The following is a 144,179-nucleotide window of genomic DNA, read 5'->3' on the forward strand; positions in this document are numbered from 1 at the left end:
AGGAAGAATACTGGTAATAGATCAATTTGGTTGTAGCATAATTGCTATTAAAACTTCATTTCTCATACTGGCATTGTCAAACAGGTATTCCTAATCTTCCTGTTTCTCCACTTTGCTTCCCAAGTGTGCCTTTCCATTTTGTTTATAAATCCGGAGGCAAGATATGTATCTTATTTTCATTTTATGTTCAGCACCTGTCAACATAGTATTGTGTACTGAATACTAATTGCTGTGAACCACCCTGGAAGCCAATGACTGGAAAATGAGATAAAGATATAATAAATATACCAATTGTACATAATATCAATATGCATGAATTATTTTTTGTTCCAAGAGGAGCAGAAGTACGTCTCATTCCTTCCTACTTGATTCAATTTTTAAAATAAAAGTTCCTGTGCAATAAAACCATGCGTCAGAGAGCATATAGTTTTCAATTTGGTGTTTGTGTATATGTATTTAAAGAGGTAGCAGTAGGAAAGTAATGTATAATGTTGTTTAAAATGTTAAGGGAGCATGTATCCTTTTTTCACATTATGTCCATTTCACTAATACCCCAGAAGAGTCCATGACACTCACACAAACACAGTTCATATAGCAACTGTGAAATATAAAAATGTATGTCAGGCTACCTGAGGGAAGTACATTTTCACAAATGGAACAAATGTGCTACCTTCAGGAAAGACTCACATTCTGTGTGCTACAAAACTTGGAAATAGATCCTATTAATATGTCCTGATGGTGCAATTTCATTACTTTATTCAGATGTAGAAATGACAGCCAAGATCTGTTCGAGTAATATCACAAAGTGGCAGATAAGTATGTATTACTTTTATTCCTCCCTCCTAACACACAGCGGTGTGCCAGGCCCCTTTTTATCCTCACACTCACGTCGAGTACTGGCGGTGGAGAACGAAGGAACTGGCCAGCCAGCAGGTTTCAAAGCAGAGCGAACCAAATCACTGCGCTCACTACACCCACCCTGCCTGTTCCCAGCTCTTGCACATTCGCTAGGGTGACAAACTAAGAAGACACCTGTAATTATGTATAAAGGAAACACAGCGAGCATACAAAAGCACAAATTGTAGGTCTCCATATATAAGGCTTGTGGGGAAAAGAACATTTTCCCAAACAAGAGAAATAAGATTCATAGGTCTGTATGGAGGTAGATGTTTTGCCCTCGGGTTTCTTCTCTAAATAGGATGGGGCTCATGTTCTCCCGTCTCCAATACTCTAGCCTTCTTTGAAACGAAAAAGGAACTACCCCCACGAAATTATTTCCCGCCGTCCCTCCCCATCTACAGCCCCGCCGACCCAGCGTAGCGGTGAAGCAAGGGGTGGGTGGGCAGAGAAGACCATCCCCAATTCCAGCCCCCTGCTTTGCCCAGGACTGAGCGCTTTTCGCAGCCGTTTGTCTCCAGTCTCTTCCCGTTTACTGCGGCGGCGGAGGCGGCGGCGGAGGCAACGGCCGCGTCCCGCCAGGTTCGGCAAACGCGGCAGAGCCGGGCAGGCCTCGCGACCGTTTCTCCCCACCCCGCCTGCCCGCCCTCCGAGCGCCTCCGGCAGCAACCGCGCGCCGGGGATAGGCGGCGGCAGGTGAACGGGCGCGGGAGGCTCCTTCTTGCTGAGGAGAAAGGAGGCGGCCTAGTCGTGGCAGTCTAAGAGGCAAGCTGGCGCCTGCTCCTTCCTCAGCCAGAGGTTTGGGCAGCTGCCCGGGCATGGGGAGCGTGGGAGAAAAGGGACGCCGCTCACGGGTGTTGCCTTTCCCTTAAGGAGACGAAGAGAGCTGTGGCGCCGCGGCGAAAGAGCAGGCAGGTTGGTAATCGGCCTCACCCTGTCGCCGGGAAGTTCCCCTGCGCACGCTGCGTCGAGAGCAACCTCAGCGCCCCATCAAACATACGCAAAAGCAAAGCCATGCTGGCCGAGGTGACTGGTGGGGTGGGGGTGGGGGCAGAGACCCAACATCCTCAAATAGGCTCCCCCCCCCTTTTTTTGGCAGCCGAAACGCTTCGGAAGAATGCGCAAGCTTTTCAGTTTCCTTAGAATCTTCTCCAGGCTGAGTTGGCACAGAAAGCAGGAGAATCAGGAAAGACCAATCATCGTTTGGGATGGGCACAGTATCATTTTGAATGCATTTGAAGGCAAGGCAACATTTGTCCCCAGCATTAGGTTTCTGAAGCAAATGACATTAATGCTCTACTTCTAACCCTAATCCCAACCCAATCAAAAGTGCCTCATTCGAAAGAGTCAAGTTTTCAAGTAAGCATGTTTAGGAATGCAGAGTGATTATTTCTGGGGCTATATTTCACTTTTATATTTGTAAGTGAAAAGTGCCTTTCCTTCGGTAAGTAAGAGAAAGCAGGGGTTTGGGGCAGCTACTCATAGGACTGGAGATTTTCCCCAGGGTCTGCAAGGGCTATTTGACTGCCTAATGCACGTGAGCAAATTCCCCCCCCCACACACACACACACACTTAAAGCAGCAGATTGCCGCACCCCTCAGCATAGTGCTCAAAGCTAGTCAAGTTATTTTGGAATCTGAGGAAAATAAAATCCCAGAAGTGCTTCTCCTAACTAGCATTTTAAAAAAAAACTACTATTAATGAATAATTTGCTTCACCTCAACAAAGCCCAACATCAGCAGTCTTGAGGTACTCATATAATGGCAGGGCTAGTCCTGTAGGCTCACCCTCATCACCTCTAGTATTACCATTGCTACACCCCAACTATAGAAGATTCAGTAAGGTAGCAACCCAATATCCACTTAACTAGGTGAAAGTCACATTGACCTCCTTTTCACTAGACATACAGATAAACTGATACCAGACATAGGGAATAACAGATGAAATTGTTCAGTGGGAACTCAGACCCAAATTAGACAGTCCATACATTTAATGTTCTCTGGACCATCTGCAAAATATCTGTTTGAGGTAAGATGATAAAAGTCTTGTCTGGAAGCATCCCAAGGGTCTGGAGTTCATAGTAGAATGTTGCACAAATAGAATCTTGGTAGAAGTGTGATCTCATCAGGATGTGTTTTTACAATGTATTTTGCAATGTGGACGTGCTTATTGATAATGTAGATGGGGCAAAGATGCAAAAGAACTGAAGGTCTCAAGGTTTGCATTCTCTAATTTGGAATTAATTCTAGTAATTCTTCAAGTAATGCTAGAGGACAGGAATCTCTTCATTCCAATTATTGAGTAACCATAGGCATATCCAAAGAATGTTCAAACTACTGCACCATTGCACTCATGTCACATGCTAGCAAAGTGATGCTCAAAATCCTACAAGCTAGGCTCCAGCAGTATGTGGACCGAGAACTACCAGACGTACAGGCAGAATTTCGAAGAGGGAGAGGAACTAGAGATCAAATTGCCAACATGTGCTGGATCATGGAGAAAGCTAGGGAGTTCCAGAAAAACATCTACATCTGCTTCATTGACTATGCTAAACCCTTTGATTGTGTGGATCACAACAAATTGTGGCAAGTTCTTGAAGAGATGGGAGTACCAGACCATCTTATTTATCTCTTGAGAAACCTATATACGGGTCAAGAAGCAACAGTGAAAACTGGACACGGAACCACTGATTGGTTCAAAATTGAGAAAGGAGTTTGGCAAGGCTGTATACTGTCGCCCTGCCTATTTAACTTATATGCAGAGCACTTCCTGAGAAGGGTGGGGCTAGATGAATCACCAGTTGGAATTAAGATTGCTGGGAGAAATATCAACCTCAGATATGCAGATGATACCACTCTCATGGCAGAAAGTGAAGAGGAACTAAAGAGTCCCTGTTGTGAGATGTCAGCTCACAGTTGTAAATGACCCACACTTATGCAGGCAATAAAACTACAGTCTTTTATTGCTACTTTTCTACAAGATTTATGATGCTAGGAATAAGCTCTACTGCAATGACCTTTACAAGTTTGTTGCTATCTTCCTAGTGACGTCTCAGGGAACCCACATGGGATTAGCTTTCTCTGTCCCACCTTTCCCCCCTAAGGTGGGACAAAGCCTCTTTTTGTTCCAGTCGGCGTAAGCTATGTCTAAGAGTCGCGCGAGTCAAATCTTTTCCACCTCTTGTGTCTCCTGTATCTTGTTCTGGAGACTCAGCGTCAGGAGGAAGGGGGGCATCCTGCCCACGCTCTTCAGGGGCAGAACGTGTAGTGTCTTTTCCCTCAGGGCCCTCATGGTCGGGCTGAGGTGTGGCTGTTTGCCCAAGGGGTAAAGGGTCAGGATGAGGGACGGCTACCTGTGCAGCTACTCCCAAGCCAGGTTGTGGAAGGGTTGCTTGGTCACAGGACCTCAAGTATAAGTCCTCCTGTTCTGATGCCGGATTCTCTCTTTGGGCATTTGACTCTTCCTCATGAGGTGCTGTCTCTGTTGAGGCGTCAGGCACGACAGTCTCTTGATGCGGGTAAAGGAGGAGAGTGCAAAAGTTGGCATGAAACTCAACATTAAGAAAACTAAGATCATGGCATCCGGTCCTCTCACTTCCTGGCAAATAGGGAAGAAGAAATGGAGGTAGTGACAGATTTTATTTTCCTGAGCTCCAAGATCACCGCAGATGGGGACTGCAACCAAGAAATTAAAAGACGCTTGCTCCTGGGGAGGAAAGCTATGGCAAATCTAGACAGCATACTAAAAAACAGAGACATCACCCTGCCAACAAAAGTGCGTATAGTCAAGGCTATGGTTTTCCTAGTTGCAATGTATGGCTGTGAAGGCTGGACCATAAGGAAGGTTGAGCGCCGAAGGACTGAGGCCTTTGAATTGTGGTGCTGGAGGAGACTCCTGCGTGTCCCCTGGACCACAAGGTGATAAAACTGGTCAGTCCTAGAGGAGATCAACCCTGACTGCTCTTTTGAAGGCCAGATACTGAAGATAAATACTTTGGCCACCTGATGAGAAGGAAGGACTCCCTGGAGAAGAGCCTAATGCTGGGAACAATTGATGGCAAAAGAAGAAGGGGACGGCAGAGGATGAGGTGGCTAGATGGAGTCACTGAAGCAGTTGGTGTGAGCTTAAGTGGACTCCAGGGGACGGTGGAAGGCAGGAAGGCCTGGAGGAATGTTATCCATGGGGTTGCGATGGGTCGGACATGACTTTGCGACTAACAACAGCAGACATATCCAACAAATTGTTCTCACAGCTTCAACAAGAGCTTGAGCTAGCACCTGCCTTTATCAATTATTCACCTCTCTTTATACCTTCATGTGCAATGCCACCCTTAGTCCATAGGTTTCCGAAGACCTAAGAGCTAAATAACAAGAGCTGCTGCTGCTGCTTCTTGTTATGCTGTCAAGTCATCTCTGACTTATGGCAACCCTATGAATGAAAGCCCTCCAGAATGCCCTATTAATTTTAATTTAATTTAATTTAAACATTTATATCCTATCCTTTCCATTGAGCAGCTCAGGATGGCTTACAGAGATTAAATAGCATATAGATACAATGATACAATAATTAAAACAATAAATAATAAACCAACATAGCTACTTTCATAACTAAAGAGAAAAAAGAAATACAGTGGTACCTTGGCTCATTAACCTAATCCATTCCAGGACTCTGGTTGTGACCCAAATTGGTCGTGAGCCAAGTTAAATTTCTCCATAAGGTTCAATGTAAATAAGGTTAATCCGTTCAGTAACTTTTTTTTTTTATCAGAAAAATGTGAAGCAAAGTGGCAAAGAACAACAAAGATCGCGGCCATCTCCCCCCACACCCCGAGCATGAGCGTGGCCATTTCCCCTCCCCCCCAGCACAACCGTGATCACACCCATCATCCCTGCACGTGCCTGTCATCCCGGCGTGCTGCGGGGAGAGAGACGGGTGCGAGCATGCTGGTGGGGGGCGGAGATGGCTGAGATCACAGTTGCGCTCATGCAGGAAAGCCAGATGCAATCACAGGCACACTAGTGCAGGTAAGACAGGCACGATCAACCGTCTCCCCTCAGCCTCCAGCACGATCGCCACCCAATGTGGAGTTCGTGACCTGAGTCAAAATTCTATGGAATTTTTGTTCACAACCCGATTTGGTCGTGAACTGAGGCGTTTGTGAGCCAAGGTACCACTGTAAAGAGAAAGAATAAAGAATACAACTGTGGAAATGTTAAAAACATCTAAAAAGCCTTAATTATTAAAATGATGGTTGAATAAAAAGGTCTTGACCTGGCACCGAAATGAGTATAAAGTTGGCGCCAGGCAAACCTCTCTGGGGAACACATTCCATAGTCTGGGCGCCACCTCAGAGTAGACACCCTCCGGACCTCCTTCAAGGAGGGTTCCTGAAGGAAGGCCTCTCCAGCCAATCTTAAAGGGTGTGAGAGCATGTAGGAGAGAAGATGTTCCTTCAGGTATCCTGGTCCCAAGCTGTTTAGGGCTTTATAGGTTAATACCAGCACCTTGAATTGAGCCCAGACTTCAATTGGGAGCCAGTGTAGCTGATAGAGAACCGGCATTATATAATGGCCGGCCCCTATCAGCAACCTGGCACCTCTATTTTGTACCAATTGAAGCATCCAGACCGTTTTCAAGGACAGCCCCATGTAAAGTGTGTTACAATAGTCCAGCCAGGAAGTTACCAGAGCATGTGTCACCATTGCTAGGCAGTGCTCATCCAGGTAAAGATGCAACTGTTGGATTAGCTGAAGCTGAAGCAAAGCGCTCCTCGCCACTGCCATCACTTGGACCTCCAGGGACATCTCCGGGTCGAGTGCAACCCCATCCAGGACAGGACTAAGATCACTTACCTGAAAACCCGGACCACCCACCAAAAAGCCTCTGTCTTATCTAGATTGAGTTTCAGTATGTTGGGCCTCATCCAGCCCATTACCTCAGCCAGACACCAGTTCAGGACAGCCACTGTCTCACCTGGATTAGATGTAAACGAGGTAGAGCTGAGTGTCATCAGCGTACTGATGATTCCACAGCCCAAACCTCCTGATGACCTCTCCCAGTGGTTTCATGTAGAAGTTAAAAAGCATGGGGGACAGAATAGAGCCCTGTGGTACCCCATGGCAAAACTGCCATGCCACAGAACTATAGTCCCCCAGCACCACCTTCTGGAATCTACTGGTCAGATAGGAGCAGAACCACTGCCAAGCAGAGCCTCCTACTCCCAACCCAGCCAGCCTATCCAGAAGGATACAATGTCAAAGGTATCGAAAGCCACTGAGAGGTCCAGGAGAATCAACAGGGACACACTCCCCCTGTCCCTCTCCCTGCTATTATGACAGCCCTGCTCAACTCCTGTTAATTCAAAGCTGTGTAATTCAATCCATCACATGTTTGGTCTTTCTTTTCTTCTATATTTGAAGGAATGGGATTGGATAAGTTTGGTTTGCTTGTTTTGGTTGTTTCAATTCAGTGGAAGAGGTCATGGGAAAAGTCCCTAACTTCTTTTTTCTTGTTTTCTTTTTGCTTTTTCTTTCTTTTCTGAATGAATGAATTTCCTCCAAAATGTCCTGTATGACAGCCGCACTCAGCTCTTGTAAATTCAAGGCTGAGACACCCTAAATTTTAATGAAAAGGTGGAGCATGATGTTTAAACATTAAATATACAAATCAGTTGTGAGATGAGAGACTGCAGATGAGGATTTCCAGTTAGGCTTTCTCTCAGTTTTGCTCCACCCGAAGATGGAAATTCTGGAAATTCTGGAAATGGGTGGGGATAGGGTGGCAGGGACAAGCAGTGAGTCTTAGCCAAAGATTACTATATGAACTGCATGGAAGTGAGAGACAGGAGGTGGGGCAGGACCTGAATGGTGAAATGGTGAAGACAGGCAAGGATCAAGGCAAGCTTTGTTTCCCGGGGATTGGAAGCTGACAACTTCCCAGTGGAATTCAAGGTGACAACTATTCCTATCACTCTGTGTTCTTGATCATATGAGAGGCTATTTACTGTTTCAAATGTTTTATTGATTGTTAAACTCAGCTTGCAGCATGAATAACCATTTCCAGAACTGGAGGGAGGTGTTATTTGATCTACCCTTTCTTTTACTTAATTTGAACAGCATGCTACTTTTTCATAGAAACATATGAATCTGCCTTACACTAAGTCAGACCATTGGCTCAGGTAGCCCAATAGTATCAATGGTCCAGCTAGGTCTTTATTGTTGTCAAGGAGTGGAGCAGCCCTCCAGGATTTCAGACACAGGTTTTACCTGCCCTATCTGGAGATGCCAGGAACCTGGGGCCTTCTGTAAGGAAACCATGTAATATTACAACAGCTACTACTGCTATTTTGAATTTCTATCCTGCCTTTTTTCCTTTCGTGAGGAACCCAAGGTAGCTTACATAGCTTCATGTGCTCTGCCAATGAGCTATGGCACCTCCGCAATAGGGTTTTACTTTTTATAAAGGGGAGGGAGAGAAGCCCTCAGCCACGTGAGCTCAAAAAATTAAAGTAAGTACAACGGTTGCAAACCCTCAACAACCTCCCCAGTTCCTCTGAAAACAGCTACTTGGAAAATGTTCTCTCTTCTCCATTTCATATCACCATTCTTTTCCTGTTATTTCCTCCCTTATTCCTGCCTTTTTTCATCCTTTTCTTTCTTCATTGCATCCAAAGCACATGTTTGAATTCTCAAGAGGGGAGGGATATGGGTAAGAAACATTCTGGAGTATATTCTTCCTGCTTTATACAAACAGGAAAGAAGATTTGCTTTTCTCCTCCTTGCCCAATTCTTTGGAAAGAGCATGCTTTCATGATTGTACAGGAAGGAATGTGGAACAATTTGTTTTGTCAGTTGCCTATAACTAGCAATAGAATGCCAGTCTTTAATAAAAACAGGAGTTAAAGTGTGGTGGCAAGGTATGTGCAAGGGAGATAAATACTGCTTACTTTTACAACCTCGTGTATGTGTACTCAGAAATAAGCCCCACTGTATTCATTGATGCTTACTCCTAGGAAAGTGCAATACAAGTGAGCTTGACTTTCTGTATGTTTACACAAGTAATCTTAAATTGTGAGCTTGGTAGTGCAAACTTTAATGAGCTACCCACTTCTCTGTTACATTGACTAGGGCCACTGCATGTTGTCTAGACAGCAATAGGAAATGCAGAGTGCCAGCTCCAACCTCTGAAAAGCACTCTGCAGTCAGAGTTAGGGCTATGAATTTGGGGTGTCCTACCCTCACAGCTCTCATGGGCCTTTCAGAGTTGGTGCTGGGGAAGAGGACATTCCATTCTGCAATTGCATGCATACACACACATATATGTGAACACATACATTCACACATAGATATTTACATATACCAGGGATAGGCAACATGTGACATCTGCTGCCTTCAAATTTGTGTATATTTAAAAACCAAGTGGAATACCGAGTGTCCAATTTGAAGCTGTTTTAGCCCTTTGAGTGATTTGTATCTATATAGAACACAAAAACCTTGGCATCAGCTTGAAAGCAAGGTGATTTTGATTCTTTTGGCATGCTGTAGTCACTTCGGGGCTGCGCTTTTATATATGTATTAGTACTTATAGGGAGGAAGTGTGACCTGAGGGGCAACAGAATGGAAGCAAATGGAAGATGACCCTCTACACACACACACACACACACACACACACACACACACACACACACACCCTTATAAATGGAGAGTGCATTCACACATAACACTAAGCCATACCAAGGGAAAACTGTGCAGCGTGTATCCTCTTTGTGTTCTGAGTTCAGACAGGTGCTTGATTTCTATTCATACTATTCATTTCTATTCATTCTATTCATTTTTCTGCTGCTCAGAAGAAGCAACTATCTACTCATTGGGAAGCCAACATGCACACAGAGGAGAAAAACAAGCAGCCCATCAGAATGCAGTAGGCTCTGACGTAGCAGTTGCTAGACAGAACAGAATAGTGGAAAGTGCAGGCTGGAGTGTCTGCTGCGGCTGTAGCTGCTCTAGCTGCCAAACTCTATGTCAGAAAAGTGGAAACGATGCAGAAACATGTCAGCAGGGTTCAGACTGCAAAGCAAGCCAAGGTGAAGCATAAAAACCTTATAACAAGGTATTGTTTCTCCATGTGGTTTCATGGAATACACTGCACCTCACCACAGATGCTGTGTTCAGATGTAATGACAAGTCATGTGGTTTCTGCTGTGGCTTGTTGTGAACATATGAACCCACCCAGTGTCTGAGAAGGGTGGCTTTGATGCATGAAAATAATTTCTAATTTCAGCTAACTTTTTTTCAATTCACTTTTGTGCTAAAGTGTGATCCTGCAACATGCTTTGGATATAGAGATGTAAATTCAAATAATTGATGTGTCCAAATAATAACTTCAGTACAAAATTGTATGATGATATTTAGGACATATTTTGTGCTAATATTCTGCTACTGGATGTATAGAGCTGGTAACATTGTACTAGATAATGAACAGAAAGCATCATTTGTTCTGCAGACTATTTTTGCCCCTTAGTTACATGATATATTTTGTCCATCTCTTGGAACCTCTACAAAATATAGGTTTTGCTAATACTGAAAGGAATATAACCTGTATTTGAAGTAGATTTTTAAAAAAAAAAAGACTTCAGTGTGAAGAACTGGTGAAGAGTGTAGAATATAGAAATTTAACAAATTATGCTATTTTTTCTCTAACAGATATACAGTTCAAAGAACCAGAGTTAAAATGAATAGTCAAGGACAGGTTGATAAGTTTCGTTGCTGGAAGTGTCGAAAATATATAACTAATTCTGATTGCTTGATAAAGGACCAGAATGCAGATTTATTTGAAGTAAGTAAAAAAAGTTTTTGTTTCTTTTAACCCATTACTAGGCCAATTATATAAAACACTGGAATTTGCCATGTTTAAAAACTATTCAGTATATATTTGCTGTAGTAATAGGATCCATTTCATCCATTAGACAGCTTACATCACATTTTAAATCTATTTGTTTATCAAACAGAACTTTATAATTTTTTGTTCTTTAACATGCAGACTAGCATTCCATTAAATCTGCACTGTAAAGGTTGTATATGCATATTGCAGAAAGCATAATTTAGCAAGTCACCATGAGTAAACAGTAATTTATAGTTTGAGATTGTGTTTCTGTGATGTTCTGTTCTGTACTCTTCCAAATTATTTTTGACAGAGAAATAAAAGCATATTTGTGGGTGCATATTTATGTGTCAAAAATGAATAGGGAGATCTGTGAGTTTCAATTTTAAAACCTTTCTTTGACACCAGTCAAAAGAAGTACTGATGGAGACTTGGCAAAGTGAGAAAAAGATGGGGACATTGGAAACTATGAGGGGAAAACCAAAAACCTAGAGCAGGGGTCAGCAACCTTAAACACTCAAAGAGCCATTTGGACCCATTTCCCACAGAAAAGAAAACACCAGGAACCACAAAACCCTTTTGACATCTAAAATGCAGCTAACACTGCATATATCGTTTTTTTACCTTTATGCCATGTATAAAAAAACTATAGTGTGTTGCATCCCCATTCATATATTTTTCAGCAAAGGCTGTGTGTTTATTCTGGAAATGTCTTGCAACATTCGACTTTTTGTTGTTTGCCAATTTCTCATCACATATTAAGCATACTGGTCAACCAGTCTCATCAGCAGTGAAAGCAAATTAATCTGCCCATGTACCATTAAGTGTTCTGTTTTCTTCTGAAACTTTTCTTTTCTTGAATTTATCCATGGTTATAAATTCCATTTTCAGGGGTCGAAAAGCTCAATAAATTGCGTGTTGGTGGGTGTAGCACATTGGCGGTTGTGATGCATATTTTGAGCAACAGGGAGCCGCATCAGAGGGATGAAAGAGCCACATGCGGCTCCGGAGCCACGGGTTGCTGACCCCTGACCTAGAGGATCTCCTTGTGAAGGTTGAAAAAAGTCACTTTCACTTTTGTGAGAAAAGATTGCTCACAGTTTTGTTTTCTTTTGACAACTCTGTTCAGCAGCTGTCACATAATCACAAAGTAACAAAATACTAAATTTGCAGGCTCTCTGGGTCAATGTTCATGGTTGGTGTCTGTTGCATTGTGATAGTAGGTAAGATAGGATATTGACCAAGCAAGCCTTCCCATTTTAGCTATTTGGAGTTGTACAATTCTGGAAACTGCACCCCCCACCACAAAAAAAAAAAAAAAAAAAAAAAAAACCAAATAGGGCAAATTTGCTCACTTACAGTTGTATGAAAAAAATGGGTGGTGACACATTGACAGCCCCTGTAATGTGACACTTGGCTGCTTTAGTGGGTCTGTCAGCAGCTGTCACTTTAGAGATCATGGAAATCAATTTCCGGTTGCAGCAAGTGCAAAAGCACGTAGAATTGCAGCAGGGAAAGGAGACATGGCAGCTTCAGCCACCAAGTTCCTTGGAAAACCTGCTGGAAGACCAAGGGGAAAGGATTGAGGACAAATCATGGTAAACCCAGTTGTCTGTCAGCTATACTATCAGTTCTGTTCCACCAAGTTTTATATCATCTGCAAATTTAATTATCATTCCCTGGACTTCCTCATTAATGATCATTAATAAAGATGTTGAATAGCACTAGTCCCAGGACTGAGCCCTATGGCACCCCACTTGTTACCTCTCTCCAGCTGGAGAAAGTGCCTTTGATGATGAGTCTCTGTGACTGATTCTGTAGCCAGAAGTAGAACCACCTAACAGTACTTCTGTTGAGCCAACATCAAACGCTTTGCTAAACTCTAGGTAAATTTATGTCCACGGCATTTCCACTGTCCATTTGGGTGGTTACCTACTCAAAAAAATGAGATTGGTTTAGTCTGGCATGACTTATTCTTAAGAAATCCATGTTGGCTTTTATTACTAACTGCATTTTCTTCAGGTTGATTGCAGACTGATTTTTTAATAATTTACTCCAGTATTTTCTCAGGGAATATTTAAGACTTAGCGGTCTATAGTTCCCCAGTTCTTTTTCCCTCTCTTGTAGATGGGGACATCAGCTCCTCTCCAGTCATCTGGCACTTTCCCTGTTTTTTAAGATTTCTCAAAGATTATAGATAGTGCTTCAGAGAGTTCTTCTGCCAGTTCCTTTATGACTTCTGGGTGGAGCTCATTAGGTCCTGGAGATTTAAGGCATTAAGCTCATGAAGGTGCTCCTTGACCATTTGTCTGTTGAACTTAGGTTGCCATCCTGCCCTTTCACCTTGTACTTCCTCCTCTGTAGGTAGAGACCCCCAGGGCTGACTGGAAACCTGATGGATCCGTAAGTCTTCAGGGGTGGACCATTCTAATAGTTCTATCATTTCTACAGGGGCACAAAAACGGGACTGTGATTCTAGTCTTGACCAGATAGTGACCTGAGCAAGCCAAGACTGAGGGTGGAGAAACCTCAGTCTTCAAAACCAGCTGTTCAGAGCTGAATATAGCATCAAGTGTGCCCCCAAGCAGTATGTGTGGCTCCAGAGACCAACTGGGTCAGAGCCTTGGCTGCCAAGGTTGACATGCATTCATGGGAAGTGCCAGACAAGCTGGACTCAAAAGCAATGTTGAAATCACCCAGTTATATCAACCTGGGGGATCCAGCACCAGTTGCAAGACCAGTTCTGTAAGTTTGCCCAGAGATTCTGCTAGGCAATGAGGTGGTCTATATACCAGGAGAATCCCCAATCTGTCTTTGAACCCCAACTTTGAGTATACATGCACGTATTTCAGCTCCTTAACAGGGTACCTGGTAAAGGGAATGATACTCTTACAGATCACAGTCACACCACCCCTTCACCCACTTTCCCTTACCTGCCCGGCAACACAATAGCCAGTTGGGAGGCTCTATGCCCATACCGGTCCATTATCTTCTCTCAGCCATGTCTCTGTGAGACAGGCCAGGTCAGCCCCCTCATCTCTAACCATGCATCTCTAATTATGCATGGTGTTGAGAACATTGAGAGGGAAAAGTTTTGCTTCCTGTTTTATAATTATAGAAGCTTGAATAGTAGAAGATTCAGGGTAAAGAAAAGGAAGTATATCCTTATAGTACAAAATTTTAAACTCTGGAATTAATGCCTCAAGGCATAGTAATGACCAGCAACTTGGACTGTTTTAAAGGGGGATTATGTAAGTTAATGGAGGATTAAGTTACTAATAGCGACTAGTCATGATGGCTATACATTACGTCCAATATCAGAGGCAGTATGCTTCTGTATACCAGCTGCAGTGGAACATGAGCAGGAGGATGCTATTACATTTATGTCCTTGTGTTGGTTTGTCATAGACATCTAGTTGGCCACTATGCATCCAGAATATTGGCCTAGATACATCTTTAGTCTGTATTACTACTTTCTCAAATATGAGAATGGAGAAAAACTTTTACGTGAGACCTTGGAAAGCTAATGTTAGTGTGAGTACACAGTACAAAGTTAGATGGACTGATGGTCTAACTCAATTTAACAAGTTGCTTCACAAGTTGCTAATATATCATAAATCACTATATCAGAAAAGCAGTGGCATTTTTAAAATGTGGTGTTTGAATCTCAAGTTTTAAAAAAATGAAAAGCAGGAAACAATGCATTTGTACAATTCCTGCTGCTTTGCAACATCAGTTAATTATCAGGCAGTCATTTCTACTTGCTGCCCTGCTGATATCTTTCATGATTCTGGTTCAGAGAGAAGAGTAAAGTGAAAGGCACCTGCTGATTCTTTATCCAAAATGAAATGCGTTTGTCAGGGAGAAAAATAATTGACGGGAAATAACATTAATTTTCACTCTTCTCGGATAACATAAACACAGACCATTTCTAAATTAAAAACCATTTTTAATAAGATTTGTACAGAATCAGAAATTTTTATACCTTGTAACACTCCTTGAAATATTTTGCCCTCTATAGGAGATGAAATAATCGGCTTTTGAGGGATATTGTAGAAGGTAGTCTTCTACCTGCTTAGAGTATGTTAGCATACTTGTTTTTGCCTACTTTTTCTTTTTATATTACACATGAGAAAGCATAATGGACTAGGTGAGCACTCAGCTGCATCGTGGAAAAATATGCAAATTATTTTTTCCAGTATGGAAATAATGTTAAAAGTTTTGCATTGGTAATTCAGTGAAAAGACAAGCAGTGTGAGTTATGTGCAACCTTCATAATTTTACTTTCTGGCTAGTAAATGTCCACTATGGTGTCAGTGACCCTAGGTTTGTTATTTCTGTATACTTGTTTCTATAATTAGCCTTAGCACAGCATTTTTATCAGTGTTCAAAGCCATTCTTCTGTTTACCTGTTTCTGCTAATAAATAAACTTTCAATATACAATTCAGTTATTGGATGTCTTCCAATTGATCAGGCTTCTTCAGTCAACAAGTCAGTTTGCTTACCACTAATGACTAGGAGTAATCATTCACTCTGGAGTAGAAAACAACTAAACATGCAAAACTATCAATCAAAATATTATCCTATAACTTAATGTATTTTCCATTTATATGAGGGTTCCAGGGAGAGACAGGTATGGCTAAGAGAAGAAGCAGTACTAGGACAGAGCCACTGTAAGTTACATGAAAAATTACTCTGCCTCATTTGCGACCTGTGAGTCTTCTTAAAGACTCTGCCTCATTTGCAGCATCTCCTTCATTTTAAGCAGTTGGGACATGCAAGAGCTGTTTCTTACTTTCTCGGTACAACAGTGTGAATGAGAATAATTCCTAGGGATTGTTCCTGGTAATCATCCCTTTTGATTTCTGAAGCTTTCTTCACATAGTGGAAGATGTGCAAGGTGAGTGGGGTTTGTCACAAAATCAAGTATTATTTAAGGCATTTTATACCTTTCCTTAGTTAAATGACTCTCATAATGGTTTGCAATACATTAAAAGTTTAAAAAATAGCACACAATGCCAAAATAGATTTAAATAATCCCAAAATAAAACCAGTAAAATATCACTTAATGACAATAAAACCAGGTATATTATCCAATAAGAATAATTATAAAATTTATTAAATCATAAAACAACTTAAACAAATTACCACAATGTCATGTAAAAGGAGATAGGCTAAAATTTATTTTTAAAATTAACAATTAAAATGTTGAGAAAATAAAAAGATTTTAGCCTTGCACCAAATGGTATAGCATATCAGCACCAGGCACACCTCTCTGAAGAGTTGGTTCTATAACCAGGGTGCTGCAGCTGAAAAAGTAGCCACTTTCCTTGTATCTTTCACAGCAGACTCCCAGAGAAGGACCTGTGATAATGTTCTTATGGTCCAGGCAGATATGTATGGGTGGAGAAGTTCCGTCAGATATTCAGGTCCTAAACTGTTTAGGGCCATATAAGTTATCATAAGTACCTCAAAGCAAACTTGGACTTCAATTGGCAGCCTAGGGTTGGGTCAGAAAATATTTGATCAATTGACCAATCAGTTATTTTTAAAACCTTGATTTTAGTTGCACAGTAAAAAGTTACTTAACATGTTTTATTGTATTCTTGTAACTTTTAACAAAATTACATTGGGCTTTTAAAAATGTGGACAGTTTGTTTGATATTTATACTGAAACACTAGGATACATCTGCATTGACAATAAAAATAATTAACTAAATAAAAGATATATAGAAAACAAGGGAAAATTAAACTTTTTAAAGGTGATGTTTAAAAGGCAGTTGTGCTGCATAGTCCAGTGCTTCAAGCATCATCAGTATCTCCTTCAAGTGGGGATTCACTTCCATCTGTGTCATAAAACGTCAGCTATTGGATAGTGCACAGACTGGGGGAATGAATGAATGAATGAATCTAAAAGTGCTGTGGGAGACCATATGACCTTCAAAAGTAATTCAGTGCTAGGTTCCCCTGACCAGAATATTCAGTGTGATACTGAGATGGAAAATGATATCTTAGAGTAATTTGGTGCCCAGCTCCAGTCCAGAGAGGAGCTGGCGCTGATCTGCAGGAGATTTCCTGCCAGTCTACAAAAAAGCCCTGAAGAGGAGCTGCAGAGAGGCAGCATATAAGAACAGCAACTTGAGCTCAGCCTGCTCTTGTTCGCTCAGCGCTGCTGCCGTCACCAGGGGAACTGATCTGCGCCAGCTCTTTCCCTCCTCCCCCCTGACAAGGCAAGTGGCACTACCATCTAACAGGTATTCCTGCTAATCGTAGCTCCTTGTCAGGCAGTGGAAGACCAGAGCCAGACGGCCTGGGGCCACTTGCACAGTGTGCTGAGGGGGCAGGAGTGGCAGCAACATTCTCAGGGCTTCATATAAGGGCAGCAACTTGTGCTCAGCCTCCTGCTGGCTCATTGCTGCTGCCATCACCAGGGGAACCAAGCTGATCATAGCAGGAGGGAGGAAAGAGCTCTTGATCATAGCAGGAGGTGGGAAAGAGCTTGTGCAGCTCCACACAAGGGGCAGGGCCAGTCAGAGAGCCACCAAGTGTCATGGAAGAGCTGCAGAGGGGTGACCGGGCCATTCAGAGCTGCATATAAGGGCAGCAACTCACACTCAGTCCACTCTTCCCCCTCATGCTGTGCTGCTGCCATCACCAGGGGAACCGAGCTGATCCTAGCAGAAGGTGGGAAAGAGTTCTGATGTCACTCTGGTGTCCAAACATAAAATGCAATAATTGTCACAATTTTGGATATCACTGGAAAAAGTATATCCATCTCTAAGTTACAGAGCTATTAAATTGTTACTCGTATTTTCTACCATGTATTTGTGTGAAAAGAGTTTTTCAGCTCTGTCACTGATAAAAACCAAACAGAAACAGAATGGCTGTCAGAGTGCTTCATCTCTCAGAAACACTACAGCCACAACTATCAAGTATTCTTGAGAAGAAGCAACAGCAGATTTCACATTAGCCTTATTTGAATTTAATATTGCTCTCCAAAAAATTCAGTTGTATTTGATTGAATTTCAATATTTTATTCTTTTATTAGCATTTTTACTGCTCAGTTTCTGGTTGTTTTAGAGAATTATCATTTTGATACTATATTTAAAAGCTAATTCCCAAAATACTATGCTTTTTATTTGTGTCTCACCGGTCCCCAAAAAAGTTTTCCTATTTTCACTGGTCCTTACTACTTCCAACTGCTCAAGTGCTACTCTTTATAATAGGAGAAAGCCTGCCAAAGTAAAGGAGGCAGCACTGGTTGTATTGCTAGGAAGGCTTCAGAAACAGGGATCCTTGGAGTGGCTGCTTGTTTTGCCACTCTTGTCACATGGCTCTGTAGAATGCCTGAACCAAAAGCGATAAAATCTTCCTGGTTCAGATATCACAACAAGCATTTATGATAGGGACAAACCCTTATAGTCCATTGTTGTTTTCATGTAGTTGGCAGTGATTATAACTCACAATGGTCAGTTCAGACAACTACTGGGTTCAGACAAGATGGCAAACAATGATAGCAATCAATTATAATCAATTATAGTTAGGAATCTTGTCCTTTTGTATCAAATAAGATCCCATACATAACCAAACTGGTGGCTACTTTATTTATAATTGCTCTGCTTTTAAGAGAGCAATTGGTTAATTAGTCAGGCCAGATGAGATGCTTGTTTTTCTTCTAGTTAATTTATTGCTTATATATTTCTCATTGAATGGGTCATATGACTCTAAAACATTCATTTGACCTCCTTAATGATAAAGATAGCATCAGAACACCATTCTGGGCTTAAATAAAAAAGAATCATTATTAGGTCTTTGTAATGGACAGTAGAATGAAAATTCTATTATTTCATATTTGATGGTTTCTTAAACAGGTAAGTACCTTATGAAATATTTATAATAAACATGTCATTGTGGGAGATCTCATGTTTTGCTTGGCATAAGAATATGTATCAAAATAAGCATAGTTTCTGTAAAATTGTACTGTAATGTGAACTGGTCTAACACTTGTTCTGCGCAGGAAGGATTAGCTGACATCCCAGGCAAATGGCTGTGATTGCCAGTTGTTGACTCAAGGAGACCCAGGCACCCAAGGCAGGGGTGGTGGGGGAGGACTGGATAGGCTTGGGAATGTAAAAGGAGTGATACTGTAAATTATAGCCATAGACAAGCAGGAGTTTGGGGACAATAAGGGCAAATGGTCTTTACCTGGAATATGCCATGACATGTCACCCAATGAGTTATCTGATTAACAAATGAGGATAAAAGAAGGGAGCTGAAAAGGATTAGGGTTCCTCTTCAAGCAGAAGGCTTTTGCCAAAGAATGCTGTGCTACTGTGTATGTAGAGCTAGGCTACGGAAGTCATGTTATTTTGTGTTTGAGGAAACCAACAGGGCCTGGGGTCTCGGGCTGTGATTAGTTGTATCTGTGCTGCTCTCCAATTGCCCTTTCCTTTCCCATCCTTCCTTGGTGTCCTAGTGTTTTTAGATCCTCAATCCTTATTTTGCTAACCTTTTAATAAAATCCTTTCCCCAAAACTCTTCAGTTGTTGTGTGCTGAATCCAGTGTCTGGTCCAAACTTTGTTATGTGCTGAATTCAGTGTTGGGTCAGAGGTTATAGCCCAGTGGGCTGCAGGAAGGTGAGGACTCCAGGGCAGCTAACTGTTACATGTTCTATTATGTGCTGTAGTTGCACATATAGCTAGGCATTTTCAATCCTGGAAATTTCAATAGATATTTTAAAAATCAAACTGATTCCATGTAGGATATAGTTTAGGTAGCTGCCTGATTATTGAAGATCCATATAAAAGCCTAAGTGCACAGCACAGATCTAAGACCAAAGTAATTTTTAAATGGTTCTAGTGAGAAGTTAACAATTCAGTTTTCCAGAACCTAGGTTTTGTTTGTTTGCTCTTTTTCATTCATAAAATGAAATGTAACATGTTTTTGTATTGGGGGAAAATATGGATTAGAAATATTTCATTGTTTGTTTTCTTCATTGTACATAGGCACACTGGACAACTGGAAAATTCAACTGCCCATTCTGTGGGGCCCATCCTGGGGGCTTTAACTTTGTCAATAATGCAAAATGTTCCTGCAATGAGTTTACAAATATCCATCTTTGTGAAAGGCGAACTGACTTCCAGACAGCTAGTTCAATTACATCACCAATATCACAACTAAAGCACTTGTCACTTTGTACAGTTCATTCCGATTTTAACAAGGAAATACAGCAGAGTGTGACAGATGGAACTAGAAATCAAAAACTTTCATACATGGCCAAAACTAATGATGCCATTGGAAGATTAATAGAGGCACTTTGCCTGGAGGTGAGATCAACCAACTTTGAGATGAATAGTAAAAAATTACACTTCAAAGTGTCTAGTCCAAAATCAAGTCTTTCAGCTTCACTGGCTGTGAATGACAGATACAGTGTAAAAACTTTTCATAGAAAATCACAGAGTTTGGACTTTAACTTCAGACAGCAGCTTGACTTGTTGCCTCCTTTATATGGAACTGCCATGAGCAAGAGACCTGTTTCTTCCAGACAACGAGAAGCACAGCGTTTTAGTACAAAGGGCTGCTTACAATTAAAGCCTAGCAGAACATGTAATTATTTTCAGTGCCCAGTGAAATCAAATGCTGGTGAGCTTCCAAAGACTTTTACAGTTACTTCCTACAGTGTATTACCACCAGAAGAGGCTAAATTTAGTTCCATTTTAGAAGCTTCCAAAAACTATCTTGAGAGTGTTACTACGGATCAGCAGCTGTTGCTGTCTTCATCAAAGAGCACTGCAAAAGAAGATGTTCTGCAACAGTATGTCACACCTCTTGGTCATCTTCAGCCCTTGACAATTATTGATCAAAAGTTGAGCAGGAGAAAAAGAAACCAGGAAAACAGTTTGAGGAAGAAGCAAAGATGGCAAGAAAGATGGTTACAAATGCAGGTATATACTAACAATTCAGTGATTTATTACATGAAGAAATTTTATTTGATTACCAAGGGGAATTAGGGTCATTATCAAGTTAGCAGTACTTTCTGATAATCTGCTTAGAGATTTTAAACATAAAAGCAACCTGGTAATTTAAAACTGCTTGACTGCTTTTAACTTTCATATGTTCAGGATTCAGAATATGAACTTCTCCTCTAAATTGGAGCGGTGGCCGTTACAATGGTGTATCAATTAAAATATCATGCCATATAATTGTTGGCACAAATCATAGTTTGCAAACACACTTCATGCCATCACTTCTAAATCCAGTTTGTTGACTGATTTCAAACCATGGTTTATTGATTCAAGTTTCGTGCCAAACCACAGGTAGGCTTCCTTAACTATGCTTTGTTATAATGTCTGAATTAATCCATTGGCTGGAGAACTAAAATCTGTACAAACTTTATACATCGCTTTGAAAAATACTAGAAATGTAGGGAAGAAATTGTGTGTGTGTACAATTATTGGTTTTCTCCTGAGCAAAGAAAATAATTGTTAGCCATATAAATCATCAGTGGGTGACCTGTGACCCTCCTCATGTTTTGCCCTACACCTCCTATCAGACATAGCCATCTGTAGGCCAAAATATCTGGAAGGCCTCATGTTGCCCACCTGTCCTACAAAACTTATGTAAATGGTTTGGTCCAAATTTCAGCAGCTCTTTATCCTTATTTCGAAAGAAAGAATGATCTAAGAATGACTATTTTCATAGTCATCTTCATGTATAGACGTGCATGAAAAAACTGTACCAAAAGATCACTGGTGTTTGCTAGGGGCTCTTACATGTATTATTTATTGCTTCGTGATTTGAAATCATGGTTGTCACATGCCATAAGCTAATTGCCATTAACTGTGTTCATGCATATATTATGTTTGATCAAGAGAGTCCTAGATCCTGAGTCTTCACTGAAAGTCACTGGATGACTGGACCAGTTACTGATTTGCAACCTACCTTACCTTACAATATGGTTATGAGGATAAAATGTAGAGGAGATGGATAATTTAAGTGACCTTGGGTTCCTTTCAAAAGAAAAAAAGTGGACTATAACCATGATAGTAAAAATGATAAGGTTAGGTTACCCAAAACTATGCTATAGAGGAGAAAGAAAAAAAAAACCAGTGGCCACAAGAGAGACCACAAAATGTCCAGAATGTTATGTCCTTTAGAATTTAGAATGGCTGCTATAAGCAGCTGTGTGACTATTGCTGGGAGTTTAAGTTACACATGAGCAAATGCAGCCCTTGGACTGATTAAAGTTTCTACCTAGCCCAGAACTTGTAATCCTGGAAAACTGCACTGCCAGTAGCACTGTCTCTGTGAGAATGCATTCACCTTATCTCAGGAGGTCTGGGACATGGTTACCCTTTAGGCCATCCTTTTAATTCATTCCCAAAATAGATGTCAGTCTTTTATAGGTCACAAAAACTTGTTCTGCTGTCCTTTTCAGAAAAGCCACTCGGAAAAGATTACATTGTCAATTTCAATAAGACTGTTATATAATATTAACAAAACAAGTGTCTTCCATAGTTATAGCCTTTTGTTCTCTTCCACTGTATAGCCATGTAAGTGTTGTTCTTTGTGGTCTCTCTCTATCACATATATGAGCTCTCCACTGCATGAATCTTGTTGTTGAGAAGATTCTACAGCTAAGAGAATTTTGGCGGGAACTTTTTCCATACCTGCAGCATCAGCCCATGGTGCCCACCCATTCCCTCTGTTCTTCAACTGCCATTGTGGTGCCTCAGGATTGTGATTTACAACTTTTCTTTATATCTTGTTTCTATTCTAATTCTTGCAACATTCTACTGATCTTTCTATATCCTTGAGATTTTTTTCCCTTACCTTGATGCCTATATATAAACATAAAAATCCCTTCCTTCCACCTCTTCATTCCACATATATTTTTCATTATATCGCCTTAAAAATCTCCATTCCTCCTTGTTCAGTGGCCTCCAAGGCACTATTTAGAAAATGCATCCATTGAGGAAGCAAACTTCCACCTACTGACAGGCACTCTCTATGCCTGTTCTACCTGGGAGAAGCCCAAATCATGCACTTCCACCCTCACTGTTAGGCCTTCACTGAGCAAACTCGAAGAAGCAGTACATTCCTCCAAACCTGTTGAATGCCCATCTAACTCACAGGCCCGTTTCACATCCAACTGTGCCTGCTTCAGCAATGGCTGTAACTAGGGGCTAGACTGTGCTGCCAACACTAAGATGCTTGCTGAAGAAGTCCAAAGCCAAGAAGTAGGCAAAGAGTGCCAAAGCAGCAGACCTGGCAGAAGCTGCCAAATTGGAAATCAAATGCCAAGCAGCATTTGAAGACCCACCATTCTGATTTGACTCAGCAGTCTCCATTGGTACCAACCATGTTCAGTCTGACCCTGCATTACTGAGAAGAAACTGGACTCAGCAACATCATTGTTGGTGAATGGAGATCTGGGATATATCACCTCAGCCATGGACCTGTCCTCCTTCCACAGACTCAGGGTCTTGCAGGTCACGTACAATCTAAGTGGTCCAGTGGATGTAGCCTATGTCAAATCTGAGTGCTGTAGAGCTAACTCTCACTCTCCCTTCTTGGACTGGGACAAACACTTTGAATGGTCTATCCCACCATCATACTGGGAATTCAACAATATATGTGGGTTGCTGGTGGGGTCAACCAGTGCTCAGAAGTGATGAGAGCTCAGAGGGTGGAAGCATTTGTATGGGGACCCTATGCTTTGAAAGCCTCCACTACTGATACCTAGAGTTCTGTTGCCTTAGCCTCAGACCCTTCAAAAATCATTGCTGGACCATTCCACTGCCTTCGTCACCTGCCTCTGTACTTTTGGGATCAAAACCAGAATCTCTATTATCTGAACTAAGGAACTATGCATCAGATATGGCTTCTTCATCATCAGTGACTCCATCCCTTTCATATCCTGAAGCAGCTGTGGAAACCCTGGACCAAGCTTCTCAATTTTTTGGATCATATCCTCTGAATGCAGTCTCTGGGCCTGGACACAGAGCAGCCAACAGAGGAGATGAGGAATCTGGTATTCAGCACAGTCTACATGGATGGTAAGCCCCAGTTTCTATATCATTCTGTCAACAGTCCTGCAGATAGTACAGCCGTCATAGAAGAAGCCCTTCTCCATGGCCCTGATATCCCAAAGACTCAAGAACATATACAGGCTGCAGATCAGAATCATGACTTTTTTTTACCAACTCCCACGACTGAACTCCAGTCAAGTAAACTTGGAGAAGGTCACATCTGGAGCACTGTGCACTGGTAGCCAGGGAAACCTGCCTCTTGGACTTGATGGAGAGGTGCATCTAATCTTCCACCATGGCGTTCAGCATAAGCAAACTACCAAGCTTCCTTGACCAATGTCAGCCTTTTCTTTGGGGAAAAATCGGCTCCTTCTGTGACCATCTGCCAGAGGGTCAAAGAGAGCTGGATTCAAGATTGAGTTTGTTACCCTCCTGCATTTCAGTATAATAAGGAGTACAATTTCATCTACAGCCTTGATTACAGAGTTAGACTCACTGCTTCACAAGGACACTATAGAGCAGGTCCCTACTTTGTAACTCCAGGACAGTTTCTACTCCAGATGCTTTACAATACTGAAGCAGGATGGAGGGCTTTGACCTCAGAGACAGCAACTTTGCACTGACTGCCAAAACATTTCCAGATACAGTACAAGGTCTTGGTACCTTTAAAGACCTCCATGGCTTGGGTTCAAAATACCTTCAGGAAAACCTTTGCTTCTACATTGTGCCTCACCAGCTCAGGTCCTCTGGGGATAATCTTCTGAAGTCGTCTTCTGTACGATTAATCTCATAGAATCATAAAATCACAGAATAGTAGAGTTGGAAGGGGCCATGAAGGCCATTGAGTCCAACCCTCTGCTGTTGCAGGACACCATGTCACACCATCCCACCCAGATGGCTGTCCAGTTTCTTTTTGAATGTATCTTGTGTGGGAGGGCCCACCACCTCTCTAGGCAGCTGGTTCTACTGTTGTATTGCTCTGACAGTGAGGAAGCTTTTCCTGATGTCCACCCTGTATCTGGGTTGTCACAACTTGAACTGATTATTCAACTATCTAGCAGGCTTTTTCAGTGGTGTTCCCTAAGCAGTGGAATGGTCTTTCAGGAAAGACGGCTGTGATTTCCCAGATTGTAACCTTTAAGAGGGAGTTAAAAAGGTAAAGGTAAAGGTTTCCCCTTGACATTAAAGTCCAGTCATGTCTGACTCTAGGGGGCAGTGCTCATCTCCGCTTCCTAGCCGAGGGAGCCAGCGTTTGTCTGCAGACAGTTTCTGTGGTCATGTGGCTGTGATCATCATAAAGTGGTCCTTGATTCAGTAAAGAGGAGACTATCAGGTTTCCAAGGAAAGCCCTTCTCAAAAAGAGACTGAATGCCAGATCTGGTTTTAAACACTATGCATGTAACATTTATTCTATGATATAAAGAATACAAAAGTATAAGAATACAAGTTCAGCAATCATCAGCAACAATATCAAGAGGCCTCATTCACACTCGCATTCATGCAACACTCATACTCACAGCCAATAGACCCTCTCGGTGATCCATCAGGACTGTGGGTCACCAGTTGCAATACTGTTCTGGCACACACGGGAGCTGGAAAGCCCAGTCATTTTATACCTTTAAGTTGATGCTATCAGCTTAGTCCAACTGGATCAAACAGTGAACTCCTCTGAGCAGAGCTGACACAGAACATGCTGGTCTTTATCTTGAACACATGCACTCTCGTCACATTCCATTGTCTCTCTGGACGGTACAGCGTGGGCTTATCTGTTATGTTCCCTTCTCCAACCACTCCTGGCCTCTCAGTTTTCTCAGTCTGGTCAGTCCCATCATGCTTTTTCATTCTTCATTTTCTTCTGGGTCTTAGGCCTTCAGGAACCCATGCACACTGTGACATGGCTGGCATGACTAAACACCAAAGTGCACGGAACACTGCTACCTTCCCACCGAAGTGGTACTTGTATTTGCATGCTTTTGAACTGCAAGGTTGACAGGAGCTGGGACAGAGCAATGGGAACTCACCCTGTTATGCAGATTCGAACCGGTGACCTTTCAGTCAGCCAGCCCAGCAGCACAGCAGTTTAAACCACTGCACCACCTGCATCCCTTTAAGAGGGAGTTAAGACCTATCTATTCTGAAAGGCCTTCCCAGATTAGTTCTCATTTCAGTTTTATTTAATATGTTGTTTTTATTAATTTTAATCACTGTAGGTTTTAATTTCTTGTAACCCTCCCAGAGACTATGGGAATGGGGTGGTATATAAATATTAAAATGAATAAACTCACTGAAGAAGTTCTATATGGTGAATTTGCAGAACATTCAACCTGCATGAAGAACATTGGTGTGCCTCAATAGATTTGAAGGATGCTTATTCCCACATCTACATACAGACATTTCCTACGCTTTTCGATTGGAAAAGACACTTTCCAGTTTTCTGTTTTGCCTTTTAGATCGTCTACAGCCCCAAGAGTCTTCACAACGGGTATGCTGGTTACCTGTGCTCAATTACACCTCAAAGGAGTCCAGGAACGCTTATCAAAGGAATCCAGTAATGCTGATAACTGGCTGAGTGTGGCATCATCTTAACAAGACTACCTGCACTTCATTGGTGTTTTGTATAAACTTAGAAAAAAATTCTTTCTACCCATGTCAGTCGATCCTCTTCACTGGTTCCCATCTTGACTTCAGTTCAACAATGGCATACTTCCCAGATTCCAGAGTGTCAGTTCAACTCATGCAGACACACAGTTACCACCACTTTCCAGATTGATTGGCTCCTCATTTTCATGGCAGCATCACTCATGGTGGTCCTGTTAGCCAGGCTTTGGATGTGTTTCTTGCAGCTGTGATTCATCTACATGCTCTACCCCACAGACATCCCTCAAAGAATTTGACTTGGAATCCCTAAATCAGTCCAGATGAACCTCGTGTGGTGGACACATTGATACAACTATTTTGGCTATAGAATCTTCCTAGCAACAGTTTCCATGCTGTCATAGAACCTATATGGTTAAACACATAGATGAATACTCAAAGGACAGTTACAGGTAATCACCTGCCTATTCTCCTTGTAGCTTATCATGAAATAACTGGTGTAAGAAACCTACTCACTCGGGAGTAAAATGTTCTTTTTTTCTTTTCTTTTTGTCCGGTCCCATACAAAAGAGAACTTCTTGGTTTCTCACAAGAACAGATATTTATAAGGACAAGGAGAAAATCTCTGAATCTCCCCAATTCTATTTTATAGGTCTCCCACAAATTGGCTATGACTAGTATTCCATTCCAGCCATCATTGGACATACCTACTATATTAAATTTGAACTTTGCTCCTATACAATTTGGTCTTGCAGCTTTCTACTTCCTGAATTCAACATGTGTTTTTCTTCCAGCTTTTAGCTATGTACACAAGCAGTCATGTATTAACACATTACACACACTTTTAAGTATGCAGCCATTTACATCACCATACCTGTCAGCTTTTATTTTATTACATGCAGTCCCTGGGTTACAAATGAGTTCCATCCTGAGAAAATGGAAATTTGTCTTTAAGTTGAATTTGTATGTAAGTCAGATCATGTACGGTCAATTCTCCACATTCACAGGGGCTGGAGCACAGGACCTCTGTGAAAGTGGAAGAACCATGAATATTTCTAGCCCCCTCCTCATCCAAACTTAGAAGTGCTTTCTCTTTGCAGCAAGGAAATGCCAGAGAAATTTCCCTTTCCAGTTAGGTGGGGCAGGAAAGCATGCTTTGAAGACCCTCCCTCTCTGCCCTTTTGCTTCCTCTCTTGCGCAATATGGTGTTGGCAATTTTCCACAGTTACTTATCAAAATTGATAAGGTTTATGACGGTTCATTCATAAGTACGGGTTGTTCGCAGCTCAGACATTTGTAGCTCAGACTGCTTGTACTCCTTGTAATGTTTTCTATTCTCAGTCTCTTTACTTGCTAAATTTAGCAGGTAACTTCCATTCCCTGTCTCTTTACTTGCTAAATTTATTGTAATAATATAAACATGAGCAAAAATATATTTTCATATATTTTATAGTTATCTTAATACTGAGCTCCTAATACTATATCTTAATACTGTACGCTGAACAGTAGGTATACTACCACATATAGTAGGACAAATGCATTCATGCATTTTGTGTTGTATGTCAAAGCAACAGAATTCAAATTTCTTCTTATTTTGCACTGTGGTTCTGTTAACTCTTTTTGCTGTTAAAAAACTTTGTTTAAGGGGACTCAGGAGTGCATGTATAATAACAAGTTTCGTTTTTTAACAGCAGGGGGCACCAAACTTCCTCTAGCTACAAAACAATGAAAAACTGTAAACTTTTATGAATGAACATTTCATAGTGCAGTGTGATGTATTATGCTTGTAGAATGTTTTATAGATTAAAATAGTAACACTGCTTATATCTGGTGATTATAGGTTTTAAACACAATAGTGGTACTTGTTGCTACTGCTGTAGCTCAGTCGGCCAACATTTGTGTAATAAGCTGTCTCTTGTGGCTGATTTTATTATATACCTACAGTATATTACAAATTGCCTTTGAGAAAAGATTGTGAAAAAATGGCTGCACTCTCTTAGCCAAAACCCTGCTTTTCTGCATCCTAAAATTGCTATTAATTGTGTTTAAAATATTTTAGCAAGATAAAGAATATTGGTCTTTATTTAGGATTCATATATTATTACTGAGAAAGAATAACTGTGAATGATAAGAGATGAAGTACTTCCTTTTTGTTATCATGAGCAAATTTGTTTAGTTTTCATTTACTCCGGGTGGGGGTTAATACAATGAAATATAGCCAACTGAACAGATGGTATATTTTTTCATAATATTTTAATTTGCTGTTATAGTACAAGAAGCACTTTAACTTTAAAACTTTTACACAAGATACTGAAAGCATTTCTTTCCAGAATATGAAAACTGAGTAATTTACATAAAGTTTCATGCATAAAATATTAATTATGGATTTTTAAATAGAGGATATAGGAATTAAGTATCATGCAATCCATCCTTTGCCAGCCCAGTGCCCTCCGTATGCCTTAGACTGCAGCTCTCATTATTCCTAGGCAGCATGGGCATTGCTGACCAGAAATGATAGGAGCTGTAGTCCAATATGTTTGAAGGGCATTAGGCTGGGGAAGACTGATACAATCTAATCATGATTGCTATCTTGCCGATCAGAATTGGTCATTAAAGTAGAAATATAAGAAAGAAGATTATTCACTAAAACGCTAAAAATCGTTAAGAGATTTCAGGGTTTAAATTTTGCCTGTGTCCAATGCCTTCTTTCCATGGTTAAGTCACATGATATTTCTGGATCATAAGACATATTACTTATTTTGAGGATTCTGCTCCTGGAAAGACTCTTCGTTTGTTGTGTATTTGGAAGGATCCTAACACAACTTTGTTGATCTAGATCTAATTCTGACTATAGTTTAGAGGTGGGCAGCTTGTGGTCCTCCAGTCATTTTGGCCTATAATCTCTCACCATTGACTTTACTATCAGGGCTGATGGGAGCTGTAGTCTGACATTCAGAGTCCACAAATTTCCCATCCTTGCCTTAATATTGCCTGTTTAATTTGTTTATAATCACTCTGATCCTGACATAAATTAAAAGATAAATGTAAGCTAAAACCCATACAATTTACTACATAAAGCTTTTCCTAATGAGAAAATATTACAATTATTATGGCTCTGCCCAGAAGTATATATGCTAACTGTCCACCCTTTGCCTTCCATACAGGCACTTTTTCTATTGTAAACAATATTTGAAAAGCCTACGTTTTAATATCTACATTCATTCAAATCCCCTTTGTTAAAGAAGTAAATTGTTACTGCTATGTGCTGTCAAGTCATCTCTGACATATGGCAACCCTAAAATGAATACCGTTCAAAATGTCTTATCCATCAACTCCCTATTCAGCTCTTGTAAATTCAAGGCTGTGGCTTACTTTGTTCCTCTTGAACACCTTGCCTGAAAGTTTTCAATTTCTTTTTCTTCAGTATCTGTTGTTGAAGCAGAGACTTAAGTGATGGTTATATGGATAGGTTTTTCATAAATTCTGATTTATAGTGTTTGGTCAGCTATTTGATATTATCATTATGTATCCTTCCTTTGGATGCTACATTTGCCTCAGTATTAGAGCCCCTTCATTCCTTCTGAATTTGTCATCGCCAAAGTAAAACACATGTGCTAGTCTTACTGAAAATGTCCTATTCCAAGCCATTCTACTGGGTACTAGAATGTTTAGACATTCCATTTTTTGCTTCTTATACATTCAAGCTTTCTATGCAGCTATGCAAGAAATAATGTTTTCAAAGCAAATTAATAGTCAAACTAAATTCCTGGACCTACAGGACTGTACATGTAGCATAACAAGTAACAACACAGATTCCACAGTAGTCCAGGCTGAGATATCTGTCTCTTTTCAGTACAGTACTGGAGAGTAAAGAATCACTTTTATTTGATGAGGTGACCTTGATGAGAATGTATTGGCTATTTCCAGTTTAGGGAAAGTGCTATTGTGCTATGGCCTCTCTCACAAATGACTACAATGAGAGGGGGGCTTTCCCATTCATAGAATGGCTACTATATAGTGGACATGAGTATTCACAAAACTTGCATTTTGTGCAGAGGCAGACCAGTGAGGCTAAAACATAAGTAATGGTCCAAAGAACCTTAATGCAAGCTATGGGTGTGTTCTGAGTACCAACACACAAAACACAAGATACCCATTTAACTGAAGGAAAACTAATGATAGAGAAAGAGAGAGAGAATGAGACAAAACAGAACACACACTATAACAAAATAAGCCAGCAAATAACCCTCTTTCACCAACTCAGGAAAAAAGAAGCATAGCACAAGCAAAAAAGCCCCACTAGCCTTCAAAGATATTGCCCCTCTGAGATGCTTCTTATCACCTTCAGCCTGCCTTGTTCAGCCTTTTTTTAAAGACATGGCTGACATGCTTTAAAATGAAGTGCTAGGCTTCAGCCATCCATACTTTTTCATAAGAATGCCTCTGGACATCACATAGGTATTTTGAGTGATTAAGATGGTGCTCAAGGCCACTGCCTTGCTTTGTAATACTTCAGTTACACAATAAGGAAAAAACCCAAATCTTTTGAAAATAATACTTACAAGAAACAGGGACCTGGAGTACAACATAGCAGTGTTCATGCCACATGGGTGCTGACAAGCACTAGCTTGGGATCCCTCGCCCTAGGCTTTGTATTACTTTACACAAATCCATTTTCTGCTCCAGAAGGCGTCTGAATTTATGTAACACAAAAAACTTTAATCCATAATCTAGAAAGTAACACTAATCATCAGTGGACAACGGGATTTATGTAGCTCTATTAATCTATTTGGGATGCAGGTGGCACAGTGGTTTAAACTGGGCTGGTTGATCGAAAGGTCACCGGTTCGAATCTGCACAACGGGGTGAGTTCCTGTTGCTCGGTCCCAGCTCCTGCCAACCTTGCAGTTCGAAAGCATGCAAATGCAAGTAGATAAAAAGGTACCACTTTGCTGGGGAGGTAACAGCATTCCGTGCACTTCGGTGTTTAGTCATGCTGGCCACATGACCACGGAGGCTTTCTGCAGACAAACGCTGGCTCCCTCGGCTAGGAAACAGAGATGAGCACCGCCCCCAGGAGTCAGGCATGACTGGACTTTAATGTCAAGGGGAAACCTTTACCTTTACCTATTTAAAAGATGCAAAAGAGGGTGGATGCAGAGTAAGTGGCATTTATTGTGCAAGAACACCAGGTCAGAATCTAAGCACTATTTTCACTACAATAGCAATGTTCTTCCGGGCTCTAGGCGGGAAGTAAAGAGATTTACTTTTTTTAAAAGAAGTAAATTTTTAAAGATTTTTAAAAAGTAAAGAGATAGCCAAGGGAATTGGCTGCAGAATGTGACCCTAAAGGTTTGCTTCCATGTCTCCAACCTTGCAAAGGTTGCTTCCATGTCAAAACCACAGGGGATGATGAGATACAGCCAGCTCTGGCTCTGATACAAGATTACCAAGAAAAGCAGCTGCAGCACACAGACTGCCTCAGTATTGGTTGTGACATTTCAAGAGATCTTGGGGTTCAGCTTGTAGTTCCTAGGAATGAAAATAGATACTTGTTACATAACTATTCTTACAAAATGTTGTTCGTGTCAAATTTAAACCCATAAGACCTGAAATTAGAAGGGAGTTTTGTATGTGTTATTTCAGAAAATCTTTGAAGGAGGGTTGGTTGAAGCAGAATACTTTTGGCAGACTAACTTTGTTTATTTTAGACTAGCACCCCTTAAAATTCCACAGGTCCATTTTATACTGCAATCTGATTCATGTCTACCCTAAAATAGGCACACTATGTTAAATCAGGCCTATTCTAAAATATGGAATTAAAGTCATAGTTATATGACTTTATATAGGAAGGCAGAGTGGAGTACTCTCTATTTGAAGAACAATTTTAAGGAAGCATGAGAGATTGTTTTTTGCCTAAAAAACAATGGCAGGGCAACTTATAAATGGCAACTGTGAGAACCACAGCAGGCAGGCAGAAGTACATACTGCAGCTGATTCCAAGATGGCTCTTTCAGGCAGCATGGTGTGCTACTCTGGTGTTGGAAAAAAATGGCAGGTGGGCATTTGGATGAAAGCAGAGAGGTCTAAGTGGGATGGTAGCATAGAGCAGCCTATGTAGCAATAAGTTGAGTGCTAGCATGTCTGTTGCTAAGTATAGAAGGATAGTAGAAGCTGGATGGCTAGAGGAACTGCTGCAGTTGCCACTCTGCCCCTCCCCCCCCCCACTTTTTGGTGTATTTTTTTATCTTCACAAGAAAGAAAAAAAACATACAAATAAAAAGTGTGTGTGTGTGTGTGTGTGTGTGGAGAGAGAGAGAGAAAGGAGGATACCAAGGGATATTACAGAAATATGGCATAATTTCAACATTTAACCAGTTAGTGAGAAAGCTAATATTTCTAACTCCTTTAGCCACAGTTAAATCAATCAGTTCTCAGTTAAGGTTTGACGACAGATTGATCTAATTTATCAAAATAATTGCAAATAATTTAACTTCAGCATGAATTACAAATCTCTAATAATATTTTTACAAATTCTGTTTGTAAATTCTGTTTATACTAGGTAAATTGCTCATAATAAGCTTTCCATTTTTCATTAAATTCTCTGGCAGGTCTTCTATTTATATATTTAGTTAATTTCACAATTGTTGTCTATTCAGCTTGCTTATTTTTCCTGTCTTTGGTAGTTGGACAGTCTTCTGCTTGCTGTTATTATATAATTGAATAATTCTAGCATACTCTTTGGGAGAATCTCTGGTATGATAGTTTTCCAGGGGATTTTCTTGTAACTGCAGTCCCAGACTATAGAAACCACAGTCCTGGATTCTGACATCACAAGACATAATAGTAGCACAAAGAAACCATAAAACAAACCAATATTTCTTATTGTTGTTTCTGAAGACCAAATGTATTATGCTGAAATAACATAACTGGCTTCAGATAACACAAAAAACAAAAACAAATCATGATAAAAACACCACCACCACCACCATGGCTTGTCATGTCATACAAACCCAGTCAGTGATTCCATAACTTTGGTGTTTCTTGAACCACATCTTCCCTGCCTCACCAGAAGATCTTCTGTCTTTTAGTCACACAGGTTATCAGCCTATACATACTTAGAGAGTTACAGTACATTGCAGAAAAAGTCGCTCACCTTTGACTTTTTCACGTTTTGTTGTTTTACAATCAGGAATGCAAATGATTTAATTGGCAACCAGAAAGTTCCAGTTTGTTTTTGTCTACTTATATTCTGCAGTTTCACAGTATGCGGTATTCTGCACACAGCCAATAGGAACAATGCCAATTAAATCTATTTTGATTCTAAGTTGTAATTCCACAAAAATGTGCAAAAGCCAAAGGTAGATGAATAGTTCTTCAAGGCACTATATACAGTACTTTTATATAAACCCTAACACTAACCTATCTATATTATTTGTACTTTCTATAGAATGAATGTCATTATGTCATGTCTTTATGTCACATTAATATGACATGAATGTCATGTCTATGTCATTAATAAGGATATATTTTAAAGCAATGAAAAAATTCAAAATGTTTATACAAATGTTTTCATATTAGTACTTTATGTGCAACAAAGCCCACAATAAATTATTTTAATTGCCTGATTCCTGCAATTTGCCCATGTATACATGTTTTAAAAAATCATGCTCCCAGTTGCAGAAAAATATTCCATGTTTGAGAAAACTTGCATTGAGTTCTGTGTGAAAAACTGATTATTAAAATGAATCTAAAATGACAGGCAAACTTACCAGGAGAAATAATATGGGCTGGGTTATTAATATGGCAGTTTCTCACTTGCTCAGTTGTAAAAAATTGTATTTTTAAAAGGCTATTATTTTTAACATTAACGGTAATGATGCCCCTTTATTAACATTGCATGCTATTTTGTTTGTTCAGGATTATTTTTCAGCTTTCAGAAGCTGCTTTGTGTATGTGTGTGCTTGTTTTCTTTGAAATGGTGCCTTACAGAACCATGTGGCCCATGACAGTGTATCTTATTAAAACGACAAGGGATGCACAATTAGTACATTTCCCCACCAAACAGTGATAGTGGGTTCTGCTGTACTGATAATTACAGCGGTGACATAATTGCAGTTACAAGAATTCATGTATCTGTAAGTAAAATGGTTGGGAAAAAAGCAGTCCAGATTTCTACCATGGTATTTTCAGATTCATTTTTCTATTAAGCTATCTGATTTTGCTTTCCTTGAACAAACAAATGCATTCCTTGCTTAAAATCCAGAAAATATTTTCACTACTTTTTCACCAATATCAGGAATGCTGTACTTAAAGTTTATCCACAGTTGCTGCACATTTATGCCCTGTTCCATAGGAACTGGAGATTATGGTGTAAGCAGATTCAAGCCTCCCACAGACCACCCTTTTTTATAGTTACTGCTGGTAGATCACTAGCTGCACCAGAGCACCAGCAGCCATGGCTTCTATGCATACATATAGCCCCAGGAACACATTTTAACTCCTGCATTTGTAGCATGCTTTTAAAAAGTTTCCAATTTTGCTGTTGAGAATTGTGATAGTAAAAGTCTTTGGAGCAGTGAGAACTCACTTTTGAGGTGGGATCATTTTCATTAGGATAATGTCAAACCTTCCCAAATACAGAAAATTATCCCACACCACTGCACATCCCTCCTTTCACTTATGCCACCACTGAACTACACACTTTTATTCAAGATACGCTTTTTGTCTTAAGGCAGTGAGTTAGGCATATGACAAAACAGATCAAACATACCAAGTGCACATATATGTAATATTTTGTGGAAAAGAAATAAAACATGAAGTTTTATTATTTATTAATATAACTTGTTGTTGTTAGTCACAAAGTCATGTCCGACCCATCATGTCCCCATGGACAACACTCCTCCAGGCCTTCCTGTCCTCCACCATCCCCCGGAGTCCACTCAAGCTCACGCTAACTACTTCAGTGACTCCATCAAGCCACCTCATCCTCTGCTGCCCCCTTCTTCTTTTGCCATCTATTGTTCCTAGCATTAGGCTCTTCTCCAGGGAGTCCTTCCTTCTCATTAGCTGGCCAAAGTATTTGAGTATATATTAATTAATATATATTAATATATTGATTAATATAGGAACTCATTTTAAAACAAGCTTTCTGTACAGTTATATTTACCATGAAGCAGGTGTTAAAAGCCCTAGCTCCTACCCCTAACCAACCTTAAGCCTATTCTCTGGTTAACTCACAGTTCAAGGCAGTTTCTTTCTTTTTTATTTTTTCCTGATTAGGTTTGAATTGTACTTGTAATCCTCAAGGCTGTTTACCCAGTTTTTCCTGAAGTTTTCGGTTTGGTCTGGCAAGCTGCTGACTCTACAGACTGCTACTGCCAGCTTCCACTGTTTCTGCCAAAGGTTGCTTCAGGAGTTTTCCTCCCCCCTCCCCCCACTTGCAGACCTTCTTCAGCTTCTGCCTCACATTCTCTCAGTATAGCTTCCTGTTCTTGTAGCTGCTTTTCTTTTAACCTGATAATGGGCCCTGAACCTCTTGCAAAAATGCCTCCTGATTACTCTTTTTTGGGCAAACTTTCTTGACAGAACACTCCAGTCAGTCAGATTTGGTATGGTTGACATTCCATCACCCCATCTCTTTTTAAACCTCTTTTTAAACGAATTGCTCAGTTATCCTCCAATCAGATAGCACCACTTTAAATCTTACCCTTCCCAGGACATTAACTGGTATGTCAACATGCAAAGTAACTGACAGTAGTGGGATCTAGGCAGCAGTGGATGTCTGGGCTTATAGAAGTGGAACAAGCCTAGCAATCCAGCATGTCTCCACCTCATCACCATCCACACTTCTGCACATGGTGTAGCAAAGATCTGAGTGAAGCAGTAATCAGTCACTTGCAGAGGCATGGGTCAGCTCAAGGGATACTGTCTGAGCATATCACAGAATGAAAAGTTGAGTTACCATCACACATAAACTGCACACATGCATGCACAAAACTATACCTTGGATCTCTCCCTGACCCAGATGTGAGCAATTTACCAGCTGCCAAAAAAGTATACATGGGAAAAACAGCTTTTGCTTCCCTAACAGCAACACAACAGGAAGAACAGAAGCCTCCAAATCTACCAGGTTAATAGCCGTCCAGTTAGTTCACAACCCAAACTGCAAAATACAACTTGCAACTGATTTCTAGAATGCTCTTCGCACAAAAAGTATCATGACTTCAAATAAATAACAAGGTTAGAACAGAATGCTTCTACATGGTACTTAGTACTCTGTGAGGAAAGAGCTGCCGCTGCCACAGCCACCATTGCTGCTGCTGCTGCTGCTGCTAAAATGAGGAGCACCCAACTTACATGAGTCCCTGTCTGTAGAGGCACAGTCCTGACACAGTGTTACCACTTTGTTAAAGTTGGCTTTAATTATGTAAAATTAAGGAAAACCAGCTGCTTCCTTCAGCATAAAACCGGTGACATATTAATACATTTATAATCATATCTCTGAACAGAAACTATGGAATCACTGGAAATTTAGCTGGATATTAACATAATTCAAAAACCATTTTCAAGAAGCTAAGAGAGGATTAAGATGTATAATAGACCATGTCTAAAGAACAACAGGTGATGGGTAAAGGGATGATTAACACTAGCACAAAATAAATGTTAACTGTGCAAGAGAAAGTCCTCTACAAGTACTTGAAGACTATGTATGGTAAGTTGAGTTGTGAAATAACAAATCCACTTGATTGTGTGTGTTATATTGAATTATTCATTTACTGGTTTGCACAAATTCTAAGCCAAGAAATTGGTTTTGATTTCCAATATCGAATACCAATATTCACAAACCTTCCATCCAGAAATCCACTTCTGATTATTTCAAGCTTTCTTCATTTTAGCAGTTTAAAGCAGGGTGTCATTTTCTTGCTAATATTGTTAAACAGCTGAGAGTCATAAATTTTTGTCAATGCCCTATAAATTTCCCAGAGACCTAGCAGTAGATCCCAGACTACATTTTGCCTGTCCAGATTTTTTTAGGACAGAAATTTATACTAGTGAAAAGACACTAATTTTTAGAAAACAAAGCAGGGCCTTTCATAAAGGAAAATGCTAACTTTGATATAAATAGGAAAGTTTTCAGCATTCTATAATGTTAATTATATCTTGTGGCTGATTTTCATACAGCATGGATCACACAGGCTGCTTTTTTCAAGATATTTTATATAGAACCGGTTTGGAATACCTGAAAATAGTTTAAGGTTTCAAACTGGAAAGTGCATTTTGTAGATCATATACTGGAGTATAATTACTTATCCCATTATGTTTAGATTATACTTTTACATGGTTCACTGCAGTGACCATCTCAACTTAGGAGAATTGTAGTGTATGGTTTATATGGATAAAGACAGCATTCAATAAGATTTTTTCATAGGAAATAATCTTATTCATATACTAAGGATTATCACTTTCCATTACATGAGCAATTCTTAGAATTCTCCTTTGTTTCTCTCCAAAAAAGGTAGGATATTAATTCTCTCCCCTGAAACATTATGGCTATATTTGCATGTTGTGGCAAACCAGGGAATAATGCAATGTAAACAAACAGGAGCAAGCTAAAACAACCCTCAGGCTCCTTTACCTTCATCATCCTCTTATGCAGCCACAAGTGTTGTTAATCTTAACTAGCTGATTTAAACAAGCCAGCTTTATAGCTGTGGTCCTCAACTACCCTCTTTTCTCCTCTGAATCTTCCCACCAGTATCCCAGGGGGGTGAAAGCTACCAAAAGCTACCAAAAATGGGCATTTTCAGTAGTTGTTATCTGTTTCCTCACCCTGTACTTCTGCTGGCATTGAACAGGGCAGAGAACTTGGAGTGGGAGTACACAAACCACTTCAAGCCCAGAGCAAGGCAGCCAGTGCCTGGCTATAGCCCTGCTCATTTGAATAGTGGGGAAAAACTCTCCCCTCCATTTGGCCAGCTCTTTGCCAAGTGAGGGGGTGTTCTTAGTAGTGATAGCAAGAAGTCCCTTCTGTAGCAGCAGCTGAGAGGTACTTGGGAAGCAAGAGACACACAGAGCAGGCAACAGGAGATGCAGTGCCAGGCAGTTCATGTCTCCCTTTGCACAACACAGCCAGTGCTTAATGGAGCACCAGCTCCACCAGACGATGAGAATGGACAAGTCAATCATAATTGCTCACCTCATGTCCCTGCCTTGTCCAGTAGGAAAGCAGGAGATGGGGAGGGGGATGCTGAGTAGGGATATACAAGGAATCATTTTGGGGACAGGAATCCTTTCTAACAGTCTTGAGTTCAAGTTCCTGATGAGTGCTCCCAGCATTCACAGGATGCCTTCAGGAATCGAGTCCTCTGTCATGCGAGCCTCTGCAGATGTGAGCTGCACTGGCTCGGGAAGGTTGGTTGCTGAGGTCACCAGGAATGGCGCCTGGCACAACTGCTAGCAGCATCCCTCTTCCACATCCAGCAGCCACTCTTTGAGACACTCTTTGAGTGGCTGCACCTAATCGGGAAGGTTGCCAGTAGTGCAGCCAGGACCCATGAACATTCTCAGTCTTTCTCGTGACTTGGATAACTTTGCAGGACCAAGCTGAGAAGAAAAGGAATCCATGGATACTAGAGGGACCAGTTCCAAAGGGGTTCAGCCAAAGTAGAAGTAAAACCTTCCAAACTTCTCCCACCTACAGTGGAGTGGAGGACATCTAAGCTTACTGGAGATCATTCACAATACAGGAAACTACGTTTATCATTTTATGATCTGGCTGTGTAAAAAATAATGGAGCATCTTTTACTTTGCTAACGTGCACATGCCCATAAAGACATGCCTGTCTTGACAGTTTAACCTATTTCTGACTAAGAACATGAATTAAACTAAGCTAATTATTTTTACTTACATGTTTTTAGGTTAACATGCAAAGCATTAATGCCAGGACAGACACAACATACCAGAAGTTAGTCAAGATTACAAAACTTTCTCATTTTATACTTATGTTTGATATCAGCACAAATGATTTGTTTACCTTTCCAAAGGAGAGATCTTTAGAAGATTTGTACCGCTTCTTTTGTGTTTTTATGGGAAAACAGGAATCAGCTGCACATTTTGAAATCTTACCATTTTTGGATTTAGATTCATTGCCCCACCTCCAGCTGGGTTAAAAGCTGTTGTATTGATTGTGGGGATTTGAAGTCATCTGATAAATTATTTATTTAGCTTTATTTGGCAGATATGCATTCTCAATTGATCTCCTGAAAGACTATGCACATTCTGTTGTAGAGCTGCAATCTTCATTTTAAGTTACAAAAGCAGGAATGAATATTTTATATACTATCTGCATAAATGAATATCGACTAAAGACAAAGTAATTTCAAACTAAAACTGCTTGCTTGCAAAAGAACAGTTACACAGAAAGCACATCTTTCATGAGAGTGCACCTCAAATTCTCCACTTGAGATAATTAGCATTTTACCCACAAAGAAGCATTCACAGAATTTTGCAATTTGGAGGGAGCTTGGAGGTCCAATCCAACCCCTTGCTCAGCCACAAAATTAACTGTTCACCTTACCTACAGTCAGACTGAGACAGTCCATTCCACTGTCTTACCATTAAAATGATTAATACTTCCTTGCAGTGATACTGATTCTTTGTTCATGCATTGAAATGAAGGATAACAAGATAGCGGAATGCTGAAGTGGTAGAATAAGTGGTAGAATTCCAGACTACATGGTTATGTTATGGTAATGGTTATTATTATTATTACTATTATTATTATAACATTTCTATGCAGCCCCTTGCCGAAGCCTCGGGGCGGCTTACAACACAATAAAATACATTGAAATACAATAGAAACATCTAAAATGTTTCTTGCAGAGTAATCATTATCCAAACTGTGGAAGACTTCATTAATGCTCTATTTTATACTTTTGCAGTAATCCTAATCGTTATGCTTGTGAATTTGCAGGTGTTTTTAAATATATAGTACCAATAAATGACTCATTTTCCCTGTTATTTGTGGAAAATACACATCATCCAGTAAACCTCCCACTTTGACTGAATAATCTGAACTTATCTCTTCAATAAACTTCCAGAAGAAATAGAGCCCTTATAGTATTACTGAAAAATCCTGGGATAGTCCTACAGCATGTGGGTACCACAAAACTGAATCCAGCCCCCCTAACCAAAGAATAAGGCCTGCCAAGCAACCTGTTGTTTTTTGTTGTTTTTTCCAAAATCCTGAGGAGGCAACAAAAATAGAATTGCTGAGTCCCTGATGAGCTTCGATAAATATAACCCATAAATAACTTCAACTAGCGATGTGGGTCTGTAATCTTGGCTAAATGAGATCATGTCTCATCACTTCTTGATCATACCTTCTCAGCTCACATGTCAAAGTTCTTAAAGGAGATGGTAAACCGCCTATATCAGGGCAATCACAAGATGCAAAAGACTCACATCAGTTTGTGGTTGCATTACCACATTTATTTATTTAAAACATTTTTATGCCACCCCCATCGCAACAAAGCCTCAGGGCGGCTCACAACAATAGTTATATGAATCATTCTGAGATTTTATTATTAATAGCCACTCAGTCAAAATATTTAAAAAGTAATACACATAGTTATTACATATTTTACTAGAGAACTTTGTGACCTGTTCATAATAGCTACAGGTGAGTAGAGAAATCTGCATTTGCAGCAACTAAGACTGAGAAAAATGATAAATTTAAATAACAAATTGCTTCCCAGAATACTTTTCAGTATTCCCTGTATATACATTTAGAGAAAGTTACAATATCTTGGCTGTGGAGGTTTGTAGGAGCTATGGCTTTATCAAAGACCTGAAAATATTATTTTGGATTTTTATAGTAGCTTCTTCCTAGATTTTGAAAGAATTCAGCTGTTGAATCTATAATGAAGAACTAGTTGAAAAGGAATACGGATTTTGTTATCTGACATAGTAACATAATATACAAACTATAAATGATCTTATTTCATATACATTCAGATTTCAAAGTACCCATTATTATATTACATTTATATTCTATCTTTTAAAAAAATTAAATTTATTTAAACTACAACAAAACAATACAAATATAAAATAGTCATAAAGAATAAAAATAACTACATAATATGTATTCCTTCATTTCTTTCTTCATCCTTACTTCTTCTGAATTTCCACTCTTTCAGGAATATCTGTCTTTTTTTCCCTCTTGCAAGGATCCTTATCTCCATTTTATCCTCACAACAACACTGTGAGGCAATTAGGCTGCGAGCCATGACTGGCCTAGAGTCATCCAGTTAGCTTCATGAGAGGTGGTGAAAGAGAGAAGGGTTGAAGGCCTCAGCAGAAGTCAGATTAACATTCCTTTGTAAGGAGTAAGAGAAAGGAAACAATTATGGAAAGGATAAGATTGAAAGGAGGAAGAAAAATATGTAATATACCGTGTGTCGCTTGAAAGAAACAATGGAAGAATATAAATATAATAAATGCATAAATTGTAGAAAGCCTGGAAAAGTGGCTAAGGAATTGGAAGTGGAAATGGATTAAATGTTGATGGTATGGATGCAAATGGCAAATGTAGGGAGAAATTAATGCAGTTAATGGAAAGGGAGTGCTATAAAAACTGAAGAGTAGGTAGGTGAAACTGATGGAAACAAAATGGAGATAAATGAATTGATAAAGTGATCATGGAAAAGTATGTAAGGAAGAATAACTATTGGAGCAAAGGTGTATAATTAGCATTATTGCTTGAAACAGGGTTAAACAGGACAAAGTGGGAACAGGAAGGGAAGTCACAACTATTTAGGTCTTATTGATATTATTGGTGCTACTATAAGTTTGACTAAATCTGGATCTAGTCCTCTGTTCAAAAGATGAAATGTCACCAGAATGCATCCCTAAGTAACCTTCACCTCTTTCTCTCCTCATGGCATTCTGTATTGTGGTGCAGTAAAAGACTTTTATCTTATTAGAACAGCAGGTGTAGTTAGTACAAAAAAGAAAAAAGAAAACTTAATCTACTAATTCAAAATTATTGTTGCAGTCATTGTTATTTATGCTACTGACATAATGTTGGGTGCTTTGTTCACAAAATACTGTTTATGCGCAGCGGTCAATATGAAACAACATATTTCCAACCATCTTTTCAAAACATTAAGTGTTAAATATTTGTTATAAATATTTTCTCGGGCAAAATAATAAATGCATATTCATACATATCCAGAAGTGTTCCCAAGAGAAAATGTGGAATAAATGTGAAGCTTACATTAGTTAAATTAGCAGAGAGGGAAGGACAGAGAATTCTTGTTAAATCACCTAATCCCTGTTCACAAATACATCATTTGAGCACTGAAAGGAAAAGGGCATGGCCAGTTCTACTTTGCAAATTTGCTTCTGTCTCCTATTTTCCTATTCTCAAAAAACAAAACAAAACAATACAATACAATAGAAAACCCTAGTCTATAAGGGAGATACAAGGAACACTCCTCTTTTTGACCCAGAAGTTTCATTCAGCATGAGTGGGAAATGAGGCAATAGTCCTCAGTTTTCTTCTCTCTTCCTAGATTCTGCAGGGTAGGAGGAATCCACACAGAGGCATATTTGAATGAATAATGAACAGTATTAAAATTATTCCATAAAAAACAAGAAAGAGCACTAAGAGTAAAAACTAGCAATCAGAAATATCTTAGTCACTAAGATAAAGTGCATGAGACATGTTAAACTGACTATCAGATAAACAGCCCTGCAGAGAGCATCAAAGAATCAGAACAGCATCATAGGACACCCTTCTGATATGGGTGGCACATGGGAAAGGGCCACTGATAATCTTAGTAATAGGTAGCTGCCAGAGTAGTGTAGAATACTGAGTTTGTCCTTACCGCAATCCTGTCTCCAAGTGCCCCATAGAAATTTTATTTCTCTATAGGAATGATCAACTACTATTTACCTATATGGAAAAAAGAAAAAGTATGCCCTTTGGAGTTGAATTTCCCCTTTTTCTTTGATGTCTGGAATGAGAACCAGATTTTTTTCTCCCTTCCCAAATGCCCTATATTACAATGTGTGTTACATAGCTCAGTGGGGAAACAGTGAAGACACAAGCGAGTCCTTACATCCATGATTTTGCTTGTGTTCTCTTTCTTGGTCATTCTAGTGGAGGATGGAATGGTCATACTTTATATTATAAACAGATGATTGTACAGTTACAGTGGCAGGCTGTTTTATGTGATCAAAGTGAATTGCTACTCTCTTTTCCAATTTTTAACTTGTGCAAATACTTTTTCATTAGCAGAAACTGGCTTCTGTTTTTGACCTAGAGATGACAGTTACTTTGCTACAGTATCTAGTACTTTTATTCCTTTTATTTCTAATCTTCCGGCATATACTGCCCAAACACTATTATTTGCTAATAAATATATAATTGCCAACTCATGATTACCAGTTAGCTGCCAGGCCTAAGTAAGAAAATTATGATACTTGAAATCAATCAAGTATATCCTTTATTACAAACTGGCTCTGAAATAATTCAGTATATACTTCAGAAAAAACTTGTTCCAGAGATTATGTAAGGTTATGCATACCATACTTAGGTCTCATAGCTTGCAATGGATTTCATCTCTGTGTTGAATTATGCACTTTATAATGAGGATCTAGCACGGGGTCGTCCAACACACAATTCACAGGCCATATGGAGCCCCGCAGGCCTTCTTCTGTGGCCCTCTTGCTGCTTGGAGCCCCCTCATTCCTCCCGTAGTCCAAATGGCAATGACGGCATGGGCATGACTGCAGCAACCACTCCCAAGGCTGCTGGCCCATTCCACGCAAAAGGGACAGGACAGCAGCCTCGTGGGAGTTCACCCCAGCATGCCCCATCCAGTCCTTTGTGCTCATTAGCAGGAGCAGATGGAGAGTGCTGAGAAGCGTTCATCGGCTAAAGTAAAAGAGGCTCAGTGTGGTCGGGGGGGTCACATGAGAGGGTTTCTGAGTGAGAAAAAAAGGGAGGGAAGGGAAGGGATGGGCCACTTTAATTTACAATGTGGAGATGTAATTCATTGTGCAGCCCCTGGGTTCCGTGTCAAAGCCCTCATGTAGCCCTTAAGATACAAAAAGTGGCACTCCCCTGATCTAGCACAAAACTTTCAGCTCACCAATAGCTGGTCTTGAACAAAATGTTCCTCAAGTGCTTCAAACATGGTAACATTTTGCTCCTGTTATCTGAGATCTTTTAGGTGGCGAGGCCAACTACTGAACTTAGAACCTAGTATATGCAAACCTAAAGTAGATTTTTGCATACTAAGCTTAAAAATAATTGTACGGATAAAGTTAAATAACAGACTAATTGAGAAACAACTAGTGACCTTATTTTCTGTATATGCAGTGTTCATAAGTATTACAATTCAATAAAAAGGGTCAGGAAATGTTAAGAATTTTAGAAAGGGAAATATAGCTGTATTTTCTTCCTAAGCCAAATGAACGGAACTTCAGCAAGTAATAAATGACAAGAGAAGTTATTGCTTTTTCCAGCTTCTTAAAGTTCTTAAAGACTACATTCCTTGCAACCCTACGTTCAGAGAACTTTAGGAATTCTAGAAAGGAAGCACATCCCAATTCTTTTTCTCCCCCTTAGAGCAAGAGGGAACATTGAGATGTTTGGCTCTTCATTCCCCCCAGTGTCTTTCCTGTTTGCACTTTAGAATTGTTTCTGTGTTACTTTGTTGCTTTGGTCTCCCTGTAATACATTGCCTAATAATACCCTCCACCAAACAGTAAGTAGACTAATATCTGGCTGCAAAGCACCTATCATCTCTGATTCTTCCTCACCAACCATTTGGGATTTGTTCAGCATGCATATGTGTCTAATCATCTGGGAAAGTCTATTTACATGGTCCATTCTTGAATTTATTGTGTTAATTTGCTTCCTTTAATAGAAAAAAGGTCCTTCCCACAGTGATTGTCAATAGCTTCATTGAGAACTGTATTCCCAATGGTTCTTAGTCTGAAAAATGCAATCTTTTCCATTTCTCCAGAAACTAGTAATGCGGTTGCCACTTAAAATGTATATTCTGATAAATGACATCCCAATTAGTACATGAAGTGATCTTCAGGGATTAGTATAGCAGCATAACAAAGAGCATTGAAGTGATTCTGCACTTAATAATGTTGCTGCTACCAAATGTCCTCACAAATTTTGCTAAATACTGGAACAAGCCTGTCATCGAATAGCCATGGTTGTGTCATTGCTATTTCTTGCAGTGAGACTTGCAGCAGAGTACAAGTTGTAGCATAAAATTTCTTCATGGCATTTCCAGTGCTTTCAGAAATGAGTTTTAGAATATTTAGCACAATGATTTCTATTTTTTTTTCCTTAGTGAGCCTTACTAACATATGCACACTAAAATCCACTTACAGTAAAGACAAATTGTGAACTGTGTGGGCAAAGTTTTGGCCCAAAGCAGTCAAAGGAAATAAAGGAATAAATGCTGGACACCTGCAACATACCTTGACAAGCAGGAAGTAGGAAGGCATCTGTGTGTTGCTTGAGCATGCAAACAAGCAAAACAAAAACTTATGGAAATAAAGAATTGCATAATTAAAATCTCAAAATGATATTCTGTATGGCCCTTGTACTTGTAGGACCCATTGTTTGCTTGAAGCTATTAGAGAAAGGATTACTTCAACCTTAACCCTCCCTTCCCATTGCTGTGCAAGTCAGTGGATATAATAATAATTCCATTTCTCTCCTAAAAAAGGAAATGTGCATGTTTGTATGTTCCTTCCAATTGCACTGACTGAGCATGTGTAATAACAGAATACTTTACCCATAGAGATTTCTAATATATCTTTAAGCATAACTCCCTAGTAATGAGTTCACTTCCTGGCTAAATTTGGAATTGGACTTAACTAATATGAACTATTATCTCCTCCCTGCTCCCCCCCCCCATTACTAAACTGATCTTTTTTCCCTGCAAACCCAGTTCCTAGATTTGGAAGCCTTGTCATTTTACCAATTATATCATTGGGAATTTCCCAATGAGCTCACAGATTGCTCATGCGTAGCACCACCTCACCATCATTTTCCACTTCAAAGCTTAGTGAGCAGCATCAATCAAAATGTTTTCATTGCTCCCTGGAACATGGGAAGCTAAAACTATATTGGCTGTTCTACAAACTAGATGCTGTCTCTGAAATAAGTTGTTTTGAACTAAGAATGTGAAATCTGAAGTGGTCTTCTCATCACATGCAAGTCAAAAAGGACTCATGGGTTGTGCAGATTTTTATCACACCTAAGTACTAGTGATGTCGGATGTCCTGGAAACTATGCGTCCTAAGGCTTTTTGCACCTGAGGCATTGTACTTGCTCATACATAACAGCAGCCAAGTGGATTCAAGAAGACCTGGCACATGTAGTTTTTAATGCACCAGACATTCCTCAGGACCCTGGAATACTAGATGCCCCAGGAGTCCTTGCTGACCTGTACAGGAATTAGACCTGGTGAGAAAATGGCAGTTTGTGATGCATTAGTGAGATTCATATTCCAAAGTTAGCGATATTCATATTCCAAAGTTGATAAATAGGAGCTTTGGCAATTTTACTGCACACCAGTAAATTACATGATTCATTCACATCAAGAAAGTCTAGTTCCTGTTCCTTTCAAAGGTTAAAGTTTTGCTGTTGTTGCTAGTTGTAAAGTCTCGTCCAACCAATCGCAACTCCATGGACAACATTCCTCCAGGCCTTCCTGTCCTCCACCATCCCCCAGAGTCCACTTAAGCTCACACCAACTGCTTCAGTGACTCCATCCAGCCACCTCATTCTCTGCCATCCCCTCCTTCTTTGCCATCTATTGTTCCCATCATTAGGCTCTTCTCCAGGGAGTCCTTTCTTCTCATTAGGTGGCCAAAGCATTTGAATTTCATCTTCAGTATCTGGCCTTCTAAAGAGCAGTCAGGGTTGCTCTCCTCTAAGACTGACTGGTTTGATCTTCTTGTGGTCCAAGCCTTCACAGCCATACATTGCAACTGGGAAAACCATAGCCTTGACTATACACACTTTTGTTGGCAGGGTGATGTCTCTGCTTTTTAGTATGCTGTCTAGATTTGCCATAGCTTTCCTCCCAAGGAGCAAGCATCTTTTAATTTCTTGGCTGCAGTCACTGTCTGTGGCGATCTTGGCACCCAGGAAAATAAAATCTGCCACTACCTCCATTTCTTCCCCATCTATCTGCCAGGAAGTGATAGGACCGGATGCCATGATCTTAGTTTTCTTAATGTTGAGTTTCAGGCCAACTTTTGCACTCTCCTCTTTCACCCGCATCAAGAGGCTCTTTAGTTCCTCTTCACTTTCTGCCATTAGAGTGGGTTGCCATTTCCTTCTCCAGTGGACCAGCTTTTGTCAGAGCTCTCTGCTATGGCCTGTCTGTCTTGGGTGCCCCTGCACGGCATAGCTCATGACTTTGTTGTGCTACACAGGCCCCTTCACCATGGCAAGGCAGTGATCCATGAAGGGGTAAAGAAAGTTAAAGCATATTAAATGCTTGTTTAAGGTAAAATAATTGAATGTGTATTATTATTATTTATGTAATTGATAGGGGCATGTAGGGAAACAAAGATGACAACAGTGATGCCTTTTCCAACTCTACTATCCTGTGATTCTATACTGGACAGTTATCTGAGTGGGCTGGTGTTAATTGGTGTCCTGCAACAGCAGGGGTTGGACCCAATGGCCTTCTTGGCCCCTTCCAACTCTACTATTCTATGATTCTATGATAATGATGACTTTGCATTTATATCCTGCCTCTTTCCCTCTTATGAGGAGCCCAAGATGACTTGCGTAGCTCCATTTTATCCTCACAACAACCACCCATGAAGTAGGTTAGGCTGAGAGTGACTCACAGGCCCAAAATCACCCAGTGAGCTTCATGGCCAAATGAGAACTAGAGCCTAGATCACTTGGGGCCTCAGTCCAACATTCTTACCACCACATTATCCTAAACAGAGGAGGAGAAACCAATAAATAAAGCAAGCATCTGATCAACAATTCTTATTGACAGTGCTGAAATTGGATTCTGTGATCTGTTATAGGAATTATGAGAACTTTGTTCTTGTGAAAAATGTAAAAACTTACGTGTTAGATAGCTCAGTTGGCTTTTACATATCAGGACCTACCTGACATGGATCTTCACGTGATTTTTTCTCTTGAACTTTTGAGAAGATTCCTGGGAATGGCAAATCTAAAATGTGGAATTTTTAATGAACTTTTGACATTTGAAAACTATGTGGATCATTGATCCTGGCAGACAGTGATACTGTTTTTAAAAAAATCCTAAGACCCGTGCAAAGTGTTTTGAAATATAATCTATATTGAAGTATCACATTAGATAACTAATGTTAATGTTATTTAACTAAATAAATTCATCATTGACTCAAAAGGTACATTTAATCCTTCCAGCATCTGTCTTTTCAACCCTATTTCATGTTTTTGCATGTGTTATACATGGAACTAGATACTTTGTAGGAAATATTCAAGGCCAAACAACATGTGATGCTAAACATGTCACTTTAGGCAGATCAGGATTTTGAAAAAATGAATAGTAGGCACCAGTAGAGAAGGAGAAATGATACTCATCAGGATTGTGATCTCAAGGAAATCCTAACCAGCTGCTGCTAACTGTAGAATACTTGTTCCAATTGACACTAGACTTTTTTCCTCTGAGAAAGTTGAGCATGGTGGGGGAGATTTTGATCAGGATCATATTTGTGGAGGAAGAGTTACACTTCCCTTCTTGCATGCTTTAGGCATTATCCACCTACAATTCTGTCAGATGTTATTTGGAACATTTTGAGGCAAAATCTTGTAATCTGATTTACTTACTGCATTAGAGAGTTCAAAATGTTTCATGTACGTTATTTCAGTAAGTTCTACCACAGCCCATCTAAGTTAGGCCATTGTTTTTATAATCTACATATAGAGAACTGAGAACTAAGAATAAGAGCTTGCTAAAGGCAGCCTCCTGAGCACACAGCATAGGGAAACTTGGAACTGAGAGCTTCTGCATCACACCTCAATCTTTGAGTCTGCAGTCCTAAACATACTTATCTGGGAGTAATTCCTGTTGTATTCATTGAGCTTACTACTGAGTGCATAGGTACTGTTAGTCATTATCTTTTAAGAATTAGTGTCTCCACTGATGTGCTATGAAAACTGCCATCTTATTATATCCATGCATCTTCCCACTGCCAATGGATCATTCCTTCTAGGTGCCATAAGTAAACAGTGTTCACTTTAAAAGTAAACTTGCCAAAAAAGATTTTTAAAAAATTGTTTTCCCGTGAGCAATCTATCTTGCAGGCTTAAGTAGAAAAGCCTGAGAGGAGGACATGGTTTCTTGAAATGCTTAACTCCAAAGAGCTTCTTAACCTATTTTATTTGTTCTGATATTCTTTACTATTTTGTATTTATAGAGAAGCTGCATACATAGAAAGCACAAGCAAATTATTAAGTAAATGAAAATATGGAAGCTTTGATCTCTTTAGCTGGTTGTGATTTATTAAATATAAGTTTCCCTAAAGCCTAAAAAAATGAAGCATTCATCTCAGCCTGAGAGTACAGAACTCTCAAAGGACTTATTGGGAAAAGATACACCTCTTTAACTCATAATGAACTTCAGTGCTTTATATTCTCTGCTCCATATTAATCTCATACTAAGTCACTTAGAATTGTTTACAACTTTATACTTTGTTTCTCTGCACTTACAGAAACCATGCTGACTGCTCATAACATTCACACTGTTGGAAGTTGCTATTTGGTTGAAGTGGTGATAAATTGGAGGGTTAATCATTATTAAAATAAACTTTTAATTTTTGGCAATCCTTTTGTCAACCAAAGGTAGCCTTGAAATGTGGACATTATTGAAGTCATTTGCTGCAAAGCTTTTGAATTCCACATCAATAAGAATAAATGCTACAACTGTTGCAAAGTTTGTAATCAGAAGCTGTGTTATTTTCTTTCACCTAAGTTCAGGGATGTGCATGTGCTTTTCATTTATAAAATATAAAAGGTATAACCATATGCATTTAGTAAGGAGCAATTAACACTTGTCATTGTGTTCTTAGAGCTTAATAGTAATTCATGACTTACTGTAGTTTGCTGCATGCAAAAAAATGCCACTACCTATAATGTCAAATTTACAGTCAGAAAAATAGACAAATTTGGGTTATCTGACATAAAAAACTAACAAGAAATGATTTCTCAGAAAATAATTTAACTAGACATCAGCAAAAAGAACAATAAAGAAGAGAGAAAGGAATAAGGATGATCTAGAGATGGATTTCCTTGATTAGGACAAGGAGTTCTACAGTGCACACACCCAAAAATTAGTGTTTGGCCATTCCAGACTTTCAGACTATTCCAGACTATCGTCAGAGATGTATGTAAACACCAATTTAATAATTCTTTGCATCCATAAGATGCAGAACTCATATAAAAATGAAAGATGAAATCTGCCATATTCTATCCTTTGTATTTTGTTTTCTTGATTTTTGAGTGCCTATGTGCTAGATATACACATTAGATGAGTCAAGCCAATTGCTCAACTGCACAGATTACCAGGTGGCTTTAGACATTATTCCCCCTCTCTCTCTCTCTCTCTCTCTCTCTCTCTCTCTCTCTCTCTCTCTCTCGCGCGCGCACACACACACACACACACACACACACAGAGAGAGAGAGAGAGAGAGAGAGAGAGAGAGAGAGAGAGAGAGAGAGAATGTGTCAAATTGCTCCATTTCCGTAACACTGCATTTGGCTTAGAGTCTCTGCTTATAAACAAAGCTAGGGAGCTGTCCAGTGATCAGGGAACAAGATTTCCATAGGAGCTGTCCAGCTATAGTTGATAGGGAACTGAAGCTACATGAGGTGTTATATCAGCAATGGCTTGGCACAACTGAGGAACTTTATACTAACCCTGCTGTCCTGTCTCTTCTTCAAGTATCAGCAGATCCCTAAACCAAAGTGTGTGTGTGTGTGTGTGTGTGTGTGTGTTGTTTTTCCTCCATCCTCCCAAAATACAGCTCAGGAAGGGAAATGGTTCTCTGCAAAATAGGCGCTGCATGTTCTCATCTGGTCTTCTGTTCAGACCAATCTTTTTCCATGGAGTCCTGGAGGTTATTTAGTCCTGGAGAATTAAAAGATAGGGGCCAGAGATTGTTAAGTTATCTGGACCAATAGACTTCCTCAGCAAGACACCTTCCTGGGTGGTAATTACAGGAAGTTGTCAGTTTCCACTAACTCCTCTTAAGTTCCATAACACAGATGCAAGCAATGGGGTTCTTTTCTGGACTGAGGCAGGGTTGAAATTGGCTGATGACCACATGCACATATATATGTGAATGAAGGCTGAAATTAATTTCCTTAATTATATTTGCAAAACTTAGTCATGTGTTTATGTTTATTTATTTTAGTTAAAATTATTTTTAGCCTACCTTTAAGGATAGAGCCCAAATATAACTCAAAGTCAAACTCTGAAGAATTTTTAAATAAAGTTATGATCTGCACTATACAAAGGCTTTTCTGTAAGGTATGGCATAATTTGAAAACCGGAGATAACTAATGATGAGGAATTGTTAAAGTTAGCCATAGCTATGAAGATGTGCTTGGTTCAGACAGCTAGATATTGAATTTTATTTTATTTTATTTTTCTTTGGATTTGCACCAGTTTTGTTCCTGATTTCTGCCCTCACATGACTGATCCTAAGTTTTCCTCATTGCCATAATACATTGTTTTGCATACTTCCTGATGTGCTGAAATGTTCCTACCATTTAATGACTCATTCATGCTTTAAGCTTTCTGGCAGCTTGCTTTCTGCCTTCACACAGGGCAGCGCTTAAGTAAAAGCCACTAATATTGTGGTTTTTAAAAGAGAGATGTGGAGGAGGTGTATAATAACCATCACCTTTCTCCATCTTTGTGGACATCTCTGAGAGACTGAAATAAAATTATAGTATGTCACATAAACTACAGGCAGTACATGGTCCATGTCCATATTTAGCAAACTAAAGCTTCTCAAAGCTTGCACTGAACTGTGGCAAATCAGTCATTCCATGGCCAAAAAAAAGGAAGAAACATTTATGACAGGGAAGGCTTACACAGATCACCACAATGGGAGACCATGCAGAAGGCTGAAGAACATCTGTAAAGCAGAGGTCCTCACTGGATAACTAATTTGATAACAAGAAATCTAAGCACACCTGTAATGTAAACCTCTAATCACTTTTTTAAATGATTACCATAATATGGTCCATATAGTGTGCTCACCCAAGGGATAATAAAACCTGGCCCTAACCAGAAAGTTAGGTAATTCATGCTATTTTTTCAGCTGTTGGAGTGAAATGTTTCTCCTTTTGTCCTAGCCCCATCTAGAATTCTTTACATAACTTCAAAAATGCTATTTTCACTTTAGAATTAACTTGTAGAAAGAATTATATTTTAAACATTGTTCATTCATTCATTCATTCATTTTATCTGCTGCCCCATTAGCCATAGGCTCTATTGATGTATACTATTTTATTCTCTTTGCCAAAATTATTTGATATGTTTTATCTCTTATTTGACTAATTAAAATAATTTTAGTGCAGCTTCATTTGTTTTTCCTCTTGCAGAGTATGAAAACAGAAGAGGAACATGAATGCAGCCTAGATAAGGAAAGCCACCTCTGTGCAGTCTGCCTGGACGTCTACTTCAACCCTTACATGTGCCATCCCTGCCATCACATCTTTTGTGAGCCTTGCCTACGCACACTTGCCAAAGATAATCCAATCAGCACTCCATGTCCACTGTGCCGTACTGCCATTGCCCAAGTTTTTTTCCAATCAGGTAAAAAACTTTAAACTATACTTCATTGTTTATTATTCTTACCTAATTAGTACTTTTAACCAAGGCACGTCCTATCTAATTAAAGAGTATAAACACAGCATATTGAGGTTAGATACAAGAACTGAGCATTGCTGGTAAAAAAAAGTGCTTGAAGACATAGTAATTCTCAAGGAGAAGCAAGTGCTTCTCTTGCATGTCTTTACCTATTTCTTTGCATATAATTGGAGGGGACATTGGTTAAGCAATGGGTTAAACTTGAATCTTGGTGATTACTAGCTTTGTTCACTGAACTTCCTTAACGTGCATCCACCATATTTATGTAACATTAAACTTGAACTCATAGTAGATAAGATGCCAACTTGGACTGATGAAACAGCCCAAGAAACATGGTCACAGCAAATGTGCAAGTTACTTCATGGTCCAAGTATTAGTAAAGAATTCAATTACCATCAAAGCATATACACTTCAGAGAATTAAGGAAATAGCATCATAAATCAATCCAGCAGTAATTCATTATTCTGAGTTTGCTCAAGATCTCCAACTTCTGAAATTAAACTCTGGGTCAATGTATTATATGACTGCACAGAGATTCTATAACTCAGTGAGCTTTTTTCTTATTAAGTTTTCACTATTGAAATCTTCAGTATTATTATTATTATTATTATTATTATTATTATTATTATTATAACATTTCTATGCCGCCCCTTGCCGAAACCTCGGGGCGGCTTACAACATGATAAAATACATTGAAATACAATAGTACATAATAAATTACCATTAAATATAAAAATACAAAAAAATACATTGATTTACAAATACAAAATTAAAATTATCAGTATAAAATAAAAATATAGGAGGAGAAAGAGAAGGAAGAAGAAGTTGCCCCGGCCAGATCATATGTTTTAACAATTGAAATGATGTTTAAATAAAAAGGTCTTTACCTGGTGCCGAAAAACCAGTAACGACGGTGCCAGGCGGACCTCTTTGGGGAGAGAAAGTATTCAGTATTCCCACAGGACCAGATAATACGCAATTATGGTTCAATGAAATTGAAAATGTAACTTAGTCCCTTGTATAGCAGATTCAGAGATAATCACTTGGACACTTTTCTGAAAAGGACAAGTAATTGGTCCACAACATTCCTGAAAAAAAAATTGATGGATAGGGAAGACATTTGTATCCATTAAATAGCTAGCTTTGTGAAAATGCTGGCAGATGCTATAAAGGCTGTCTTGCAAAGCTGATGAAATCAGTAGTGTTGTGAATGTGCACTGAGGTTTTGGGATGGTTTTCCTTTAGATGGTAGCCCAGGTTGGGTGGTGTTTTTTGCTTATCTGCTCCCTACATGCAGTGAATGCCCTTTGTGGACATCCACACATGGGTCTTGAATAGAGTAGGAACAGGAAACGGCTGGCTCTGAAGGGCTTTCTCATCCAGCATATTGGCCTCTCTTCCCAAGTCCCCTCTCCTAAGCCTGCGGTGGTTTCCTGTTGTTTTATTTAAGTTTTTATTAAATATGTTCCGCCCTTGTCTCCATCCACTTCTTTTACCTTGCTACTTGTTCTGCAGTCAGCTTCTTCATGGCTCTTTCATCTTTAACATATTTCACTTGAGCATTTTTTGTCCATGATTAGCCTCCTTTGCCACACTAATTTTTATCTCCCTCTCTGAGATCTGCCATTAGGTATCCCCTTGAATGTCACCCAAAACTCTCCTCTCTGCACATTTTGATTAGGATCTTTCTGCTTTCCCATGTAGAGGAAGGAAGTGGAAAACAGCTGTTGACGCAGAAAATTTGGAAGGAGAAAAGGAAAGCAGGAGGAAGAAAACAGTCAAAATGAAGGGGAAAGGGAGAAGCACCCAAAACCTGATCAGGATGGCCTGCTGAAGAAGGTGTAGTAAAATAGTGAGTGAAGAGGAAAAGGCAGGAAGAACAAGCAAGAAAAATAAAAGTGAGATTCAGAACCATAAAACAAGAATGGATAAATGGGGAGAGCAGCATAAAAGGAGATAGGTGTCAGTAGAGTGTAAGATAAGGAGGTGGGTGGGTGAAATAGAACTGGGAATTGTTACAGAGCAAAGTCTGTAATGAAGTAATAGAGAAGCAGAGGCACAGCTCACAGAGCAAGGGCAAGAATAGAAAAGAATAAACAGCAAAGGATAACAAGGAAGAGGAGGCTCAGAAGCAAGAATGGCGAGTAGAAAGGGCAGGAGAAAACAATCAATGACACCTGGGACAAGTAGACCATTTTTATTTATTTAGTTTCCAGATGTCTAGGCCAGTTGTAGATGTAGATAAGAAAGAAAATGAAGATCAACAGCACTGGCACTCCCACTTTCTCCCTCCTTCCCCCTCCCTCTCTTTCAAGGTTTTTTTGTGACATATCATTTCAGATTGGGCCATGCTCTAAATCTGTTGCTCCCAATCTTTTCTTTCTTTTTTATTTCTTATTAATTAAACATTACTAATAAACATAGGCTTGTATAATTCCTTTCCCCTCTCCTTTACATGCAAGAAAAGCAAAATGAAAGCATCTGCTTTCAATTCTGATGATATCCAGGTTTTTCATTATATATTAACTCAGGGAACTGTGGTTTATTCTAAACTTAATTAACAATCTAGGAGTTTTCATAGGGTTTAATCCATGTTGGTTTAACTATGTTTATTCTATGATGGAAAATACTTCCTCCAGCAGAGGAAGGTTTCTTTAGACCATCTTCGAATGGATTAAGACATCCCGCATCTACAGAAGCACCTTCCGTCACAGGAAGTTCCTTCTGCAGAATGAAGAGAACCTTTAGATCTTACCCAGGGGCATGAAGGTAGATGAAAAGTGAAGCAAAAAAGGACCTTGGATGAATATGGAATAAAAGAAGAAAAGGAAAATCTGGCGCTTTTTGGGTGGGGGGTGAAATAGTTAGATACAATGTTATGATACTGATTAAGAGCAACAAGAAACTGTAGCAAATTATGTCTTTAGTAATTCTTAATAAAATATAGAACTTCTAATTATGCTTTTGCATAATATCAGAGATTAAGCTACAGCTTTTATTAGAGGCTAAGAATTTGAAATTTTGCCCATTCATCATTCCCTGATTCTGAAATAAAAGAATACAAAGATCAAGCAGTAAAGAAATATTGCCACAAAAGTTCATGGGAATTCGTTCACAGACAGATGCAGAACAGCAGGCTGGGAAAGATGCCAGAAGCAGAGTCAGTGGAATTCCTGATATGCATATTTGTTTAAGATTGCCTTTCATATAGCAAGGACCGCAGTAAATGATGAACACTCCATGGAGAGGAGTTGAGCTTTATAACCTTTCTAGGCTCTGTTTATGCAGTTTAAGCAGAAGAGAAAAGAAGTGACCACTTAAATTGTGGAAGCTATTAGAATTCCAGAAACTGCATTAAACTCCAAAAGGCAATTAACTGAAACTGTACAGTCTCATGGTACAACAAAGTTTAGAAACAAGACTCCCTCGTTACATGTGCCATTCTTCCTTGTCTGTGAATAAGACACTTCTGCTTTAAAGTCTTTGCTTATTCGTAATTTCTGTGTTCTCTCTTTAGATTACAACCCTCAATGTAGCTAAGACTGCTCAAATAATACTGTTTTCAAAATGGATGGGTAGATAGACATGCAGCCTTCATTCACAAAGTATAAACTAATTTATTCATGTCAAAGGTTTATATGCTACCAATTTGACTTTGTTGCAGTGGAATCCTATATGTATACTAAGTTCACTAGGACTTATTCACTGGTAGGATTGTACAGAATTGCAAATTTTGCAGTTGCATATTTCTATACTGTATTTTTAAAAAACTTATTTTGAAATTCCCAAATTTCCAGTCTGGTTTGCCAAGCAGCACAGTGAGCAAATTTTTTAAAAACCACAAATTACATAGCTCCCTAAATTATGGCATTTGTCTTGGTTGCATACATCTAAAATGCTTTCTGAAAGAAACATATATGTCTTCAATATCCCATCAGAGGATTTATAATGATTATAACATTGACACAACATGGTTCATTATAAAATAATTCTTTTTCCCTCACACATTGCAGAACTCAACAATTCCACAAAATCTCACTTTCCTAAGGAATATTCGAAATTAAAAGAACATTTTCAAGAATCAAGTTTAGCAAAGTGGCCCCTCCCTAGTTGCAAGAAAGCATTCAAAGTTATTGAAGGTAAGAAAATTGTTGCTTATAATTTTATATTAACAGTTCATCAGTTTGCAGTGCAATCCCACATACATAAGTAGCATTGTGTTCAATACGGGTTACTCTTAGGTTGTTGTATATGGAATTGCATATCTAGAATTCAGTATTCACAAATGCACTTTTACTTAATTAAGTCATAGACACTTCGGCCAGATAGGGGGATAGTGATCTGAAGGCAGAGGGATTTGAATCAGTCCCTTTGTCATGTTTGGACCACTGGTTATTGAGATTTAGAGTAATGGAGACCTTTCCCCTCTGCAACAGTGGGCAACCTATTAAAAAGGTCTGTTCCAGAAGCTAATACATCTGGATGATTTCCAAAGGGCCCTTTGGGATTTTCTGACTGTGATGCTGGCAGTTCTGTCAAATCCCTGATTAAACTCAGGAATACAAAGATCACCTGGGTGATAGACACAATCACTCCTGAGCACCCTCTCTGTGGGAAACATTGTACAGTTCCATGGTATACTCTGGAGCTGAGAGTGATGAAATAATAAAGGAGTTGCCTTGATTGCAAATAGAGGAAAACTCCTAGTAGGTGTAGTCAGGCCTTGAGAAGTGGCTATAATCAGGTATACTTGGGAACAGTGAGGGTAACTAAGGAGCAGCACCTCTCTAGCTCTACTCAGTCTATTTGCCATCCAGTAGAACTCTTTAGGGTCATCCAGGGCCAAGGAGATCTTAAACCACCTGAAACCTGCTATTTTATATTGAAAGTGCTATATTTGCTTGCACTTCCAATATAAAATCTCTTGGGTTTTGGAACAGAAATGGCTTTGCTCACCCTGTATGCCGGAGAGAGATGGGGGAAGCTCAGTTCAGACAAGACTGAGATGCTGTTGCTGACTGATTCCTCTGAGCAGATGGAGGGTTCTCTACCTGTTTTTTTATGGAGTTGCACTTTCTTCAAGGAGCAGGTCTGTAGCTTGGAGATTCTCCTTGTTTCATCTTCTGCAGGTGACCTCTGTGGCATGGGGTGGCTTCTACCAGTTTGTTTATTTATGTATTTATTTATTAAAAGCATTTTTATGCTGCCTTATCACAAAAGTCTCAGGACAGTAGTACAGTAAGAAGCAAAGCATCACATCCTCACATAAAATCCAATTAAAACTGTAATTAGATCTTAAAATGCTGGGAAAATGAAAAGGGTTTGGCCTGGCGCCGAAAGAAATAAAGTGTCGGTGCCAGGTGCACCTCTCTGCAGCACATGTACCATAACCAGGGTGCCACCACAGAGAAGGCCCTTCTCTAGGTAGCCACTCTCCTAATCTCCTTCAAAGAGGACTCCCGAAGAAGGACCTCCAACCCAGATCTTAGGGGGTGGGCATGTATATAAGGAAGGAGGTGCTCCATCAGACACTCCTACCCAGGTCCTAAACTATTTAGGCCTTTGTAAGTCAACATCAACACCTTAAATTGGGCCCAGACTTCAACTGGTAGCCAGTGTAAATGGTAAAGGACTGGCGTTATATGTGCATATCTACCGGTCTCTGTTAACTTCCTGACTGCTCTGTTCTGTACAAACTGAAGTATCCAGACTGTCTTTGAGGGCAGCCCCACATAAAGTGCATTACAATAGTACAGTTGGGAGGTTACCAAAGCATGGGTCGCCATTGCTAAGCTCTGTTCATCTGAGTAAGGGCATAGTTGATGGATCAGCCAAAGCTGAAGGAAAACATTCTGGGTGTCCAGAGGGAGCTCTGGACACCCCTCATTCCAGGACCACATCAACGGTGGAGTCCAGTCCATGACAATTTTATCCCTAAAGTGCTGGGCAAGGTCATCACAGAGAGCTGCTGATGGTGTGATGGGATCTATCTTAGGCACAGAGTGTAGTAGGCCCTGCACCACCCAAAAATGCTCAACTGGATGGCACTGTGAGGATCCAATGGAGGAAGAGAAAAACTTCTTCACCACCCTCACCCCAGCATAGTCTCGATAATGAGCTCTAAGGAGTGCTTGATCAGATTTGGCATGGGTTCTCCTCCACCTATGCTCTCATTACAATTCAGAAGTATACCAAGGCTCTGCACGGGCTCTGCATGGCAGGAGAGGATGCTTAGGAGCAATTGTGTCAGTCGCCCAGGTCATTTCCATAGTTCACAAGGGCATCGACAGGAGTACTAGTCATACCAACCAAGAATTCCCCCAGAACATTCAGGAATCTGCACACTTACAGACGAGAAAAATTGAGCTCAAGTTTAAACCTCATGAGGAAGTGATCTGACCATGACAAAGGGATTGATGTCAGATCCCTCACATCCAGATCACCATCTTCCTGCCCCGTTGAAAATACCAAGTCAAGTGTGTGACCTCTTTCATGTGTCGGGCCATTGACATGCTGAGGCAGCCCCATGGTTGTCATGGCAGCCATGGAGGCCTGAGCTGCCTCAGACAAAACAGCCTTGGCATGGAAGTTAAAGTCTCCCAGAACCAACATCCTGGGGGTCTCCAATACCAGGTCTGAGATTATCTCTGTCAGCTCAGGCAGGGAGTCTGTTGGGCAGAAGGGTGTATGGTACACCAGCAGAATTCCTAATCTGTCTCAATCATCCAACACCAGGTGATCGAGACAGATTAGGACAAGAAGCCTCATGAGGAAGATTGTATCTCTATGAATTAGGGCCACATCCCCTTCCCTTCCCTCCAGGTGAGGTTGGTGCTGTGCCAGATATTCAAATAGGCACAGCTGGGTAAGCCCCATGCCCCCCCTCCACTTTTCCCAACCAGGTCTCTGTGATACATGCCTGATCAACCCCCTCATCCAGGGTTAAATCATGGATTAGGGATGTTTTATTTTGGACCGATCTGGCATTCAGCAACAGCAACACCAAGCCTGAGGACCGGTTGACACTCCTACCTGCTATTTTCCTGTTGGAGAAAAAAACAGAAGAGGGGACAGTTACTAACCATCTGCCCCCCCCTTTCTTCTGCAATCACTTGTTGAACCCCGGAACCATACCTTTCCCTGCCCATAACCACCCCTATGAAGCTACTCCTCTGTTGCCCTGGATCTCCCATGACAGATTAAGATACCATATGCAAAAATATAAAAAATGCTGTGCAAATTAAATAGAGCCCCAATGTGATTGCCTCTGGATCTACTAACAAACAATTCCTGCCTAAAAATGACCAACTGCCAAACTGTCCTCACCTCCCCATCACAAAGGGACAGAGCCACTGACCCAACCCAACTCTGACCGGCCCCAAGCAGCATCAGTGCCTTTTGGCCACTGTCCTTCAATCACCAGCCCTAGACCACAGCCAGCAGAAGACGGCATGCTGGTGGAAACGCATTGCCAGCACCAGGCCATCCTCCACAAGCACAACCCCCTGCCCCAATTCCCACTGCCCCTGGGAAGGGGCAAGGGAGCCCGCAGATGACAAGCAGAGGTGCAAAGCAGCAGAGTCCTTGTCCTGGAGACAGCGACACTGGGTCCCAGTCCTCGCGGCATGACATTGGGCAGGCAAGCAGGCAGATGGTAGACGGTCCCTCTATTGTAGTTTTGGCCCCAGAATGGACAGGGATAGCCTGGCTTCAGTAATTTACACTTTGTTAATCCTAGATTAAATTACTGTAATACGCTGTATTTGGACTTGCCTTATGGAAGCTACAGCTTGTGGAGAGTGTGACAGCCAGACTAGTAACCTGGATCAGACAATCTGAACAGATAACTTCAGTTCTGGCCTGCTTGCATTGGCTGCCTATATTTTTCTGAGCTTGATTCATGGTTCTGGTTTTGACCTATAAAGCTCTACATTGCCTTGGACCACATTACCTGATGGAATGCCTCTTCCACCTATGATATACCAAGACACTATGCTCAACATCTTACTCTTTCCTCTGAAAATCACCCCTCAAGGGAGCCCTGGCTGGTGACAACAAGGAGAAAGACTTTCTCTCTAGTAGCACCCCAAATTACTCAGTGATCTCCCCACAAAGGCCCACCTGACACCATCTTTACTACCTTTTTGGCACCAGGTCAAGGCCACCCTCTTTGCCCAGGCATTTCTCAGCACATAGAAGTGATGAGTATTACCAGCAATTTCTTAGCAATTTTAGTTTTAATGACTATGTTTAATTGTTTAAATTTTATAAATCTAATTTTAAATTTAAACAGTTTTGTTGCTGTTTTTTTATTTTATTGCATTTATTAACTGTTGCTCACCACCCAGAGAACTTCAACTATTGGGTGGTGTAGAAAGTAAATTAATAAATAAATGACAATAAGTTTTCTAATAAATTTGTATTCTGTATCCATTCCTATTCAGTAAGATCATCAATTCAGCTGGCCACAAGGGAAGGTACACCTTTATGAGTGTTTGAACTCATTTATTTGTATACTATAAATATGCTACTTACCATTTTAAAAATTCTGAAGAAGATATATAATCTTCTTATACTTTCATTATAATATTATAGATATGTGTGTGTGTGTCTACATATGTAGACACACACAAACATAATATAATTATAACTCACTGGTTGCGTCCTGGGGCGGGAGCCGGATCGGACCCCCCCACCCTCCCTGCAACACCTGCCGCGCCGCCGCTGCTGCCACCGCTGAGGCCCACACCACGGAAGACCTGAGGCACGCCGCCGGGCCCGGGGGCCAGCTGACGCCGCTTACGCGGCCACCGCCGGTCCATCCCAGGGACAGGGACGCTGGGCCACCATCGCGGCTGAGAAGGGTGCCGCCATCTCGCCACCTTGCTGGCCGGCGGCTTCCCTGCGCCCGTCCTTGCACCCCCCCTCCACCGGCATCAGTGAGAGCAATGCCAGATTGGGGGGCGGGGCGCGCAGCCGGGCGCCAGCTTAACTTGCCGGTCGCTGCCTGGGGCAGGAGCCGGATCGGACCCCCCCTCCCTGCAACACCTGCCGCGCCGCCGCTGCCGTCGCTGCCACCACCAAGGCCCACACCACGGAAGACCTGAGGCACGCTGCCGGGCCCGGGGGCCAGCTGACGCCGCTTCCATGGCCACCGCCGGTCCATCCCGGGGATGGGGACGCTGGGCCACCATTGTGGCTGAGGAGGGCGCCACCATCTCGCCACCTTGCCTGCCGGCGGCTTTCCCACGCCCATCCTTGCACCCCCCCTCCGCCAGCGTCAGTGAGAGCAATGCCGGATTGCGGGGCAGGGCGCACGGCCAGGCGACGGCTTAACTTGCCAGTCGTGGCCTGGGGCCGGCAGCCAAAGGGCGACGGCCAAAGGGCGGTCGCCACCGTTTGTGGCCATGTGGGGGCTGGCCTGGTGAGGGACTCTGTCGGTGGGTGGAATTTTATATCGGGGGGGTAGATGGGGAGTTTTATATTGTTTTAATGTTTTTATTGTATTTTAATCGGTTTTACGGCATCGTCCCTAGCCACGTCCACGGTTGAGTTACCTGGGGAGCGCGTGGGCGCCGCCATTGGGGTGGTCGTGGGCAATGGACGTTACAGCAGTGGGGGTTTAACATGTTTGTATAGAAGAAGAAGGGAAAGATGGCTGACACCTGTCCCTCCTTCTCGTTTTACCCCCAGCTGGAGGGTTCCAGGTAGTCTTGTCAACCGCCCCCCCGGGCCTGACAGTGCTGTTGCTTAATGCCAGGTCGGTCCACAATAAATCGTACCTCATCCACAACTTGATTGTGGATGAGGGGGCCGACCTGGCTTGCATATTTTAATTGTTTATTTATTTATTTAACTAGGTTTTTTTTTTTAATTTTTAGCCGAGAATGCACTGAGGTTTTATTGCACTGGGGTTTTATTGTATTGGGGTTTTATTGTATTGTTATTTATTGATGTTTTGTGAGCCGCCCTGAGGCTTTATTGCGATGGGGCGGCATAGAAATGTTTTAAATAAATAAATAAATAACAGAGACCTGGGTGGGAGGGGGAGGATGTTGCCCTCTCTCAAATGTGCCCGCCCGGGTATCTGGTTCAGTACCGTCCACGCTGGGAGGGGAGGGGAGGCGAGGGGAGGGGGGTTGCTATGGTTTACCAAGCCTCCATCTCCCTCATGGGATTTCCAGTCCCTTCGAGGTCTGGACTAGAGTGCCTCTACTTGGTGTTGGGATACCGAGACAGATTGAGGATTCTGTTGGTGTACTGTGCACCCTTCTGCCCAACAGTCTTCCTGCCTGAGCTGACGGAGATTGTCTCGGACCTGGTGTTGAGGACCCCCAGGATGTTGGTCCTGGGGGACTTCAATCTCCACGCTGAGACTGGTCTGACCAGGGCGGCTCAGGACTTCATGGCCTCCATGATGGCTATGGGGCTGTCTCAACATGTCACAGGCCCGACCCATTAACGTGGACACACTCTGGACCTGGTTTTCTCGACGGGGCAGGAAGAGGGTGGTCTGAGGGTGAGGAATTTGTGTCTGACTCCCCTGTCACGGTCAGATCACTTCCTCATGAGGTTTGTGCTCGAGAGCAGGCTTTCCCTCTGTAAGGGTGCGGACCCGATTGTGTTGGTCTGCCCCCGGAGCCAGATGGATCCAGATGGATTCCTGAAGGCCCTGGGAGAGTTTCTGGCTGACAAGACTGGTGCTCCTGTCGAAGCTCTGGTCGAACTATGGAATGGGGAAATGACCAGGGCTATTGACACGACCGCTCCTAAGCATCCTCTCCCGCCAGGCAGAGCCCACTCTTCCCCTTGGTATACACCTGAATTGCGGGCGATGAAGCGGGCTGGGAGACATCTAGAGCGTAGGTGGAGGAAATCACGGGATGAATCTGACTGAACACACTTAAGAGCCCATTCTCGGGCCTATGCTGTGGCGGTGAGGGTGGCGAAAAAGAAATTCTTCTCCGTTTCCATTGCCTCCTCCTCACAATCCTGGCCCTAAGAAAGATCCGGTTCCACCCTCAAAGGCCCGCTGTGACGACTTTGCCAAGCATTTCAGGGAGAAAATCGCTCAGATTTGTCATGAGCTGGACTCCACTAGTGACTCAGAGGCTTCTGGGGAGATACCAATGTCACCATCTGGTCCAAAATTGATGGGTAAATTTCAGTTACTGCAGCCTGATGATGTGGAAAAGGTGCTTGGACGAGTACGTCCCACCACTTGCCTATTGGACCCTTGCCCATCTTGGCTAATTAACAACGCCAAGCATGGGATAGGGACCTGGATCTTGGAAGTGGTCAACACCTCTGAGGGAGGGCCGGATACCTGCCCCTTTAAAGGAGGCGGTAGTCCGACCGGTCCTGAAAAAGGTGTCACTGGATCCAGAGATGGCCACTAATTATGTACTATTGTATTTCAATGTATTTTATCATGTTGTAAGCCGCCCCGAGGTTTCGGCAAGGGGTGGCATAGAAATGTTATAATAATAATAATAATAATAATAATAATAATAATAATAATAATAATTATAGACCAGTGGCCAACATCCCATTTCTGGGCAAGGTGTTGGAGTGGGTGGTAGCGGGACAACTCCAAGCACTCTTGGATGAAACTGATTATCTGGACCCATTTCAGTCCAGCTTCAGACCCGGGTACGGTACAGAATCTGCCTTGGTAGCTCTGTATGATGACCTGTGCAGGGAGAAAGACAGGGGGAGTGCGTCCCTGTTGGTTCTCCTGGACTTCTCAGTAGCTTTCAGTACCATCGACCATGGTATCCTTCTGGATAGGCTAGCGGGATTGGGGGTCGGAGACACTGCTTTGCAGTGGTTCTGCTCCTATCTCAATGACTGATTCCAGAAAGTGATGCTGGGGGACTATGGCTCTGCACCATGGCAGCTATGCCATGGAGTACCGCAGGGATCCATTTTGTTCCCTTTGCTGTTTAACATCTACATGAAACTGCTGGGAGAGGTCATCAGGAGGTGTGGGCTGCGGAATCATCAGTACACTGATAATACCCAGCTCTACCTCTCGTTCTCTACCAATCCAGGTGAGGCAGTGGCTGTACTGAACTGGTGCCTGGCCGAGGTAATGGGCTGGATTAGGGCCAATAAACTGAAGCTCAATCCAGACAAGATGGAGGTCCTGTTGGTTGGCGGATCGGGCTTCGGGGAAGGGGACCTGAACTTAATCCTGAGTGGGGTTGCACTCCCTCTTAGGGAAAAGGTCCACATCTTGGGAGTGCTCCTTGACCCAGAGCTTTCACTGGAAGCTCAGGTGGCAGCAGTGGCAAGGAGCACTTTCCTTCAGCTTCGGCTGATCCATCAGCTGCGTCCCTACCTGGAGAACGACTGCCTGGCGACAGTGACACACATGTTGGTGACTTCCTGACTTGACTTCTGTAATGCGCTCTACGTAGGGCTGCCCTTGAAGATGGTCCGGATACTTCAAATGGTTCAAAATAGAGCTTCCAGGCTGCTGACAGGGACTGGGCATTATGTTCACATGACTCCAGTCCTCCGTCAGCTTCACTGGCTCCCCATTGAAGTCCAGGCCCAATTCAAGGTGTTGGTTATGACCTATAAAGCCCTTAACGGCTTGGGTCCTGGTTACCTAAAGGAGCGCTTATGTCCATATATGCCCGCCCGCCCTTTTAGATCAGCAGGAGAGGCCCTTCTCCGGGAACCCTCTGTGAAGGACATTAGGAGGGTAAGTACTCGGAGGAGGGCTTTCTCTGTGGTGGCGCCCAATCTATGGAATGCGCTCCCCAGAGAGGTCTGCCTGGCACCGTCGTTATTCGTTTTTTGGTGCCAGGCGAAGCCCTTTTTATTTAAACGTCATTTTAATTGTTAATTTAATTGTTAATATTATTTATTTATTTTATATCCTTGGCCAGGTCGACTCAAATTATATTGTTTTTATATTGTGATTATTTATTTATTGGTGTGAGCCACCCCAAGGCTTCAGCAAATGGGGCAGCATAGAAGCTTCATTCATTCATAAATAATATTATAATATAATATAATATAATATAATATAATATAATATAATGAAGATATAGCAGAATAATCTAAACTTCCACTGGTAGTTCATTTACTCTGCAATTTCTGTGTATCATTTAGTGGCACAACACATTCAGATCTACCCCCCCTTCCTCATCACAGTCACTACAGCCTTTGGGTTACCAGGTTGCAGTACAGAGAATGTGACTTGATACTGATCGCAACTACTATGCGATTCATCCATTCTTGTGCTCTGTCAGTCCCCAATCTTTTATGATGTGATACCCGGCTTGCCACAACAAGCAGATAAGAGGTGAAAAGAAGGGCATGGGAAGATATAGGCAGCTGCATAATTAACATTAAAAGTAAATCAAATTTTATGGATTGTAACATGGCAACCCTACCATCCATACATCTCTTTGGCCCCTTCCATTTTTTCCTCCTCCAACCCTTGCTACATTCTCTCTGATATCTTCCTTCAGGGGTCCAGTGTATGAAGTCACCAAGTATGCCAGCTATTTAAAAGGAAGAATAGAAGAAATAAGGAACACATTGATTTAGAAAGAGATACATGTCTGTCCTTTAGAAAAGAGTAAGCATCTTTCTTTTAAGAAATCCAGTTTCAGAGCAAGCTCAAAATTATTTATTTATATTGAATTCATATTTTCCTCTTCAAAGCAGCTTACATAATCCCCCCTTCCTCTCAATTTTATTCTCACAACAACAGGTCTGTGATGTAGGTTAGTCTGAGAGTCTGTGACTTGCCCAAGTTACCTAATGAGCTGAGAGAAGAATCTGGAGCTCCTAGATCTGCAGTGCAACACTCTAACCTCTACACTATGCAGCTAGGCACCAGACACAGTGCTCTAGCTATCCAGTACATTTGAGGTGTGAACAGTTTGCAATTTTCCTGCATCTCACTATCACTTGTGCCAAATATAAAATACCTATTACAGATATGAAACACCTGATCTTTGTTTTCTATTTTGTTTATCTACTTCGTTTATCTATGTAATGGTTTGTCCAATTTTACATTATAATAAATATACATATAAATGAAAGTAACCAGTAAATATCAAAGAAAGTTACCATTCATTTACCAGCAGCCATCCCTGCCCCACCCCTCTGTTTATTAAGTTCCTCAATCCTGATTCAGCATTAGACATTGCCCTCTAATATGCTGTGTTGCTTCATGACACCAGGGCATAGAATCATGTTAGACTGGCAGAAGCTGAAATTCATTCTACCTCATGACCAATGAGGAACAGGACAGAAAAAGAACAGAGAAGCTCTCTGCTTGGATTAATTCAGGATATTCTGATTCTCTGGTTGACACCATCAAGACAAGACTTAATGACTTAGTTCTGCAGATTGAAATCCTGTATTTGAACATTTGTTCTGCAATGGCCAACTTTTTGGCAGAGTGTACAATTCACACTCTGAAGGGTACTGCATTCAGAACTAGTAAACCAGTAGTACAAAAGTGTCTGGAATGAAGTACTTTTAACTGGGTCAGTCAATTGCAATGTTTTAGTACCAAAAGCAACAAAAATATTTTGTGGCCTATAGTACTTTAGTAGTTCTGATCACAGGCAAACTTTAACACAAACTAAAACTATGCCTTTTCCCCTTCAGCAAGTACTGTTCATCCACTGTGCTTGTGCTTGAGCAAGTATTTTTGTTTTTACATAACTGGCATAAATATAACATAGGACATATACTGTTGTTCTTACTCGTGTTTGCTGGATGTCATGTGGAAAAGATCATGTCGTGTGAAATGACAGATCTGATGAAAACAACTTCCAAAAGTTGTTCTCCATAGATGTCAAATAAAGGACCAAACCTGCAGAAATACTATTAAGATCTTGGAAAAGATTATCATAGAGTTATAATGGAATCTGAGGGCTATTGTCCTGCTCCCTAATATCCCAGAATATTCCATAGCTAAAGCATTCTTTGAAGATGAAATACTTTGGCCACTTAATAAGAAGGAACAATTCACTGGAGAAGACCCTGATGCTGCGAACAATTGACGGCAAAAGCAGAAGGGGTCACTGGAGTCACTGAGTGGGTGTGAGCTTGGGTGGACTCCGGGGGATGGTAGAGGACAGGAGAACCTGGAGGAATGTTGTCCATGGGGTCACGATGGTTAGGACATGACTTTGCAATTAACAACAACAACAAAGCATTCCTGCTAGATGTCAGCCAATTCTATAACCTTCTTCAAATATTTATTGAAATATTAGGACTGTTCTTACACTTTCGAAGATCTTTATATTAATAAAACAACAAGGTTTGAAAGGACCATCTGGGTCATCAGTCTGAAGCCCCTAACAGAACTAGAAATCATGTCAGAAGGTACATTTGTCAAAAATTAATATATTTTTTACCTTTGGATATCTGTCATAATAAGACACCCAAGTAATCCTCCTGTCTCAAGAATGGAATCTAATTCATTCAGTCTGTGATCTTGAGTACAAAGAGTGTGCTTCATAGCTTTAGGAAATCTACCACTACTCAAAGTATTCCCTGATGTTCCCTTTTCAATTTCTCTTTCTTAGTCTTTCAGATCCCATGGTGTTGCTTTTAGAGTTCTTTTAAGTTTTTTTAATGCCTTTCTGAAAATATGGACTGAAAATCAGATGCAACTATAATATATTAAAACACCAAACCAGTGCCAAATATAGTATAGGAGCCCGTTCAGTGCTTTGTTTGCTGATTCAATTGAATATTATGATTGCTTCTCTTTATGAAGCATCATTGTTGGTTTATATAATTTGTCACCATCTTTGGCCCTCCAGCTCTTTTCCAAGCTATTAGTTATTGGATGTTTTCAAAATATTATTCTTGTCTATACCTGCTCTTGCATTGCACTTAATCCATTTATTCTACTTCTCCTCAAAGTTCCTCCCCAAAGTTTGATTTGCTTCATTTGCATTCCCCCAATCAGGAGTTGGGATGCAGGTGGCATAGTGGCTTAAACCGCTGTGCTGCTGGGCTGGTTGATCGAAAGGTTGCCAGTTCGAATCTGCACAACAGGGTGAGTTCCTGTTGCTCCGTCCCAGCTCCTGCCAACCTTGCAGTTCTAAAGCATGCAAATGCAAGTAGATAAAAAGGTACCACTTCGGTGGGCAGGTAACAGCGTTCCGTGCATTTTGGTGTTTAGTTATGCTGGCCACATGACCACGGAGGCTGTCTGCAGACAAACGCTGGCTCCTTCGGCTAGGAAATGGAGATGAGCACTGTCCCCTAGAGTCAGGCATGACTGGACTTAACGTCAAGGGGAATCCTTTTAATCAGGAGACATGTATTTTTGATTTTGAAAAGTGCATATTTTTAAAATGTACACGTTTCCAGTTGGAAATGAGAGTTTTCCTCACCGATTAAAGCATAAAAAGCACATTTAGCAGTAGGCAGCATGCACGGGAACAAGTACTCATTTTCAGAAGTGTATATATGTGCAAGTACACAGATTTGAACACAGGAAACGTCAATAAGAATTGTATTCCTGCCCACATTTGTGTTTGGGCTAGTGATGTAACATCTTGCATAATTCTCAAACAGGAACAAAATTCTTATACATTCAGAATTATAGAACCTCTAAGTCATTAATATGAGTGTTAAATAACAATTGATGGTTAACAAAAATACTCATAAATTGCTTCTTGACCTATTTGTTAATTGGTAATTATCATTCAGTTGCAAATCTAATTTTCAGTATTGACTGCAATCATACCAGGTGAGGTTGGTATTATATATTGCACCAGTAGGATTCCCCCTTCTCCTCCCTGAAAGTTTTATTATCAAGATCTAAACAAATCCAGATTATTTTTCTTATGAGAAATGCTATTCAAAACAGTAATCCTGGGCAGCCTTAAAAACAAAGAAAAACAATGGACTTGTGTCAGATTATATCCAATTAATTTCTTTTAGGGAAAACTGTTAATAGTTGACCTACATAGTTTTACTTCCATGACAAGAAACTACTTGTTTTCTTTCTAGATTTATCTGTTAGGACTGCCAAAATATTCACAGTATTTCTAAAGCCTTTCAGTTTACTCCTCCCAAAGGCTTTGTGGGCCATGTTTTAAGCATGATGTACTGTATTTCTTTTCTCACCTTTAAAGTCTCTGAAAATTCAAATTGTACAAGATTCATTGCAACAGAGAGTTTGTGAATATTTCCTAATGAAACAACTTTTCAGCTTATAGAAAAAAGATTTCTTTTAATTTGCATTATATCAGAAGAAACATAATGTCCCAAAAGCTTCATATCAGATTGAGAAGTAAAGTAAACAATCTTTAGCATTCAGTATTGTTGCACAAGTATGTAATGCTTGTTATAACCTTGCCTTCCATTTTTGAAAAAATAGACTGCTCTTGCAAGGGATTAATTTTAAAAAAATCTGTTTTTCCTTCTATTTTAATATGTAACTTGCTTTGTAACTGACTTATGAAAATGTGGTACAGTATACCCCTGTGAAGTCACAGTTCAGCGTTCGCGGCATCGGTCTTTTGCAGAATTTTTTTCCCAGAGAGTCCAAGCCGATCTCCTTGTGAGTAAGCCGGTGCCTCACCATGCAGCGGCTTTCTCGCAAGAAGATCGTTTTCTCCAAGCTTGGACTTGCTCGGAGAATACAATCTCTGCATGCACCCGCCCCTGCCTTGCCTTGCGCACATGCCTGCCCCCCCCCCCCCCCGGCCCAGTCCATCGCCAGCACCAAATTCACAGTTTTTCACAATTCGCGGGTGCTTTAGGAACGTAACCCCCATGAATTTCGGGGGACTACTGTATTTAAAATATAACTTTGAATCACTGGAAAATCAAGTCTGTTTTTGGTCTAGTATATTATGTAGAAAATGTATAATTGTACACATGAATAACTGTATTACATGCTAATATCCTTTATATGTACTTTTAAAAAATAAAAGGCAGTTCAGGATGTGATAAGTACACATTCCAAGAGGCAGACTCTGTTCAACTCATATCTAGTCAACATATATTTCATATAATAACTTGATACAGCCAGGAGTAACTAGAATTATATGGACTGGGAAAAAGAAGACAGGAATTTGAGCTTCACCATGGAGGCTGGAAAATGCCCTATATCACCTTTTGCATACCTGAAAAATAAAAAAAAAGTATCAAGGGCAAAATAAAAGGAACTACTGAACATGAACTTATAAAGCAGATCCCTAATCTCTCAGCCTCAAGAGTAGGCACCAGTCAGACGTATCACAAAACATTTGACTTCTTCTCAGCTCCAGGCAGATGCAGGAGCTGCAGGAGGAGATCTAGCTGGGTGGAGCAGTTAAGTTCTATACACTGAGATTTCTAGCTTAAATCCAGGGTACAAGTCCATAGGTGAAGGTAGGGAGGTACACCCAGACATGCCTAAGCCAATTAGCAGGTAGACTTCATGGACCAGTACCCTAATCTGTGCAATGAGCAAGAAAATATTTTGGTTTATTCCTCCCAGTGGAAAACCATGTGGCCAGAATTTTCTCTATGTTGCTAGCCATTCTTTATTTGGCCTTAATGCCACTCTGTCCCTTCTTCGCACAACTCTGTCTTATACACCCATCACACTTGGGAACCCTGAGTTTCTGCCCCCTTGCTATCTGGAGGACATGAGTGAACGTAAAGAGGAGGGACTGCTGCCCCTGAATCCATCAAGGTCCCTGTCCCCTTTCTCAGAGTCCTTTCCTGAGGCCAGTGGAACACATGTCCTACTGGGAAGTAGTTAATAAATAGCACAGGTGTTAGTGGCAAGCTTTTATTGAACACAAATCTAGGATGATGATGGAGATTGTGAAATAGGCAGATATGTGGGATTGCTCCTGTGCCTTGAGCAGTGGGGTGCATGCAGTGTTCTTTATGGGGACCAGCTCCATGCTAGGAGCTTCTTCACCAGTTGTATAATTGTCTCATGTGGCTTGCAGGGATAGAAAAGCCTGCCTGGAGCAAATAGTTTTGACATATCCATGGAGGAAGATCTGGAAATATGCAGGTCACTGCTGCTAATCATGTAGTTAGCCTTCTTCCTTTTCAGAAAAGGATACTGGTGGAATGGGATAGGTAAATGTAGGTGCACACCTTGTGGAGAACAAGGAGAGATGCAGAGAATAATTGGCAATACTCAGCACCTGAAACACTTGGTCCCTGGACTTGTTGTTTCTTATTTGTGAGAAGGGTAAGTAGTGCCAGCTAAGCACTCCGTTCAGTCTCAAAGCTTCTGCCTCCCCTCTCAGCAGTGTCTGTGAATGTACTACTCCATTAGAGTTGTCAAAGAGACATTGTGTGTGCAGTGATAGGGTATTTCTGCTCCATTCTTCTAGCTTATGCTTCTATAAGGCAAAAGTGCTCATGAGGGTTTGGCCAGCTGTACCAATGGTTTGAATACCCTCTGCCAAGAGAAAGCTTGCCTATATATGTGGAAGGGTGCTTCCTGCATATAGAGGACACTGCTTTCCACTATTGCGGGAAACAGTATGAATGCAGTACAGTTAAGATACAATATTCATATACACAGTAGTAAGTGTAGTATGGTTGATATGGGAAACAGTTGCAGCAGTTACATGTTGCAATAAGTGTTACTCTTCCCTTGCTTACCTATATAAAATACTCTGTCCGGACACTCACATTATTGTAGTGTTGCTGGGTGCTTTGTGTCTGACATGATTCTAGGCAAAGAATTGAAACGAATATGCTCAAGTTCCCATGTGTATGGAGCAGTCAGTCAGCTCTCTACAAAAGTTCCCTTTTTCCATGGTTAGCCATCACCAAAATTGCCTCTTGTGAGCTCGAAGTGTTGGCAACATACAGCCCCATGCAATGTACCCTGTCATCTGAGTTATCTCCCTGTGTGGGTTTTATGCTCTGCTGATGGTGTGTGGCAATTGAGTGCTGACGTCCAGCATATTTAATGCTCTCATTGTATTATTGGCCATCATCCACGCAAGGGTAGCTATTTTTTATTTTTTCTGTTCATGTGGAAGCTATTGCGAAGGGAAGTTTTTGCACAGAACTGGAACTAGTGTAAAGTTGTGTCATTGCTAAGGTGTAGCCATGAATTGAATGTATATAGGATATGGCTTAGACATGCTTATCCCTTGCACAGCCTCCAACTCACTAATGACTCCTCTCTGTTTTGGCTGTTTTGCTGGCATATCTCTACTGGCAGTACTATGCTCAGTGCCCTGCTGATACAAAAAAGCTACAGTATATGATTTAATGTTACTAGCATGTGTGTGCACACACACGGATGCTTCCAGTTATGCACACCCATGGAACTCAGGTCTTATGTAATTGAATTGCCAGCAAAACAAATCCCTCTACAAACATTCCTGTAATTATCTTAATGTTATTTTGAAATCATATGATAAAAAGTGTCACCAGCATCTGTGAAATAGCCAACTAATTTGTGTAATTTTATCACAAGATGTGCTCAACACTTGAATAACAGATTTAAAATAGAACAAACCACTGTGTGATACTTTCTAACATGTCCTTGTTAATTACTTAAACAACTTCTTCATGGCCTCTATACATCACACATATAGCCTCTGCACCTGCATGAGGCCTGTTCTCCAGAAGATTTTCCTAGCTAAAGTTGTCTTGGTGGGAGCCCCACCCCTCCCTTCCCCTGGTATATCTATTTCCCCAGTTCTTTTCCAACTGCAGTTTTTGGTGGCTCAGGTCTCTTCCTAGCATTTTCTCTTGTTACCTTGTAGAATCTTCTGTTGATCTCTTTATTCCATAACATATTCTATTTATTTACTCTCTTCACTCATTTTCAAAGGGAGGCATACCCATATACCTCTGAACATTGGTTGAGAGAGACGGACATGCATTCTGAACTTGGAGGGAATGCAGAAATTTTTATGTCATTAAATGTTAATCCTCACCCAGATCTTTGTGTCTGAACCATATACAAAGGTTTTAGGGCCTCTCTACCTCCTTGGAAGCCACTGATTTTGAATAAAAAGTGTTTGTGGAAGTTTCAGGATACAAAGAAGGCAAAGGGAAAGATACTTAAAGTTTCTACCATTTTGATATTTCAGATTAGATTATGAGCATAGACATACTGTCCAATTTAATTTTTCCTCAAGCTTATTGCTTGGATGTGAGACATATTAGTAAAATGCGGTAGATAGGGAGAAGAACATGACATCTCTGATAAACAGAAACTGAAACATTGTTGATATGGAACTTACAATATAAATCTAGACAGTGGTTATGGGGATAGTGGCAGAAGGGAGGAGATGAAAGTTACATACATGCTTTGTTTATCTGGGAATTAGGATTAAGGTTCAGCCAAGAAATTTAACAGAGTAAAGTGATTTTCAGCCAGAGCCGGTACTGACTAGGTTCAGGCAACACAGTAACTTACACTTCAGAGTTGAGTGACAGTTGTCATTGAACTGTGCATTGTAGTTGAAACATGGGTTATCATAGTGTCTAAACCAGTGGTGGTGAACCTATGGCACATGTGCTGCAGAGAGTATGCAGAGCACTCTGTGACTGCACATGAGCCAAGTCACCCCAGCATTGCCAGAGCAGCCAAGCATCCAATAATAGCGCACATAGGGCCATGCGCATGCTCGGAAAGTAGGGTGGCAGGCGATTACGTCACGAGCCACGACTCATTAGCCAAGACTTGTCCAAGCTTTCGCATGGCTGGTCAGTGTGCTGTCAAGGATATATATGCTTGGACTGGCTGTGAGTTTTAATACATTCATTTTTATTAACACAAGATTTAACTTTGAGTTTTCTTATGAAAAATTGAAATTTAATATCTAAGATTTAGCAAAGAGATGTGCTAATTAAGAGACTGAGATTCTTTTAATGTTGTGCTGTCCCCAGGCATATTTATTTATTTATTTGGAGAACTTATATGCTGCCCCATTCACATAAGCCTGCATATTTGAATATGCAGTGTTGGCACTTTCCGATAAATAAGTGGGTTTTGGGTTGCAGTTTGGGCACTTGGTCTCTAAAAGGTTCGCCATCACTGGTCTAAAACTAGACAACATAACAAACCATGATGAGCTATCTGTGGTTCACAACCCAACAACAAGCCATGGGTTCTCTTCATGGGTTCATGGTTAATAAGCCATGGCTTGTTGGCATGGGTGGATTCAGACTACACCATGACACACCATACAGCAACAATTCATACTCAGCAGGGATCAGCAAGGACTCAGTTTTGTGCAGAAAATCTGCCAGATTCCCTGGTTTTGGCTTTCCAGACCCCAGTCTGCTTTGCAGCCAGAGTTCCTGATGAGTGTGCCCAGGTTTTCTGGGACACTTTCCAGGAATCATGCCCCACATGCAGTACAAGCAGCACCATGCTTCTGTGCCCACCACTGCTGCTGGCAGCAGCAAATGGGAAAGAAGTTTGGCTGCTAGGAAAGGTTACTGGTTGCACAACCAGGAGTCCATGAGCATTATCAGACTTCCTTTTGGCTCAAATATCATTGCCAGTCCAGGCCATGCACAAGGGGAAGTCCACAGATTCTGGAGGGACAGGTTCTAAAACAGTTGATCCCAATCCTAGAACCCATTCATTTGGAGAATGATCCAGGTAGAACGGGAAGTATTTTAGGAAAGAAGATGATGTCCATGACCTGGACTTAAACATGGAGAAAGAAAGATCAAGAGCAGAAATATATCAAGATATGCTGAAATGTTAAGGACAGGAAATATGCTAAATGCAGATTAAAAAAAAAACTAGTACTGGTGAAAGAAAGCTAAGAATTTGAGGAGGAATTTCACCTGATCTGAATGAACGGCTTTGTCAGCAGAGATCTCATGTGAAATTAAAATTACCATAATCAAGGTATAAGATTACTAGTCCATTATATAGTGGAAGGGAACACAGTTTAGTAGATCATGTAGTTTACATACAGGGAGTACCAGATTCAAATTTTATCCTTCCAAATGTAAAAGATTAAGTAGCAGCCAATAGCAAAGACCAATACCTGAAACCTAGAGAACTGCTGCCAGCCAGAGTAGACAGTACCAGGGTAGATGGACTATTGCATGCATTTATTTATTTATTTACTTACTTACTAGATCTATATCCCGCTTTTTTCTTTTTGAAAGAACTCAGAGCGGCTTATATTATTCTCCTCTGCCTGCTCTCGGTCTTATTCCTACAACAACATCCCTATGGGATAGGTAGGGCTGAGAGTCTGTAACTGACACAAAATCACCCAGTTGCCTTCATGGCCAAGCAGGGACTAGAACCCAGATCTCCTGAGTCCCAGCCTGATACTCTTAACCACTACATCACACTGGCTTTCCACTGGGTTAGGATTGCTCTCTAGCTGAAAGAAATAAAGCTATAATAAATAATCTGACCTGGTTTAAGGTAGCTTTTTCTGTTCTTTATGCACATCTTGTGCCCCATAGCTGTGTGATTTAAGACATGATCCTATGCAAGATTAAAGCCAAAGAAGGGTCAGCCAGCTATGCCATGAGTTGCAGGCTTTTTTTCTGTCTAAACTTGCATAGGATTGCATCATTACTTTCTAAAAATAAATATAAATTCCAATATATGCTTGATGGTTGACATTCAAGTATCAACAAAAAACTTTCAAGATTTAACTTAAAAATTGCCAGCTATCTTTTATTCATCTAGAAACTTTATATTTTATCATCTTCATTAACAGCCATTGCTAGCCACCTGCTCTGAGACCTAAAAAGAATCTGAGTTAGTGTTTTCCACATGATTTTCAATATCATACCATGCTCACATCTCTCTCTCTCTCTCTCTCAATCTTTGTGTGTGCGCGCATATATATATATATATATATATATATATATATATATATATAAAATCATGTGAGGATAAATTTCATTTGGCAAAATCTCCTGAGCTGTGAAAAATGCAGTTACTGCTCTCAGCTTAGAACGTGCTAAAGTGTTAACTGTATTTTGATTTATCTGCTTCTCTTTGGTAAGTTATTTAGATTTTTAAATTGTATGTATCCCATCATTTGCTTTTTGCCTTTCTTCTCTTTATAATAAAATGAAAATGATGTTTTTTGCATCTTCTCTCACACAATACCCTCTAATGGATGTTTATCTATTGTTTCTCTTGGGGTGGGGTAAAGTGGTTCCTTTCTTAAATGCTTCAAAAATCAATGCAACAAAATAGAAGCAGCTCAAAGAAGGAAGATGAGAGTGGACTGTTAATTGAATCACAGATGGTTCATTTCTGAGAACAAAGCCTGACTGTCTCCAATTCAGTTAACGGACTCCACTTTGGCCTCTTTGTTCTCTGTGCATTATACCTAAGCAAGTAGCCTTTATCCTAAAAACATAATAGATCTTTTTTAAAGAATTAATACACCAAATCAGGAACCCATGGGAACATTTTAAACAAGCTATTCCAACAAAATATATAATTTTACTTCTTATGGCAGATATGCAGAACAGTTTCTTGATTTCCATAGTGATATCATCAATGTCTATACTTCTGACTTGTTTCACATAAGATAGATTACCATGGCTTGTCTTTCCTTCCTATAAACAGCTCTCATTTTCTGCTTACCTGACACTTCAATATTTCTGAAAACTTGAGAGTGCCTTTTATGAAGAAGGTGTGGCAAAAAGCGTTGACAAGAGAAGCTTTTCTTTTGGGAGACATCCCAGAGCAGCCACTGGGCAACAACGGGAACTGAAGGCAACACTGGTAGAGAACCTTTCACAGAAAATAGTAGGGACACTCAAGCTAGCACTGTTTAGTTCTTCACAGAAGAAGACAATGGTAGACCACTTAAAAATGAAATGGAGATAGTACCAGAAGATGAGACTTCTAGGTTGAAAGGCACTCAACGAGCTACTGGAGAAAAGCAAAGAACAAGTAGAAATAGTGTTGTCACTTGTGACACAACTAGACCAAAGACAAAAGGAAGACTAGTGGCTGACATGCACAGAAGTGAAAAGAAAGTCCAGTGTGGCACAACACTACAGTTGGAACATGGAACTCAAGAAGTATGAATCAAGAAAAAGCAATAAATTAGACAGCTAAACATAGCTTGGTTTGCATGATCTCAAGCAGACTGGGACATTTCCAGCATGAAGTGGCTTTACTCTGGAAATAATTAACTTTTAAAGCTATAATGCAAAGTCTGACTGAATCAGACCAATCGTATCAGAAAACCACATAATTGGAATTAGAAGATGAAGAATCTGTACTACATCCAAAACAAGACCATGAACTCCTAATATCAAAACTTAAAGCTGAAAAAGATCTTTAACAGAATCATAGTGCCATAATACTATTTAAATAACAACCCTGAGGAATTTAAAGTCCACATAAAGAACAGATTTGCATTACTAAACTCAGTTGACTGTGATCCATAAAAACTGTGGACTGATATTAGGCATTAGAACAGAATGCAAAAAGACAATTCACACAATTAAGTATGCGTGGAGTGGAACCTAGATGGATGACAGAAGAAACATTCACAATTGCTAAAGGCAGGCAAAAAGCAAATGGTGTCAGCAATATGGTCACACAAAATTTCTGTATGCAAAATTTTCCAGCTTGTAGAAATAAAAATAACTTTTACACTGGTAAGTGCAAAGAAACAAAACAGGAAAAACAAGATGCTTCTTCTAGAAGATCCAAGAAATAAAAGAAACATTCAAACTTAATTTTAGATAGTAATAGGGGAGCATATTATCTGACCATTATAAAATAAAGAGAGGGTGGAAACAGTATATAGAAAAATATGCAGGCAAGATAAAAAGATGACAAAGAATATTACCCTGCATGGAGCAAGAAATGCCTGACATTCAAGCTGAATTCTGAAAAGGAAGAGACAGTCAAGATCATATTGCAAATACATATTGGCAACTGGAGTAAGCCACAGAATTTCAGAAGAAGATCAGCCTATGCTTCATGGGCTGAAGCAAAGCATCTAACTGTGTGGATCATGAAAAGTTATGCATGGTCCTGAAAGAATTGGATATACCTCAATATTTGATTGTCCTGATGCATAACCTGTAGCACAGATGAGACACTACTATTAGGACAGAATAAGGAGAAACAAAATGGTTGCTTGTAGGTAAAAGCATCAAACAAAAGTGTATTTTCTCTCACTATCTGTTCAATCAATATGCAAAACATATCATAAAGGAAGATTGATTAGGATTAGAGGAAGGAGTTAAACTTGGCAGGTGATACATCAATCATTTAAATTATGCAGATGATACCGTATTACTGGCAGAATGCAGTTATGAATTGAAACAAATCTTGATGAAAGTGGAAGATGAAAGTGCAAAATCAGGACTGCAGCTGAATTTTAAGAAAACAAAAATTATGACTGCAGAAGAATTATAGAACTTCACTATTAATAATGAGGAAATTGAAATTGTGAAAGATTTTGTATACTTCAGCTCAGTCATCAATTCAAGTGGATATTGCAGCCAAGAAATTAGAAGACAGATTTGGAAGGGCAGCAATGAAGGAACTACAAATTTGATCAAGTGCAAGGAATTTTTCCTGGAGACCAAGCCCAAGAACATCCACACTATAGTATTCCTGACCACTGTATAGGGCGAGAGAGTGGGACAGTATAGAAGCTGACCAAAAAAATGTGATGCATGGTGCTGGAGGAGAGCTTTGAGAATACCCTGGACTAACAGGAAAACAAGAGGGCTCCAGAGCATATCTAACAGAACTTTCCCTTGAAGTAGAAATGACAAAACTGAAGCTGTCATAGTTTGTGCACATCATGAGAAGGCAAGAGTCACTGTAGAAGACAAGAATGATAGGAAAAGTGAAAAGCAGAAGAAAAGGAAGACCAAATATGGGATGGTTTGACTCGATACATGAAGCCACAGCCTTGAATTTATAAGAGCTGAGCAGAGCTGTCATGGACGGGACATTTTGGAAGGCGCCAAAACGGGGTCCTTAAGTATGCAGGTTGCTATAAGTCAGAAACGACTTGACAGCACATAACTACAGCAACAGTTTAGAAACTGTACAGTGACTTTACAGCTTGTATGCTAAAATATGTGAAAGCAGCAGTCTAAATGCAAGCTATTCATGCTTTTTGATGAATATGTGTATTTGTATGACACTTAGCTCTTTTAAAGGGTTTTTAATGTGAGAACGTTAAGCCTTAGTTTTGTGATTGTTTTACTTTTATTTGTAGACTCTGAGGGGGTTACCCATGTGTTCAGGTGGCAAAAATTGGGTCAGACGTTTAGCTAATGCAGTATGAGATATTTCTCTGTGGGTTTCTACAGCAAGAACAATTACAGTAATAAAATTGCTATTCTTGAATAAAGAATGATTACATTATAAAGTCTAATCTAGGGCAAATGTAATGCAGATTTGCGTAAAGTAATTCACACAGAGATACAAATCAAGGATTACATCTATTCATCTAAATCTTCTCAACTGGAGCAACTTAACTAGTCACAACTATTGCCACTAAATATTTGCATAATTATGCTTTGATTAGTGATTACAAGATGGCTCAAAGTTGTTGATACAAAAATAGCCCTCTGGCATATTTGTGTTATATTTGCCATAAGAGTGGAAATAAATAAAAGACAATCACATGTAGCCAACTTGATTAGAGTACTCTGAAGAGTACTACACAAGAAGGATTTATATGTGGAATGCAAATAGTGTTCATTCCAGTGGCAAGCTTTGTCAGCCATGTTCCTCACATGGAAATCAGATGAGCTAAAATCCAGATGCACATTTTGTTGCAATATTTAGGATAGGTTAAAGCACAGAATTCATTAGCAACACCATTCTATAGATAAAATTCTTTGCATGCTTAGACAGAAAAAAACAATCCTTAAAAACCCAGCAGCTCCCAGTCAGCATTCCTGGCTGAGAAATGTTGGGAGCTGGGTTTTTTTCTTTCTTAGCAATCATAGGATTGTGCTCTAAAAGCTTTTAAGATTTCTTGTTACTTCTGAAACTTGAAAGTAAATTAACATAGTAAATCAAACTTTTGTGTGAGGTCTATTCCAAAACTAGATGTGATTATTATTTCTTTCTTTCTTTCTTATTTATTTATTAATTAAAACATTTCTATGCCGCCCCATTTGCCGAAGCCTCGGGGCGGCTCACAACACAAAGTTAAAATACAAGAAATAACAATATAAAAATATAAAATAAGTCGCCCTGGCCAGATAAAATAAATAATATTAACAATTAAAATGACGCTTAAATAAAAAGATCTTTGCCTGGCGCCAAAAAACAAATAACAAATGGGGTCTACTCTTTATTTATTGGGGTCTACTCTTTATTAAAAGAGTAGACCCCATTCTTACTATACATTTCTTTCTCATGACCAAATAGAGCTGAGTCAATAAACACAAACATGTAGCTTCACCTTTCTTAATTTCCTCTGTCACCTAAAAATAAAGTTTTAAAAAATAACGAAACATTATTGGCACCTAACAACTCACTTTAATAGAAATATGACTAACTTGAAATTTTTATTTGCTCTGCAGGTTTTCAGAACCCAGATTCATTTACACGAAGGCATTTCCCACATGCTGCTCACAGGATGGATTATATTGATTTTGAGGATGATACCCGGGGATGGCGATTTGACATGGACATGGTGATAATCTACATTTATTCCATCAATTGGGTTATAGGATTCATAGTGTTCTGTTTTCTCTGCTATTTCTTCTTTCCTTTTTAGGATAGACATACCCTGATGTAAAGAGGGCAGGTGATAGGAGACTTGATTTACTGTACATAACTTAGAACACTATAGCAAGATGAAGTCAGTGATAATTTTCTAATTGCTTCATCTTTCTTTTGTATTTTGAAGGAAATTTGTATATAGAAATGGCCATTCCTAATGCTTTTTCTAACGCCTACTCACGCCTACAGGCATATGATTTCCCAACCTTGTACCTCCTGTTTGATTCTGTATTGTAAGCAAATCAGGGCAGATTCACACATGCATATTCATCAAACAGTGGCTTCAATATCAAATGATGCCTGCTATGTTTGAAACAGCTGCCATTCACAAAAATATCACCTCAAACATTTTTCTAGAGTCAGTTCACATATTGAACAGTTGAACTGTGTCTAAATAGTTCTCTTGTGATGACTTTGCTTATATGCAGAGTCTCATGTGGGATTGGCATGTTGAATCTCTAGCTTTCCACCTGAAAAAATCCATGAGCATTTGGCATGCTAAAGTGCAACTTTTAGTTTAAGTTCGCATGGGATATGGTTTGGGAGGAAGGAAAGTGGTCAAAGCCATATAATGAGCAGTCATGTGGAGATAATTTAGCCCTGTTTTCTCTGTGGTTGCCTGTCAGAGTATTGGAGAGAGTCGGAATTACTGTATTAGTTAAGGACAAATACAAAGGAAACAGAAAGCAAAATTTCTATTTCAGTAATACCTATGTTTATTTGAATATGTTTCCACAATGCAATGAAAAGCACCCCTCCCCAAAAAGTCACAGCTGATTACCTGCATCTGGTTGTGAAGGATGCTACAGATAACACAGGACTTACCTCCAAACATCCTAGGTAGCAATGTTGCACCTCATGTCCTACTCCTGACCCTAACAACATGGAAATGCTAATGTTTAAATCTGGCTTCTGTTGTTGAGTGATGTTACAAAATATGAGGTGAAAGAATCAGCCCATTATATCTGAACTCCTAAGAGAGGAACAGTGTTTGTGGTGCAGGAGCTTGCCCATTATTGCAAATCTCATGTCTCACAGGTGTTCACAAATGCATGTGGCATTCATTGATAAAATGCAAGTTTAAGTGAGCTATCGCAGATCAAATACTGCAGTCTCATATTTCATATCACTGCATGGTATCTTAAACACAATGCTATTCATTGGAGTTAGTTCACACATTCAGCTACAACTCATCGAGTGTTGAAAAGTTCAGTAATCTATATCCATTTATTAACTGCCCTTAGATGTAACAGACGAACAGTATTACAAAGATACATTTGCAGCATCAGTAAAGTTAACAACAGCAAAGATCTGACCACCCCTTACAATCCATATAAACAGACATATCTGGACAAGTACGGGAAAAGGAGTATGGAATAAGAATGAAGAGTAACTTACAATCATAAACACGCGTTCTCCAAATAAATCTGAGGAAGTTTAGTAAGACTCATTTCTCTAGTTACTTAATCTTGCAATCTAAAGGAAAGTATCCGCTAGTCAGAGGTGCATGGAAATAGATGAGGCATATCAGAAAGAGTAGGAAGGGCGCAATTGTTTGGATATCTAGAAGCTATATCAGAGGTCTGTCACAGAAATAATCCCTGGTGTACGAGATTACTACCCAAAGAATGATTAGCTCTAGAATGAACAGAAGTGAGCATAAGAAAAGAATGTGAATGAACTGAAATAATAAATAAGAAAGGAAGGCACTGCAAAGTGAAAAGGTCAATGTCTGTCATCTTTATAGACAAGAAAGGTGAGACAAGCTGCAGAGTGAAAAGTAGATACTCAGGGTTTTATTTGAGGAAAAGGAATACTAACAAGAGGAGCTGAGCAATGTAAGAAACCAATATAAAATCATAATGGAAAATCTAGATATACAGTGACAATCAGTTGAGATGGAATAATAGAACAGAGATACAGATACATTTGCTTGCCTATTTAGCCAAGAGCCATAGTAGCAGTTCTCTGCTCTTTGCACTGACAAGACAGCTACCAGTCTGGATATGATGTTACTTAGCAGCACCTTTAGGTTTCAGACTAACTTAGAAGTGAAAAGGGAGGCTGGTGGATGTCAACATGAGGGAAGGTGCCACCAGGCCTAGTACACTGAAGCTATACTTTAAAAAACAGCATGGTATCAACACAATGGGGCAGGATGCCCTCAGTCTTACTCCTCACTAACCTTCTCTTTTTTCCTTTGGATCAGCTTGCAATCCAAGAATGCCTAATGAGAAAATCAACCCTTTTTACTTCAGCTAGTAGGCCAAAACAAAAGCTCTTACCAGATTAGATCCTTTGCAGTTTAGTTCTGTGTGGATCATTCTGCAGTTAGAAGTGAATCATCCTCTTGAAACAACAAGAGACATTTTGATACATGGTTTTATCACTGATTAGCTGCAATTCACCTGGCACAAATCTCAGTTTTACCAGGGGAGAGGATAGCTTTTCTTCACTTTATATCCAATCAATTTCCTTTGATTTGTGTGCCTTTTCTGATGTACTTCATACAGTCATTCAATTTGTATAGATTTCCATTGTATTTATTAGAATCTTCTTGTTGTTTTCCTTGTATTTAGGCTTGTCCAAACTAGCTTAAGATGTTACCTAAAAAGAAAAATACAGATACTGTCTGAGCATCTTTGTAGAATCCAGTGGTGGCTCAGCTGCTAGTGCTAGCAACCTTGTACTTATAATGCTAGTGCAACATCATCAGCACTTGCTAGTGAAAAATGCAAAGCAATTGCTTTTTACTTTTGCACTAGCAAGCACTAAATACTTTGTGTTCACGATGATTTATGCTAGCACATTGCCATGAGTGGTGCGCCACCATTGGACACTATCCTTTGATGCAGGAACATTGCTAAAGCTAACCAGTTCTGACTCTGACTGGTCTCTAAAGTGAGTCACCAGTGGAAGCCCAGTATAGGAATGAAAGTATATATAATAAATAACAGGAAATCAGATGGTCATTACTAACACAAGGTACATTTCTTCTATACACTCCTGTTTAGAAAGTTGGATTTTCACATACTGCCATACATTCAGTATAGTGCTACTAGAGAGTATTTAAGAATGAATATATATATATTTAAGAATATGCACTTAATATATATAAGTATGAACTTAAAAGATTTAGGGTAGCTTTTTCCTTTTCTCCCACCCTCTCTCTTTCCTTCTTTTAAACGTATAGCTCAGTTGTTGCTCGCTCAGCATAAAGGAGAGTGAAGTAAATTTTCACCCTAAATGTACTTACACCTTTGAGCTTTAATAAAATGCAGCAAAGCTGTAAAGAAATTGTATCATAATTGTGTTTCCTGACTTGACTTTTTTGAAATGCCATTCTCCAAACAAACCATATTGTAAAATGTAAACCTATTTAATTGATTAATTACTTTGTTTATTTGTAATATAATTATAATTAAAATGAATATAATTAATAAAAATTTAAATGTATATCCAGATCTATTCTGAACTATAAGACAAAATAATCCAGTATAGTTTTCATACTTTAAATTAATTCTCTGTTTCACTAACCCTAAAAAGTGTTTATGGCAATTCCTTCATATTGCCTGTCAGCTACTATTACATGTTCCATGTTTAGGATTATATATCAGCATAGCTGGTCTCTTAGCTTTAAGATGGTACATGGGTTGCTATTATGACTTTCCTACTAGGCCCCTTCTTGTTTTTTTGCCGTGCCCCATAAAACCTTTGTGCAAAATTACTGTATCTGGCAATGCTGACTACCACATACCAATTTTAATGACAACCTGTCCCTAAATAATGACAATCCTGTGACTTTAGTTTTGAAAAACAGCCAACAGAAACCAAATCCAAGCAAGACTGAAATAATGATGTCTGGGCCTAGCAGTGTCCTGACCTGACATGATACCCATGGGGCACAGAGGAGTATGCAGCAAGAATGGTTGGCATTACAGAGAACACCAACAGGGTCTGGCATTGAGTGAGCCCTATCCTTGCAATATCAGATCACCCCTTCTAGTCTCTGCCCTTTCCTTGATGAGTAGAAGGCCTTAAATCAGGCCATCTGGCTTGAGAACTAGCTTTCTGTTTCCTCTCTGTTAATTCCCACCAGGTTGATTGTCAGTGCTGATGGACAGGTCAACAGTGCATGGGGTTCTTAGTCTGTAGGAGATTTGTACCTGGAGAGACTCTATCTCAAAGCTTACTGTCTCTGGATGACATTGGCTTGAAGGGGCCCTGGTACTAGCCCAGCTGTGTAGTTGGGTCTTCAGTTAATATCCAGCATCTCTGTTTCCAGTGCTGATGATCCAACTGAGCAGGATGGCCTTTCTTCATCTAAGTTAATTAGGGTCTGAGATTAGAATTCTATGCTCAAAGGGCCAAATTAGTAATGCAGGGTAACTATACATATGTTACACACACACACACACACACACACACACGTGTAAATGTGAATGGGAAAGAGGGGTGCTATATGTAATAACTTCAAGCAGTATTATTTCTGCCTGGCTTACATCCAATATTGGAGTGGGGCTGAGGAAACATTACTTAAAAACAGTGGAGCCCTGCAAGGTAACACAAGGGAGAGGGCAGATCTTGTTCCCTTTGCTTGCACAGTAATGTTACATAGAAAGTGGAGCTCCTCACCCTCAGTTGATAGGTGAATGGAACAAGCTTGTTTAGCTTACAGGCACTGGACCTACACATTTTCAGTTTGGCCTCAAGATACACAGCCCTGGATCATTCTATACTTAATAATTTAAGGTCAGCCATTATATAGTGGCTAGTATAGCTTTCATCAAATCCATGTGGTGAGAAGGCTGCAGCTATTTCTATGCTTGTTCAGATATTCAAAATCCACCCAATGCACCTTGACTCTACCTGGAGACACCTTTTCACAGAAGAGACCCAGTACATAGCCCACCAGTAACATCTGTGTTTCAAGTAACTGGAAAGCTCACTGAAGAACATACCTCTGTATTGGTGAATCTCTTATCTCAGAATATATCATGTCCCACAAGGTTGCTGTGATGTATCATGTGCAAATTGACTTGTTCATCCTTCTCCAACACAAAGCCTCCCAGATGCTTTGGAATCCAAATCCCAGCATCCCTGACCATTGTGTTGGATGGGGCTAATGGGAGCTCAAGTACAAAATATCTGGGAGGTTCCTTGTTGGGGAAAGCTGATCTTGCTAGCTTGAAACAGCCCTAAGAGCTTGACCTGGCACCTGTCTGGCCTTGAAAATAATGAATTGTCTTTGAAAACAGTAGTTGTAGTGGATACAAAATTGGAACATCATTTTTGGCATCTTTTCCTCATTTACTGAAATCCATTCTCTGAAAGCTTTAACCAAAGCATTTCGGAGGTATGGTATAATCCTTCTGTCTGAGTAAGCATTTGATGATGGTGTTAAACAAATGGGATTTTATTTATTTCCCTTTCCAGCTTTAGCCTCCAGCATACTACTGGATCTGATAATAAATAATGGTGTAGGAATCCTTAGTATTGTGTCTGTAATCACAATAGAGGTAATGAATTAATTAGTTAATGAAAAAGATGGACTCTAAAATTTAGATGGATGTTGTTTCCTAAATTATTTGGATTACTGGATCCAATTTGGGAATGTCAACAGTTTGGCAGAGGGGTACAAATTAATGTTGAAATCTCATTTTGCTCAGTGCCTCCTTACAAAGAAAACCTTGTTGAAATATCTGGATTGCATTCTGTGATGAACATGCTGTTGACTGTCTTCCTTGTAGCCTTCTGTAACCATTTATTTCTGTGAACCATTTTATTTGGAGATATATTTCTACCTGTATAAGCCTTGCAGTAACCTCACAATTTGGAATATGTTTTGACACACATTTTTGATTTTTATTTTATATCTGAAGCAATTAAATTTGAATATTTTACAACTAATTTCATATCTTTGCTTTTATTCCTTATGGTAGAATCAGGCACACTCTGGATTGCCTCTCTCTCATACATTCCTTGAACCAGTGTCCCTGGGAACTTGCTGGCTAAAACTATGTGGTCTCTTCTTCCCAGTACTATCATGAGCCCTTTTTCACTCACTGCAGATTTTTTTCCTTTACTCTCCCCATCATGCACCACAAAATTCATTTTTCATGATCTCCAAGATGACAGACAATAACATGCCCCCCCCCCCAAGCGCACAAGTAATGCAATGCAAGGGCTATCACTGGTTCGATGCTTTTCTGCCTTCCCAAGCACCAGAAGTCTTGGGAAATGGTGGAAAAGGTGTTGGACACTGAGAACATCTTGGTCCAACAAAAAGACCTAGGGTATCTTGCAGTGAAGGAGTTGATCTATTGCCATCCCCTTTCACAAGCAAAGCTACTACACATCTTTGCTTTCCTTTGACAGCTTGCCTTTTGACAGCAGTCAAGAAAATAACATTAGCCTGTTTGCAGCCCCTCTGGGTTAATGTCCATAGTTGGTGCCTGCTAAACTCCCAGGACACAGGCCAGGCAAGGGATCCCCTTTCAGGCCCCCATAGGTATACTTCTCTGCAGTTGCACAAGACTGAATGAATTTTTTAAATGAAAATATCCGCACAAATTTCTTACACAAACTAGTGACAGCCCCCACAATGTGCTGCTTGGACACTTTGGAAGGATTTTCATTTCAAAGATCATGGAAAGCGATCTCCAGGGAAATGGGTGGGGGGAGCTGCAGCAAGCAAAAAAGAGCTCACAGTCATAGTGAAAAACACCAAGTCAATGATGTTTGTGACACTTGAGCATTGGTGGGGCATTTGTCACTGCAGGGTGGCTTGGGCAAGCTCAGCAAAAGTGGCAGGGGGTTCTTGCCATTCTTGCGAAACAGCTGTCACACTGCTTCCCCATAGCCACAATAGAGTCAGTTGCCAAAGTATGGACAACACAGCAACCCATCATGGCTACAATAAGCCCAAAGCAAGCCATAGGTTCTCAGGGTAGCCAGTTGCTCATAAACAAGCCACCCAGTAGGAACCTTTCCAAGCTCTTACAACATGTGGCTAGGCATTTGTGATTGCTTCTTGTGTCATGCAAATCCAGTGTCTGTGTTATTTGACATCACAGATTCTGTTACAATTTCCCAGTAGTAGTATATGTGAGTACAGCATATTTTCAGCTGCCAGACACATGAATCATCAGCAGGATTCAACAGCATTTACCTGGAAATAGCATGTCAGATCTGATCTCCATGAGGCTACATTCTGGAAGAAGCTGACTAATGTCTCTATCAACCAAGTTGAATACTTTGAAAAATAATTGTACTCATACCTGTGCATATCTTAATCATGTATTTTCTTTGGTTCCTTTTATAACATGCTATTCTATGTTTTTAATAATTACAGAAATCATTATCTTGGGAACACAGTAATAATCAAAGTATAATTACATTATGATTTTAATTTTGATTTATTGTAGCTATTAAGTCTATAGTCACATTTGATTCATTCTTAGAATGTATTAAGGGATCATTAAAGAGAAAAGGCTTGCTTTTTTAAACTCATGGGAGCAATCCTGTTCTATTTCAATAAACTTTTACCACTGATTTCAACAGAAGGAGAACTCAGAGTCTGTATTTATTTTATTAAAATATTTATATATTACTGCTTATTGTATGCCTGGGCAGTATGTGGCAATATAACAATTAAAATACAAACCAAATAAAACTATCACCAAAATTGCTGTAGCATATAAAACATAAAAAATGCAATATTTAAGCATTCTTTGGCAGACAAAAAGGTGTCCACCTCACATCAAAAAGAATCACGTTTCCACTAGAAAACTTCACTGGCAAGTTTTTATGCAAAAGTGCTACTTGCTCCACCTCTCTAATATTTAGCCAAGCATCCCTGTATTCCCCTCTTCTGGCTAGCAATTTCCTTATTTTTTAAAAAACTACTTCACATTACTAAAAAGCAAGTTCAGCCACCCACAAAGTGCCTCTACATCTCTATTATTTAGCCAAGCATTCCCATATCTTCCACTTCTGCACTTACATTGCTAGCTAGCAAATACCATTTCTGAAAATGGTTGTTTCACATTACACTAAAATAAGCACACCCACTCCTGAAGTAAGGCCATCTGTTAGGAAAGCACCTTCTCTCCCACCCTTCTTGCTTGCCACTTCCCTCTCCTGCTAGCTGTCATACCTTGATCTGGGTTACAGATTGGTGAGCAGCAGCAGGAAACAACCCAATGTGATGGCAAAGGAGGAACTTGGATAAGTTGTGGAAATGTTAAGCTGTCAGTTGCTCCTGCACAAAGTAGTTGTGAATGCATTCAGGGTGCTCTCTTGTGCATTCAGAAAGCACAGCTTTTAGGGGCAAGGGCAGAGGGCACTGAAAAGGGATGATGAAGGATGATAGCAGCAGGACTGAGAGCATGAGGAGCAGCAGGGGGTGCAGCTCTGGCTAGGTGCCTCTCTAGGCATTCCCTGCAACCCACAATAAAATTGGCTTGCTGGGTTTGGACAACACAGCAAGCCACCATGGCCATGAATAACCCTAAAATAAACAATGGGGTTTCATTTCACTGTAGGTGCTTCCAGGGAATAGGAGCTTGACAATCATGCTGCACAGCTGCAAGCCCTGGAGAGCTGCATAAAAGGGTTCCTTGCGCTGATCCTTCTCACTACAGCAACACAAACCATCATGGTGGCTACTCTGCATTCTTTCTTTCATACTTGCCCTCCCCCGCCTCACCTGGAACCAAATTCTTTTCCTGCCTGCTTACCTACCTGACCATTCAGCTCCAGTCCACCCACCTGACTCCTGCCTGGCTCCAGTCTATCTGTGTCTTCACCCCTGCCTCTTGCCTGACTCTGCCATGCCAGGTACCTGCATACCATCCTTCCTGGCTGTTCCATGCTTGTCTCACCAGTATCTGATTCTTGGCTGATTCTTGGACTATGCCTCATCCTGTTGCCCTGCTGGTTTCTGACTTTGGACTGCTTGTAGACTTGCCTTTTGCCTCTGGTCCTCTGAAACTCATGCAAAACATCTGCCCTGCACCCTGGTCATGGCTTTCTGACCCAATGCCTATCCCCCAGACCTGACAAGTTGCCATTTCTTCATACAGTGTTATAAAATGGGTAAGAAGGGAGATCTCCAAATCTTTTAAACTCCTCTCATTACTGAACATTGGGAGTAACACTGGATACCGAAGTCCAAAATATCAGGAGATCCACCATCTGCCCACCTTTTTATTAAAATTTAAAAGCTTGCTGTACAATGAAAACATAATATACTATATTTCATGTTAGAACATGTCTGAAATTAATGGAAACTAAGACTTATTAGGGATACATTAATTCTAGAAAAGAAATGAGTTTCATGTTTTCTGACATAGCAGTCTATTAAATTACAATTTTCATTCAGTGAGGAAATCAAAGTAACAGACCTTTGGAAAATACATATTCTCTCCACCTACAGTGATAACATTATGGGGATCCCAGCTCTTTATATAATTGAGCTACCTTTAAAAATTGATTCACAGGCTGCATATGAAATGAAATGAAAAATGGCAACCCCACTTGCTTTCACTCTACAAAACTTAAGCTACCCTATAACAATACAAGTTGTTATTCATGTATTAGAATTTTTACCTTGTCTCCCATCAAGGAGCCAACACTATTTCAACATGTCCCATTGAACAGGCCATCTGTTTTACTGTCCTCTGAGTTCCATCAGTTGAACAATTCTCAGTTAAATGAGAGGGTTTCTCAGAAGGCAGTAATGAAGACAAAATTGGTATATCTAGCAAAATGCACACTAATTGGGTTTGCAAGAACACAGGCATAGTTAATGAGACATGATAGCTCATTAACTACACTTGGTGGCTGGTCCACCATGGTAGCAGCATACCCTTGTGGGGTTCAGACAACACAATAAGCCATGCTGGTAAGGGTCATTAGAAAAGCTGGTTCAGCTGATTGAACCAGCATGTGCAGTTTGATTAATAAGCCAGCAAGGCTTCTTAACCAGGCTGATTGTGCAAATAGGCTCACCAGCTTCAGCTGCTCTTGACAGAGTCAGACAATCCAGCATGGTAGGGACATTTATTTATTAATTTAAGCTTTTTTATACAGCCAGTGCTAGCTAGCTAGATGGCTTAGAAGCAGCTTATGAAGAGAAGGAAAATAGCCCACTGTAGGGTTGTTGTTTTTTCTTTCTTTCCATGAACATGTGAACCCAGTCATGTGTCAAATCTCCAGCCTCCAAGAGACCAGAGCAGGCTTCTCCAAACTGGTACCCTCCAGATGTGTTGAACTGGTCCAACACATCTAGAGGGAAACATGTCTGAAGGAAGCTGCTTTTGAGAACTCAAATAGTACCCAAAATATATACAGCTCAGATCTGCACTTAAGGATTCAGAACACATACAACCCGCTTGCATTGCTGTGTGTCTTAAAGATGACATAGCATGGATGAGCTGAAATGGCAAGAAGGCAGCTTCCACATCATTTTTGGATAGGTGATGTGGTTGTGTTATAAACTCCCTACTGCCTGGATAGCAAAAACACCTATGATAGCTCAAAAGGATGAAAGAACACTTGAAATGCAGGGTGTCTTTGTAATATCAGGAGATGGGGGCTAGGTACAAATACACAAGCAGAGCAAAGTAGAATCAAACATTCACCTGCAGCAGGTAATATAGCCATTCATCGCACTACAGTTTCCCAGTGGGACATTGTGTCAGTCTCCATGCCTTAAGACTATCAGATTTATCAAATCCTTCATTCCCTGAATACTTTCCCTCTGATTCCAAATTATGGAATAGACCAAACCATTCCTTAGCTCCACCCTCTAGTAACTAACTGAAAGTGCGTAGCCTTGCAAAGACTGGCCAGAGCTCTCATGAATAAAAGATTCTCAGCTACTAAAGAATGTTAGCAGTACAGTGTATGACTGTACATAAAAAAAACCCATTGTGGAATCAGAAGTAAGTTCCAAGGTTCATTTACAGTCTAGGTTTCCCAAAGTTCATTTACAGTTATCAAGAGTACCAAATCTTGACAAACTGATAGGTGGGAATCCACAGAAATTATTGACAAATCTAGTAAGTTGCATAGTTGGTGCATATGGGAGTTGCCAACAAAATATTGCATTGTGGAAAGCTCCCTTTCAGGATTCAAAACATTCCATTCTCCTTCCCTTAAATTTCTCCCTTACAGTAAATCAGCATTAACTGGGTTTTGCAGGTTTTCTTCCCTTACACATGTTTTTGTTGTTCTTAGTTGCAAAGTTGCATTAGACCCATCATGGCCCCATGGACAACATTCGTCCAGGCCTTCCTGTCCTCCACCATCCCCCAGAGTCCTCTTAAGCTCACATACACATGTTTACCCTAAAGATTAATTATAGTTCTGCAGCTGCCCACTCCAGGGATTGCTCCAAGCCTTATACCCTTCTCTAATGTGAAAAGCACTCACACTCTGAACATCAGAAATACCGGGAACAAACAGGTTCCTGGAGTGCTCTTGTTCAGGGTTGCAGCCACACCATTCCATCCCCTTCCCAAATTTTCATCACCCTAGCCCAACAGTCAAATACCCATTGGCCATACTGAGTCTTCATTAACCAATTGGCTTTCCAACTTCACAGATTTCAGAGAGTGATCAGAGTGGGCACACTTGTGCCCAATCCCAACTACATTTCTCCATCAATTTCTATGGGTAGCTCTCTAGATTGCCCTTTTAAAACAGCTTTTCTATGTGAACCTGGAAATAGCCAATCAAAAAAAAAAAAAGTAATGGTTCTTTCTACCCTTTATATGTGTTTCTCTTCTTGTCTTTCCAGTCTCTCCCATCTGGTTATGCATCTCCTTGCTTGACTCATTCAGCAATCCATGTCACTGATTATTTATGGGTTCCCCCTACTCTATTTTCCCAAAAATTGCTTTAGCATCTGCAAATGACAAGGTTTCTTCAAGTCTGTGGTGCATGGGTGGTATTCTTTTAGTCTCATAACCATGAAAATGGAAATAATTAACTCAGTATTAGTAATTATACTTAGGAAACATATGCAGAACCCTAGGCATTGTATCTATAACTGATTGCATGTACTGTACATAAGATTTATTTAAAATGAGCCAATGTGAATAAGATGTGAGATTATAAGATATATTACCTTCTAGGCAATTTGAATATAGGCAGAGCATAGCTATGTCTACAATGGATCACTATACACTTTAATAGCTCACTATAATAGACATTTTAGAGAGAACTTTCTGCTGATTTATGCAGTTTCATTTCTGTACAGCTTTCTAAATGAATGTAAGGCACATAAAGCTGGAGTGGGGGGTTGTTTATTGTGTTTTTCAATCTAATTGGATTTAACCAACATATTGTGCATAGCTAAATTGTCATGACATTTAGATTTACCTTATTTGGAAAAGTTTTACTCCCAATAGAGTAAATTAGCTGGTCAATAAAACAATTAAAACATATCACTTTAAAACAGGTGAGTTTTAAGCAGATTTATGGATGTTCAATTGAGCAGGTCATTGCACTGGAAGGAATATCCTAAGTAATAATTTATTATTATTGGGAAAATTGGTTAAATGTATTGCCTGCTTCAAGAGAATTACACACATTTTTAATATGAACATCTGCACCAGATAGATTACAATCCATGATTAAAGAGTTACCCAGTTAATGCTTCCAGATCACACTGAAGCCAAACATTTTCTTTGGACACTGAGTTATGATTTAAATTGCTTTGGGTGCTGTAGAAGCTGAAAAACTCTCTTAATATACCAAGAACAAATATTAAAAGAAGATGTGGTTGAGCAGAAAGAGAATGGAGGCAAAATTTGGAGGAATATGAATAGAGCATCACAAGGAGAACCTTGGAATGAGAGAATAAGTTTGCCTTTGCATAGCAAGTAAGCAGGAACACCAATTGAACAATTCCGTAGTTACCTCCAACAATTCAACACTGCCTACGGGGATGTCACTCCAGCCTCATGGATAGAGCTCCACTCAACCACCCCAGTACTGCCTATCATTATGGCATGATCAGCTATGACTATAATATGGCTCTTTCACCCTTCAAGCCTTACAAAAAGCCATTGTAAATACCTGAGTCATTAAGGTTAGGAAGCACTGGCAGTGCCAGCAGAAAAAAGAAAGCCTACTGAGGTGCAGAATACAAAAGGAGAAAAGTGGAGTGGGGGAATATATGCAACAGTATATGCAACAATGCAAGAGGGAGTGGGAGGAGAGAGAGAGATCCAAATGGCACTATAAGAGTTCAGGCTGAAGCTGGGGTTTATTCTTACTGATGTGTCAAACAGGATATGATTCTCACTGCTCTATCTCTTTAAATGCAACGGTGCACCAGTCAAATAGAAAGAGAAAGGTGGGGATCATATGTAAATGGATGCTACATTCCCACAGCTACAGCTTACCTATCTACAGCATACCACTCACTCTATGATATGCACTTCCATGAAACACATCACCTTTCTGCTAGGTTGTTTTAAGCATCCTTCCTTTTTGAGAAACGCTCTTTAAACTCTTCATATGAAATTTAGTATTCTCTGTGTTTAATGAAGACAGTGATTGGTAGGATACAGCCTGCTACCAGGCTCAGCCACGCAACAACTAGAGTGAACTCAGGTGGACCCCAGACCCCAAGCCAAAAGGAGCCTGAGACGAGACTTGGAGTCAAAACAGTTTTATTCTAGTGCACTTTAGAATAAACGGAGGGGAATGAAGTTTTCCCAAATTAGAGTCTCGAATGTCGCACCACAGTACATATGTTTTACACCCTGCATAATCAATTAGGTCACCTACTGCACATCTAATGCATCAGTGTATGCACACACACACACACACACACACCTGCTGTTAGTTTCAAAAAGTCCTTTCTTCTGTCAAGGACCAGATGTTTCCCATGTCTATTTCTTGTCTGCTTGAGATTCACACAGGCTTGCCATATTTTTACTGTCTGCACATTTACAGTTTTCCACTGTCCCTTTGATTACTATATTCAAGGTCAAGCTAACTTGCTAGCTGTGGGTTAGACAAAGTTCATTTTGTTCTTATACCCGCTCCCTTCTGGGACAGTATAACTGTGGTGTTTCTACTATGTGGCCTTCCTCTGGCCAACTACTTTCGGGGTGTTTTGGGGTGTTGCGATTGGCAACAAGCCCAAAATGTCCTCAATTGTCAGATGGCCCCTGAGCCTCCACCCAGCAGGGGCTCAGGCCTGGCCTACCCATGCACTTGCAACCTATACCATATCAGGCTGAAGCTGAGGGATACTAGTTGCAGACATTCTCCAATACAAATACTTCCTGCAGTTAAAAAGGTTCCTAGCCTTGCTGTCTCTTGGTTCTGTTAGTTCTCTGCTTTCAGGATGGTGAAAGTATTTGTGATTGCTGAGCTGGCATGCCTGTTCTAGTACCTCAGGCCTCTGCCACATTACTGCCACCTTATTTTGCTGAGTGTGTAAACCAGGCTTTGGTTTCTGTATGCAGAAAATGGTGACTGCTAACATTTATAGAATTAGAGAAAAACGTTCCTTCTTTCTTTTGTAGAATGTTCTCATATCTTTAGATGGATGGCTCTTTTAGGATTGCAAAGTATTGCTTATTGATTCGCATATTAATTCACAAAGCAATTATTTTGGCAGTCATAACTGAAGTACCATTATAAAATGAAAATACAGCCATACACTTGTCCATTTGAAATGTTGCTGTGATCTAGCAGTACAGAAGCCAATATGATACATTGCTCAACTTTCCAAAGAGTTTGGATGCCACTTCACAGCTATTTGTTTTGAGGCCAAGAGAAATGAAACAACTTGTTCCTTTTCTCTGAGTGCTCCTTTTATCTCTCCCTCCTTAAGATGAGGTTGTGACCAAGCAGACGTTGCTGAGAGTCTAGCTGCTTTCAGTCCCAGTTGGTCTGATGGTCAGTTGTGAGCATGGGTTCATTTGGGGAGCATGGATTCCTCACCCCCACTTTAAGAGGTGCAATAATACAAAACAGAGATAGGCAACCTTTTGTCTTTCTCATGTTTTGGAGTACAATTCCCATAACTCCCAGACAGCAGTGGACACGAAATCTGGACGTTCTTGTCCAATATATCCAGAACAAAATGTTTTTCTTGCCCCACTATTTTTTAAACCTGTACAATTAGCTTTATCAGAGAAAGGGTTTGAATTGACCTGACTCCATCATCAGAATGGATGGAGCTAAACTTTTTCATTTATCTGCTGGCCATAATACTGGTATATACATGTATCTGTAAGAAGCGAGAGACAATTCTCTAAAGTTGTAGGTGACAGAATCTTGGAAGCACTTGTAACATAAAGAACCTAGAGACCAGAAATGGAAATCACGAGATGTCTTGGCCATCAATATTTGAACTTATTTCTCAGAGGGATTTATGCATTGTGCTCTTTAGTAGTGCTGTACCTAAGAACTATTCACAATCACTAGCTCAAATTCACCTACAAATCTCCAGGTGGCAGACAGCAGAAGAGAGCTCTGGGCAGCACCCAGTGTTGTTGCTTCATGAGCTTCTATTCATGGAAGAAAAATGCTCACAGAAGGTGTCCTGCCGTCTACCCTGCAACAGTGGAAATTGCCCACTGCCATTAATTCTCAATCAGTTACACTGGCTGCCTAAAGAAAACTGGCGTGGGGTAGATAAATTTATAATGCACATAAAGGATCTTGTAGATCAGAGGTGTGGCTTTCCTGCTAGGACCTTGTGTGTTATGCCATGCCACTTATTCCATAGCATTTTTATATGTGGCTTGTTGGTTTAAGGCTCTTTATAGGTTGGCATTTGGGTTGTAAAATGGATTGAATGTTTCTGGCCAACTGAAATTAAGTTAATTATAAGATCTTACATGATTAGTAACAGGGCAATGGGAAGAAGAACTTTCTGCTCTTATGGAGGGGACTGGCAAAGTTTGAGCATTGATGATGCTTCCATGGGAATAGGGATAAGCGACAGAGATTGTGGGGGGCGGGGAGGTTGAAGGGAGAAAATCAGGTGGTGCTGGCAGGGCCAGGCTGTGGCCTGCATGAAACACACATTGTGAGAAAGAAAGTTAGAGAGAACTGAGAGAAAAGTTTGCCTGCTGCTTAAACAGGCTCTTGGGTGGAACAGGGAGTGGTCTGGGGATAATCATAGACAGGAGTGACACTTGCGCAAGGATAGGCATCCCCTAGTCTCAAAGCAGACCAATAAAAAAGAAAGCAGTGATGTAGCAGTGATAAAAAGGTGATGTAGCAGTGATGGGAGAAATGCTGGCTATATAGTGGCAACAAAGCCGTCCATGGAGCACTGATCCTGCTGTAAAGATGTTTGGGATGTGTCGTGTGGGAGGTCTGAGGGAGAAGTGGGAGGGATGGGAGGAAAATACAAGACCACGAATAGCTGCCAGATGCTCATGCAGGAAGCCACTGTGTGTGGCTTATAAGCCCAAAAGACTTATCTAACACCCTGGAGATCTGGAGCTCTTTCTTCTGTGTATTTATGTCTCTTCCATGTTTGCTATGCCTAAGCTAATTGGTACTGATAGATTTTTTTTTTTTTTCATTTTCTTCCTGAGCAGGTAACAAGATACACTGGATCTCCTAACAAGGTGGCTTGCTAAGAACTTTCAATTCAGCCAGAGATGCAGGCTTATGTTATGCCGGGTGCTGGACTGAACTTCTTAAAGTGACAGTATCAGGTCATACCAAATACAAGGGTAAAATATCTTTTTGTTCAGTGACAAGCAGCTTGCGAACTTGATGCTCGGATCCTTCTGAACCTTTTCTGAAAAAGCCCAAGCAGAAGAGATTGTGCCCATTCTTGCTATTCTGGAAAAGTGAGGTTAAGGGACCAATAGCAGGCTATGCTCCTCATAGGCTTCTTTTTACTGGACTAAGAATGCTCAGGTGTCGTTTCCAATAAGGGAACATGGGAATGCTTGCTTTTTATCACTCCTGGTGAAATGAATTGAATGGGTAGGCACAGAAGACTTTTTATATTTAGAAGCCTCAGTGTTCATATCAAGGTTACTTATTGTTGCTGTTGAGCAAAGGGGAGCTAAGAAAAAACCTGCATGAAGCATCTGAATGAGCTGTTGGGTGACACAGCTATTAGAAATGAAAAGTATTAGTTATGAACTGTTGCAAAATCTGTTTCAAGTGCATTTACAATTCAAACTGTATATTTTCTTTTGTTATCACACTTAAAGCTGATGGATTTAAACAGGTTCCACTGAAGATAAGTGGGCTCAACAACTTTATTTTTTTTTCAAAGCTATAGCAAATCTAAAAGACAAAAATGTAACCTGCATCATGCTTTTTATCCAATGCATTTAAAATAAAATAACCATTAATTTATTTATTTTTTATTCTATCCACTAGCTGAAGCTTTTTGAACAGTTCACATTGTAAAAAAACACAGATCATAAATCTAATGAAATGTCACATTAAATTATTCAGTATACAAAATTTAAAAACAATTTAATAACTAAGAAAATGTCAATACAAACTAGACTTGTTGAAACACCTGACATCAACACCCATTGCACCATTAAATGCTTGGGAAAAGAGGGCAATCTTTGCCATCCCTTTAGCTTCAGGTTAAGTTGGTGCCAGGAAGAGAGTTCATTCCATATTTGGGACCCCACCACTGAGAAGGCTTCCTCCCTTGTTACCATCCTGTGAGCTTCCCTCAGAAGTAGCACTTGGAAGAAGGCCTCATATATTGAATGCAGTGTCCATGGAAATTCATGTATATCTGAATCTTTGGTATGGGGAAATCAGATTATCAATCCATCCCTTCCTTTGCTTTTGGGGGAAGGTGCTTGAATGAATGATTGCATCTTGCACCTCAAAATATTTCTTGATGTCCAAAATTTTCTATTATTTATTTATTTGTTTATTTATTTTTCAATTTATATCCTGCCTTTTTCTGCTTCACAAACCGTTCTGGACAAACTTTGTCTAAAATTTGTGGAAAATACACTTTACTCTTACTCAGCTTCACAGCAGTATCTATGCTATATCGAGCATATTATTTCACAACATTTATTTTAAAAATCTGGCATAAATAGCTGTGGCATTTTTGGATTCAACACTATCTTTTTTGATATTGAGGGTGGAATTGTTCTTCAAACAATCCTACTCTGGTAAACTGCGAGAGCAGTCCTGCAGTACTCTATGAATATATGTTGAGAGATCATAAACAGAACTTACGTCATTATAAATTAAGTATGCTAATCTAATGTAATATTTATGAAAAGGACCATTTTAGTTCGTCAGCAGATTCCCAGAACTATATAAAGTCCATTTATATTTCATATATAAATGAAGCCACTGGGAAAGATCATCCCGTGCTCTGGGATATGGTATCGTCAAATGGATGACATGAGACCCATCCCTATTTCCTTTTTTTAATCACCTACAAATAATGGTTTTAGTTCTGAAACAGCATTTGAACAGCCATTTCTCAGTTGAATAATTAATTCAAACTTGATGGTACTGATGATGGCTGGCAGTTTCTGAAATCTTGAGGATGTGAATTTGTTGTGTTTCCTCCTTCTGTTGAATAGGTATACAGCTAGGTAAACAGCTGGTCATTGTTTTAGATGCAGCTTCGATCCTTAATGCTAAGATGGCAATAAAATTCCCTTTACAGATTGAATCAACAAATTTGACCTTTTCTGAGACAAAATCAATTTTATTCTGTAACCTCAAAGAGTTAATTATTGCAATGCACTCTGTGTGGGGGTGTGATTGAAACTGGAACCACATCAGTTATTGTCACAATTCAAGGTACGCAGTTCTGGATAATAGCCATTACCTGTTCCTTCTTATCTGGACTCCCTACATTATAGATATATTTCTTTCCAATTAAGACATGATTAGACCTAATCCAATTATATAGATTAGATTAGACCTAATCTATATAAACACCCTTCTGATTTTCTACACTCTACTTTTCCCGCTTGAGGCTATACCCCACAACTTACGTGGGTGAGAGCTGGGCAGCACAGATGGAGATGTACTTTAGGCACAGTTGGTGTATTACTTAATTGAGTCCAAAAATATTTACTAGCAAGCTGGTACATTCTTGTGTAATTTATTCATCCCAGGAGAAGATAATTTTTCATTTTATTTGTTATTTATTTATTATATTTATTTCTCACTTTTTCCCTCTTGCAAGGATTTCATGAAGAATTACACAATCCTCCGCTCTATTTTATCCTCAGCACAAGCCCGTGATGTAGGTTAGGCTGAAAGTCAATGACTACTCCAACATCACCTGTTGAGCTTCATGACTGAATGGGGACTAGGACCAGGTCTCCTGAGTTCCATTCCAACGCTCTCACCATCCACTGTCATTACAACTGTGATTCATTTTTGTAGGTGGCCACCCAATTCACAACAGTTGTATATATTTCCTACTGAAAATGATAAAACTTCCACAATCCTAATTGTCTTGTGGATATAGGCACCTGAATTCAGGAAACATTAAATTCAGGTTTAATTAACTGGTCTCCTGAAATAGACCTCCAATACATTTTGAACTTTGAAAATTAATCATTAAGTATTACAAAGCTCTAAAAAGACACAGCTCCTTCCTACCAGGCATATATTCATAGGCATGAAACAAGGACTATAACCTTTGCAAAATATAAACAATTATTAAAACATTAGAACTTATGACACAGGAAGTATGATGGCTGAAAAGACAAGCTGTAACACAGGAATGGGGAACATGTTAGATGTGACAGGACCCCGAGGGTATGGAATGGGCTTCCATGGAAGGTGGCCCCATTGGTGAGGGTCTTCAAAGATAGGCTAGACATGCACATGGTGGGCATGTCGTGAGCGGAGCCGGCTAGAGCCAGGGGTCAGACTAGATGGCCCAAGAGGCACCTTCTGACTCACTCTGTTTCTATGTTGCCCTCTAGATGCTACTGGACTGCTATCCCATATTCCCACACCATTAACTATGCTGGCTAGTGTGAATAGAAATTGTACTCTGCTAAAATCTTGAGGGCCACATGTTTCCTAGCCTTGCTAAAATCGACAGTTGAGCTTGAACTAAGAAAACCTTTGCAGTCACAAAGTAAATTAGTCTGTCATGGGGTAGTTAATATCATTCAACAGGTTTATTTGAGAATTACAGGAAATAGTCTTACATACACTTCCCAAAGCTCATAGAAGAAAGGATGTGATAGACTGGTAGGTAGGTAGGTAGGTCATCAATGATCATCCATTTGGTGAACACATGGAGAACAAAGAATAGAGCAGGACTACATACACTGACCTGCTTGTTTTGTCAGTCTGAACATAGCCATGCAGCTGAATGCAGTAAGTCCCTGCATACTCATTGGGAGCAGCTCAGCCATGGGCCTCTCTCGGTGAATGTATGGCCCCACACATTTGGCATGGCATACCCCAATCTGGTTTTGGCTGACTAGGATGACAGGAGAGTTTGGAAGAGCTGTGCTGTCCGAGTTGGATCACTACTTCAGCCATGCTGAGACTTTTGAACCTTTTACGGGGGTAAATCTGGACCCATTTCAGTCCGGCTTCAGACCCGGGTACGGTACTGAATCTGCCTTGGTCGCCCTGTACGATGACCTGTGCAGGGAGAAGGACAGGGGGAGTGCGTCCCTCTTGGTTCTTCTGGACCTCTCAGCAGCTTTCAATACCATCGACCATGGTATCCTTCTGGATAGGCTAGCGGGATTGGGGGTCAGAGGCACTGCTTTCCTATCTCAATGACTGATTCCAGAAAGTGATGCTGGGGGACTATGGCTCTGCGCCATGGCAGCTATGCCATGGAGTACCGCAGGGGTCCATTTTGTCCCCTTTGCTGTTTAACATCTACATGAAACTGCTGAGAGAGGTCATCAGGAGGTGTGGGCTGTGGAATCATCAGTACGCTGATGATACCCAGCTCTACCTCTCGTTTTCCACCAATCCAGGTAAGGCAGTGGCTGTGCTGAACCGGTGCCTGGCCGAGGTAATGGGCTGGAAAAGAGGCCAATAAACTGAAGCTCAGTCCAGACAAGACGGAGGTCCTGTTGGTTGGCGGATCGGGCTTCGGGGAGGGTGAATTGAACCTAGTCCTGAATGGGGTTGCACTCCCTCTTAGGGACAAGGTCCACAGCTTGGGAGTGCTCCTCGACCCAGAGCTTTCATTGGAAGCTCAGGTGACAGCGGTGGCGAGGAGCGCTTTCCTTCAGCTTCGGCAGATCCATCAGCTGCACCCCTACCTGGAGTACGACTGCCTGGCGACAGTGACACACGCGTTGGTGACTTCCTGCCTTGACTTCTGTAACGTGCTCTACGTGGGGCTACCTTGAAGACGGTCCGGATACTTCAATTGGTTCAAAATAGAGCTTCCAGGCTGCTGATGGGGACTGGGCGTTATGTTCACATGACTCCACTCCTCCGTCAGCTTCACTGGCTTCCCATTGAAGTCCGGGCCCAATTCAAGGTGTTGGTGATGACCTATAAAGCCCTAAACGGCTTGGGTCCTGGCTACCTGAAGGAGCACTTATGTCCATATATGCCTGCCCGCCCTCTGAGATCTGCGGGAGAGGCCCTTCTCCGGGAACCCTCCGTGAAGGAAATTAGGAGGGTAGGTACTCAGAGGAGGGCTTTCTCTGCGGTGGCGCCCAATCTATGGAATGCGCTTCCCAGAGAGGTCTGCCTGGTGCTGTCGTTATTTGTTTTTCAGCGCCTGGCAAAGACCTTTTTATTCAAACGTCATTTTAATTGCTAATATTATTTCCTTATTTTATTCTTTGGCCAGGGCGACTTATTTTATATTGTTAATTCATTTTATATTTTTAATTTATTATATTTTAATTGATGTTTTGTGAGCTGCCCCGAGGCTTCGGCGAATGGGGCGGCATAGAAATTTTCTAAATAAATAAATTAATGTCCCCAGGGACATGGAGGACTGACTTTACTAGATTTTTCCACTGCTAGAATTGGTGATCCTGTCAAAGCCTAGCTGACTTGCAGAATAGAAAAATCACCAGTTCATTCAGAATGCCCATAGTATCATCCATCACTAGAATTTTATCTCGTTGTAAAGAGACTAGAGCATCCTGGAGCTCAGAACAGTGCAGGGAAATATTCCACCACCCACTGTGATGAATTTTCAGAATTCTTTGCTGAGAAAATGAGGTGTGGGGCCAACCAGTTTTGTGGGATGGGGGGCCTTGTACCTCCTGGTTAGTAAAAGCTGGCAGAGGGAGACCAGTGAGTTGCACGGCTGAGCTGGAAAAAGCTTCCCTGAGGGAATGCTGTATCCCAATTCATTTAAAGGAAGCTGAGAAAAGACACTTTAAAAAAATCATTGGATTCCCTAGATAATTATCAGCAGTCTCCAATTGTTCCCCATGCCAAGTCCTAGAGCTAGTAATGGTGATTCCAGGTCTTCTTTGATGGAACTGATTATTTGGATCTTTTTCAGTCTTGGTTCAATCAAATGACCTATGCTGGAACTAGTACATCCCTGTTGCTTCTACTGGACCTCTCAGAGACATTCAGTTTCATCGGCTTTCTGGGGCATTTGGTCACAATGGGACTTGGGGATAGTATTGCTGATACCAAGCTCTATCTCTCTTTGCCAACTAACACCAAAGAGGTTGTGGAGTTTCTAAACCATGGGCTGCATGCAATGATGGCTTGAATGTGAGTTAACAATGTGCAGCTCTATCTAGACAATATTTATTTATTTTATTTTATTTAAAACATTTGTATGCCGTCCTTCACTATCATGTCCCAGGATGGCTTACATGATTAAAAGCAAAACAGTACAATAAAATTATCAAAACCAGAAACAAATCCAATCAAAACCAAATAAATAAAAGTGACTGTAAATGGTAAAATACTAATTTTAAAAAATACTAATTTTTAAAATAAATAAAAAGGTTTTAACCTGGCACCGAAAAGAGTATAGGCTCGGTGCCAGGCAAACCTCACCGGGGAGTTTATTCCATAATCTGGGTGCCACCGCAGAGAAGGCCCTGTTCTGAGTAGATGCTTTTTACCTCCTGGGGGGACGGGGAATGTTCTCAGAGCAGGGCCTCTCCCGCCGATTTTAAGGGGTGTGATAGCATATACAGAGGGAGACACTCCTTCAGATATCCTGTTTAGGGCTTTATAGGAAAAAACTAGCACCTTGAATTGGGCCCAGACTTCAACTGGAAGCCAGTGGAGTTGGTAGAGGACCAACATTATATGAGAATAATGGCCAGTCCCTGTCAGCAGATTTTCAAGAGACATAGGAGACTGTAGGAAAAAGGAATGAAGATCACCTGTTCCCTGCTCCTTCCCCATAGGATTTCCCCACTGGATTAGCAGCATGAGAGCATCCAAAATATCTTTTATTTTTTAAAAATAGAATTTTCTATTCCTTGTCCACAAAACATGCACCTCCTGCGCAATTGATGGGCTTTATTCTGTACTGACTGTGCTTGGGATTACGCTCCAGGGAAACAATGTGTAGGTTATCTTCCCCCATTTCCACACTAGAAATAAGTTAGGTTTGTTTTAATTAATAGAGCACAATATTCATGTGTGAAGGTGCAGTTATCTTGTCATACCATAATATACTATAAAGCAACTTGTAATGGTTATAATTTTATCCAGCAGTTATCACTAGACCATTAACTATACTCATGATTATTTATGACATTTTATTCTTCAAGATCTTGTTTCTTTGTTTGCCTTAAGCAATACATGATGCCCTAAAATAGTAGTAGTATATAAGGGCCCTACATAAATATTCACTCACACAAAAAGGTCTAAAAACAGGGAAATATGAATAGAACAGCAAATTCTAAGTGAATTACACCCAGACAACTTCTACTGGTGCTTCGAGTTATACTTGCTTAGTGCTTTTTGCAAGACTGAATAAATGGGGCTCTTGGGTGCTGTCACTCTCCGTCTGCATAGTTGGACGGCATTTGTACAGCTCAAATCAAACATACTTTTACTCTCCTCTAAGGTTATGCTGCCTCTTTCCCTGCCAGAATCCGAGTGGAGACAAACGAACGAACAAGATTCTGTTCTCGGTAAGAGGCTTGGAATGGGGTGATTCTGCATTTTGCACAGGCCTTGCTATATAACAAGCAAAGAGGAGCACCGAACATGTTATTGCTGTAACAGCTGCCAAAGCTCAGGCCTGCTTCTCAGGGCCATGCTCATACCTAATTCTCCTTCACCGAAATCCCAGATGTTATGGCATGGTTTTGATCACTTTGTGGTGAACAAAAGGCACTTCCTGTGTGAGCAAAGCACTCAGGCTTCTTCCCATCAGGAGTGAGGCAGGAAGAACAAGCCTGTGTGCTCTGAAGTGTGGAATGGTGGAAGAGACATGCTGAGGGGACATTTGATGGTTCTTGAAAGAAAAAACACAGAAAGGGTAACATAATGTGTTTGTTTCTTGAAGGGGTGGAAAATTAAATTCCCAAGATGTGTACCCAACAGATCATACAGTGTCTTAAATCCCAGGAATGTTCTGTGGATATAAAGGCTTAGTGTCCATTTTTCCCCCTCAGATAAATTCTTCAAGTGTCACTAAAAGGACTTTAGTTCTATTCCTTCAGGCAAACCATGTTTTTTATTTTCCCCAAAGAAGAGCTGAATGCAGGGCCCTAAATAAAATAGCTCCATGCAATGTTACTCAGAAACCATAGCAACAAGAAACCACAGACCGTCACAACTTCATAATGGCTGCAAACCACCAGGAGGAAATAGCAAGCCGCAGCACAAACTGCCTCCAGGATGGAAGGATGGTGCGCTGGATCTCCTTTTGAAAGACAATTTCAGATCCAAGAGTTCAAACAAATGACACTTCAAGCACATTTTTTCCTCACAGGGCTTGTCACTAGTTCCAGATGACAACTCTAGATTAACAAAAAAAAGGTAACCATTCTGCCGTTTGGGGGTTCATTATCTCAACTGCCCATTTGGAACTTTCTTTAGTGATTTCACTGTTAAATAATAAAAGCAGCTTTGACAGAGCTGCAGCTGTGCATCGTATTTGTCATTAATTTAAATATTTTATAATGTAAATATGTATTTAGCATATCAACAAAATATTCTGGAAAAGGCGGGGGAGGGGTCAAAATTAGGAAAGAGGTTTCTTGCCTTTCAAGGTAGAATAGGAAAACTGCGGTCCTCCTTGCTAATTAGGGCTGGATTCTTTATTGTTCATTGTGAAAATCATGCTGTTTTGACTGAAATGAAGTGCAAGCAGCTGCCATATATAGACTATAAACTTAGGCCAAGTTTGAATATGACCTAAGGGCACCGAGATTATGCTTGCTAGCTTTTTCTGACACTGCTTATCAGCATCATTGCAAGAAGAAACTCAACAGGTGCTGCTTTTCCCAATGAGCACATGATGAATAGCTCATCTGCTGAGTTTCTTCCTATTAAAGGGTTACTAACATCGCCGTAAAAAAAGGAAAAGTAACAGTTATTGAAACCTATAGTATGGAAACAGTCAGGAATCTAAAATTTAAATTTGGCGTTTTGAATCAAAATATAGCTTGAAATTGCTCCTATTTATTGTCTATCAACATGTACAGCTCTGGTCCCAGTGTTTCCTGTCAACTAGCATTAGTAACACACTCACATAGACAGCATGATATTCTGTAATAGACCTTTCTGTGAATACTGTAAGAGCAGATCCCCACCCCCTGGCCACACACACACACGTTATCGGATAAACTTTACATATTTGCAGCCTCCAAGGAAGAGAGGAATGCAATACCCACCTTGAAATATTATATCAGTTATAATCAAAATCATTATTGGAAATGTGGAAGTGTGGTGTTTCTGTATTACTTTTATTATTAAAATTCCTTACTGATTAAAACTCTCAGTTTCAAATCTGTCCACTTATGACTAAAAATCAGATCACAACTTTTAAAAGATCTGTACTTCTGAAAATCAGTAGTAGTAAAATATATATGTATAAAAATCTCTCGATTGATTGATTTGATTTCTATACCACCTATTAGTCAAGATGACCCTCTAGGTGATTTACATAATCAAAATATACAAATAAAAATAATGCATTAAAATAAAAAATAATATATCAGTATAAAAGCAGTGCTAAATAGTAACAGGAGGCCCACAACATTAATACTGAGATTAATCCAGGGTACAGCAGCAGTAAAATACAGTAACATGTAATATAGACAAAATAAAAAATAGAGAGTAGAGATTCGTTTTAACTATCTCAAGAATTGTCTCCAGATAAATGAATCTGCCCAAACTGAGATCTACTTCTGAGGCTCTGATCCAGCTCTTGCAACAGAAGTACAGCAGGTAGGCATGAGAAACAGGGTCTTTTCTTTCCTGGCAACCAATATGTGGAATGCCTTTGTAACAAATTTCTACCTAGCCATTTTGCTATTCCTTTCAGTAGGCAGGTAAGCCTGTTCTCTTGCAATGTGTGTGCTTTGGGGATGGTAGGGGTGGGGGGTCTGCTGCTGCTACAGTTGAAAAATGAAATCTGACTGCTTTTATTCTGATTAGGAACTTTGTGTTATTCTACTCTACAGTTTTTATTTATTTGATGGATTTAATCCGTAAAGGAAGCCACAGCCTTGAACTCAGAAGAGCTGAGCAGGGCTGTCATGGAATGGACATTTTGGAGGGCTTTCAATTCATAGGGTTTCCAGAAGCTGGACATGATTGACAACATGTAACAACAATGTTTATAATATTTACATACTAACTTTCTACCCATGCAAGAAAGTCACTATAACAATACAAATAAAATAATAATATATTGAAAACAGAAAAAGCAACAAAACATATTAAAACATTAGAACAAATTTAAAAGACCAAATTAAAAACTAACTTCTAACCATATACCAATTGTTATGATTGTTTTAGAATGCTATATTTTATAATGCTACTGTTTACCTCCTTGAGTATACGAACACAAAGATGGGATATATATTTTTAATAAAGTGTAATTATTTAATAATTTCTAAGCAAACTGAATGTAAGTAACTCAAAAGAGCCTATATCATTCAAGAAAAGAAGGAGGCAGGACAGAGATATTCTGAATTTTTGCAAAGCATTCATATTGAACCCAGGGTAGAAACAAAACAATCATGGGCATTCCTCCATCTTTCTTTTTTTAACATATTGTTTAATTCTTTTTTTCTATTTTATCTTTTATTGGTCACTGCTCCAAAATTTCCATTCCAAAATATACAGCAGTATATAAGTAAGACAATAAATAATCTTTGGTAGACCTTCACCATTGCTTACACTATTGTCATCCACACAAATGTTAACTTTCTGCTGCCTGAATGGACATAGATATAAATTGCAGCACTTAACATCCAAGGAAAGTTAGTCAAGCACAACTGGGAAGGTCAACTAAACATTTTCATTTGATGCCAGAAAGAATACAATACACACACACTTCAATACCTTTGGCAGAGACAAAGTCTAATCTGTGAGGAAGGCTATGTAAGCCTCCTCTTTCAAGAGGGAAAAAGCAGGATATAAATATAGTTATAAATAAGTAAAAGGTCCATGTAATAAAATGTTCTGTATGCACTGGCTGACTGGTTGACTGTAAGAAACCCATAAGAAGTACATGAGTGCAATAACATTCATCTAGTTGCTCCATCTGACACTGGAGGTAGCATATAGCCATCACTGATATTGATACATTGCCCTTGAAGACGGTCCAGATACTGCAACTGGCTGCAACTGGCTGCCAGGCTGCTGACGGGGACTGGCCGTTACTCTTACAAAACACCAGTTCTCTACCAGCTCCACTGGCTTCCAGTTGAAGTCTGGGCCCAATTCAAGGTGCTGGTTTTGACCTATAAAGCCCTAAACGGCTTGGGACCAGGATACCTGAAGGAACGTCTCCTCCTTATATGCCCTCGCGGCCCTTAATATCTGCGGGAGAAGCCCTGCTCCAGGAATCCTCTCTAAGAGAGGTAAAAAGGTCATCAACTCGGAGTAGGGCCTTCTCTGCTGTAGTGCCCAGACTCTGGAATGTACTCCCCAGACAGGTATACTTGGCACCAAGTTTATACCCTTTTTGGTGCCAGGCCAAAACCTTTTTATTTAAACAGTGTTTTAAAATGTAATAACTTTTAACCTTTAGTTGCTCTGTTGCTTTGTGATTTATTGTTTGTTTTGGTTTTATTATTTATTAGAAATTGTTCTTTTAATTGGTCTTTGAAATATTGTAAGCCGCCCTGAGATTTTGAATAATAGGACAGCATGCAAAAGCTTTTAATAGAAAATAATAGAATAATAGATATATTGATATATAAGGATAGCCTTATCCTTTGTTAATTTATCTACTTACCCAAACTGGTGTCCATTGCTACACCTTGATGAAGTGAATCCCATCATTTAATTATGTATTGTGTGAAGAACTGTCCTTTTTAAAACTTTCCTGAATCTCCCACCAGTCAGCTTCACAGGACCACCACAGGCTCTAATATTATGAAACAGGGAGAAAAATGTCTTTCTGTTTCCTCCATACCATGCATAATTTTGTACACCACTGTCACCTCTTACTCAGTTTTTTAAAGCTAAATAGTCCAAGATGATGTAATCTTTAGGTATCTGTTTCAACTCTATGATGCCTTTTTTAATTTTTAGGAATAGGGACCAGAACTGTACATAGTATTCCAATTGACTATAGATTTGTGGTAAGGGTAGTAAGATATTACCGGTTTTATTTTCTATTCCTTTCCTAAGATGTCCAACAAAGAATTAGCATTTTTATAGCAGCCTCACACAGGATTGTCACAGCTGTCTACCACAACCCCAGTATCTCTTTCTTGGCCAGTCATTGCTAGCTGAATGTACAGTGCACAGGAAATTAGGAGTTTCTTACCCCAATGGGCATCATATTATGCTTGCTTACACTGAACTGCCATTTGCCCTTTTAATTCACTCAGTTTGGACAGATTCTGTTGGAGCTCTGTCACAAACTTTTTTTATTTATTTTAAACACCCTAAAGAATTTGGTGTCATCAGCAGAGATGGCCATGTACTCATTCTTAATTCCAGATCATCTATGAACAAGTCCCAATTTATTCCTAAACTCTGCTGTCTGTTCATTCACTAGTTACATTCACCAGGAGGACCTCCCCTCTTATTCAAGACTGCCGAGTTACCTAGCTGAAGAAGAATCATAAAAGCTTCTGCGAACATACAAATTTGGCTCCTTGCTTCCTGTGCTACTCTTCATCATTCTGTTGTGCCCCTCTCCAGAAGCCACATACTAGCAAAACGAGGTCAGGGAAGGAATGAGCAACCAGTATGAGATATTTTAAACAGAATCAGCATGGGTATTATTTTAGTATCAACAATAACTCCAGCAATATTGTGGCACTGTTCTGTGAACACCAGCTGCAAATCAATATTGCAGGTCTTTCTGGATCAGACTGTAAATCCTGGTGCCTTGGTTTCTGCATGGTTCTGCATGGTTCTCAGTTGAATCAGAATCTAGCAGCAATTACAAATACCTAAGGAAGTGACATATTTTGAATATATTGTTATATAAGGATGAATTGTGGCTTAAATTTCTCTTATTACATGAAAGTTAGTAAGGAACTTCTTCCATGTTTGCATCTCAGTAATTTGTTTTTCCAGATGAATACATGCAGGAATTAGCTTAACCTTTGGAGAGGAAGATATTAGAGAAAACCTCCAAAAGGTAAAATAAATAAACATTAAAACTATATTTAAAACATGCCTGAAAGCTACCTGTGCAGAAAAATATAGAGAAATATATAAATATGTGTAAAGTATAATTTATACTTTCTTCTCAGAAAACAGCAAGAATAAAAGTTCAGAAGTTATACAGGAGCAATCTTGATAATTACAAGGCTTTTTGCAAGAAACAGCTGCAGGGCTTTCCTTGCTCCGCCTATGTCTTTGTTGCCCACGCAAAGCAGTGAGCAATCCCACATGGTTTCTGCTTTGAGATCCTAGGGGCTGCAGGCAGAACTGCTGACGCCCAAATGGCCCAGGTTCAATGTCAGTGCTCTTCCCTCAAAAAAGTGAAAGCAATCTATGTGTATATGCCTGCTTTTGAATGCACCAGGTGTGAACAAAGTGCAGCACAGAATGGAGAAGAGCATGGAGGGCCAATATCTCATCCCTTCATATCTCCACGTGAGAAGCTGCACATCGCTTTTTGTTTATTCAGAGGGACATGTTGCCAGTTATGGCAATGCCATCACTGCTGCAGAACTGGTAACATGAACCTGGGCTAAGAGGCTTCTTTCCAGTGCCAAAAAATCAAGGAGTCCAGAAACCATACACCAGCCTTCTGGCCCCTCCCATGGGATGCTCAGTCACCTTGGGTGGAAAGGGCAGTAACAAATTGAATGAATGCATAGATGCTCACTGGTTGGAAATGTTTTCTGACTGTACATTAATCATGTGCACACAGATATACAGGGGGAAAGACAGAGAGAGAGTGGCCAGGTTCACACATCACAACAAGCAACCTTTTGTGGCTACCATGGTTTGTGTTTTTTATTCCAATGTGCTTGGCAGACAACCAGGCTTATGATGGTAATTCTCCTACCTCTGCCATCTCCTTCCCTCTCATTTCTTCAAGTGGTATCCCAGGAGATACTTCAGGAAGGAATTAGCTCCTCTCTTTGTGAACTGCAATTGTAAACCAACTTCTGCTTGCCAAGGCTGTCAAGCAGCCTCCATTGTGCAAGCAGGGCTCGTGCTCTGAAGTGCAGCTGAGAGGATGAGGGAACTGATGGACCACTGGAACAGGAGCAGCAAGGGTTCATACACACTCAGGCAAGAGGTGGACTTCCATTGGTTGGCACTGCAGAAAGGAGCAGCAGCAGGTAGCTAATTCTCCCTCTGTTCCCTTCCATGCCTGAGGAAAGCCCATCATGTGTGCAAATGGGAGCGGTTAGAATCAGCTGGGCAGGGGTGCTGGATTGGAAGGAGCCTTGATCACGCCATTCCCTTGCGGTCTGCCTCACCCACATAAGGAAGCAAAAGTGGGGAGAACCCAGCTGGGGAGCAGTGCCCAGTTGGGGGCAGCACCACTCACCTGATTCTCCCACTGTGCCCCACACAAATGCTTGAGGGAAGCCCCTCTCATGCATGAGGGAGAGGAGGGAGAATTGGCTGGGTGGCAGTGCTAGGCTGAGAGAAGCACTGCTCGGCCGATTCCCCTGTTCATCCCCCACCCCCTTGTCACCAATGTTTGCCAGCGAGTCATCCCCAACTTGGCACCCACCGAACTGCCTTTCTTGCAAGTGGCAGTGATGTGGAGGAGAGGGATTTCATATCCCTTGCTTACTCCTGTTTGCCACCAAGGCATTCCCCACCCATTCATTAAGTGGGCACTGAGTTGGGAATGCTTCTTTGGAAAGTCAGGGCAGTAAGTGGGAGTCGGCTGAGTGGTGCTGAGTGGTGCATCCCACAACTGGGCACTGCTGCCCAGCTGATTCTTACACCTGCCACTCATGTGCATGAGGGTCTTCCCTAAGGTGCTCACTAGGAACGCACTGGGAGAATCAGCCGAGCATGCTTCTTTCCCAGCTCTGACCAGCTGATCATCTATTCCTGCCCCAAAGAAGCTCTTTAAGGCAGGAAGCAGGCAGAGTGGGGGTGCCTCTCACCTCGGCACAATACAGCAGCTGTCACTGGTGCTCTCTGGCTGGCTGCTTAGCAACAGCAGCAACAGCCACTCTTCCCAAGTGGATCTCTGGTTCTTTGCTTTGGCACCATGTTGAGTTGTGTTTTCCATGTTTGAATACCACAACAAAGCATTGTGGTCCTGTGAAACCATAGAACATATGGCTGTTTTGTGGTTTCTAAAGATCATACCTATCATGCCAAAATATCACAATGGAATTCAGAAAACAGACCATCCATGGTAAAATCCAACCCAGCTTGTATCCTAAAAACCTGCCCAGTGACTAGAAGCCACTGAGTTTTAGGGATCTCCCAAGGATGCACACTGAGATATTGCAGAACAATCCTGAGAGCCTGTGCCTTTCAATCTGTCTACCTTCTTACTTTGGTGCTACTAGGCCAAATTTAACCAAGTTGTTTTCCTCCAGATGGCTGAATTGTGGTTTGCGTAATTCTCAATCTATATTGAGCATTGCCCTTGCCTGCAATTGCTTTTGCCTGCTATACTCTGACCTTAAGCAGTGCAGACTTAAGGTACTAACTTCTATTTTGTCCTCAGATGCTTTCTTCTGCCTCTGGCTTTAGCAAACCAAAACTCAACCAACTGTTGTTGGCTGGAAAGCCCTCAGTAAGGTTAAAAAGTGCTGATAAGACTTTCCTTTCCCTCACTTTTTTCACTGCAAACTGTTCAAGGTTTTGTATGTCAGTGTAAGCCTTCAGTTGGCAACCAGTGCAGAAGATAAAAAACTGGTGTAATATGCTCATGCCTCACAGTTCTTGTTAGGAGGTGAGCGGCCCAATTTTGAAACAATTGCAATTTCTGAATCATTTTTAATGGCAGCCCCACATAAAGTGCATTACAGTAGTACCAGGGTATGAATCAATGCTGCCAGATTCTGCCTGTCCAGATAGGGGCCGTTGATAAATCAGCCAAAACTGATGAAACATGCTCCTGGCCACAGAGCTCACCTGGTATTCCAGGGACTGTTCAGGGTGCAGAAGCACCCCTAAGCTCCAAACTCTGTTCCTTACTGGAATTGGAACCCTGTGCAAGACAGGATGGATATCATCCATTTGGAAGAGGACCCACCTACCAACAGCACCTCCATCTTGTCCAGATTAAGCTTCAATGTATTAGCCCTCATCCAGGCTGACCTCACTCAGACACTGGCTTAACATAGTCACAGTCACACCTGGATCATATGAAAAAGAGAGGTAGAGCCCAGACCTCTGGATTTTCTCTTCTAGCTGTTTCATGTAGATTTTGAACAGCACAGGTGATAATCTGGAACCCTGGGGTACTCCAAGGCATAATAGCCATGGCACAGATCCACACTCCCCCAGCACCACCTTCTGGGATTGGGCAGCCAAGTAGGAGTGGAGCCACTGCATATCAGTGCCTCCAAATCCCAACCCAGCCATCTTATCCAGAACGATACCATGGCTGATGGTATCAAAAGCTGCTGAGAGGTCCAAGAGAACCAAAAGGGACATGCTCCCCATGTCTTTCTCCCAGCATAGATCATCACAGAGGGTAACCAAGGCTTTTTTCTGTACAAACACAGGCCTGAAGCCAGACTGAAATGGATCTAGAAACATAGAAACTGAGCGAGTCAGAAGGGGTCTCCCTGGCCATCTAATCTGACCCCTGGCTCCAACCGGCTCTGCTCATGACATGCCTACCATGTGCATGTCCAGCCTATCCTTGAACACCCTCACCTCCTGTGATAGATAGTCAGTTTCCTCCAAGAGCTGCTGCGCCACCACCTGCTTGAGCACCTTGCCCAAGAAGGGGATGTTGGCCACAGGCCTATAGGATTTTTTTTAATACTTTTGTATGTCGCCCTTATGCATGGCATCTTGGGATGGCTTACAATCATTAAAACAACAACAATAAAACAGTAATAAATAACAATTAGCCAAAAAAATACAATTAAATAAGTTAAATAAACTTATTTAACTTTAACTATTTAACTTTAACTATTTAACTAAAATAAAGTTAAACATTAAAATTTAAATTAGTTTTTAAAATAAAAGTTAAATAAAAAGGTTTTAACCTGACGCCAAAAAGAATATAAACTTGCCGCCAAGCACACCTCTCTAGGGAGCCCATTCCATAAACTGCCACCACAGAGAAGGCCCTCCTCCGAATAGATATCCTTTTTACCTCCTTCAGGGAGGGTTCTCGGAGCAGGGCCTGTCCTGCAGATCTTAAGGGGCACGAGGGCATATAAGGAAGGAGATGTTCCTTCAGGTATTCTGGTCCCAAGCTGTTCAGGCTTTATAGGGCAAAACCAGCACCTTGAATTGGGCCCAGACGTCAACTGGAAGCCAGCGGAGCTGATAGAGAGGCACCGTTATATGAGAATAATGACCGGTCTCCGTTAACAACGTGGCTGCTCTATTCTGTACCAGCTGAAGTATCTGGACCGTTTTTAAGGGCAGCCCCATGTAGAGCATGTTACAGTAATCCAACCAGGAGGTTACCAGAGCATGAATCACCATTGCTAGGCAGTGTTTGTCCAGATAAGGATGCAGCTGATGGCCCAGCTGAAGCTATAGGAAAGCACTCCAGTGACAGCTCCGGGTCGAGGAGTACTCCCACGCTGCAGACCCTGTCCGTTAGAATGAGTGCTACCCCATCCAGGACAAGGTCAAAATCACTTACCTGAAACCTCGATCCACCCACCAACAGAACTTCTGTCTTATCTGGATTGAGGCTCAGTTTATTGGCCCTCATCCAGCCCATTACCTCAGCCAGGCACCGGTTCAGTACACCCACTGCCTCACCTGGAGTAGATGTAAACAAGAGGCAGAGCTGGGTGTCATCAGCATACTGATGATTCCGCAGCCCAAACCTCCTGATCCTCTCCCAGCAGTTTCATGTAGATGTTGAAGAGCATGGGAGACAAAATAGAGCCCTGCTGGAAGGCCAGGAGCAAAGCATACTGCAGATGTGTGTACTGATCAATAACAAAATTTAACTACTCAATAACAAAACTTAACTACACCAGAATATAGCATTGCATATTAAGGGAGGGAGGGCTGTGATTTAACATCTTCTGGATCCAGCATTGCCTTCCTTAGGAGGGGGCTGAGCACCACCTCCTTTAAAGAAGAGGGGACTAGCCCTTCCTTCAGAGAGGCATTACCATCTCCTGGATTCAGGCACTCACCCTCTCTTTGGCTTGGATAATGAAGGACAAGGATCAAGAGGACAGGTGGTCGGCCAATGTGGCTGCCTGTAACTCTCCAAATTCAGTGGATGCAGGCATACAGTGGAAGGTGGGAAGGAGAACTGAGACTAGGATTCCTCACCCTCCAAAACTTGTAGATGATTCCCAACATCCAATTTTCATTGGATGAAAGGCAATGTCTAAGAGGATGGCAATGTCTCATTGCTTCCCTCCCTGTCCCTTGGAATGCACTTTTCCCACATGCCTGCTCTGAAGATGGTTTTCCATTTTTAGAGCCCAGACAGCATGGAAAGAAATACAATGGCTCCAAGGACAGAGGAAGGTCCTTCAACATTAAGAGGCCCAACTCTGACAACAAAGTCCCAACGGTTGGGACTCAGAGCTTCTGTGGAGGCTGTTGGGCTACTCCCTAAATAAATAAGAAAGTCAGAGTTTAATTAGATCAAGGTAAATAGGAGAAAGGACCTGGAGCTCTGTTGCATACTCTGTTGCATACTGAATTTGCAAATGTGTTGTGCCTGTGCATGCTGTCAAAGTTCAGGTGCACGTGCATAAAGCTCCCCTTGCTCATTCCTTTGAGGACACAGATTCAGAGCTTGTAACTGTTTATGAAACAGTTCAGCCCCAGGCACCATTTTAAGGGCCTGAGAACAGCCAGGACTGTTTTGGGCGAGATATTCACTAAAGGCCAGCTGGAGAACAAGAGCCACATGTTTCTGAGAAAAGCAGCAAATTGCCACTTCCAAGGGTGGATGTTGACCATGAGGGAAGTCGGAGATGCTGAACAACCTGGCCCTAGGGAAAGCACCAAGCTGTTGCCTGCAAGTGGGTGGGATGCTGAGATGGAAAGCATTGCAAAGAGACAGAGCCTCCTGACCCCATGGCATGTCAGCAAAGCTGTTGCAAGGCACAAGAGGCGCTAGGTTTCATAGGGCTCCTACTGTGGGGCAGGGCAAAGAAGGGCACATAAATCAAGTCTTGGTCACTGAATAGTAGACAGAGTTCAACTTTTTACTTGGTGTATGCTCAGAAGCTTGTATAACAATAAACAGAATTAAAAGAGAAAAACCTGGGGTGGCTGTTGCTGTCAGAAGGAGGCAGATAGCTCATGCCAAAATGTGACATGGCATAACAGGATGTTCTGATGTTCAGTAAAGCAGTTCTGTAGAACTATATATTCTATAGTTTGAATATCTAAACTACAAGCTGGGAAGTCCTGGTTCAAATCTCTTATTAGCTATTAATGTAGTAGGTAACTTTAAGCAAGTCTCAGTCCCTACCATCCTACCACAATCCTGCAATCCGCACTGCTAAACTATTGTCAAGGTGAACACCAACTTAGCATTTTTTCTTAGGCTTGGAAAATGGGACTGGTGGTACACAGAGCTGGCATAATTTAAATCTCTTGGCTTGGAAGTGAAGTAAAAACAGCAGTTCTAACAGTTCGTAATTATAGGCTAAGCTCTGCACACAGTGTATTGTATCCCTAAAGAAAGTATTTGCATGTAATGTTTTTGTCCCAATAATTTCTCAAGTGTTCTTTACTCACTGTCATTAACAAAAGTCTGAAGTAATCAGCCCTAGAGGGAAGCTGGTGTCTTCTATTCTCTGAAGAGTCTTGAAATTGCTTAGTGGCTTTACATTTAATTCTTTATTTTAGAATTATCTATAACTTCTTTATAATCTAAAATCTCAAATCTGTAATTCCAAAATACCTTTTAATTTTACATTACAAGAGAAATTAGATGAATTGTTGTTCCTAAAGGTGGAACTCAGCAGAATTTTATACAAAATCCAGTGAACCCTGATGATGTTCAATGATTGTATTGTAGTCTCCAGCATAATGTGTATTTTCTAAGCAGTAAATTAATGAATACCTATAATATGGGAAGTTCATGATTTTTCAAAGATTCCAGTGGTAAAATAGATAGGGTTACAGCAGCATTTACTTAGCTATGTATGAAAGGATTATAATAATTCTTACTGATCATTATGGACTACTTCTGCTCACGTACATATCAATTTCTGCTTGCATGATCAATACCTTGCTGGAAATTTGTTTGGCTATTTATTTATTTTCATAGTTGTCATAACAATAGTATGCCTATACTAAAACAAGAATTGTGAATTCCAGTTGGCTTTCTATTCCATGGAATATTAGTTAAATTATTTATTTATTAGATTTATATTTAAATGGCATCATTTTTCCCCTTAGCGGACATTTAAAGAAATTGTTTTGAAAGGAAAATTTCACCATTGTAAGTTGATCTCTTCAAAAAGGTTGTAATGGACTGTATTGCAGTTACTGCAGCTGATATAAATAGACTGGGTGACATAGTAGAGATAGCCATGGGTATACCTTAACATCTTAATTGTGTACATTGATTTCCTTTTTAGTTCTAGACTCTATTCTTTTCTCAGGGTTTTTGAACAGGACTTCAACATGAGACATAAATAAGTTTAGTAAACAAAGCTTTTCCCATTCTACCCATCCTGGAAAAAGTTAACTGTTTAATTTACACATCATATGCTGCAGTTCAGGGCACAGAAATAATGACAGGGGAAATGGCAGTCCTATTTCTGAGTGCTTTGAAATTTAGGCTGGTTTTCTATGTACTTTACATCTTCTTTATCTGCAAAATATTAGAGGATTGTCTGAATACAAAAACAATCATACCTATCCTGGATATATGTTCTTTACACATTGCAGATGATGCTGAAATTTGTTTTCAAAAAATATGAGCTCATGCAAGTCCAAGTCTCTTCCCTCAGTGAACTGGCCAAAGATCATGTTTTCCTCCATCTGTGTAGCTATGTAAGACAAGTATACTTCAGTATCATCAGTGTTACATATTTCTATTAACACAACAATTGCAGTTATTGCTGTAATCATAGTGATACCCATGACAACTATGTAGCAGTTTAGGAACAAAGAAAACTGCCTTGTATTGACTTAATCCATCAGCCCATCTACTCAGTGCCCTAAGGGCAGACTCTCCAGGCATTCTGGCAAAGGTCTTTCCCAGCGACTCCTGGATAGACCCTGAAACCTGCTGCACATAAAAACATGTGCAAAGCATTACATCACAGCCCTCCCTCCCTTAATATGCATGCTATATTCTGGTGTAAAGTTTTTGCTATTGGTCGGCACACACATCTGCGCTATGCTTTGTTCCTGGCCTTCCAGAAATGACTGTTTCTGTTCCAGTTAGTACAGCATGCCAGTTTAGTTTCATTGTCTTCGCTCAACTGGGGAATGGGGAAATTGTGGAGAAAGGAGTCCAGCAACAGATCAGGACACCCTTCTCCTGGTGAAGGAAATAGTGGTGAAGCAGCTTACAGTAAAAGACTACGCAGTAGATTAGGCCTGATTCATCTGGCTAGATCATTTCTGGTTTTCTGCAGATGCCTCTAAGGCCTAGCAGCAGTTAATCATTGCCATATACATAAATCATTATTTTACAAAATGATTGTTAGTGCAGAGCTGAATATGGAAACCATCCATATGTGTTAGAGATGATTACAATCCAGTTATGCGGGACTCTCACAGTTTCACTGCAAGTGAGAGCATCTCTCATCTGTTGCCAGTCCTGAGTTCCTTGAAGTGGCACCACAGCAAAGAACAGGCTGCTTTCTTGTCACCATGTAAGAAAAGAGTATCCAATGTTAGTTCTACTTATCCATTGAAATGAATGGGACATAATTTAGTCATGTCTAACTTAAATTCAGTTAGTGGGTTTACTCTAGGTAGGACTAACTTTGGCTACAACTTTTAAAATAGAAGTATTGCTTTCTCCAAATGAACCAGGAGCTATCTGTCTTTCCACTTTTAGCAATGACAAGGCAAATGCCTGTGGGTGCTCAGAAGAAGGGCATCCTTTGTTGTTCACTTATCTATGTCTGCAGAGGTCAGCTTGGTAAAGCATAGTCCTATGCATATTTAGACAGAAAACGGACTAAGCTTCTAGCATGTCTGAGCCAGCATGGCTATCTGGAGCCTGCTGTGAATTGTTGGGCTTTTTTCCCTGCCCAAACATGAATAGGATTGTGCCTTTAATAGCCTTAGGGAAATCCACCAATCCAGGTGAGGCAGTGGCTGTGCTGAACTGGTGCCTGGCCGAGGTAATGGACTGGATGAGGGCCAATAAACTGAAGCTCAATCCAGACAAGACGGAGGTCCTGTTGGTGGGTGGCTCGGGCCTCGGGATGGGGGACTTGGGCCTTGTTCTAAATGGGGTTGCACTCCCTCTGAGGGACAGGGTTCTTAGCTTAGGAGTGCTCCTTGACCCTGAGCTGTCTCTAGAAGCTCAGGTGACGGCGGTGGCGAGGAGCGCCTTCCTTCAGCTTCGGCTGATACATCAGCTGCGTCCCTTCCTGGAGAACGACTGCCTGGTGACAGTGACACACGCTCTGGTAACTTCCCAATTAGATTTCTGTAACGCGCTCTACGTGGGGCTACCCTTGAAGACGGTCCGGATACTTCAGTTGGTGCAGAATAGAGTTGCCAGGTTGTTGACGGGGACTGGGCGTTGTTCTCATATAACCCCAGTTCTCCGTCAGCTCCACTGGCTCCTGATTGAAGTCCGGGCCCAATTCAAGGTGTTGGTTATGACCTATAAAGCCCTAAACTGCTTGGGACCTGGATATCTAAAGGAACGCTTGCATCCATATATGCCCTCCCACCCCTTGAGATCAGCAACAGATGCCCTTCTCCAGGAACCCTCTGTGAATGATATTAGGAGGGTGAGTACCCAGAGGAGGGCTTTCTCTGCGGTGGCGCCCCACCTATGGAATGCGCTCCCCAGAGAGGTCCGCCTGGTGCCATCGTTATTTGTTTTTCGGCGCCAGGCTAAGACCTTTTTATTTAAAACTTATTTTAATAGTTAAATTATTTGTATTTATAGGATTTTAAATTTTTAGCCGAGATGCACCGGGGGTTTTTAAATAATTTTTTTATTGTTATATTGTTATTATTTATGTATTTTGTTTCTGTTGTGAGCCGCCCCGAGGCTTCGTTGCAATGGGGGCGGCATAAAAATGTTTTAAATAAATAAATAAAGAGCATAACAACATTTGTGAATGTCTTCATAAATGAAATTGAAAGAACTTCAAATGTTGTTTGTTAAAAAAAAAATCAGTGTGAAACTGACAAAGCCTCCCATCTAGGCGGAGATTTGAATAATCAGTGCTTAAAAGTTTAGGCTGGAATATTCAATAACCTTTGTGATTATGAATTAGAGTTGTGACTCTTTCTTTCTGTCTTTCTTTCTTTCTTTCTTTCTTTCTTTCTTTCTTTCTTTCTTTCTTTCTTGCACCACACTCTTCATCTTTAGTAGCTGAATTGTAGACAGGTACACATTGGGAAAATTTGGATAAATTTGGCCGGAAAACATTGCTTAAACCTGCACTCTTTCTCAAAAGCATTGACTTTCCAAGCCAGGTCACTGTTTAATATTGCTGCTTGCCTTAAGAAAATGGCATCTCCCCCCCCCCCCCCCCGCCCACATCCCTTTCTCTTGCTCTTCTTCTCATGTCTAGCTGTAAGCCAGAGCAGAGAGGCCATTCAGTGGAATCCACACTGCTACCATGTTGCTGCACAGTCCCTGCAGCAATTCACAGTTTACCTGGAAGTATCTATTCTGCTAGTCCAGAGCGCTTCATGCGCCCTGGCCAATCAGAATGGTGCGGATGCATTACTCAGGGTCTGAGTCTAGATGAGCTTATGAGTTCATAAATTGGGGGGGGGTTGGAGGCACTGCTTTGCAGTGGTTCCGCTCCTATCTCAATGGCCGGTTCCAGAAGGTGGTGCTGGGGGACTATGGCTCTGCGCCATGGCAGCTATGCCATGGAGTACCGCAGGGGTCCATTTTGTCCCCTTTGCTGTTCAACATATACATGAAACCGCTGGGAGAGGTCATCAGGAGGTGTGGGCTGCGGAACCATCAGTACGCTGATGATACCCAGCTCTACCTCTCGTTTTCCACCAATCCAGGTGAGGCAGTGGCTGTGCTGAACCGGTGCCTGGCCGAGGTAATGGGCTGGATGAGGGCCAATAAACTGAAGCTCAATCCAGACAAGACGGAGGTCCTGTTGGTTGGTGGATCGGGCTTCGGAGAGGGTGAATTGAACCTTGTCCTGAATGGGGTTGCACTCCCTCTTAGGGACAAGGTCCGCAGCTTGGGAGTGCTCCTCGACCCAGAGCTTTCACTGGAAGCTCAGGTAACAGCAGTGGCGAGGAGTGCTTTCCTCCAGCTTCGGCTAATTCATCAGCTGCGCCCCTATCTGGAGAATGACTGCCTTGCGACAGTGACACATGCGTTGGTGACTTCCCGTTTGGACTTCTGCAACGCGCTCTACGTGGGGCTACCCTTGAAGACGGTCCGGATACTTCAATTGGTCCAAAATAGAGCTGCCAGGCTGCTGACGGGGACTGGACGTTATGTTCACATGACTCCAGTTCTCCGTCAGCTTCACTGGCTTCCCATTGAAGTCCGGGCCCAATTCAAGGTGTTGGTTATGACCTATAAAGCCCTAAACGGCTTGGGTCCTGGTTACCTGAAGGAGCGCTTACATCCTTATATGCCCAGCCGCCCCCTGAGATCGGTGGGAGAGGCCCTTCTCCGGGAGCCCTCCATGGAAGAAGTTAGGAGGGTGGTTACTCGGAGGAGGGCTTTCTCAGCGGTGGCGCCTAAGTTATGGAATGCGCTCCCCAGAGAGGTCCGCCTGGCGCCGTCGTTATTTGTTTTTCGGCGCCAGGTGAAGACCTTTTTATTTAAGCAGTATTTTAAATGTTAATATTATTGAATTTTATTTGGCCAGGGCGGCTTGTTTTATAGTGTATATTTGTATTTTATTGTATATATTTTAAAATGTTATTTTAAATTTTTTGTTGTAAGCCGCCCCGAGGCTTCGGCGAATGGGGCGGCATAAAAATGTTTTAATAAATAAATAAATAAATACATAAATAAATGGTTTCTCAGTAGCTTGAATTTACATGTCTAAGCAGACCCGGAGATGGGTTCAAGTTTCTGGCATTTACTCAACTGAAATATCAATACACTGCAATTAGAAAAATTGTTACTTGTATGTTTGGCTGATCGTCCTTATTTGTTTTGAATATGATGACCTCAGAATTTCATTTCATTGTAATGTTTGTAGTCTGTCATCAATTGCTCTGTACCTGTGTACATGATTGGGAGAGTATAAAATGCCCTGTACAGTGGTACCTTGGCTCACAAACGCCTCAGTTCACAACCAAATCAGGTTGCGAACAGAAATTTCAGAAAAATTTTGCCTCAGTTCACAAACTTCTCATTGGGCGATGACCACAATCACGGCCATCTTCCCTGCACAAGCACACCCACGATTGGACCAGTCCTCCCTGCAAGAGCGCTTCTGCGACCACCCCCGAGCATGATCACTATCACACGATTATGGTTTGGACTCTCCCTCCAAACAATAACTCCCCCCCACCTAGGTTAGTGTTCTCTACTGTACTGTACTTTGTTACTTTGTTGTTCTTTGTTACATTGTTTCAAATGTTTGTGATTAAAAAAATATTTACAGAACGGATTAACCTTATTTACATTGAACCTTATGGGGAAATTTGACTTGGCTTATGACCAAAATCAGCTTGCGACTACGTTTGTAAGGGTCAGAACAGATTAACCTTATTTACATTGAACCTTATGGGGAAATTTGACTTGGCTCGTGACCAATTTGGGTCACGACCAGAGTCGTGGAACGGATTAAGTTCGTGAGCCGAGGTACCACTGTACTTGTATTGAAACTTTGCAGCTGAGTCCAGTTCTGCCCAGTAATGCATTATCATGAGTAGGACCTGCAGGGAACTTGGGGCTCAAATGTCAATAAAGCAGCAGAGGTTCGAACGTTTGATCTTTCCCATGAACTCGAGTTTTTATTTCCTCCTCACAAATTGAAAACCAAGATTCTGTCATTCGGCATGGCTCTCCATGCTGAAAGTACCTGTACCCATTGAATGTAGATGGATGAGAATTTTGTTTGATTGGATTTTGCCCAAATAAGTGTTTACTACAGTTCACAAATTCCTGCCCAGTTGAGATGGAAAGAAGTTGAGTTTGTTTGTTCAATCAGATATGGGAGAAGTTGAAACTGACAGATTTGTCCAGATTTGTCCGTTCTCTGGTCTTTTAGCAAGGTGATGACCATGAAGAAATGCCTGTCTTGCGACTACTGTATTACTATGAACTTTCATCCCAATGAGACACTTCTATTCCTCTGTCTGTTGTTACTTAAGTGGACTCTAAAATTTTCTCTGTAATTCCAGTCAGATTACAGATAATTTTAGGATTCATTTTAAAGCTTTTTCTGATAGTCTTGTACATTTTACATTTTATGTGTAAGATTTTGCAAACATTTTAAAAGAGTATGTTCCAGATGATAATTTTTTCTGTCAGTATTGGGATTATTCCACAGTATTTGCAAGGGGCTACTGAAAAGGTCTGTATACACAGGGCCATGAGAACAGCTTCATTTTAATTGTTCACTGGGGACGTGCACATGTGCCCTCAAGCCCTCCAGGGGGAAGTGGTACTACCCAAACTGGTTTCGTATTTGGGTTATGCATGTCTGCGGAAGGGGATGCACAGGCTTCGGAGCGTAAGTTGATTCCTTTCACCAGCGTAATCTTGACCTCTCTGCTGTCTTTGTGCACCTGCTCTTTGCCTGTGATTCGACCTTGATCCAGTTGGCACAGGTTGGCCAATTCTTTGCCTGTGTTTCTCTGCACAAGCAGACTGAAGAGTGTGGAATAATGGGTCCACAAAGCCTTGCGGAAGTCACAGAAGACGGGTCCGTGAGAAGGCCCTTAACCCAGTCCCAGTCCAAGTCGACTCCTAACTGTGCAAGGTTTCAAAGCTGAGGTTTCTCTTTTTAACCCAAGGCGTTGGGGGCGACCGATCTGGAGGAGGGATGGCGGGGACTTGTGCTGAACGATTTACACCTGGCGTTTTCAGCAGCGCAAGCTTCAGGCCATGCTTGCGCCTTGCTGGAGAGGCTGCTTCTTCCACTAACACGGCGGCAGGCGTAGAGTTCCCCCTTGAGCTCTTCAGCCACGAGAGCCATCCTAAGATGGGCTGCAAGCGGGCGCCTGAAAGGCGAGCGGTTAGAGCTCAGGGAGACGCAATCCCCGGCCGCGGCGTGCGCCTGCGCGCACCTCCCTCTGGCTCGTCTACACAGGCTCACATGCGCCCGCTCCCTTTCTGGTCTGCGGCGAGGGCGAGGGAGGGGACAAGGCAGACGCTGGGGCTCTGCGCTGAGGACACAAAAGAAGCGGCTCCACTGGCGGCGGCGCAGGGCTGGAAGGAGGCGCTGCCTTTCCCGCCCTCCTGAATGGAAGAAGCGCAGCTCGGCGAGGCAGCCTCGGATTTAGCCTGCCCGGGAATCGCGGAGCAGAGGCGGGAGGCAGGCGCGGGCCAGCTCGGCGTCGATCAGCGATCGCGCCCAGACTTGAAATGCTGCCGCTCCTGAATGAAAGAAGTTGCCTGGCGTTCCTCGCCCCGACCTCTTCGCTGCTGTAGCCGGTGGAGAGCGATGCTGCGAGGCACGGCGACCGCATCGTCGACTGCTCCCCTGCCAGCCCAAGGCTCCCAAGAGCAGCCGTTGCGTCTGTGAGGGCGAAGCGAAGTGGGGCGGGGGAAGGAGCACAAGAAGCGATTCTGGATCCCTTTCCGGACTCATCGACGCGGTGCCGCCGCCGCTGTCGCAGCCTCCGCCGCTTGGGGGGCTGGAGTGGTGGGGAAGCCGTTGCCCGCCCCGGCTGGGATCTGTGTAGCAGCAGCGTTTGCTTCGTGGATGTGTATGAATGAGTTCTGCACCGAATGCGCGCAAAAAGCGCCCCAGGTCCGCGGGCTCTATCTTCCAGATCAGCAAAACGCCGCTGCACGGCAGGGACTGTGAACGCAGAGGCAGCACCTCGGAGGGCGCCCCCAAGACCCAGAGACTAGCCCTGGATGACTGCAAGATGGTGGGTAAACGCAACTGCTCCCCCCTCGGTGTCTTTTACATTGGTGTTGTTCACTGGAGGGACCACTCCTCTCTCGCCCCCCGTTTCTTTCTTGCCTTGTCTATTCCGATCACGTGCAGTTGCACTATTTTTAAAACTGCAGTCCGCATTTGAGTTGACACCCTTTCTTTCCTCTTATTTTTTGCTCAAGTCGTATCCGCTTTAAACAAGCGAGGTGCCATCGTGGGGTGGGGGGCAGAAGGGGAGTACGGAGAGAAGTGCCTGCTTCGTGTTGATTTTGAGTCATAGTACAAATGTCAAAACATTGATGAAGATGGAAGAAAGGTGTGTGTGTGTGTGCGCGCGCGCGCGTGTGTGTGTGGGGGGGGGGGGAGTCCGGAAAGGTCCTGGCTAACGAGTTCAGTCGAAGTAAAGGACAACAGACTAGGTTCCTATGTTATGGGGCTAAATTCCAGACACTCTGCATGTGGTGGACCCATGATGCAGAAATTCAGATCAAGCACCTGTAACTAGGTTGCAGGTAAAAAGTCAACTCCAGTTACTAAATAGAGAACGAGTGTATGTATGTGTGTGCACACATGTGCTTGTTCTCAGCATGGTGGGATTGTGCATTTTTTTAATCCCACCACAGCAGTGGTAAATAATATGACCCAAGACCTGGCATCTTCTGTCATTCTAGTGAACCAGCATGTCCTTGTTTTAAATTCCAAGCCAGATAAAAAGTACCTTTGTCATTAATATGCTCTTCCCAAATGCAGTTTCTAAGGAACTTAAGTGGTTTGAGAACTCACTAGTTTGGGTCACTGCTGATGCTGTCTGCTATGCCTCAGTAAATGTGTGTTGTTTGCTTTGAGCACACCAAAATTGGCCTTCTTCATGGATTATGACAAAGCTGTTAAAACATGTTTTGTGCACTCCACCCCAACTTCAATGTTGTGTGGAGTTTAAACAAACAGACAAACCAAGCTTTAAAATATGCTGAAATAGATCTAGTTGATAGGAAAAATTTGCCCTTGTATTTCAGTTTGCCTGTTTATGTAGCTGGCCTCTGTTGCTTTGAAGCCTCTTCCTCCCATTTTACGCTTTACCCTAAGAATGATTAGGGACAGTACAAATGTATTGAAACAGATGGATATAAACTGGGAAAGGAGCTCTTCATAAATGGTTGTGTGACACCTACCTACAAGTAAGCTCTGTTGAACTCTGCGGCTCTTTCGTTTGAGTAAATAGGCACAGGATTGCACTGCTCCTTTCAGCATTTAGTCTGTTGCAGCAAAAACAAGAAATTGTCTTGGGGCACCTTATGCCAGACTTAGATCAGAATAAAATTTGTTCATCTTTATGATTTTAGGAGATTCTTTTCCTGTTTATTCATCCATTCTGCGAATATGGAACTTGTAATGGAGTATATAACTGAGGTAAAATGGGATTAGTAAATGGTTTGCTTACTAAATACTTCATCGCAGATAAACTAGAGACATTTTGGAATGGTTGATGTGTAGCTCAAATAGCCTGGACGCATTGTAGACCTGCTTCTGTGCTGATGAGAGCTGTGTCAAGTGCAAGTTATGTCAGATAGCATGGCATACTAATATTTTGTTTGGGTTGTCAGTGCTAGAATTGGAAACTTCTGGTGCCTTTGTGTTCAGTTCAGACACACCAGGCCTAGAATAGGCAACTTTCTTCAGCGACAAGGTCTAAAAGGCTTATTTTAACTAATTCTGCTTCACATACTTGAGATTCATATAATGAACATAGTTTGTGTACACTGCCCATGACCATGTCTAGTGCTGCTTGGAAGGACAGTTGTGCTGAAGCTGTCTGTATTCTCATCACAAGGCAAACATTTATTCCCATTGAGTTCAGTGAGCTTACTCCCAAGTATGTGTACACAGGATTCCAGCCAGATTTTGAAATACTTGCCATTAGTTGTGGTGTGGGGAGGGCAATAGGAGGCACAATGTAATTGGACATTGAAAGAACTCATTTTATGAATTTGGCCATTACAAGCACTGAAAACCAGTTAATTGGAACTTCTTTAATTGGTTACCTTGTTTTGGTACTAGCATTTAAAAAAAAACTGCAGTTTAATATTTATTTCTGCAACTATGGGCTGGAAACTTAACCTTAAAAAAAAAAAGAAAAAGCTGGGATTCACAGGGTTCTAATATACCCCTGGAAGAGTCAGAGAAGCTTTTGCTGAGCCCTGGCTTGAGCAATCTGTCAAATGCATATTTTCTTTGCTAAAGTAGGAGGATTTTTAGGTCTGAAAGGAAAAACATGGAAGATTAATTTTCACTCCACAACACTTCTACACAATAATCCCTTGGGGCCTGAACATACAGGGTGGGTAATCCTACTTTGTAGTAAATCATTGTAATGCTTTGTGCAAGAGCCAGAAGTACCACCAGATCTACCAGAAAATGTGCTATATTTTAATTAAGTGCTAATGACAGTCCTGATTTGTGCAAAGGGAGCAAAACTGTTTTGATAATGTAGTTTGAGATTATGACCCAATATTTGGCAACATACAGCTGTAAGATCTGGATTTCTGAAGAATTTAGGGTCCATATTGCCATGGTGCATTTGGAAACAGTGCAGTTTGTCTCTGTTTTGTGATAGTTTGAAGATTAAGCTTAAACACTGAGCAAATGTCTTCCCTGTGGAGACTTTTTGGAATATGATATAAATGTTTTTCCTTGTTCTTCACCATGGATATATCTACTTCCTTGTACATTAAAACAAGGTTCAGTCCAGGTAGTTAATCTGAATGAAATAATTATAAATTTGTTAAGCAGTGGGCTTGTAAAGATTTTTCCAGAAGTTTAAAGATGAGTTTGCTAGTTTGATGCTGTCTTGTAGGAACAGAAGAGGAGTGTGTGTTTGTAGGTGTTATCTGTTTATCTATTTTATTTTATACAGCCCAAAGTACATGCAGGAGTACTAGATAGGGAGGGCTCTTTCCAATATATATCTTATTGACCAGGAAGTTCAGATTCTAGGTCTAGTGAACATTCAATTGGAGCCAGGAAAAAACTAATGTCAAAATAAATAAGCAGTCTCCAGTGCAGAAAAATGAATGGCACATTCCACTCCCTAGATGGGCAGCAAATTGCAAATCAGTGGGGAAAAAAGGAAGGGACTATTTCTGGAAACATTAACTTCTTTCATGATAAAATAATCCCTTGCTTGCATAAGAAGAGAAGCTGTTGTTTATGCCCACTTCAGCATTTAAAAACACTTTCAGAGGCTTAGGTTCTTGAGCTTTAGAGCTTGTAGAAAATATATTTCCCCCAGTGTAAATGCATACTCTGGGCATACAAAGGGGAGTTCCCACAACCATTTATGTTCTCACTGGAGTCAATCCTGGTAGGCTCAAGCTTTAGTGAAGAAACATTTCAGAAAAAATCTTATCTTACAGTGCAAAGAAGTATCTTGTACTGGTTAAACAGGCTTTTTTATTTTTTTTTCCAGCTGGTCCAGGATTTCAACACCCAGGTGGCTCTGTACCGTGAGTTGGTCATTTCCATAGGAGATGTCTCAGTCAGTTGTCCTTCTTTGCGTGCTGAAATGCACAGAACTCGAACCAAAGGATGTGAGATTGCCTGTCAGGCACACCAAAAGTTATCAGCTATCTCTGGGTAGGGGATTCTTACCATTTTTTCCAGCTCTGCTTTCTGCATGCCCTCTGGATTGCTAAATGCTCTGTCAATTAACACTTTTTTAATTAACACATATATTTGTTACAGTATAATCCCTTGTTTTACTTGCTCTGTGCTAGCTCTTGATACCAGGACATGTATGTGAAAATCAAAGTTTAGAATAAACCTGTTTGACCTTTCTGCCCTTTACTACCTTGGGGGAGCTGAATGTGTGGGTGCTAGAATGGTGCCAGGCCACACCAAATATGTATCTCAAGGATATTTTATGTCCTGTTTGATCGATGTCTGGCTTCTTTTCTTGCTTCCCCTCCCCATTCTACAAATATGTCTGTGAATGAAAGAGCGCTAAGAACGTAGCCACATGGGAGATTTAAACTGCTTTAACATGTGCCCTTTTCCCAAATAACTCTTGACGTTCTAGTTCTTTGAGGAAGTGCTGTGGATCTTAACAGAGAATTCTGAGCAGCTCCCCAGAGAACAATTCCCAGGATGATTAAGGAGAAAGTAATTCCATGTACAGTAGTTGCTATTCGTAATGTAGCTTGTGGGTGAAAATGCTAATACACAATTAACCTGAGATTAATGGAGGAGATGAAAGAGGAAGAGCGATAACTGCTTTTAAGGTAAATATGGTCTAATACAGTAAAAGTATTAGACCAAATTATGCATGTCTTTTACAGATTTTTGCTATCATGTTAACTGGACGATGGCATCGCAGTTAATGCAATTGTCTTCCAGCCACTGGTACATTTTCATGGGTTAAAAAAAGCAGTTAAAACAAATGCAGCAAATCATATACCAAACAAATAGAATAACCAGCGCCTATTTGAAAACTTCATTTCCCTCTTACAGGTACAGTTTGCATCTGTAAAATGTTCACCTGCATCTGTATACCTATCAGTTATATCTGAGGTGCAGACAGAATTGGAGTACATTTAATTTACTTTGGCTGTTGGTTTTATAGTGAGGTATTAACTGCACCTGCAAAAAAGAAGTTGAAAAAGTGTTATTGTATAAGCGTATCCCCGGTAAGCAGCAAATACTCAATTTGTACACTAGATTCAAAAAGCTCAGTAGTGTTCTTATGCAAGCATCTTGAAATGTAATTCTCTTTCCAAAGGTGGTAATAATAACTAATGGTCATTTGTTATTTAATTCTTAGCTTACTATGAGATAGTGCAAACATAAGTCATCTTGTCACAGTATTGAGAATATGGTACAGCTGTTGTGATATATTGTGGAGTGAATGTGCAAAGACTTACTTGCACAGCTAAAGACTCACTAAAGTTGTTAGAAACGAAATACTTATCTGTGGTGCTGAATTCCACTCCCCAGATATGTTTGTCACTGTGGAGCACCAAGGATAGCTCCGCTAATGTTCAAAATAAAAGCAGCAATGGATGAAGTGCTGATCTGATTTAGGAGTCATCAGCCTTTCCTGATATCTAGTAGACCATCATTTTATTTGTAAAACTGACAGGAAGCATAAGGTTGCTGCTATCTCCATTTCATGTGAACTAGTCCAGAATATCAGCTTTGGTGCACCTCAGAAGGCCTTTAGTGCAGCTCCCACAAGGATGCCCCAACCTTCCCTGTGCTGCTGAATTCCTTCCTGCATGTACTTGTAATTCCTTTCTCCAGGGATCTTCATACAAATCACTCTTTCGTTGAGGGTGCTGCTGGCAATGATAAAAGAATGATCTATATCAGGTCACTTGTGGGGGTGTGCATCTGTATACACCGTGTTTTGCACATGGTTCTCAGGGCAGAAAAGGTTGTGCAGTGTTGACTGAGCTGTGGTTTGATTGAAGGCTGAGCAAAAAGCAAGTGATTGGGAAAACATTGCAACCGCCAGTTGTAACATGACAGTTTTGTATTCATTTATTTTAGCTCATGCATCTTCTCAAATGATAGCATGGGCAAATTCCTTCTCTCTTGTGTACTGGTCTGTGTTTGGATTAGTGATCTACCTGATATATTTTCTTTGTTGAAATCCTTCAGGATCATTCGGTAAAAGAATTGTGGGTGAGGGAAAGAGCCCCCCCCCCCCCGTATTACAACGACATTGGTTGATACCACTTTAGGAACTATCAATTAGACTTTCAGAAGAATCTGGAAATTCAGTCATAATCAGTCATAGCAGTTTTAGTGTTTTATATAATAATTCAGTAAAATCTTTACTGTCTAGATATGTTAGCCTTTCTGAAAAGTAACTTCAACATTTATCTTGCCCTTGAATTCATATTTTCTTATCTCTCCTGTTTTTCTCAATTATGAAGAAAAAAAATACTGGAATTGTTGCTGTTGTTGTTAGTCACGAAGTCATGTCCAGCCCATCGTGACCCCATGGAAAACATTCCTCCATCCCCCTGAGTCCACTTAGTCTCACACTGACTGCTTCAGTGACTGCATCTGGCCTCCTCATTCTCTGCCATCCCCTTCTTGTTTTGCCTTCAGTTGTTCCCAGCATTACAGTCTTCTCCAGTGAGTCCTTCCTTCTCATTAGGTGGCCAAAGTACAGTGGTACCTCAGTTCACAAATGCCTTGGTTCATGACCAAATCGGGTCATGAACAAAAATACCATGAAAATTTTCACATGGGTCGCGAACTCCGCATTTGGTGGCGACCAAGATCGCAGCCAGCTCCCCACCCCCCTCAAGTGGGGAGATGGCCATGATCGCAGTTGCTTTCATGCAGGGAAGACGTGCGTGATCACTGGCGCACTCCTGCGGGAAAGACAGGCACAATCTCGGCCATTCCCCCCGACCAGCACGATAGCAGCCATCTCCCCACGCCCCCCTGAGTGGGGAGATGGCTGTGATCATGCTGGGGGCAGGGGGGAGATGGCCAAGATCGCGCCCATCTCTTCCTGACCCAGTGCTCCTGCGATCGCGCCCTTCTCTCCACCCCCCAGCACACCGGGATGACAGGTGCATGCTGGGATGACAGGCACGATCTTGGTCATGCTGGGAGAGCAGGGAGATGGCCGCGCTTGTGGGCGGGGTTGCGGGTGGAGAGATGGCCACGATCTTTGTAGTTCTTTGTCACTTTGCTTCACATTTTTCTGATTTAAAAATGGATTAACCTTACTTACATTGAACCTTATGGGGAAATTTAACTTGGCTCATGACCAATTTGGGTCACAACCAGAGTCCTGGAACAGATTAAGTTTGTGAGCCAAGGTACCATTGTATTTGAGTTTCATCTTCAGTATCTGGCTTTCTAAAGAGCACTCAGGGTTGATCTCCTCTAGGACTAAGAGACTTGCAGGAATCTCCTCCAGCACCACAAATCAAAGCCCTCAATTCTTCAGCGCTCAGCCTTCCTCATGGTCCAACTTTCACAGCCATACATTGCAACTGGGAAAGCCATAGCCTTGACTATACGCACTTTTGTCAGCAGGGTGATGTCTCTGCTTTTTAGTAAGCTGTCTAGATTTGCCATAGCTTTCCTCCCCAGGAGCAAGCATCTTTTAATTTCTTGACTGCAATCCCCGTCTGCGGTGATCTTGGAGCCTAGAAAAATAAAATCTTTCACTACCTCCATTTCTTCCACATCTATTTGCCAGGAAGTGATAGACCGGATGCCATGATCTTAGTTTTCTTAATGCTGAGTTTCAAGCCAACTTTTGCACTTTCCTCCTTCACCCACATCAAGAGGCTCTTTAATTTCTTTAAAAAGCCAAGATTCCCTTGCTTGTGGTTTTGGAAACTGATGCTTAGATTGATTTAGATTGATTTGAATGTAGGAAGTGTCAGGGTTTATAAATGTCTAGAAGTCATTCTGTCTGCCTCAGAAACCTTGACCCTTAGTCGCCAATATCTGGAAACAGGTACACTTGCATATATTCAGAATCACTATTTGTTATTATCATCTTGCATCTTCTGTGGCTTGCATTCAAAACAAATTCAGGAGATAGGATTGATTGATAGGATTACTACAAAGTAAGCCGTTCCCAGAAAATATCCCCAGTTCTTGTATAAATTGCTAAAGTTAAGTTTGCAGTATTCTTAGAGAAACTAAGCTGTTACACACATTATGAAATATACCAAATCTAAATAATAGGAACATTTGCAGCTTTCATTGTTATATAATCCCAAATAGATCAGCTGGAGTTCCTAAGAATTGATCTGAAAGTAAATCAAAGTACTAGTGAGAAGCACACCAAATGTTGGGAATAAGTATGGAAACATGACCATAACAAGGTAGATGGCAGATAGGGTAGAGCTGGGGAGGAAAAGAGAAACTTGCACAACTTGAAACATATGTGAAGCAGAAAGCATCTTGTTGCTCCATAGTAGTTAACAGCTTTTGGACTCCTGCAAATAGATGTAAGGGAAGAAGGCAGAAGAGTTTTTAGATAATTCCAGCTAAGGCTGATGTGAACAGCTTTGGAGAGACCCACTTTTCCAACACTGCACTGTAAATTTCCGCACATACCATGTAGGGAATCCTGTCTTTTGCTGCTGTTGTTGCCAGCAAATGCTGATTAAACCATGTGATGTAGATGGTGGTGGTGCTACATATTGGCCAACCATGATGATATCTTGGCTTTAGCTCATGCAAGATTGTTGCCGTTTTCATTCCTTGTCTTAGTGGCTAGCCAAGCAGTGCTAAATATTCTGACATGCTACATGCTTTCAGAACTGTAATGTTGCCTTATATGGATGAAGTTTTCATAGCTTTTGCAATAAGGAAGCAGAATGATACACAATTCACATCAAAGAAATGTTATCATTTGCTTCTTTGGGAACTTATTGGAAGCTTTTATTGCTTCCAGCCTTTATTGTATACCCCATTGTTCTTCCTCTTGCAAGCAACCCAGGGTGGATTACCAGGTTCTTCTCTACTCTGTTTTATCCTTACACCAACAGCTCTGAAGTAGGTTAGGGTAACAGTCTGTGACTGGCCCAAAGTCACCCAGTGAGTTGGCTCAGTAGAGTGTACAACAGGATCTCCTGAGTTCCAGACCAACCCTCTCACCACTGTGCCACACTGACTCTTTTTTTATAATGAGTTCAGGAAGCAGCAAAACTGGATTTTTATTTTTTATTTTTTTAAGATGAGGTATTTATGACAAATGGGATGCAAAGTTACAAAACTGTGTGTGAGAGAGAGAGGTCCACACAGTATAGGTCAGAGGTCCTCAAACTTTTTCAACAGTGCGTCAGCTGAAAGGCGGTGGCGGTGGCGGGCACAGGCCGGCGAGGCAGGCACGGCGAGGAAGTGGCTTGCTTACATAGAGAAGGCTGGCCGCCCCATGGCTTGGTGAGGTGGCGGCTTGCTTGCGCAGAGAAGGCTGTGCAGCTGGCCACCCCAGGGCTCGCATGATTAAAAATAGATTTAAAAAGTTATATTTTAATTACTTTCAATCCTTTTTTAGTTTCTACGTCTTTGCCGTCTCCGTCTCTCTTTCTCTTCCACCTGCCTCTCTTCTGTTTCCCGCTCTGTATTCCTGCTCTGTATATGTGTAAAATGGTGGGGGGGGGGGCGCACACACGCAGTTGAGCTGTTGCAGTTTAGACATGCGCTGGCTCTCCCTCTCTGCTCAGTTTCTGAGAATGCCTGTGCCAGCTCAGAGGTTTTGGACTCGCTCAGAGGTCGTTTTCTCTGAGATGGGCTTGATAAATGGGCATGGCAGGCTGGATCCAGCCTGCAGGCCATAGTTTGAGGACCCATGGTATAGATTCTCAATTATAGGAGCATAGGAAACTGCCTTAAAGTGTTTAGACTGTTTTCCCCCTCCCACCCCCCATCAAGACTGGTATGGTCTGCCCTGACCTGCAGCAGGTTTCCAGATTTCCAGGAGAGACTTTTTTCAGTCATCATAACAGAAAATGGTTGAACTTAGGACCTTATCCAGTGGTGCTCAGTACCATTGAACTTGATCCCTTGCATTTTTAAGTCCTATTGAAACCAAGGGGGTTTGAACACTTAACAGTGCAATCCTAAGCATGTTCATAATAAATGAACGCAATAGGACTTACTCTTCAGCAATTGTGTTTAGACTTGTAGGCCTACCCTTGCATAAGTCTGTGCTGGATCATGGTCATTGGATATCTCCCTGTTGAAACTGCACACTCAATGAATTGAAGTCAAATGTGCAACGTTTGCTTCTTCAGAAAGGAGAGTGCTTTCTGAGCATTTAGTCAGATCGTTAAAAAATGGCATGTTTATTCAACCTTTGTGGTGAGATTCTTGGGTGGATATTTTTAAGTATTCTGTTATGTTTCTGGATAAGTTCACAAGTATGCCACATTGGTTGAGATCTAAACCTCCACCCTTTGCACAAGAGGAAAGTATCCTGTGCATACATGAATGTGGGGTGTTGAAACTTTCTCCTGAATGCAGCCTGATATACCACTCAAATCCATGTACGGTCCTCTGCTGACTGCCCTTTGGATGACGCTATTTTATATCAAATACGAGGTACTACTGTTTCTGGAATGTTTAGGCTGCACTTTAAAATACACATCCACAATACTTACTGAAATAAGTAAATAATCAACTTACGCAGTTTGACCATGTCACTTTTAAATTATTTAATAACATAATTTTCATATCTATATACCTATTTCTATATAATTAGGTATATAGATATATAATCCCCATTATGGGATCATTTGATGCCTTACATTAAACCACTAAATTGCAACTGTTGTGATAAAAAGCTAAGGAAAAGTCTCTTGTGGCTGTGCTTTAAATTGGAATTTCTAAGAGCCTTTCCGCATTCATGGTAAAAACATTTAACAGTAATTGTTCCCACTTTCTTAAAGCAACCTGACTATTTGAAAACAACAACATCTTTAATTCTAGACATGTACGGATCTTTGAGCAAATGTGTCTATGCATGGGAAACAGAGAGAATGTTTTAGCTACCTAATCTGTGAAGCAAAAACATAGAAAGAGCAGGTCAGAAGGGACCCCCGGGATATCTAGTCTGACCCCCAGCTCCAGCCACCTTTGCTCACGACATGCCTACCAGTGAGATGGCTGAGTAGAAGGTTGTTTTTGAAAATAGTTGATAATATGCAAAACTCTTAGAATTGTTAAAGTAAAATAGCATAGACCTCTGTGGTAGATGGTTGTTCGTATTGTTATTGATGATGTTTCTATACCACCCAGTAGCCAAAGCGCTCTGAGTTTTTTACAAAACAAAAAGGTTTTTTTTCCTGTTTTATATATGTGGATGCCTATGATGATGGTGATGATTTTGATAAAGATTTAACACTTGCAAAATGCCTGCAGTGTTCCAAGCAGTGGTCAGCCAATGAGTCCAGTATTGTCCCCATTCTTCATAATGTTCTTCCTTGTAGGCAGGGAGCACAGTTTTCTAGTGTTCTGAAGGTGCCTGGCCAGTCGCTCTACCTTTCCTCCGTGCTTAGTTTCAAGGGGTGGCTTGTAAAAGCTGGCAACTGCAGGGGAACTGGATGAGTTGCTTTGCCTTCTGAGTACATCAAGATTTGTTTTTAAAAATAATTTCAAGGAATCATACAAACCAGAAAGATTCCCCTGGATTTCAGAAGTTGCTGTAGAATTTTTGAAACTGCTTTGCTCAAGAATTATCCCAAAAAGTTCTAGTTTATATTCTTCAGCTGTCTTAAGTGCTGTCACTCACCAATGCTCATATGTCTGTCATTACTGCTGATTAAAATTTTCAGTTTCAGTGGTACAGTCAATGGCAGGTCCATGTTTCTTTTCCCATCTGTCCTTGGGGATTCCATGTCTTGAAGATGTAGAAAATAAACTCTTGATCTCCTGTACAAGAATTTTGAGGCTGTCGCTGTTGTTTCTCGTCTTTCGTCCTATATCCTGGGGGGGTGGGGGTTGCATTCATTTTGTACAGATTTAAATATTCATCTGTCACTAGTAAAGAAACAAAGTCAGAGTTAAGAATGAGTTCCAAATGTTATATGTTAATTGTTGCTCATTTAGAGTGATTTGTTTTCCCCTAGCAACCAGAACATGTCAGGCAACGATTACTTGGAGGGAGTGATGGGAGCAGGAGAGAAAGTGCATGTGTAGGAAAAATGAGATTGGTATGAGAAGGAAGTCTTTTCCAACCTAGTGCTGTCTGGTTCTGTTGGATCACTGCAACTCCCATCATTCTCAAACAGAATGGCCATTGATCATAATGGCTGGAAATGATAGGAGTAATGATCTAACATAGTTGGAGAGAGCCCTGTTGGTGAGGACTACTATAAATGTCCAGATTCCAACTCAGCCACTTTTTAGCAAAAGTGTCCAACATTTTGATAAGTTTTCTTTCCATACAGAACCCTCAAATATCACTGGGGAGGAAGGGACTTAAGAAAGTCAGTGGAAGAGAAAGGCAAATACCCTTTTTTGGTCTGCATGACCTTGGAGGCTTGGCATTTGCAGTTTCCTTTGTTAGTTTGTTTTTTGTACAGAAAAGGTTTTTTGTTCAGTCATTTATGCATGTTCTTTTAAGCATTTTAATGTATTCCATGTGGTTTCCATATCTTGCCATTTCTCCTGTGCTTAGCCAACTTTGTCATTCTGAGATACATATTGCTCAATGATCAGTCAGATCTCAATGAGTTTGCATATTCCTGATTCATTCAAGTTCATATATTGTATGACAGTGTGCCTTTGAAAAGAAAAACCCCTGTAAAGGGGGGCCCTTTTTACAATTTGCCTAAAATTCAGCTGGTCTGATCCTCGTGAGGACTGTAGACTTTCTGAAAATTTAATGCCATTTGCTTTGAAAACAGGGAAGTTAATAGGTAACAGAAGAACAGGTGCATCTCCTGTTGAAAGCAGTGGGAAATAAATGGGAATAATAAAACTGATTTGACAAATTAATAACTAACTGAATGAGCTTGTAATAATGAAAATGAATGAAAGTATCTATTAGTTGGATTAATAACTTTGCAGGTAGGCACGGAAGCTTGATATTATGACATGAACAAGTGATGATGTTTACCACCATGCTCTGAAATGTTTCCCAGCTGAGTGGTGCACACTGAAGGCACAAGAGCGGGTTAAGCTACTGCCTTTCCGATCAGTGAGCAGTGCCAGTTATAAATGATCCTTCTAGTATTCCTACATGCACTACGCAGTGATGAAAATAAGTGTTCCCTGTATATGCAGGAATACATTGTTTCTCAGGCATTGTGACATTGCTCACCATTTTATATTTATTCATTTTTCCACATAGACCCATCTTTAGCAAAATCATGAGACATTTCTCCCTAACAAATGTTTCTTCACTTTCTTAGTGGCACAGTTAAGCAATTTTATACTCCAGACTGAATGGTCTCAGAGGACCAGAACTTGGTAGAGCACATTCTTTGTCCAAGGAACCCTGGTTCAATCTCTGTCATCTCCTGGCGGGGCTAGGAAAGAATCTTGCCTGAAGCCCTAGGCCAGCCGCTGCCAGTCGGTGTAACAGTGCTGGGTTTGATGGTCTGGTGGTTGACTCAGAATAAGGCAGTGTCTTGGGTTTCCTTTAGATAGTAATATGTATAGCAAAAAATATAGTAAGCCAACTCTACTTCGTTTGTGACTCCTCCTGCTTATTCTGCTGAGTGGGGCAGTCATCTTTTGCCTCAAAGACCTGATTGCACTACTGTACTTCCTGTCTATCTCATTGTGCAATTTTGTCTTGTGCCTGAAGTAACTGAGCTCACATTAGTTGACGACTTGCCTCTTCTCCCTTGTGTTTCCTCAGATTCCATCAGGACAGATTTTGAAAAACCCCAAGACAGGGCTTGCCATCAACGTTTTGCTACCTTAGATGAAAGACAAGATGGTACCCCCACCCATTCCATATACAGATGCTGACCAGACTGGCTTTTGAATTTAATGTTAGCACCAGTGATATGCTTTGGAGGGCAGCAGGCTGGCTTAGAAGGTGTGTGGGAAATGCAGCTCCCATCCCCCCCATAGCATGTGTCCTGCTGAGCCTAATGTTAGCATGGGCTCTACCCTGAGCATTAATGGCTTCTTATGCAACCCCCCCCCCCCAATAAATATTACATCTCTCTCCACTCCCCACCATGTTGAGAATCATAGACTATGATGCTGAGTGTTCATGCCCTTTTGGAAAGTACAGCCTGAATGAAAGTTGACTAGAAGAAAATGAAATGATTAGATCAGGTATGTGACAGAATTGCGGATCTTTATGTAGTGGTGGACCTGCTTGGGTCCATGTGACAGAGAGCTATAAATTGATGCATTCAGTAGGAGAATAAAAGCCAGTTCAGGTTAGTTCAATACATGAGCTGTTTTTATTTGACTAGTGTTAAAGTCGGGGGAGGAGGCATTGCTCAGTGGTGCTTTCTTTGCAGAATATTGGTCATAAGGGGCTCAGTGAGGCAGCTACAAATATTACATTAGATTAAAACCATCCAGAAATTAAATAATGAACATAATCAGAGTTAAGATGTAGCTGCATTATCAGTTCATATTAAAAGCAGCAAAAGAAATACATTGTCTGATTCCTCCTAAACATCAAAAGAGAGAGAAAGAGAGTGAGCACATCCTCTTGGTTCCAGGTTTCATCCTTGATATCTAAGATGTTCCAGAAGCAGGTCCAGGAAAGGCCATTGTCTGAAACCTTGGAAAGCTATTATTATTCCAAGCAGGCAGCCTGTGCCTGGAAGATCCAGACATTCAAACTGGTAGAAGTCAGTTTCATATGTATTTGAGAAAGCATAAAAAAGGAGCACATCTGAGTAAGGTGACCACTTTCACAGTAGCAAAAACAGGAATTCATTGCCAAAAAAGGTGAGAAAAGAGCACACGGATTTGCATAAATGTGTATATGCTGAGTTATATGTATAGACGCAGAGCTAGAATATACTGTTCTAGAATATATTGTAAAGAAAATTTCATGCATTTCAGCATAATCAGAAAGATGATAGCCTGGTAACTTATGGTCATGCTTGGTCATTCAACAGTCCAGATACTCAGTGCTGATGGGGTAATGTCATTCTCTTCTTATTATTCATTATCTTTTAAACAGATTGGACAGGAAGGACTGCCTTTCCACCAGATGATTACTTGAAATAGAAGAATGTCCTCTGTAAAGTAGTATACCTGACTGACCTACATACATACGTGTATTTATTATTTTATATGCCATCCTTTATGTATGACATCTCAGGATGGCTTACAATCATAATCAATACAATCATTTGGGTAATCTTACAAATCATACAATTATTTGGGTAATTTTAAAGCTCCAGAGAAAAAAGCATTGTTGCTTGAATAAAAAAAGTATTGTTGCTTGAATAAAAAACCTTTGGGAGCATTTGATCCTGACCACATCAATGCTGTTAATTTAAATAAAGGGAAGAAGACTTCTGAACACATACTGTCATTATGTATTCCATCACATTTTGAATCTCTCCAGTATTGCAAAAAAGGAATATATGAACACATATTTCTAGTTTTCTCACATCTGTTTAGTATCCATACATAGCTAACAGGTTATTGGAAGGTTATCAACAAGAAATATGCCTGATTTATTTTTTTTAACAACCTCCTTTTTATTATACCATGCAGTCATGTAACTTCTTATTACCATGCTTGTTGAAATAAATATTCTTAGAATGTTTATTATAGCAAGGTCTCTGCATATATTTAGTGAGTTGATATCCCTTCCCCCTTAGAATCTAGCTGATATATAATACATTGTATACACTTCCAGAAAGACAGCTGGTGATATTACCAGTCAAAAGTCCTTATGCAGCCCTTGTGCCTTTCTCTCTGGTGTTTTTTGTTTGTTTTTGTTTGTTTGTTTTTGCAGGGGGTGGGGGAGCAGGTAAGGTTTCATTTTAAAATCCATTTTAAATTTGAGTTTTGAGATTTTCTGCAGAACCTCTATGAGGCTTTTGCGGAATCTTAGGGTTCCACAGAACACAGTTTGGGAACCACTGATCTAAAAAAAAGGGGTGACTACAGCATGGATCACTATGACCAGATCTTCCTTCCCCAAGAAAGCATGAAGCTGGCACACCAAACAAACTGGGCAAAGGCTATCCTGGCCACCACTGCTCCTGATCTTCCAGAAGCAACTCTCGATTTGAGAGAATCCCTAAGCTGCAGATCTGATCTTCCAACTGGAGTGCAGGCAAATCCAGAACAAGTTGGAATCTCATCTTAGTTTATCTACTGGCCAGCAGGATCTCTGTCTTATATGGAGCGAGCTGCGCTTTTGCACCTCCATGCAGTTCCCTGCTGTGTATTCTGCCACAGTAAGACTTACACAGTGATAATTTTATACTCAAGATTGTCTCTAGCATGAATACATCAAGTGCACCTAGTTTTAATTTGAAATTAGTACAAGAAGATCATGTAAGCAAAAATGCAGAGAGATATAGTGCAAGCAAACTAGCATGAACTGTTCTAGATCCGCTTGCAGCAAAGCCCTGATCTTAGCAAATTCCCAAAATAGTTTAAAGCTGAAATACTAGGCATGCTTACTGGGATTAAGGATTGTCAAACACTCAGTAACTTCTCAGTAAAAACACTTAGGATTGTATTGTAAAGTTCTTTCTGTTCCTGTTCTTGTTAGTCAGGAACAGGATGATATCCAGGACTTACCATATTGGTAAAGGTGGGCGGGTGGGGGGGGGGGAGAGACTTACAGCCTGTGGGATGTATACAGCCCTGCCGCCATTATCCAGTGCCTTCTACAACCTCTTTTTAACTTTTTTAGAAAAGGGAAAATATGTCAGTCTTGCTGTTGGATACAAACTGGTATGAATGGGTAGGCAGGAGAAATCCTGCTTATTTTCTTCCCCCCCGCCCCACCCTTCCCAGTTTGTTTGTTTGCTTTCTGCAGTAAAGGGATGTTGACAGTGGTCATCTGGCCCCCAGCAGTTCAGGACTGGGGAGTTGAACCCCAGACTGTCTAGAGTTCCCCACCCCTTCTGTTAAAGCCTTTATCTATCTGTTTTAACTAATAGGATGCATATATGTTTAAAATACGGTTATCTACTCAAGTCTTTCAGATAGGATGGATTAGTTGTCGGAATAGATATATTTAATAATAGGCATGTTGAGAAACTATGCTTGCACTACTTAAATTCTGGAACAGTTTGCTTGTGTGCCCTGTAGCAGGATTATATGTGATCATTGTGAAGACGTTTCTTAAAAGCCTCTGCTCTTGTGTTTTCTGTTCAGAAAATGTGATTCCCGTAAGTGTGGTTGGGAGAGTTGCATCATAGGCTGTGAAAACCAAAGGAATACTAAATATCATGAGTCTATGAGTTGGTACATTCTGAATCAGTTTCTAAATATGGGTTCCTTTCTCTGTAAAAACAGTAGCTGAAAGAGACATTAAAGGGTATAAGGTCCATCTTTGTACTGCCACTAGCAGAATGGCACAGTGTACTAATGATTAAACTGTGGTTGCCCTGGTACGAAACACGTAGCTAGCCCACACCTTCAAACTGAGCATCCTGTCATTAACTTCTGGCCTGCCGAGTCCATATTGCCTACTGGGGTGCCTTTCAAAGCAGTGTTGTAATGCTCTTTTCTGTTGCTTCAGTGGGACACCAGTGAGAACATGTACTAGAAACCACTTCAGAGAAAGGCATGAGAACTCAGTGCTTAC

At 40.9% G+C, this 144,179-nt stretch overlaps 2 protein-coding genes across 4 annotated transcripts in view; both read left to right on the top strand.

Annotated features, from left to right (window-relative positions):
• Window positions 1–10,602: 10,602 nt before the first annotated feature.
• On the top strand, window positions 10,603–82,038 carry RNF180 (ring finger protein 180). Of its 2 annotated transcripts, XM_044446559.1 has the most exons (6): window positions 10,606–10,732; window positions 13,142–13,180; window positions 19,785–20,723; window positions 53,074–53,287; window positions 57,355–57,480; window positions 81,842–82,038. In XM_044446559.1, the coding sequence occupies exons 1-6, from the start codon at window positions 10,628–10,630 to the stop codon at window positions 82,036–82,038; spliced, it is 1,620 nt and encodes a 539-aa protein (XP_044302494.1). In that variant the 5' UTR covers window positions 10,606–10,627. The 2 variants fall into 2 exon arrangements, with proteins under 2 accessions (XP_044302495.1, XP_044302494.1); XM_044446560.1 differs by lacking the exon at window positions 13,142–13,180 and having other exon boundaries at window positions 10,603–10,732.
• Window positions 82,039–126,424: 44,386 nt separating this feature from the next.
• Window positions 126,425–144,179, top strand: part of LOC123031668 (regulator of G protein signaling 7 binding protein) — a 67,335-nt gene continuing 49,580 nt past the window's right edge. For both annotated transcript variants that reach the window (XM_044446895.1, XM_044446896.1), the window contains exons 1-2: window positions 126,425–126,929; window positions 130,404–130,570. In XM_044446895.1, the coding sequence (XP_044302830.1) occupies window positions 126,768–126,929; window positions 130,404–130,570 (329 nt within the window). In that variant the 5' untranslated portion in view covers window positions 126,425–126,767. The remainder of the gene's footprint in view (window positions 126,930–130,403; window positions 130,571–144,179) is intronic.

The sequence above is a fragment of the Varanus komodoensis genome, unplaced genomic scaffold (genome assembly GCF_004798865.1).
Source record: "Varanus komodoensis strain SLA01 unplaced genomic scaffold, ASM479886v1 scaffold5, whole genome shotgun sequence".
NCBI classification, from domain to species: domain Eukaryota; kingdom Metazoa; phylum Chordata; class Lepidosauria; order Squamata; family Varanidae; genus Varanus; species Varanus komodoensis.

Coding starts and splice junctions, on each gene's coding strand:
- RNF180 (XM_044446559.1), top strand. CDS start 10,628: ATGAATAGTCAAGGACAGGTTGATAAGTTTCGTTGCTGGAAGTGTCGA. Junction 10,733..13,141: donor AGAATGCAGATTTATTTGAA/GTAAGTAAAAAA, acceptor CCTCCTCTGTAG/GTAGAGACCCCCAGGGCTGA. Junction 57,481..81,841: donor AGCATTCAAAGTTATTGAAG/GTAAGAAAATTG, acceptor TTTGCTCTGCAG/GTTTTCAGAACCCAGATTCA.